Source organism: Diadema antillarum, unplaced genomic scaffold (genome assembly GCF_040938485.1).
Source record: "Diadema antillarum isolate AM-2024a unplaced genomic scaffold, OU_Dant_1.0 seq00000301_RagTag, whole genome shotgun sequence".
NCBI classification, from domain to species: Eukaryota; Metazoa; Echinodermata; class Echinoidea; order Diadematoida; family Diadematidae; genus Diadema; species Diadema antillarum.
In genome coordinates, this window is record NW_027271324.1 from 1093993 (window position 1) to 1212538 (window position 118546).

Below are 118546 nucleotides of genomic sequence, written 5' to 3' on the forward strand. Positions count from 1 at the left end.
CTTGTTTCTTACCTGCTAGACGCGTGCTACTTAGCTTCTACTTGCGTGCATTCCGTGTGACCTGCGTGAGAGCTTTGAAACCGATCCGTTTTCTGTTACGAGCGACTTATGGGTACTGAGAAGTACCTGTGTTGGAGTTGCCTGCGAGGTGCTGCCGGTAAGGGTCTCCTACTGGTGTTCTGCGTGTATATCTGCGAGCGAACCCCCACTACTCACTCGGAACAAGTTTTGAGCATGCTTAAGGCCTTGTCATACCGTATCTGGGGAAGTTTTGCGGCTTGACTTGAGGGGAAACAAATTTGCTACCAGGAGCTCTCAGCAGTTGGTCCGCACCTGACAGTATACCTAGCGCGTATCTCGATTTAACCGCAGCCAAGTTTTGAGCATGACCAAAACTTTTTCCGGGTGAGTCGCGGAGATGCCCGGAGAGGTCCACGCAGAACGCAAGTAGGAGGCCCTTAACGGCAGCACTGCGCAGGCAACTCCCACGCAGGTACTTCGCAGTCCCCGTATGCAGTTAAGATAATTACATTCCGTGGGACTTCTGGTATTCATTCGGAGGAATTCCTTCACTGAGTTGTCAGCCCCCACGCGACTGGTACGAAGGTCACACAGTATACCCGCAAGTAGAATTTAAGTAGAACGCGTCCAGCAAGTAAGACACATGCACTGACTCGCCCAAATCCTTGTGCGCCCTCAGAAATTTCCGGTATGCTGGAAAATCCCTACAAGCAAGAAGCCTGCATAGCTTGCCCGGAAAGGTGTGACAGGTCCTAAACATGGTTGCGGGTAAAAAGATTTGCGTGCACACCCCCGGGTGACTACGGGTGAGATACGTGTGCTGTAGGGCTCATTCCGGTGACCTCCCATCCGTATATGCGGAAATGCTTTAAAGAGGCGGGCAGAGGTTGCAAGAATATGTTCAACATGTATGGGAGGAACATGCAAGCAAACGAGCGGGGGAAGGAAGGGGTGGAAGGGAGTTATCGTTCTCCTACAGGAGGAAGCTTTGCATTGTTATGATTAAAATTCAACGATAAGGTACACACTTTCGGCGGAATACTTGGGAAATCTTACATCACAAAAGCAACTAGAAGAATATATGTTGGTTATCTACTTGGGTTGAAAGAAACAACTGTACTGCAAAACCTTGCCGCCACTGTTATATACCGTACAATCACAAACGAATTTAGTAACATGTCTAATAATCATGTACGCTGATATGTTTAATTTGGTATTGTTACACTGCATGAGTGAACCTATTTGCAGTATTTGTGATTTGTAACAGGGCTCACTTGAAAAACAGACCCTTGGGCCCTGAATGTGAATACCCTGTTCATTTGTTAATAAAACCTGATATGAATGAATGAATGAATGAATGAATGAATGATTGAATGAATGAATGAATAAATAAATGAATACATAAATTAGTAAATGAATAAATAAATAAATGAATAAATGAGAAAATGAATGAATGAATGAATAAATAAATAAATAAATAGATAAATCGAGAACCGAGTTTTGAGATTTTCAACACATTTTGTCCTTGCCCCGACAGGTTTTACTCTACTCGAGGAGTGGCACATAAAATCCTTGAGGGACAGATATTCTTTCAGTCTCTCCCTCTATCTTTCTGTCTGCAATCCTAAAGTACTTAAAAGGATGGTATAGTTTTGGTTGAGATGAGGGATTCAGATTTCAGGGGTTTTTTTGCGAGATAATTAGAAACCACGTATGAAACATTAAAAACCACCCAAAAAAAAGAACAAAGAGATATTCGAAGTTTATTTGATGAAAAACGAGTTAGAGATAGCTGAGACATCCATGAAACAAAGTAAAACAAAGTGGTCCCAATAACTCTTCAAAAAATAGATCGGCAGTTACAACGCGACGATCCCGGCAAAACATACTTCTACACAAGATACCATGCGGCACATGCAGTTTGCAGGTTTACTTTCTGTCATAAACAAGGACAAGCTTTCTTCTTTTGTATGTACAGTAAGAGTGGCACCAAAAGTGGGTTCGATTGCTGGAGTTTACCATGACAAAAGGATGAAAGGCTTGACGTCAGAAGAAAAGTAACCCTTTCCGTACGGGACAACACAATTCGAGCAGGACAGCACCCAAGGGAAACAACACGAGTGCAACAGCATGGACGAGACACGCAGATTCAATAGCACACACACCCGTGGTTTTCCAATGAGACTTTTGATCTATACACAGCTCTCAAAGGGTGCCCTCGCTGCCAATTTTCTCGACGCGAAGATTATCTGGTCGAAAAATCATGCATTCACACTCAAACATTTCCTCAGTAAGCATCCTTTGATTCTAAGTGCAAATGATGGCTATGCTAATCTACTACGATTACAACATTATACCAGTGACAGTTTTTTGTGGTTGTTGTTTGTTTGTTTGTTTGTTTTTTGTGTTTTTTTTTTTGGGGGGGGGGGTGTAACATGTAATGGTGCCAAAAGTATTTGAATGAGCAGGGTTTTTTTCGCGCTGTTCTAGTATACAAATAATGACTGCTATGAGGGGCACAGTTAAAATAATGGGCCCAAGGTGATGTCAAAACCATAACTATGCCCGAAGCGAAGCTGAGGGCATAGTTATGGTTCTCACATCACCGAGGGCCTACATAATTTTAACTGTGCCCCGAATATCAAGATGTCATTATTTGTTTTATATACCGAAAATATAGATTCTTCTTATCTGATTGATTAAAAGGTTACCTGAATTAAACAAGTCTCTTTTACAGCACTCGTAATCAAAGCTGATCGACAGCGCGGCGGTCGTATCATTGGCGCGTACATAATTATGAGCGATCTATGTGTGCGGGGTTGCGACTGTCTCCAAACCTATTTACAGGGCACAGATGATTCTATGCCCCGGGCACAGTAAGATCATGACGTCATTTTGATCAAAAAATGGGGCACAGCTATTTTCATGACTCCACTTTTAACCAATCAGATGAGAGGAATCTATATATGAGGTATATAATCCCCGATAGGCGATCATGGCTCGTCAGGACAGTGGGCGCCGATCTGCGACCATGGTGTTGAGCATGGGACGCACAGTGTAGTTCTTACTGTGTTTGCTTACGCGGTTATGTAAAGACCAGGGTGTGGCTGTAGAAAGCTCAGGCTCAATCTTTTCGTTTTAGTTCTCTCGCTTGTTTTATTGAAACAATGTATTAAAGCATTGGAGCTGACTCTGCCTGAAGGAACTCAGCTCAAGAGGTTGTGGGTGTACTTCTCTGTCGCCACCTGTTGTGCCTCACGCGATGATTATAGCTTAGAGAACCGGGTTCAAATTGTACAATGAAGACATTTCTCATTGCATTGGCAATTTTCACTGTCCTCGAGGTGGTGGGTGCACAAAATCCTCGAGTGAGAGTCAATGAGGGAATCCTCGTCGGAAAGACTGTCCGCTTTAGTGAAGACACGTTCATCAATAAGACGCGCGATGTCGACCTGTTTCTGGTAAGTCAGCACTACACAGTACAATATAAAACCGACAGACGGTCTTTCTTTATACACGGCCTTCGCCTTCCGGCTTAGTTGGGGAAAAATAGCTAAAACAAGTTTTGTAATGAAAAGGGAAATTCCGGCAGTCTGGTGTAGATGAAAGGTTGTCTTAAAAGATGGAGTAAGGAATTTTTAGCACAACAATGAAGACAAAATGAAAATAAGGAAGTTCTGACATTTCGAAGTTTCGCTAATTTTTCAGGAAACAGTTCTGGGACAGTCAATATAACATTTTCAAACAGTAAAGTGATGTTGTCATCCCTTGATAACTTGCTACAATTTGTACATAAAATTGCGAAATTTTCAGTTTTTCACTTAAGCACAGTTACAAACCAGTCTGAAATCCCGTATATCTGACTAATCATTAGTCTGAAGTTAATCAACCAGGAATGACATCATTTTTTTTCTATTTGATTAAAAGAAACGATGAACTTTCACCATTTTTTTTTCGCATGACCAGTGGAAAACTTTGAGGCGATGACATCTTCAGCTCACTCTTATACGTATTTTCATCAACTGCAAGAGAACTGTTTGCAGGAATTAGTCAATTTTGATCCAACTTTCACTATTGTATTCGTTATATTTCACTCTTTCCCATCGAACTAACTTATGATTGTCTATAAAGAAGAAAAATCAGTTGGTATATACGGTGCATGCATTTTGTATAGCTGAGAGGAGAACCTTACATCATTGTCTTTGTCAGATGACAGTGTTTTAGGGAGCCACCGCGACATTATCTCATGATTATGTGAACATGGATAAAATGACGTCAAGTTTATCTAACTTTCATTTATACAGGGAGTGCCTTTTGCCGAGCCTCCAGAGCGATTCGCTCCTCCACTACCAAAGGCTTCGTGGACAGGTGAAAGAAATGCTACCGAGTTCTCGGCGGCCTGTCAGCAAGATCCGTTTGAGGCTTACCCCGTTGTGTCAGAGGACTGTCTCTACTTGAACATCTATGCCCCTAGCCAACGGGTAATTACCGTGTAGTACACGATATGGAAGAAAACACATACTTAAAAACACCTATACACGTGAATGCATATCCATATGTTTTACCAGGTAAGAACTATTTACAGAATACGATGCAAGAGTCAAATATCTTACATAAACGTGTCATCAGCAGTGAAAGAGTGACAACGTGAATCTCTCATTTTGATGGAATGTACCACGCCTGAAAAGAGTAAGAATTCTTGCGTATATCTGTGACGCTTCTTTATGTCAGATATAGTGGGATAATAATGCAATGACACCCTCTTGTAACAAGTGAAGTGCTCGACATTTCCTTTGACTTATCAATCTAATGAAATGGACGGCATTGGTTTATGGTGTTCTTGTATACTTCATGCAATAACAGGACAAAACAAACGATCAGGAACTCACACTGTCACTGACTGTGCAGGTAGCCTAGCTAGTACACGTACAATAAAAAGTCAACATTCTGTAACCAGTCACCTTGAAATTAAAGCTGGTTTAAAGTCTTTACAGGCTAAGATATAGGGAGAGAGACATCGAAGAGTGAACAGGTGAGAAAATATGAACAGTAGTTTTCACAAATGGTTTTTAATAAACCCCAAAACATGTAGTTTGATACAATGTTTTTGTATGCATTTCTGTCATGAAACATACTGTATAACAGAAACGAATGCTACAACGTCGGTAGGGGTCCTATTTACTCAGCGCTGTCATTGTTTCTGCGCTGTTTACAGAGAAATCCCTCTAAAGGGAAATTGCACACTAAGAAGTGAGCAATATGAAGGAATGAAAAGTTAAAATTTTATATTCCAGACGTTCGTTAATCTGAAAATGAAATAAAGTTCTTCTTTCCGAAGGTTCGTCATTCCGACTGAAGGTTCGTTAATCTGGAAAGGAAATAGGTTTGCCGGCCATTCCGAAGACTCGTTAGTATTTGCAACTTCTTTCCATTTTTTTTCGATTAACGCACATTTGGATTAATGAACTTGATTTCATTTTGGATTGACGAACCCTCAGGATAACAAAAAAAAAATCCGCTGAAAAGACTATACTTAAATTATGATAACACTTCAGTTACAATAACAAGTAGAGATTGTAATAACTATGAACTAACAAATTAAAATTTGCATAGAAAATAAATAGGTTTTTACATAATTGATAGACTAGCAAGAAAGCTGATTAGATAACATTGACATTAAGTTTATTTTTTGTGTCTTTTACATCCTTTCAATTGTCAGTGACGTCAACTTTCCTCATTTCTCATTTTATTCTTGCAGCGATCTCATATTCTATAGGGCCTACTACTTTCATACTCCCATATTCTTGCTCTGATAATATGTACGATACGCGGTATATAGGCCTACAAGGAATGTATTGAGTTAAAGGAGACCTCCGGATGATTTTCAGATTTTTACATTTGAACAAATATTAATTAGTTATACTGAGGACAGAGTTTCAGAATTTGTGGTAATTGGGATGAAGAATAAGAATATTTTCAAAATTTAGAACAAATTGCAATGAACAAGGATGATGACATGGCAGAGTCACCATAAGAATGCATGAGTTGGGGCTCAAGGAAGCAGAACAAAAGAAGAAGGCATGCATAGATTATACACAGGTGAACTCGCAAGCAAGCGGTATTGTAATGAAATTACACTGCTACATTTCTGAAATATGTGAACCTCCTATGTCAGCATCCTTGTTCAGTGTAATTTGTTTAAGGTTTTTCAAAGTATTGTTTCTCTGCTCATGAACCACAATAAATTCCACATATCTATACATGGAGTTGTCGATTTATGTACTACATGATGTGAAATTACGAAAATCGTCTGGAATGTCCCTTTAATGTGGAATTACGTGTCTCATACCTGCTGCTCATCCTCATTGTAAACTTTTGAAAGAAGTGACGTCATTCATATGCTTTTTGATCATGCAGCAACCTGGCACTCCTGTGATGGTGTGGATTCATGGGGGAGGTTTCAGGAGTGGAACGGCCATGACGTATGACTACTGGGGCATCCCATTGGTCACTGTTGGTGATGTCATAATCGTGGCGATGAACTATCGCGTAGGAGTCTTCGGACAATTTTCAACAGGTGCGCTCTTTTAAGTATTTTGATGATTGCATATGGGCAAGTGGATTGTTGTCATTTATTTTTGAATTTAGTGTAGAAAAGGAAAGTTAAGTTTATTGAATTTTCTGTGAACATTTTTTGTTTCTTTTGCATTTGTCCTATCTAACTGACGTTGAATGAAAACAGATACATGTTCTGCGTTTCTGTGTGTGTGCGTGTGTGTGTGTGTGTATATATATACCTTGTCATAGGTAATGCACTTTGTTTTTATTTCCTGTGTTCATAGACCAATGTGACTTTCTTTTTTCGGCTGTTGTTCAGTTTACATTTAATCATGATTTAATCTTTGGACTCTTCAGAGGACGATGTGGCACCAGGAAATTATGGTATGCTGGATCAGGTCGCTGCACTGGAATGGATTTATAACAACATCGAGGGTATGGACTTATTTACAATTTCATCCCTAAAAGATATATTCAATTTGATTGACAGATTTTCATCTCAATATAAACCTGGCAGGAGAAATATTCAAAGCTAATAAGCAAATTGAAACATCAATGTATAGATAGTTACAGCCAACCAAAAAACCCGTCTTACGGGGTAGCTAAGATTTGACTGCGTAAATGTAATCCAATGTAATCCAAAATTTAATCCATATATTGCAAGCATGTCCTGTACTCAAACCCTCACTAAAAAAAAATCATCCATCAATAACCACCTTTAGGTCTACTCTTAACCCTGTTCCAGCCTTTGATGGTGACAAAGATGACATCACGATTTTTGGGGAAAGTGCCGGGTCGGCGTGCGTCAGTTTCCACCTCCTTTCCAAACTCAGCAGCCGCTTCTTTACTAAAGCGATCTTACAGGTGAGTATTGTAGTCCAACTGAAATTTAAAATGGCAACAAGCAAAAGAATAAAAACAAAGACGAGCATTACCATTGAATACCAATGACTGATAAAAAGTAGCGGGCGAAGATACAAAATTATCAGACCAAGATCCCATTACTCATACAAGCGAGTTAAACTCACAACAAAAAGTAACTCCCCCTTCATCAAACAGACATGACCTTTGAAAGAATAGCTTTTGAGTAAAGCAGAGACATTCCTACCAGTTATTAGATAACCTTTGTGTGAACATGAGCAGTGGCGGATCCAGAGGGGGGCGCAAGAGGCGCACGTCCCCTTTATTTATCGTTAAAACAAAAGAAAAAAAAATGAACCCCGGAAGTGGCACCAGAAATACTAGTTGCGCCCCCTTTACAGAATTCCTTGATCCGCCCCTGACACCTGCCTGATGAGAGTGATCCGTTGAGTCTTGCATGAGTGCATGCAGATTTAAGACAAAATGGTCATTCAAATAGAAAAAAAAAATGTTTTCGAGGGAGTCTGTTGTTCTTTCATCATTCATTATTTGACCTCTTTATGCCACAATAGCAGTACAAGTTCCACTGATTATACTCAAGCACAGTACAACTACTCCCTGTAATGCTCACACAGCATGTCTCCTAAATGGTAGTAACAAGATCAGGGCCCTGTTGCATAAAACCCTTACCGCTTGACTTACCGCTCCTTTCTAGCGGTAAGTCTTCAAATCAGCGGTAAATTCTATAATCCTTGATGCTGATTGGCTGTGACGCCTAATTTTGACGGTAGTTACCATTAAAATTCAATGGTAAGTTTTATGCATTGGGCCCCAGATATGTTACTTCTTTCACTGAATATATAAGCTGTATAGATTTTGCAGTTACAGGAGGGTTGAACATAACCATTTTCCTTAAGATTATGTCCACCTAGTCGTAAAAAGGTCACAATATTATGGGACACTTGCAACCTTTGAAAAATGACCATTTGTCTTTAATTCGTCCTTGTTACTCTTGCATGCATCACTGAACAGATCATTCTTTCACACAAGGGTTTATAGTCAAGCTTATGAATATCCCTGCGAGATCATTTTGCGCAAATTTTTTTTCGTTAATTAGGAAAACTATTCCAATCAAGGGGATTTACTTTTTTTGTGTGTATATACGCTGTATATAATTCATATGTATGCATATACTATAGCATGTGTGTGTGTGCGTGTGAATGTCTTCGTACGTATGAATCGAAACACATAGAAATGAACTGGTAAAACAGCAATATCAACGGTGCGCAAAGTGGGAACCTTGCTTTTATATTTAAATAAAGTTAGTTGCAGTCAACACTGTATCAACGGGATCAAAGTTTTTCTCCTTCTTTCATTTGAATAATGAGCCCAAAATCACATGACATCTATCTGCTTCCGTTCGAACAGTCTTTGACTTAGCATTGTCTTTTTTATTTGTCTGTTTATTTCTGAAACAGAGCGGCAGTGCCTTCAGTCCTTGGGCCTTTAAGCACGATCCAGATAGGGAAAGGAGGCTGTCCCGAGAGTTGGGGGTCGCCTTCGGGTGCGATACATCCACCTCCGAAGTTTTAGTCGCCTGCCTAAAACTCCAAGAAGCTGGTGAACTAGGAACGAAAGCCAATGAGGTAAACTATATACGGTAAACACATTGTTGTATTGTCGGTGATGTTTGATTTGCAACCAAGACGTACACGTCGTTCAAAATCATGTACCTTTACAAACCTAATTAAAGTATCGTCCTCATAGCAGAATAAACTAAACGGGTTGTTAAAATTAGTGACGTTTTGTTTCAAAATAACTACCTGGCAATATTAATTTGAGAAAATATACATTGAAACACAAATATTATTTTCTCTATCAGACAGACGTGGATATCAAATTATATAACCATTATTGTCCTCAATGAGAAGAATTTTCTTCATGATCAATATGAATATTAGATATGGTTATTAACAGAAATTAGAAAGCTACGAAATTGCTGCATACTACTTTTAGTTATGCATTTAACCAATGTCTCAAAATTGGCCACGGCGCCTACGAAATAGATTAGTTAGTGACGTAATAAACCCTCAAGGTCCAGTGCCGTGTGTCAACTGGTGTAAGGATAGGTATTGTCACAATTTTGTTATCATTTATTCCCTCCCTTTTCTCTCACTCTCTCTTTGTGTCCTTGGTATCTCCGCTGTCTCTCAACAGCTGTATAATCTCGACCTCGGTTACCCAGTTACTCTTGACGGCACATTTCTGGAAGACACTCCTCTGAACCTGTACGAGATGGGAGACTTTGCGAAGGTACCGCTACTCGCGGGATTCAACAAAGACGAGGGGACTTTGATTCCGTTCGGCTTTCTACCTGCCTATATCGGCAGCCCAACCCCGCCTGCGATCGATCGCACAACATTCGACTTCATCGTCGTAAATTATTTCAGGAGGTATGGTTTGAACAATGATATCATTGTTGATTCCACCAACCAGGAGTACATTGACTGGACCATCGCCGATGACCCGGACGCGGACTACTTTCGGGCCGTGGTCGATCTGGGAACCGACATCGAATTTGGCGCCCCAATGGATTACGTAATCAGAAAACACGCAAGCGACGGAGGGACGGTTTACAAATACTTCATGACCCACGAGCCTACTAAGTACGCAGTCGGAGTTATACTTCTAGCGCCAAAACGTTTGGCTGGTTTGTGTGTATGTGTGTATGTGTGTGTGTATGTGTGTGTCTTCGAGAATCACCTCGCCTTTTTTATTGTCGATAATATATGATCAGAATGTCCCAATTGCAACACGTATTTCATAGACAATTTTGCAATGTTAAGCTGGCATTGGATACTTGTTTTATTTTAATTGCCCCTTGTTACTTTTATGTGACATGTCCAACCTTTTTATTGATTTAATTCAATAATCATTCCTTGTAACCCATTGAGATGTATCAACTTCTTTTCGTGACATATCCATAACCAGGAGCTTTGTTCAGTATGGAGAAAGCCTCCCCTCTACCCCGTGGCTTGGTGCTGGCCATGGAGAAGACTTGACTTTTGTCTTTGGAATACCTTTCATAGACGAGCTGTACAACATCAAGGCACACAATATGACTGCGGAAGAAAACGCCCTCTCCGTGAAATTCATGCAATTCTGGACAAATTTTGCAAAATCAGGGTAAGCTTTTGGTTACAGTTACCAATTTTGATATTTTCATTTCTCCTTGCTCTTATCAAATTTGCAATTGGATTAACTTCGAATGTAGACATCGTGAATGAGTTAGGCGTAAGAAAATTCGATGCTCACGAGGATGATTGCAAAATGATAATAAATGTTATGTGCTACAATCTATTTTTTTTTCAGTTAACAGGTGTGGGTTAACATGAGAAGAAGAGTTGGTAGAACACCCCAGCGTGGTTTGAGGCAAGTCGGACTATACTTAGTAATCATGTTCAAAAGTTAAGAAGTTTTTAACTTTTGGTACCGCCTGCGCTGGAAAAGAAGAATCCAACCATTTTTGACGTCACAGTAGGACAACGATATAGAGATAATGTAAAGGGAATTCAAAATATTTTCATATTTCTGGCACGAAGAAAGAACGCTTGGCTTACCTCTCTCAGAAGACAGGGGAATGATAGTCCGCCTTTCTATTGTGCTACTGTATTACGACTGCATGTTTTATAAACTGTGACCGTTGTGTGCTACATAGGCCTAGATTTTCATGTATAGATTTTTACACAGTTGACGGGGTGTAAGGTAGAAGACCTGCGGGTCATGGTCAAGATTACCTACAATCTTGCCACTGGCATCCATGTTTGTAATGTTACGATCTAGGCCTATTTTACCGATCTTTGATCATGAAGAAATGGTTGATTTCGAATTTCTACCGTTGAATAACCTCTCTTGTAATTACGTGAATGCATACGAATCATGTTTCTTTGCCGTGTAACTGAACGCAGAGATCCCAGCAGACCCAGCGAGTACGCTCCCCATGGAGACGGGGAAGATTTCTGGCCTCTCTACACCATCCCTGAGCTCAGTCACAAAGAGTTATCCCTCGAACTGGGAGTGGGCAGAGCCGCTAGAGCGAGTGGATGTCGCTTCTGGAATCACTACGTACCTTCTCTCATGATTTTTACAAGTAAGACAGACACAACGCCACAACTTATCATACAAAATTAAGAACGCTCTGAGTACGCTGCAGTTACGACTACCAAGTGCTTGCTACGCTCTTACTACGATGATCGGGAATTAGACATTGCGATCTCTGCCGCTGCCGGTACGCTTTAAAACGATGTAGCTACGCTGTTAATGCGATGTTGCCAATGTTATCCGATCAATGCACGCTGTATCTACGCTCTGAACGATCTATACGATCTTATCACGCTGTTACCCCGTTCAGAGAGCTGAAAAGTGCCCGATGTGCCCCGATGAACCCCGATTCGACTGTGGGTCAGCAGTCAGTCAACTTATTAGCATGCAGAACCGAAGAAATATACTGTGGACTTCGAAGATTCATTCTTTTTTTTTTTACTTTTGATTTTCAAAGTTGTTGTTGCTTCGTTATTCTCACTACTCTTTCTTCATCAGCGAGCCCGTGCTTCTGTGCCTCCAGTGTCCAGGTTATGACCCACCATTTCTCTCTCCTCTCCTCTCCCCTCCCCCCCCCCCCCCTTGTCCACCTCGGACTTACTACCTTCTTCACTACTATATCTTTCTATCCTCTCATCAATTTTTTCTTTACAAGAGAGCCGCCATGTGTTTGTTAATGTGCGTCCGTATGTGTGCATGTATGTGTGTATTACTCTGTCTGTCTTTTTTTTTTTTTTTTGCTACCGCTTAGGGAAATTTGTTGTTGTTGTTTTTTGCAATTATATTTTTTTCTCTATGAGGGGACTGCATTCTAATACTACAAGCTCTGCTTTTTAGCAGTCCCCTCCATTTCCAGCAATATTTTGTATGCATTTACCACAGTGACGTAACTGTTATTTGTATCTCTGTTGATAATTTGCCTGCATCTCTTTTACAATGTTATTCTGTTCATCGCATTGTAGTACTGATTTCATGACGTCTGTGTATATGAGCTTTTCTTTGTATTTTTTATTATTTGTTTGTTGGAAGTGAAATAAATCAACTTGAACTTGAACTTGAAGAGCCTCCTCAACTCACGGTTCTTTTGCAGCAATGCATTGTATAAACAAAGACGTGCTGATTTTTCAAAGGATTTTTCTTGATGTCCTTGCTTTTATAGTCCGTCTTCCTCCAGTTGTAGATGATTTCATATTCTTCAAAATTCTGCTATGTCCTCTTCCTCCTCTTTCAGCATCACGTGCAATCTCTCTTTCTTCGCCTTTTGGGTAGCTGCTTCGCTGCTTTCTTCTCTTCTTTTTCTTCATCTCTTCTTCTTCTTCGAAAATTACAGCTAAAATTACTTCCCGTTCTTGTGCCGATGTTACTACGCTCAGAAAGACCTTGTTACGCTCATCCCGCTGCGTTTACGCCGTCATTACGCTCTCCCCGCTGCGTTTACGCTGTCACTACGCTCTCCCCGCTTGCCGTACGATTAAAAATATGTCAATTTTGATCGGGGAGATCGGGAAGAAATTTTGAACCGGTTCAAAATTTCTTCCCGATCTGAAAAACTGCCCGCTCCAACCCCGACCTCCACACGCTGCTGCTACGATGCTTCCGATCCCCGTACGCTTTTGCCGCTCTCTCCCGATCTGCTAGATCGGGACAGATCGGGGTCCAAATCGTGATAGTGGAACGGGGGCTTTAGCATTGTTTAGGTAAAGAGTTCTCTAAACACATCCAAAAGTAGTATTTACCTGAGACAGTTTCGACGACGGGCTGTCATCTTTCTCAAACAATGGCTAATTGGCAACTTATGATTTGGCGCCAATCAGCAATTGGTTGCGATTGGTATGCATCCCGGTTCATGTTGCGGGGGGTTCTTTTTATAATCCAAATGGCCTCCCTGATGCGTCTATTCAGGTCCTGGCTCTCTCTCGCTATAACCGCGACCCCTCCCAGTTGATGACATGATTTCCCTTCACAGCATGGTCAGTTATGGCAGACTTGTATGTTTGGCTTGCGGATGCCCTATGTGATCGTGTGTATGATTGTCCATCCAATTTTTGGCAATCCTTTTTGTGTTCGTCAATTCGGGGACTTAATTTGCAACTGGTTTCCCTGATATATTTGGCTTGGCAAGAACGGCAAGGGACGACAGACACTCCCTGTGCTTTGTCCATTTCTTTGATTTTGTCCTTTAGGTGAACCAGTATGTCCCTAAGCTTGTTACATGGCTTCATTGCTTTAGAGATACCACGTTTCTTGAAAATCCTGCTGATTGCCTCTGACAATATAGGGGATGACTACCGGATACTTCTTGCGATTGGTTACGTCTTTCTTTTGTTGTTTGGTGGTTGTTCTGTTCTGGTTGTTCAAAAAAGGAGACATAAATATACGAGTTAGGCGAAAGGTCATATGTGATGGAATCTATTTTGTGGGGGATCCTGAATTGACCGTACGAAGCAAGGCACGATGTCAGAAATTACTTTGTAATTGTTTTGTTGGATATTGTTACATTTCATAGAGGCAGAGGGACGATACGAAATAGCGCACGATGTCAGAAATGCGTTGATATGTCGTAATTGCTTGGTGACATCGTTTTGCGCGTATATTTGCAGAATGAGAGTGTCACCATTTTAATACTACGCCATGGAGTGTCAATCATGATAACATCCAAAAAATCTTTAATTCAAGATATAATACAGAAAACTTTATAACCGGATTTTGCTTATAGCTATTAGAAGCACTATCGTTAATGTTTGCATGTAAATTTAGCATGATACTATATTGCTTTTTATGTTGTCTATAATATTGCAGGCAGCATGGCTGACGAGGAGAGAGAATGGCGGGAAAGCTACAACGACTGGAAGGGGGAGATGGTAGAATGGCAGCGGGTGTTTGAGGATTACAAGAAAGGGGCTACCTGCAATAACTAAGAGGCCTCTCATATATCTACTGACTGACTGAATACTAGTAACTGAAAGAGACACACAGACAAGAGAGCAACACCATGATTTAATACTGAATGTCATGCAGGATGTATTATCATAATATTGTCATGATTATGACCTTGTGAAGAGTTTCAAGTTCAATTTTAATTTCAATTTCAGTTTTTTTTTCATATTTCTCAATGAAAAATACATCAAGTATAACAAATTAAAATAATACATGATAACGAATGCAGCTAGTGAGCATAATAGAATATTGAACGTACAGAAAATAGGGGACAATCCATGAAAGTTGGAATCTGAGAATAAATGCAAAAGGATTGTGATGGAACTTAAACCACACACATGCATCAGCAAATCAAGGAATAAAAAAAAAGATACGAACGATAAATTAAAGCTGATATTGTCTTCTTTGTATGCAATAGGGCCTATCAAGTTAAAATATATGTGTTGAAATTTTGGTTTGTGTGTTTAAGTATGTGTTAAGAACATAGTTATAGAATATTCCAAGGACTGTCACGTTACTTCGATTACAAGTAGGTCTAATATAATATGTGTAATATCATTGAAAACCACAGAGAGTGGTTTCAACTTTCTATTTAGAAGGAGTTTTACTATAATCATTTTTTGTAATGCTTCTTGTCAAGTTACTGATCCTGTCACTAATCTAGTCAATAGTGTAGTTGATTATCAAGTTATGCGCTAGTAATCTTAGATATATTCATCATCGAATTGTTCACTTTGAATGAAGTTGGTAAAACGTTACATGACATAACATTGGTCAACCCCTTCTGTGCCGGGATCTTTGGTCAGTGGGTACAATCCATGGGGTTTTCTGAGTCAATCAACATCTAAACAACACAGAATCTTAATCAATTTAGTAATAAATGCAAGCAGAGGTTCAAGAATTTCTTTACAATATAACTGTCAAAACTATATAACACCAACTTGGACTTAACGTCCGTGCGTTATAAAATGTATGAAGGAGATGATGTATGACATGGATTTGATTTGATTTGATTTGATTTGATTTGATTTGAGTGGAATACTTGATTTAATTCAATCAATTAATTTGAAAGACGAATTCAAGTCCCGTTCAAAGGACTATAAGAGGAGGATAAAGTGCGTGGGCCTATATCATGGGCACAACCAAGGTAGGGAACTCGGAGGAACCAGGGATTCACTGGTTGCCCGTGATCTAATCCAATGATCGAGCTGCAACAGCCATTGACAGCTCTATAGATATCTGGTGTAACTAAATAAACCTGCTCGTGTTTTATGTCTTCATCTCGCAATAAACGATCAATGTGTCAGTTGAGTCAACGAGATATGACAAAAAATTTAAAAGCAATGATAGCAATTCATAATCCCATCAATTTTTGCATCCTTAAAACAGATTGTAATATCATACTTAGTGTAACAGTTACTGATCTACAAAGACTGTCGGTAAATAAATACCTCACTTTCTTATACACTTCGAATTGCATGAAATGTAGGCCCTATCACAAATTTCCGTAGTCCTTTTCGAGATGTGAATTTAAACCTCTAACATGCAAGATTTACGTCAATACCTTGATGTCATGTACATCGGCGAGAGAAAGTACTGTTGAGATTTCATGAAATTTGCCTTTGAATATGAATTGGTTCATAGATTTGTAATTTTGATAACAGATTTTGATATATTTCATTTTGTACACATGTTATATCAATAATCCCAAACGAAAATGATGGCGATTATGTCATATGATGTAATTAAGTTTCAGTACTGTATCATATTCCCTTTAAACGAATATAATTTGACAATGTGTACTTCCTCTAAGCGTGTATTTGGCAAATGTTGTGGATCAAAACTACTTCTCTTGTTTTCGAGCGATTAAAAATGGCTCAAATTAAGCACATATTTTTAAGTTGTTTATGGCACAGCTTTTAACAATATTCTAAAGTACGTCGTCATAGTAACAGTACATGATAGCCCTCAAATCAGGTTGAAAGGCTTGCGGATCGAATTTCTTCTCCGTTTTTGAGCAGTTTACAAGAAAATGGTTAATTCACGTATATCAGAAACAACGCAATGTATGCTGTGCGAGATATATCTACAAGAGTACTGAAAATGGCGATGTCATAGTAACAGCTCATAAAAAACAACTTGCAGATTACATGCAGATTGAAATACGTCTCCGTTCTTTGTTTCCTCTGTTTGGAAGAAATTTAGCACACGTGATGACTGTGAACTTAAATAGTGCGGGACAAGTTTTAGATAAAACATACATGCATTATGGTTGCATTTTAAACCAGCCTTGTAGATGATAAAACTTCTTCCCCAGCATTTACGCTATTCAAATCAAATTGATACACTTGTGGAACTTGATACAAAGTAGTGCATGACAAATTAATAAGTAAAGAGTAGGGGTAGCTGTCCATTGTGTCCCCAAGGTTTGTAAGTCATTCTGAATTGATCAGTTTGTAAGAAATTCAGAAGAAAATACACACACGCGTTATTAGAATATGAAATTGTACAAGGCGTATTCTAAAAAAAGTAGCAGAGGGTGTGTCATAACTGCATATTCAGGCCTTAAATCATGAAAAGCGAATAGAATTTATCCAGGTTTGGGACAAATGCGACTTCATGTAAAGATATCTCGGACACACTTTCAGAGAGTATTAGCGGAAAATGTGATACCATGGTCCAATGGCCCTAATGAATAAACAATCTTTGCAGCGTGAACTACTACTACTATAAAATGAAACGTAAATTGTTTGTTAAAGTTTTCTTTGTTTTATTTGGTTGTTATACGTTAAACATTTGACACCATTCACAATTATACCAAATGTTGGAAAGTTATCATCATGTATATGTATGTGTAGCAATTTATATAGTGTACTCATCATTTGTAGCACAATCGTTGATTATTTTTGCAGAAACAGGTTATAATTTTCGGCAATGTCACCGGACTGATGTAATTGACTGAGTTTTTCATTACCTTCAGTGATACCAGGGAGGTGAGACACACCTCCTGGTGATACTTAAGTTTTCTAGTGTCAAGCCAGAAGTACCCCATGATAACTGTTACCTCGAGATAGCTGTCATTAGTCTACCCAAAAGAGGCTTTCGTTGCAATATTATCATCTACGATGTATATAGTTATATATGAGCGCAAGGAGTATATTCCCTGATATGCATGCGTAGTGTTTCCTTTAATAAAGTTGCAATTGCAGCTAACTGAATTATTTATCTTTTTTTCGCATGTGTCCCGGATTGTATTACAATCAGAAACAGGCAATAATGGCATTATGATATGGAAGATTAGTAGACGAAAATGAAACATCATGTGGATTACAACTTTATACTACCATTTTAATGTCCGCACATGCATACACGCGGATATTGAATGCAACTTTTCATTCATACATTCATTCATTTATTCATTCATTCATTCAGTTGTCAGCACATGCGTTTGTTGTTTTATGATGTAATAGTGTCGAATTGGGTCTTCCCAACCGGACGAGGATTGCATAGAAAATAAATATGAGGTACTTTAAATTTACAATTTATAGTTCGATTTCAAATAATCTAATATATATATATATATATATATATATATATATATGTGTGTGTGTGTGTGTGTGTGTGTGTGTGTAATATATTTATATACAATTCGTCCCAGAAAGAAAAAAGATCCCTAAAACATAGGCTTACTGTGTGGAAGCAATAATACGCAATAAGGCGTATGTCCCTTTCTATGCCAATGAGTCAAATGTGCACAAATTTAACACATAAACCTATGGACAGGAATTGTAGCATGTAGAAGGCTTAGAACAAAAAAAAAAACATGTTCAAAATAAACTTTGACGCTCTTTGGAATGATGCATACTTTACACAAACTAATTCATTCATGCGTCTGTATAATGTACCATGATTTTGAAATTTCAATATCAAAAACCTTTCGTTTCAATAACTGGCTTTGACACTCGGTAGGACTACATCAGAGAGAGAAAGAGATACACACATCTTCGTCTAAGAATAAACAAAAACCTAAAGAAACCTTAGTGTTTTGAATCACTTGGGTGCATGATTGGAAGAAATGGAAATAAATATTGACAAATATTCTTTTACTCAGGTTTAAAATTATCCTTTTTTATTTCTCCCTCGCGCTCCCTCTGCCTCTTTGTCTGCAATCCTAAAGCATCCACTAGATGTCTTCTTTGATTATTGCTTCTCTCTGAGAAAGGAGAGCGGCAGTAAGAGACGATTACGTCAAAACAAGCACGTACATGTAGCAAGGTATCTAAGTCTACTTTCAAGCATGTACACGAGGACATACAGACAAAGGCGTATTCCTCGGTTGCATAGTGTGCAATGTGTGGAAGGGTCGATTAGAGGAGTTCACCGAGACAAAAGGATGAAAGGCCCGACCAACAAGAGAAAGATGATCTTCTTCCAGGGACTGATAATGTAAGCAGCTTCCAGTTGTCCCGCAGGACAGCGCCCGGCACGAACAACACAAAAGGAACTGCATAGACAGCACACGCCGATTCAATGGCATACACACGCGTGGCTTACCAATGAGACTTTTCATACACACAAGTCGCAAGGGATGCGCTCGCTTCGAATTTTCCCGACCTGAAGAAAAAAAAAGAAATGTATAATCCACTCGAAAAAAAAAAATCATTATTCACTCTAACATGTTTTACTTAATTGATTAGTGCAGACGATGGCTGCGCACGGCTTTTCAGCTACGATTACCTTTGGGTTACTGTTTCTTAGTGCAACACATTACCAAAAGTATTTTGAATGTTTAGGGTTTTCACGCTGTTCAATAGTCCCCGATCCCCGACAATGGCACACAGGACTGTAAGGTCGTCGATGACCAACTAGGCCTACGTGTATGGCACATGCAAAGTTTGTAGTGCATGAAACGCACAATACGAGTCAGGCGGTCAACTGTGTTTGCTTATACGCGGTTCTTACGTAAGACCACGGTGAAAGAATGGAAAACGATCGAATAAATCCATCTTTTCGTTATAGTTCTCTTCCTTGAAACAAGGTACACTGTCCGTACTATTCAAGCATCGGAGCTGGTATTGCCTCGCGGAACTCAACTTTAAGAGGTTGTGGGTGTACTTCACCGCCGCCACCTGTGGATCCTCGTGTGACTAGTGTACAGCCACAAACGATTATAACATATCATTTAAGATTTTGGTTCAGAGTTTACAATGAAGGCAATTGTTTTTGCCTTGGCTGTTGTCACTGTCCTCGAGGCGGTGGATGCACAAAATCCTCGAGTGACAGTCAATGAGGGAATCCTCGTCGGAAAGACTGTCCGCTTTAGTGAAGACACGTTCATCAATAAGACGCGCGATGTCGACGTGTTTCTGGTAAGTCATTATGAACCGACATACTCTATGGTTCTTTTTGAAATGCCGTCTTAGTGTTTCTCTGAAAAATAAGTTCAGAAAACTTTATGTATAGGCCCTACGCTTCGCTTAAAGGGGCATTCCGGAAGATTTTCATAATTTCACATTATGTAGTACATAAATCGATAGCTCCATGTATAGATTCGTGGAATTTATTGTGGTCCTTGAGCAGAGAAATCAATAAATTGAAAATCTTAAACAAATTACACTGAACAGTGTTGATGACATCAGAGCCTCATATATTTCAGAAATGTAGAATTGTAATTCCATTACAATACCGCTTGCTCAACAAGTTCACCTGTGAAAAATCTATGCATGCCTTCTTCTTTTGTTCTGTTTTCTTGAGCCCCAACTCACACATTCTTATGGTGAGGCTGCGATGTCATCATCCTTTTTCATTGCAATTCGTTATAGATTTTGAAAACATTCTGATTCCTCATACCAATCACTATAAATTCTGAAACTCTGTACTCAGTTTAACGAATTCATAGTTGTTCAAGTGTAAAAATCTGAAAAATCATCTGGAGGTCCCCTTTAAGCAAAGTAGTTTCTCATTGCTGTAGGGAGAAAGAGAAACAGTTATGATTATTCATTTATTTTCTCTTGTGGTCTTTACGGTATTTATGTACAATGTAATGATAGGAGCGTAGATCAATGTTACGATTATTTCTTCTACAGGGAGTACCCTTTGCCGATCCACCAGAGCGATTCGCTCCACCACAACCAAAGGCTTCGTGGACAGGTCAAAGAAATGCTACCGAGTTCTCAGCGGCCTGTGTACAAGATCCATCCGAGGCTTACCCCGTTCTGTCAGAGGACTGCCTGTACTTGAACATCTATGCCTCAAGTCAAAGGGTAAAAAATAAAAACATGTTTACCCCACCACCCCACACACACACTGTCACAGACGCAATATTTGTGTGTTTGTATGGTGTGTGTGTGTGTGTGTGTATGTATGTGTGTGTACTTATTGCATGTTAATAAATGAAAGTTAAATGTTGCCTCACTTGTCAGCAGTGGTTTAAATATGGGAGACAGCGAAACCATCTTTTCTAACGAGTAATAACAGTAGAAGTAGTAGTAGTAGTAGTAGTAGTAGTAGTAGTAGTAGTAGTAATATAGTATTAGCAATATAGCCGTGGGGAGAAAGACCAATGAAAACAGACTAAAAATTACCAAAATCATGCACATGTTTGTACTGGTGGCTTACTTCATTTAACCGTTTTATGTGCAGCTGTGTAGAAGTTTACGGACGTGCTACGATTTGATTTATCATTCATTTTTGAGGATTGAAAGTGACTGTTCAGGTTTTTACATGTTTTCAGCTTCAGTTTACTTTATATGTTGTAAAACTGGAATTTATAGGATACCGGTACGAACACTAACGCCCTAAATAGTGTACGCTGGGCATATACGTTAGCTCAACTTTATACCCTATAGTGTGATAGGGTCTTTATAATCGCTTTCTTCTGAATTGGATTACAATCGTTAGAGAAGACAATTCATCACATTATAATATCATATATACCCTGTTAGTAAAGCGCTAAGTTAATGTTTTAAAAAACTACCCATACACATGCACATTTTCATCATACATTATGACTGTGCTTGACAGGTGATGTTATGTATGATATTAATATTTATACTTTTTCTTTAATCTTGCAGCAACCTGGCACTCCTGTAATGGTGTGGATTCATGGTGGGGCTTTCAGTAGTGAAACGGCCATGGGGTATGAATATAGTGGTATCCCATTGGTCACTGTTGGCGACGTCATAGTAGTAGCGATAAACTATCGCTTAGGTGTCTTCGCGCAATTTTCAACAGGTACGCCCTTTTTAAATACCTTACGAACGTACAATGTATTTTGGCTTTTGTAGCAGGTGGATGATGGACGGTGACTTGCGTGATTAGTGACTGGTATAGAATAATATAGTTTGATATTACAATGCATGCTTCCTTCATGGAGCTATCACTTAGTAGCTCCATGCTCCCTTCCTGCTTTCAAACCAGCAACAACATTCTTTTTTCAGTTGAAATTTCTGTGAAGGCCTTCTTGTCGATGGTTATCTAGCAGGTGTGGAACGTATAGCAAGTAACATGTACTGCATTTCTTTTTTCTTTGTTTTAGATCTGGTTTTAGTTTGCGCTTTGTCTACGTTTTCCCTTGATTTAAAAAAATGTAACTATTATCCCTTTTTGTCGGGTCTTTTGCTTAGATTCGAAATTACTTTTATTTAGGAACTCACCAAAATGTACTGTAAAGTTTCATACTTTGGTCTATTTTTCCTAGTCTTCCATGAGAAGAATCTGCAAATATTTTACAAGTTTTGTTTGCATCTCTCATTATCGCATCACCGGTATTTGGTCTTTTACCATGTTTTTGTTTTGTATTATTTGTACAAGTGAAGAGAAAAAAAAATACTTTTCAGCAATTCCTCAACTTCAAATAAATTCATTGAAGAAACAACCGAAGAGAAGAGGATCGAAAAAAAGTGTTTGGTATACGTACACCGTTTTTGTTTGCTTGTTTGTTTCTCGAGGTTATAGGTACACCTCATAATCATCATTAGGGACAACCTGTTTGTTGTCCACTAGTGCATTAATTGAATAAGATTGCTGATTGATAACCGATTGTGAACAACATGGATATCCCTTTTTTCTTTTCGATTCTTTTACCTATCCATCCTTCCAAACTTTGTCTCATTCTTCGAGGAAAAAAAAAGCTGAATAAGGTATATGATTTGAATAAAAATCGACATGCTTGAGTGTTAATGAAAACAATGATATAACATATGTACAATGTAATTGTATGTTGTACAGGGCCTACACATTCTTGACCTATCAAAGAGATAAGTTAGAAATAGTTGGAAGTCTGTCGTCTGGAGAAAGTTGGATGTGTAGATGAAAGAATCACATTCTCCTGGAGGGAAGGGATTGCATACCACATCTACCACGAATTTTGGTGTTTTGTTTTGTTTTTGTTGTTATTTTTTTTCTGGGGGGGGGGTGGGGGAGCTTAATGTTGCATTTCTTGTGTCTCAGAGGTTAGACTATATTCTGAAGATTAGAAATATAGCAAAGCACTAAGTAAAAAAAAAACTACAACTGTTCAAACACAACTTATTACTTTTAGATTATATGAACCTTTCTGGTTTATATCTCATTATCTTTAACAAAATTATTTGTATATGTCGATGATTCTGCTACACGAGCTTTTGGCATTGGGTTGAAATACATGCAAACTAACGGGATCTGGCAGCACTCTCGAGTCACTGGAGATTACAGATTGAAGGTTATCAATTACGCTAATATTTAGGCCTATTTGTGAGCACAATGTTGTTAGTTTAAGTAGACGTCGATTCCACTTCATTGAATGTCCTAATTCCTCCCATCCTATCCATTGTCTCTCTTCCTATTATCACATCACCTTTCTCTACTTATCTCTGCCATTGACTCACTACATCTCTCTCCATCGTCCCCCCCCCCCCTCTCTCTCTCTCTCTCTCTCTCACTCTCATTGTCTGTGTGTATTTCTCTGTCTTTCTCCAGAGGACGATGTGGCACCAGGAAACTATGGTATGCTGGATCAGGTCGCTGCACTGGAGTGGATTTACAACAACATCGAGGGTAAGGACTAATAATTCAACCCAAAAGAGATAATATACGATTTGAATTACAAGTGATCTCGTCTCGACAAAAGGTAAATGAGACTCACGGATGTAATGTCGAGCTCACGAACCTTTTTTTGCCTAGTGTGGAGCTCGTGATCAATGTTTCCTACAGTGTCTATAGCTCATAGGCATTGTTTACTTAGTGTCTATCTCTTGGACCCATTTTTAGTTAATGTCGAGCTCGTGGGCTGTGTGAATCGTGAGCTGTATAACTCGTGGACTGTATGATTCATGGGCAGTATGACTCTCGGGTTGTATGAGCTCGTGACGTGATCACGGAATGTCCCCACCCTGGTTTGCTTTATTTTGCTACATGTTAACAAACGAACGTGACAACGTGCCGGCTTATCACCACTCTGAAATCACAGCAATCGTCAACAATTGTTAAGAAACAATTTTATTCTTAACAAATTTTTCAGCTTTTGATGGTAACAAAGATGACATCACGATTTTCGGGGAAAGTGCCGGGGCGGCGTGCGTCAGTTTCCACCTCCTTTCCAAACTCAGCCGAGGCTTCTTCAAGAAGGCGATCTTACAGGTGAATAGGAACAGCACTTCTGGCACAAAACCAGACTTGTCTGATAATCCGTTGACCGCCGATTCTATACATAGCAGGCAATAAGCTAATCTGTTTTTGCTCAAACACGCTAGATAATCTGTTTTTTAGCTTCGCATGACACATATATTGTGTTTGAGTTTGTTTATGTGTGTGCATGTACATAATAGTGTGTAAGTGCTCATATATGAAGTAAGATCTGAACTGTACTGAACTGAACTGAACTGAACTGAAGTTGTGTTCATGTGTATGAAGTAGGCCTAATTGTTTATTTCAAAAAAAATCGCAATAATGACGGGCTATATGTATTCAGATTAGCACTGTCATGACTGTATTGTATGCAGACAGCATGTGTATCGTTAGATTCAAAGTTTCTTTTCCTCTTCCATCTGAATACTTTTGGATTTGATAGCGATCAAAATGACGTCGAATTATCATTTGTATTTTTTCATTAATTATTTACTCTTTTATTTGTCCGTTTATTACTGAAACAGAGCGGTAATGCTGTTAGTCCTTGGGCCTTCACGCACGATCCAGAGAGAGAAAGGAGGCTATCCCGAGAGTTGGGGGACGCCTTCGGGTGCGATACGTCCACCTCCGAAGTTTTGGTTGCCTGCCTAAAACTCCAAGAAGCTGACGAACTAAGGGCGAAAGCAAATGAGGTAAATCACAATGAAATAAAGAAAATAAAGATTTGTGGAGTATAGGTCAGAATGTGGTATGGGACAACAACATCAAATGATTACAAATCTCACATTTGCAGTCGTAATCGCAGTCCCATCTTTAGAAGAATAGAATACCAACATGAATGGTGAATATTATGATAAACAACATTTGAGATTCCGAAAAGGCTACTGGAAGTGTTGGCAAACGTAGTAATCTTTTAAAGCATTTTTTTCTTTATTGTATTGTTTTCACCATGTAGAGGAATTCATTAAAGTGAATATGAACATAAAGTACATAAACCTTTCGACATTTTTTTTTTAATTTGTATAATTATTGTTCATCAATATCAATTGATGTCAGCAAAAAATTTAATGTCTTTGTTGTCTTGGTTAATCTAATTTTTCTATTACGTACTGTGTGAATCGCATTCAACCGTAGCAACCGATAAGTGCTTTTGGGGGCATTAAGTTGTTTTACCTTGTTCTATCAAAAATAATGTATTTTATATACTCTTATTCATGATACCCCTAAGTCCTGGTCCCGTCATTCATTAAACTTGTCTAGGTTTTCCGGCCAAGTTTTATCAGATTTGCATTTGAATTAATTAGTAAGAGGCGTTCAAATCTAATTGATTTTTCTTCACTGCTCTATTTTCAGGGTTAATTCTAATTCTTTGAGCATTCAATTTTGTTTCCTGCAATTCTTCTAGATATTATTTCATTCAGTTCAAAGAGAAGTTTACCTAATTTCAAGACTCGAAGTTGGCATTCTATTTCGCGTCAGTTGGACAGACCTTCAATTTCGTCCGAAGTACCAATATAATTCCTTTTATCTTGACGCAACCTTGCACTTTGAACGTTCGAATTCAGTCAACATAAAAAAGTCTCTATGCGTTTCTACACGTCCTTTTTTTCAGTGTTACTGGATTATAACGTCATTTTCGTTTCAAAGTTTCATTTGATCAATGAATTTCAATTGTATGTAATCCTTTCCTGTTAGCCTTTCCCCCACTCTGAACTTATCTCCTGACAAAATGGAGGTGTATTTAGGGACTGGCCATTTTAAGAAATTTTTGTCTGTCCACATCAACATTTACATATTTAATTCCATTCCTACCTTTCCCGTGACCACATATCAGATTACGAAGTGCCACAATCGACTCAGCTCTAATTTCATAAATTCTGCAATTAAATTAAGAATTCACGGCTGGTGACTTGTTTCGAGCATTCAGATTTGTTTCTCGGGAGTCTTTCTTTATATCCAAGTGATGTGTCATTTGGTACTCAACACATAACATTCTTGAAGTAATCACAGCTGATGCCGATGTGTTGTAAGCGCATATACAAAATCTAGATTATTGAAATCTACGCCATATCGACGGAAAAAATATGAAATGTCATGGCGAAACATTCAGGGTGATTAATTAAAGCTCAGTAATACCGCTGAGTGGTTCCCATTTCCGGTTGTGTACATTAATCTTCCCTTGTCTCTTTGCAAAATAACACTCTTTCCTGGATGATTTTAATAACATAGCATAGAAGGACACAACATAGAAGGACAAGCAGTTTGAAGCAAGCTTGAAGCAAGGAATAGTACTGTTACATCTGCTTGCATAGTATACACACTTATCCTACAAGTAAAAATAGGTTTACCAGTGGTTTGTTTGTATCAATCTCTATATATCCAGTTAATACTCCCTTCACATGAAGGAATGACAGATCTATATTCGTTAGAAAAGATGTTACTTCCCTCCAGAAACTTTGTGACACCTTACAGTTCCACATAATGTGTTCAACCGTTTCATTCCCAAAACATCCAAATGAACATAGAGGAGAATATACTAACTTCATCTGAAACAATTGATAGTTTAGTGGTAATATGTTATTAAGTATCTTGAACTGAAATTCTCTGCTTCTTGCATCTGGACATTGACGCTTGCACTATAATTTTACGTGCTTTATATTTCCTGTTGTGTCATGTCGAAATTAGACTGTATTCTTAAAGTACTAATAAATACTAATAGACGTTTCATATCTAGATTCTACTAATATGTCATAAAAATGTCTGCTCTTTAATCGAGCCGTCAGACGTAAGCGTTCCGGAAGGAGGCAGATGTCTTTTACGACTTGCTGGAATTCTGCACTAACTGACAAAACCTGAATTACTGTAGCCGACCGAACACCTTGTAACCTCAAATAATAATTACTATCAATACCAAGCAAATTCTTCTTGTAAAACTCAAAATGTTTAAGATAACCTTCAGGGGTAATTTGTTGTAACAGATATACGTATACCCCTGAACAACATTCTTCCGTTATAAAAAGATTCATAAGGTTTTTAGGTAGTTGATTTTCTACTTTATTCGTTCAAATCTGAATCACTGTGTACGATGTACGATGTGGACGAAACACACTTTTTAATCTCGCATAATATCCATGCTCAAACGTACATACGATTTCGTCCTTATTTCATCTTTTCTTTTCATTTTCCTTTTCTTCACTTTTTGTCTCGTTCATTACGCATTCTCCCACTTTCTGCATTTTGTTCTTCTTGATGTTTGTTTCCTCTATTTGTATCTAATTCTTTTTCTACATGTTGTTCGTGCACACATTATCCATTATTCCTTTGACACACTATTTTTGTGTGCGATATATATCTATCACCATAATCTTATATCTTTCATCTTTACGTTTATCTTTCTCTCTCCTCTCTCTCTCTCTCAGTCTCTCAAAAACATGTATAGATCTCTTTCTCAGTAATCCATGCATAGTCTTCTGCATGAAAGTCTGTTGGTCTATCTGTAAAAGTTTTGGTCTTGTCGGGCCTCGAGTAAAGAATGTCTAGCTCTGTCGGTACGACTGACCACATTTTTCTGCAGTGATGACACCGACCGAAAGTTGTCCAACCTGCAGAAGTTAATTCAGCCTCAACTCTTAAGAAGATTTTCATGCCTTCTTATTATGTCTTCTCTCAGTCCAACCAGTCCTTGTCACTCCTTAAGAGCGAGCATTTGGCACGAACTTTGAAAGTAGGACGCACATTCGAAATTGATTGAGATTGAGATTGAGTTTGAGATTTTCTATGTTGACGACATATTGTCAAATGAATATACAAATTATGTTTGATTACACATATTTTTTATTCTCTTAGTTGTACATGATTGTGATTGTAATGTCACACCTACACTTAAAGTAAAGATTTCAAAACACATTTAAAGGGTCACGCAACCTCCCCCCCCCCCCCATAGTACACATGCATTTACATGCGCATGCATCTTCTCGTATGCAATTACCGAAAACATTTCCAAATGATCAATGTCAATGTTCTTCCTAAGTGCATTGAAAAGGTCAATCATTTTCGGACAGTTGTGTATCAAGACAATGCCAGAAAGTGTGCGCCTTGGCGCAGAGAAAGGTGTATTTCCATTTGTCACAATAACATTAGTGCATTTTCTTTGTCTTTCCGTCTCCTCCCCCACCACTCTACTAACGGCTTGATAGATGTATAATCTTAACGGAGGCTACCCAGTAACTCTTGATGGTACATTTCTGGAAGACACCCCGATGAACCTTTACGAGATGGGAGACTTTGCGAAGGTACCGCTACTCGCGGGGTTCAACAAAGACGAGGGTACTTTGGTTCCGTTTGCCTTTCTACAAGCGTATGTCGGCAGTCCAACCCCTCCTGTGATCAATCGTGAAACATTCGACTTCTTCGTAAACATTTACAGGAGTCAAGGGTTAACTGACGATATTCTTGGGGATTCCATCAACCATGAGTACATTGATTGGACCATCGCAGATGACCCGGACGCGGACTATTTTCCGTCTTTGGTCTATCTAGGAACCGACATTTATTACGCCGCCCCGATGGATTACGTAGTCAGGAAACACGCAGTCCACGGGGGAACGGTATACAAGTATTTCATGACCCACGAGCCAACAAAGTACGTAGCCTCGATCATACTTTTTCTTGTCTGAACGTGTAGACTGTTTTGAGTGTGTATGTGTGTGTGTGTGTATGTGTGTGTTTTTACGTGTGTGTGGTCATATACCTCTCTTTGATATTGTTTACTTATATAGTATTTAGATCAAAATGAGATAGATAAGACGATAAGATAATTTTACACATAATAATTCAAATAATTCAAGTGCTCAGGCCTTTTGAAGATAGTTTTCCAATGTTAATGTTGTATAAAATACAGAATTTTCGGAACTCATATGAACATAATCACCATGAATCCGATGCATTCGATTCTAATATTTTTGTTTATGTCAACTTGTTTTCATGTCATGTTCACTGCTAGGAGCATTTTTCAGTATGGAGAAAGCTACCCCTCTACTCCGTGGCTTGGTGCGGGCCATGGAGAAGACCTGATTTTTGTGTTTGGGATGCCCTTTATAGACGAACTGTACAACATCAGGGCACACAATATGACCGCGGAAGAGAACGCCCTCTCGGTTAAAATCATGGAATTCTGGACAAACTTTGCAAAGTCAGGGTAAGCTTTTTTTTTTTTTTTTTCAAAGAGCCCCAAGTAAATTATTTGTCATTTATGCTGGCATTGTAAAGTATATAGTATTTTCATAGGTAGGTATGCTAATACAAGCACAAGATGCTTTCAATGCTGCCTGGTTAATTGTAAACGCCATTATCATTAATATGTTTGGTGTTTTATTTTACCGAATAAATGGCCTAATTTTGCCTCAATCAATCAATCAAAAAATGTTTTCTCAACTCAAGTTCGCATAAAAGTGTATTTTTAATCTCCGTATGTAGTTGAGTAGAATGAATACTCACATGATCAGAAGACTTGGGGACCTACTTGTGGAATCTTAAAGTGAGAGTAAAACCTCAATTTATTATCAATTCTGTCATCCTACAGCTGCAGAATGAAGCGTTTGCCTGAAAGCTACGAATAAAGATAGCATAGGTGCGCCGTTATTCAAATCACAAAGATGTGATGTTTTGGGTGTCACCAAATCCATCCAAGCAGAATCGCATCAGATATTTAACGTCGCAGTTTTCTAGACCCTAGTGAGAAGGGCATCCTGGAAGGGTCAAGTGAGAAAAATAAAACAAGTACTTTCAGAAAATTGAAACAAAATTAGAATGATATGCACGCAGGTACACCTGCGTAATTGGCCATAGATTACAATGTGCATTTGTTGTTAATTTAGATGTGGCTACCTCAACTGGATCTACCTGTTGTAATGAACTCAGCTGCACTTCTATGTATGAATAAACATGTAGATATAAATAAAACAGCAACACACGGAGACATATCTGTTATTACCAACACGTTTTTAGTCTTTCTAGTTGGGTTTAATATGGTGAAGTCGATCGCTAGGATCACGAACGATTTCCTGGTAATAAATGTTCCCATCATAGTCCTCACTCTTGGGTAAGACTTTGAAAGCAGACAACTTTTGCAGTTATGGAAATAGTTTTTGATGTCATCAACCATGGGATCAGTAGCATCTTGGTGGGCTAAAGCTATTGTCGAGACTCTCTGAGACCGGGTGTCTTAAATTTCCTGGTCATGGACGGCCTAGAGCCCCTGTTCTTTCAAAGTCTCTGGAACCCAGTAACAGTTAACTTTCTGACTCATTAATCTGGACCTTGCGGTATTAGACATCGTCTCTGAATGTAAGGTGATACTCTTTCGGATGACTTTTGATTCAGTCATACCTGACATACAGGAGGTTTAATTTTCTCGGATTTCTAGGCCAAGACCCCTGAGAGAAAGTCGTCGTCATGTTGCATCCGTACCACATACTCCTTTGGGATGGATAGTAGGGTAAATGTTGAACGTATGTCCCTGTCAGGAACTTTATCTCGATGCTGCATCTCTGGCAACCCTTCGTTTGTGAAATGGTATGTCATTCTTCTGCCGTGATCTCTGTGCAACCCTTGATCTCTTTCAGACTCCCACGCTGACACCTAACGTCATTCTGTTACCTTGGTGAATCACCATTGGTGTAGATCCTCCCTAGCCTGTAATTTATCTGGAACTGAAATTGAGCAAATTCTTCCTGCCAGCGCATCTCTGTGTTCCCCTGCTCTGCAAGAGAGTTGAAGAAACTGAGTGGATAATTGTCCTTGTACAACGTAAAGCTGGCTCCAATTACGTAGCCCCTAAATTTTTCGGTAACAACCAAATTCAACGGCAACAACTCCAGCTTGGTCGAGTTGTAGTTCTGCATATTTCGCTCTTTCGCCCTTGGTGATCTACGCACGTGGGTGAGACCACGTTGTTACCATGTTTGTATTCAGACAGTACGGCTACCTGGTATAAACCAGATGGCTAGCATCTGTCTCCAGGATGGATACCTCCCTAAAGTCTTGGTACGTACGGGTGCAGACGTCAAATGATGCCTCCTAATCTCCATAACCTTGGTACAGTCCTCATTCCATACCCCAGATAGTGGAGTCCTTATAGTCTTCGCCTCTGCAGTCCTCTTTGCTTTTCTCTAGCTCGATGTTTATCCAAGCAAGACATAGAAGGGTGCCGATTATTCTGCATATTTTTGCACAAAGCGCCGTGGATAGCTGCACAGCCCCAGAAATCCACGAAACTCCGACTCAGTCTTAGAGATGTCATAGTCTTGTACCGTATTGACTTTCTCTGGATGTGGCGATATTCCTCCCGCAGTCACTTTATGACCAAGGCAACTTCTTCTTGAAGAGATTGCATCATTCTCCACCTTCACTTCCAGATTAAAGTTGGCTAGCCTACCCATAGCACCATGTCAAGACGTTGAAGTGTTCGCTCGAACGTTTATCTTAAAAAGGATGTCGTCCATGTGGATGACTTTGACCTCATTAAAGTTTGGTCGCCGAACGCTAGATCCATCAGCTGCATGAAGGTTCAAACGGCTGAGTCCAAACGGCATCCGTAGCAGATCGTTCAAACTTCCTGTCCTCACTTGGAATGCTGCTTTCTCCCTGTCTTGTTTCCCCATGGGAACTGGTGGAAACCATGTGCCACGTAAAAACGGCGGAAATACTTCGCATCCTCCATGCCGGGGAGAGCAGGGTAATCAGCTCGTTCAGGATCCTGTAGTCAATATAAAGGTATAGCTTACCATCCCGTTTCTGGGTAAGCACAAGTGCAGACACGCTAGGACTTGATAACGTTTTGATTATATGCCTTGCGTCGAAGACTATTCAAGGTACTCCCTCACCTCATTTCACCGATGTGGGGGAATCCTCCTGTGGGGTAGGCCCAAGGGGCCTACCTCACAGACACAGACGTGGGAGTTCTCGCCGTAACCTCTCAGCAAAAACAGTCTCCCCAGTGTCCCTTCAGCGTTTCTGTCTTGCTGCCCTTAAAGGAGCTACCAAAGAAACATATCCAGCCATAGCGGGTCGCCAGTTGCAGTGAACATTTTGGCTATTCCTGTACGGGAGCCTAAAATATACTGACGGCTGATAAATTTGTGGAGGAAAATCGGAAGTCAGTCCCCACTCCCGAAGACCTCCAGACTGGCAACGATCTGCTTCACGTCCTCAGCAACAACAGACCCACAATCTAAAATCCCCTGGCGAGCGTTCCCATCTAAGTGGTCCCTAACAAAAGCAGCCTGTTCTAAAGCGCCCAAGTTCTGGGCCTGCTCCTCGCCCTTCATGTCTCTTATCCAGTCGCGAACAAACGGATCCCATTGCTTCAATGGATTCTCTTGAAGAATTCCAACAGCCTTCCGTAGAACAAGATGGTGAGCTTCATGCACTCACTAAAGTATAGGGCTTTGTATCGTCCCGCCCTTTTGCTAGTGTTGATTGGCCTCCAGCTCCGTCACATTCTTCTTTAGGGCCTCGATCTTATTGTTTTGATGTTCCTGGTTTTATTTTTAGTTTCCTACCAAATGTAAAATTTATCTTGTGTTCAGTGTTTTCAATGATCGATTTTTTAATGTCGAATTTCTTCTACTTAATAACGTCATTCAGAATAAAGTGGATACGAATCATGATTCTTTGTCAAATAACAGAGATCCCAGCAGACCCAGTGAGGACGTCCCCAGAGGAGACGGGGAAGATTTCTGGCCTCTCTACACCATCACTGAGCTTAGTCACAAAGAGTTCTCCCTCGAGCTGGGAGTAGGGAGAGCCGCTAGAGCGAGGGGATGCCACTTCTGGAATCACTACATAACTTCTCTCATGATCTTTACAGGTAAGAGAGACATAAATCCTCACATCATACATGTCATATCACACACTGCACCTTGATGTTGCCTTGCTATTGTCTTTAGATCTGAAAAGAAGAAATGTGATATATGTCATGTCATATCAATGCAGAAAATACGCCTACCTTATTGGTCACATGCGCATGCACGATGTCACTCAAAAGATATTTAATGATGATATAAAATTTATATAATAATTTTGATTATATTTTTGTTGAGCCAACATAAGCACTGTTTAAGTCTCCCTGCTTAAAGGGATCGTACAGTTTTGGTTGAGACCTAATTCTAAGTTTCTAACATTTTTGGTGAGATAATGAGAAACCTCTTATGAAATATAAAAGAGCATGTAATGTTCTATGAGGAAATCAACGTTTATTTAATGAAAATTGGTTTTGAAATGGCTGAGATATCCAAAAAAGAGCAATTCTAATAAAGTGCGGGACACACACTTTATTACGATCGTTTTGTTTTATTTTGTTTTTGGATGTTTCAGTCATTCCAAACCCGATTTTCAGCAAATAAACTTTGAATTCCTCTTAAAATGGTATGCTCTGTACTATATCATAAGTGTTTTCTTGGCATCTCGGAAAAATTTAAAAGCCCAATTTTCATCTCCACCAGTTGTGAGTCTCCATTTAAAAAAAAATAATAATAATAATCTAAAGGCATAGTGTCCTGCCATAAGTCTCGCTTTCTTGTTTCAGTCTTCTCTCTCTATTTTTTTCTCTCTCCCTTATCTTTTGCAGTTCTTTGAAGTTATCAGTATAGTGGATTCGATGCATGGCTGAGAAGAAAATGAAGTGAAAGTAATATGGCACCAATATTGATGATGGATGTTAGACACATCGAACATTTTTGCATGTTGAGTTGCTATGATGTTTTCCTTCTGGTGTTGTTCATGTTGCAGGCAGCATGACAGAAGAGGAGAGAGAATGGCGAGAAAGCTACGACGACTGGAAAGGGGAGATGGTAGAATGGCAGCGGGTGTTCGAGGATTACAAGAAGGGGAATACCTGTAACTAAAGAGGGTTCTCTATCATTGACTATCACTGAATAAAAAGAAATCAAAAGACCGCAAAACCATTATTTCCTACGAAATGACAGGATGTAATAATATTACCGCGTGAGACATAAAAGACAAATTTACAAGGTTTTTAGATATTACGCATGGTCTTACCCTGAATTAAAGACCGAGAATAAACCTCAATAATAATTACATTTATATTTTGTAGGTCCTATTTATTGCAACATTCAAATAAGACAATGGATTCACTATATGCGGTAACATTTTATTCATTTTTATATTGAAAAATCCACCTACTATGAAATTTATATCAGGCATCTCTGTCAGGGGTCGCTTAAATCGGCCCATAGTCTACCATCACAACACAGACCTCATTTGTGGAGAACCTGAACGAATGTATACATGTTGGACTGTACCAGGAGTCATCAAGTATCTAATCAAGTCAGCTTAACGAATTTTCTTCACTATTTTTACATAGATTTTGTGGATATAAGAACACTCAACGTAATTAGTTTAATACTTATTTAATGTCAATAAATTTCACTCGTAGATCGTAACGCAAGCACTGTGCATGACGCCAGGAAGAATTGTCGATTCAGTCTTTTCATAATGAGTAACATTCTTTGCTCATCTTGATGAAGATGATGAGTGATATTTCTTTACAGAAGATTAATGTTTACTCCATGGGTGAACATGTTAATTCGATTACTCGTAATACGTGTAATTTATTTAGTAGATCTAGTTTCATATACAAAAAAAAAATGAAGATCAATGATATTTATGTATCATTGTTTTACTATGTTTTGGGAAAAAGCACCCTATACAAGCACTGCTTCTTTAGCATTCCTCCCAATATTGAGTATCCTGCATTTCCTAAACTTCAGAATGTTTTTTTTTCTTTCTTTTTCACCCTAATAATTGTATATATCCTTAAATTTCATTTATCATATTTTATTATGTTGACAAATATAATAATGTACTCATATCTTATATGAAAATTATATTTAGAAGTCTTGTTGGAGATGGTGAAAAAATAAGTGAATTGAATGAATGATTTGCCTCAGTGTCATTGAAAAAAAAATGAATTGTTTTCTACAGTTATTTTACAAGGAGTTCCGCTAGCATAAATTTGTCATGCTTTACTGTCAAATTAGTGATCCTGTCAGTAATCCAGTCAATAGTGCAGTTGGTTATCAAATAATGGGCTAATGATATGAAGTTCTTCGACATTCTCACTTAAAATGAAATTGGTAAAACTCTACATGACACAACACCAGTTATCCCTTTTTGTGCCAGAGATTTTGGATAGTGTGTACAATCCTATGGGATTTTCTGAGTCAATCAACACTCAAAGAACACGACCGGTTAAACATCCCGTTGTGTTTTATTTGTGCTTGTGACAGTTGAATCAACTCAGTTGTGACGAAATGATGATATAGAATTTATGAGTTGAGTTGAGTTTATTAACAACATATATGTGAATATGATAACATCATAACATGAAAATCTTTTATGAGAATACAATGATATATAAGGTTCTTACAGCTATGCATGCATATATTTTACATACTTATATTTATCTTACATACGAATACATGTGGTATAACTGATTCAGTTTCCATGTGATACATTTATCACTGGAAAGGCAAAGAGAATAAATAAGTATGTAATACAGACATATATGCATAGACAACGGTTCTGAAAAAAAAAAGAACAAAAAAAAAATACAGAAAACAGAAGATAATGTTGTTAAAGGAGGAACCAAAAGTTAGCACACGTGCTAGTCGAGAATGGTTCTCCCATTATAGCTATGTATATTTAAGATGCTTATTGCAAGGTCTACCCTTCTAAAGTATTGTACTATAAAAGTACATTAAAATTAACATTTAGACATTCTTTTCATCACTAGAATTTATTTGACAAGTGATTTTTTAGATTTCTTCGAAATGGAGATCTTGTTCTTACCTCTTGAATATTATTGGGCAAACTATTCCAGAACTTTGACCCGACAAAAGATATAGAAAATGTACCATGTGTCGTTTTACATTTTGGGAGTCCAAGCATGGAATGATCTTTGCCTCTTGTCCTGTATGCATGATTCATTGGCTCATAATATTGCGTTACAGAATGTGGTAAATGTCCCTTGTGTAGATCATATACAAAGATTGACACTGCAAGCTTATGCAGTTCAAAAACATCTAACACTCCTAGACTGGTGAATAATGGCCTAGAACTTGTTCTTAAGGGGGAAAATGTAATTGCTCTCACGGTCATTTTTGTGCTAAAAATATACAATTTAAGTGGCTTCTGTAGGTACTTCCCAAAATTCAATCCCATAAAGTATATGTGATTGTATAAAGAATTTATACAGTCAAAATGACAGAAGCATGAGAACATGCCTTGGAACAAAGCATCTTAACTTAAAAATCAAGCCAATTTTGCGCCTAATGCATTTGTTGATACATTGAATCTGATCCTTCCACATCAAGGTCTAATCAATTTGGATTCCTACAAAAGATGCTACATGTACTCTTTCTATAACCGTTTAATTGTAATTGGTTGTCTTGGTCCTTTGATAATCAAACAATTTGTTTTCTTGAAGTTAATAGTTAATTTATTCACAATACACCATTTTCGTACCTCATTCAATTTTCCATTTACGTCATTCATATCAATTTCATTTGTACCTTTGTACCTTTTTTTATTCATATCAATGCTTATCATATGTCCTAAGGTAAACTCATTTAGGCCCTACTAGTATTATTTGAGGATGACCCCAACCTTTTTATTTATTTTTTTATATTTTGAGCTTGTATTTTGTTTATACCTAAAAACAAGTGCTAAGTACTGTTATGCTTTTTCAGTAATCAAATACTCCAGTCATACATAGATCAAGCATGAACACGTACCATTATATTTGTAAATTGGTGTTGCTTTTTAGATCGAATGATCCACATCCTGCAAGGTTTGCTTTTTAGTGGAACACTCTTTCCTACCGCCATAATTATTGACTTTCTGTTTGTTTTTGTTGTTTACAATGGCAAAGTGTGTATTGTTTTTTTTTTATTGCTCGCCACAATATCATTTTGTACATATATTTTGTACTACATTTCAGGATGTCTTTCAAACTCTTTTAGCAGTTGATTATATATCACTTTGCACTGTGTAGGCCTATTTCCTTTCATTGACTGAACTAAAAATTGAATTGAATGTAAAGTGGATTTAACAATTTGCCAATCCCTCTATACCGCATTGATAAGACAGATTTGTTGTAATACACTTAATATGCCTATTCGACGAGGATGAGAAGTAAAATATCTCAATATGTATGACATTTATAACCCTTCTTGAGATTCAAAAACCAGAAGTAATTATTGTAACGTTCAATATTTACAATCGATTAAAGAAAGTAATCTTAAGATGTCATTGTGTCTTCGGTGCATCATTGATTCTTTCATAGCAGATTTGAATGGACTCAAATTTAAATCCGTCCAAGATTAAAATGATGGTTAAAATGATGGAGATTAGAATGAAAAGAAAGGTACATGTATAGTAAAGTGTTATCCAGTCAAACGAAGTAGACAAGGGTGCTAATTAGTATATAGGAATCAGCGTATGTAGGCGATTCAGAAGAAATAGGCACACGTCAAGTAATGTAGAGTTGTGCAAGACGTATTTCAGAGAGTCTCTGAAAGTAGGTACTTTCATTAACGACAGTGAAACTTCTCTTTTGCCTAAGTCAAGATTCGACAAGGTGAAAACTTAAACCGATGCTATTTTCTATTTTCCTTGATGACTCAATTCCTTAATGAGAATGTAATGGTGTACAACTTTTACTTGTTACTTAGAGGGTTATCCGGTGACATTGTGTAACATTCAACGATCAGTGAAAAGATGTCCTGCTATTAACAACATTCAAGCTTGATTTTATAGTTTTGTGTGCAGTCCCCGTCTGTTGTCCCACGACACCATACGCAAGAATCTAGGCCGATCACTCTGTCACATCCCGCAAATTCTAACGGATAGACAAATAGACAAACAAGGCCGAGCAAAAGGAGAATTGGTGGAGCATCAGGGGAAGCTGACTGAGAGAGTGATTTGCCCCCCCCCCCCCCATGTCTTCTCCTTAGTTATACGGCCTTGTAGACAGATTCAATCCCTTGGACATTGCTTTGCATGTTTGCCCCAAGAAGCACTTTACTAAAGGCAGGACAGGACCTATACTTTAAGAGTCTGTCATTCAGCAGAACTAGTTGAATCAAAGAAAAGAGCAGGGATTCATTATAGAATCTGGCAAGCTGATGACCTGAATTCAAAGGCTTCCTATTCTATGTTGGCCTTTCATTCGTGTGAAGAAGTTTTTGAAATCTTGAGCGAATGATTGATTTATCGAGCTATCGATATCGGCGCGCTTTTAACCGAAAGAATTGTCTCTTCATTTTGCTGTATATTGCTTTGCTCATAAAAATGATTGCCATCAACCAAGGGAGCACATGTCGTTGAAACATATTTTTAAAATGTAGATCCAAATGTAGGTCCTAAATGTAGTAAACTCAGCTTTGCCAATTCTGGCAGACGAAGTGATTCAAAATGCTGACACTTAAAAGAAAAAAGAAATGTGTGACGTTTCCAATAAGTACTTTACCAGTCAGGGAGACTACCTATTTTGAGGGAAGATTGAAATCCCCCTAAAGAGGGAACATTACAGTACAAAATGTTGAAAGAAACAGGATTTATTTTAAGGGCAGTTGGCAAGCCATGCTGAAAAACATAAATTGGGCTTTTTCCAACAGATTACTCAATCACTGTCAAATGAATAGCAATCCAATCTAATAAACCTGTAAATTACTACTCAGTTTGTATTTGAAAAAAAAAATATATATATATCAGACGCTCTTGGACTCTACTCTGATTTCCGCTAAAAGTTTGTAAACACACACACACACACACACACACACACACACACACAAGAAATTACAGAAATATTAAGGGAATACAAAGTCCAATTTTAAGTAGTTTGTGCTTAACTCATCAAAATATGAAGTGTGGTGAACAGTAAAATCGAATAGACCGTACATTGTACAACTATTCATGAACCTCAAAGACAGAAAGAATGTCCTGAACAAGAGTGATAAATTCTGCAAGTCTGTGCTGCTGTATGTAAATGAATGTCAGATTTAAGATAAGAACAAATTGCAGGGGAGTCAATCCTGGGGGGGGGGGGGAGTAGGGCGGGGTGCAAAGATATCATTCCCCCCCCCCCTAATAGTTCCCGAGACGAGAAGATTTTCTTGCTTTTTTCTATAGAAAACTGTCCAAATACTTCACCCGAAGTGTGCACCAGATTGCTGAATTTCAAGCAAAATCTCTCTTGCGTGGGAAGGGGAAACCTCCTCCCACACCCACCCAAATTCGGTACACTTTTATATTGACAGATTTTCCAATGTTTCATGAAAGTGTGCACCAGATCGGTCATCTCACTAAAAAAAAAAAATCCATGGAGTGGGAGGGGATATCTCCTTTCAATTAACCCTTTCCCCGTTTGGTTTCCCTTCATAAATTTAGTATACTAAAAGTCTGGGGATTGACAGCTTCCGAAATTCTATCAAAAATGTGTTTACGAGATTGACAAATTTCAGAACATGTAATCAAAAAGTGTGCGTCATATCTGCCATTTTAATTCAAATAAACATTTTCAAAAGTTTCCTTATCCTCTTAATTCATCTTTCTCCCGCTCGGTTCCTATCTATAGATTTAGACACGGCGCACTTTGGGGATTTACAATTTTGCGAATATTCCACACAAAAGTGCATCAGATCGTTTTATTTCAATTCTAAAACTTGAAAAAGCTCCGTCGTGTGGGAGGGGCCCCTCCCACACCACCCTCCCCAATTTCACCCAAAGTGTGCACCTGGGGACCGTTGCACAAAAGTTACAATTATTGTAACTTTGCCATCCAGTGGTAACTTCCATGGAATTCTTTATTTTGATTGGCTGTTGAGTATTGTTGCCATGGTAGTTACCATTGGATGGCACAGTTACCATAATTGTAACTTCTATGCAACGGTCCCCAGATCGCTCAATTCCAGGTCTGAAAATGCAAAATCTCCCTGGTGCCAATGCAAAACATCTCCCCCGCTCCCTCGTACAGATATTCCAACTCCAAGTGTTGCCCCCCCCCCCCCCCCCCCATCGTGAAAATGGATCGACGCCGCTTAAATAAAGTACATGTGTTTCGCGCGCGCGCGCGTCTGTGTGTGTGTGTGTGTGTGTGTGTGTGTGTGTGATGGATTGTGTTTGCGGTAGATGATGAAAATTTTTGGTCAGAAATCATCGTGACAGAGATTGAGGAATGATTAGCGTGGGAAATTAACACGTACAAGTCTTTATGAGTATCAGGCGGTATCGACCCCGTTTGCATATACGAGGTTCTTACGTAAGACCAGGGGTGTATGTTCTGAGGATCAAAGTTTCATCTTTGCATAACAATCGTCACGTTTGTTTATTGAAACGAAGAACGAAGCTGGCCCTGCCTAAAAGGAACTCAACTCTTAGAGTTTGTACGTGTACGACCTGCCCCCGCTGTAATTGCCTCATGCAAATAGTACAGCCATAAAACGACTGTAGTAATATACACGCGCGGGATATGGTGTTATAATGAAGACATTACTTATACTGGCAGTTTTTACTGTCCTCGAGGCGGTGGATGCACAAAATCCTCGAGTGTCAGTCAATGAGGGAATCCTCGTCGGAAAGACTGTCCGCTTCAGCGAAGACACGTACATCAATAAGACGCGCGATGTTGACGTGTTTCTGGTAAGTCATTATGAACCGATATACGGTCATATTTTAATTACATCCTGTCTTTGCGATCCTCTAAAAAAAATACGAAGAAACAATATGAGAATAAGGTAAAATTTCTCAGTGAAATGGGGAGCAAAAGAATGAATATATCATGTGCTCTCATTATTGTGGTTTTCACAATTTTCATGTGATTACAAAATGATTAATGATTAATGATTAAAGGGTGTGTACAGTTCTGGTTGAGGTGAGGATTTAGCTTTTAACGTTTTGCGAGATATTCAGAAATCACTCTGAGTTGTCAAAGAGCATGCAATTCTAAGGGGTATCAAAAGTGTATTTGATGAAAATCGGTTTTAAAATGGCTGAGATATCCAAAAACAAGGTGAAACAAAATGATCCTAATAAAAGGCGTGGCCTGTCGCCTTTTATTATCATCACTTTTTTGAATATCTCAGCCATTTAAAAACCAATTTTCATCGAATAAACCTTGAATCCTTAGAATTACATGCTCTTTCATATTTCATAAAAGGTTTCTCACTATCTCACTTACGAATGTTCAAAACATGAATCCCCACCTCAACCAGTACTGTACAGTCCCTTTAAAGATTACGTTTATTTCATCTACAGGGAGTGCCCTATGCCAATCCGCCAGAGCGATTCGCTCCGCCACAACCAAAGACTTCATGGGCAGGCGAAAGAAATGCTAACGAGTTTTCAGCGGCCTGTATGCAAAATACGTTCCTGCCTAACACGTACCCATCTACGTCTGAGGACTGCCTGTACTTGAACATCTATGCCTCAAATCAAAGGGTAACAACCATAGCATTAAAACATGGTAGGCACGTGTACGCACACACACACATCCATACATATACATATACATATACATATACATATACATATACATATACATATACATATACATATACATATACATATACATACATATTACATACGCGCGCACACACACACAATGAATGTGCGTGTACTAATATGTTCTGAAAGAAATGACTTTGTACAAGGGTGTAAGATAGCACAAGCATCTTTTCTTACTTTTTAGTACGATATTAGGTCGACTCCCGGAAAGGATGGTATTATGGTTTTTCTTTCATAGCAGTTTCTTTGATATCTCTTTAACTTGTCAGATTTAAGTGGAAGAAGCTCAAGATCACCCTCTTGAGACCATCTGCTTAAGCTGTCAATTCAATTCAATTCTGATAAAATTTTATTTTCAATAACACATGTTTGTTATCGATATAAATTCAAAGAAAACCAAAAGTACAATGTATTACCAAAAAAAAAATGCATTACACTTATGGAATGAATTGTTCAAAATAATAGCGAATGGGAAGAGAGACCAACGTAAAGAGACAAGCTTGTAGGAATGTGGGCCACGCAATACAATAAAGGAGAGACTGGGGGAGAGGAGGAATATTAAAAGGAAGCACGTGTCCGCAGCAGATGCTGACTCATTGGCATGGACAAGGTAATTGACATTAGAAAAAAGTTATGGAAACAAAATGAAAATAAGAAAGAATGTAATCAGAAATTATCTGAAAACCAACCACATCTGTCTTTAATTTTCTCTTGAATACAGCAAGACTCGGTGCATCTTTTAGATAATCTCTTCATTGATTGAGGACTGTACTTGCTGTATGTCATTGATATTGGATCAATATTGTATTTTTAATTGGTATATGTTGTATTCTTTATTTGGTTTATATTTGTTTTTGTTTACCATTTTCTTCTTTGTTGAAATGTTTGAATATGTATATGCATGTAAATGTATGATATCTTTTCATTTTTGAAGAGCCATGAGCACTGAAAAGTGGACCTGTGCGTTATACAAGTAGCCACTATTATTATTGTTATTATTATTCTAAAGATTTGGTCCTACATAAAAAAAAGTATCCTGGGCAAAAATTATGCCGAGAAGGGTGAATAAAATTCATTGGATCCTCTTGTTGGGTACTTGTGATAACTAATATTTCTACAAAATATATTATCAAATACTTTGGGCAACTCATTTTTCATGAAACATTAATTGTCCTATAACCATCAATCTTTGACCTGCAAGAGTTTACTATTCAAAATCAATACTTCAGTTTGATCATGTGGTTATAATATCATATACAATATTCCGAGATATCGTTGACATGAAATTTAAATGACATCTATCATCTGTATAAACACACAATAATTATAAAGAAACCTTGACTTTCTTGCAATGAGTAACTTACACGCGCGATTTCATTTATTTTTCAAAGTAGAGGGTGGTAATCTGGAGGCCAAAATTTGTATTATCTATCATTATTTTATCAGCATTCACGCTTGGCAAATAATGTACACACACTAACACATTAAAGAATTGAATTTTCAAGTGTCTTTGTTTGCACATAATTACCTTACACGGGGTGTGGCTCCGTGTGTATATTTTTATCAGCATATTTGCGAAATATCTGTTCACGTCTTCGGTTTCAATGGGGAAGGGGATGGAGTTCTACTTCTTGGAGCAATATACCAGCTATACACTCCAACTGTCAACAAGGACTCAATGTAGTTCTGGTTTGGTTGTCGAGGGAATCTAGGTTATTTTCGTTGTTCTGCGCAGGTAGAAGGAGACAGACCAAAAAGTGTCTCATTGTCTGCAGCCTCTTTGCTGTCGCAGACAATTGCACCGTTTTTATACCCGGCCTATATAGGGCCTTGCAACGTCCAGTCTTAGATCTATAAAGATGACTGAGGCACGGTGAGAAAGAACAAGACTCGTTAGAAGTCCAACTGAAGATCCAACTAGACGTAGGAAGGATTTACGTAATTATGTAGGGCGCTTTCCGTGTGACTGGACCACGAGGCAAGAATCTTAAATGACGGTTGTCAGTTCAGGCATGGACAAACTTGAGGAAGCTTCTAGATTTAAGCCTCTTTTCTGTCATTTCTTGGTTTAAAAGAGAGTGGAGTGGGTCCGTCTCCTGTGTAAGTTTCTTCGTCTTGGAAAAAACGAATTGGGTGCGACATGGTTTCTGAACGAAATCGAGATGTTCGGGACTGATTCAAATAGTGAGGTGGGAGAGGGGGTTTTTCACCCAAATACCTGACAATTATATTTGTGTGTACTTTGTGTGTACGTGTGGGTGTTTTAAATAGGTTAGAGATTGTGAATGATAAAATGGCTTTCTGTGCTATCAGATTTCTGCCGTCAATTTGTTTTTCACGTTAGGCATAAAATTACTTCACGCTTATGATATCGATGGTCATTTCATATTTTTTTATTCAAAGCAAACAGAGAAACAGTTATATGATGGATAAACAATGAATCCTCCCCCATTGATATTTTGCTAGATGATACCAAGATTTGGCATGAAGGAACAAATGCATAATTTGCACTGAATCATAATCGCTTCCTTGTCATGCTGTCAGAGGACTACATTGCTAAAGTTCATGACAAGGCAAGTTGACACATTGTTACTATGGTAGCATCCATGCACGATTTTTGAACGCGATAAACTAATATTGTAAATCTACCCCATACAAATCTTTATTTTGATAGTACTTGTCTTTGACAAGTGACGTCACTATATGTATATTAATCTTGCAGCAATCTGGTACTCCTGTGATGGTGTGGATACACGGAGGAGGTTTTGTTGGTGGATCGGCAATGACGTATGATTATAGCGGTATCCCATTGGTTACTGTTGGTGACGTCATAGTAGTAGCGATAAACTATCGCGTAGGTGTCTTCTCACACCTTTCTACAGGTAAGACCTTTCCCCAAAAATATGCAAAAGAAGCAAATGGATCATTTTAAGTTACTTGCGGGATTACTTTAAGGATAATGTAGGCCTATAGTTCAGTGTATGTACATTTCATCTTTGTTTTCAAACTAGCTAAAGAAATTCATTGTCAGTGGAATTTTGTGTCAATGCTTTTCATCTGTGAGATGTGGAATAATGCACACTACAAGTCATGTACAACCCTTCTTTTCATAATACTTTGTTGACACGCTTTGCCTTCCCAAATAACCTTTTCTGCCTATCCTTGCGCTTTGACGTAATCATGTTTTTTCTTTCTTTGTGTGTGTGTGTGGGGAGGGGGGCTAAACATTGGAATGCATCCTAGACTGAGAATTACTTCATGTTTCTTTGTATATTAGATGAATTACAAACGATATTGCAGGGAAATTACATGCGAGTTATATGTCCAACGGGGCAGAACAATAAAATCGTTTTGGAGTTTAAGTGGGAGGAAGCATATTTGTTTGGGTTTTTTTTTTTTTTGTACGGAGACAACGTGCAGTTTTACCAGGTTGGTGTACCAAAAAAATGTACATATATGCATATATATATACATATATATACAATCTTGGACCACTGCTATTTTTTCATATGATATACATCATTCTGATCACGTTAAGTTATACATATATGTTATTCATGATTCTATGTGCGGTTAAAACTATAGTCTGTCTTACCGGAAGATTGCAATCATGGTTTGAGGTCAATAAAGTACACATTAATCACAATAGAGATATATTTCATAATCTTTAAGGACCGGAATAGAAATATTAATGCAAATTTGGAAATTAATTAAATCAAATATTGTACGTAATTATACTATAATCTAATGATTTAAAAGTATGAAATTGCTCGCTTTAATCTTTAATGAATGTTTGAGTTAGAGAGATTGTAGTAATTACGTTTCTCTTGAACATTCATAATCAATTGGAATATTGAATAGTCAATCGAATCACCGTCTGCAATTTGAGTAAATCTGCAAAATAATATCATTTTAGTTTATTTATTTATTTATCATCTTAGTCATAAGAGCTTACATGGAACCTATAATCCATCAAAGATATCCATATTCCCGTCATATTCAAATATTGATATGTCGTTTCTCTGCTGGAAAGAACACATTGACCCACAGTGTGAGAACGACAGTGTGAACACAGTGTGAAATCTCTTCACACTGTTAAATTCGAGCGTTTTAACAGTGTGAACACAATGTGAGTCGTCAATTTACAGTGTGAAACAAAACATTTCTATGTGAACACTCTGTGAAAACAACACCACAGTGTGAAATCCTCTTCACACTTTACATTTGAGCGTTTTCACATAGTCGACCATATGAACACACCGTACTGTGAATACACTGTGGGACACTGTCTTTTCTTTCCAGCGGGGATGTTTCTTAAATGTGAAGTGAACTACAAAGCTTGAAACGTGGCATGTTGATGAACGTATTACAAAATAATTTATGAAAGCGAGATCTTACTTGAAGCTAACCTTGTATTAAACCCACTTTCTCTTAGAGATACGGTATTGCAAACCACACACCGTGGGCATAGTTTATGGAGTGGTCTATTTCCAAACATAGCTTCAAACTAGCAAATTAGCAACATCGCAAAAAGTAAACAGTTAACAATATTCACGAATTAAATACTCAAAGATTATCAATATTATCAATTTCGTCTGTTATTAGCCGCACTTCATGCAATATAAATTTCTTAAGAAAACAGATCAACCGCATATGCCAGTGTTTCTGCTACCTTTGAATACCTCTGAATACAAACGCCTCCAACAAAGGCCTTACATCACTCGCGAATCACTGTACAAAACCTTAAAAGTCCTCAATTACGCGGATGATCATTTTGCAAGCTATTAGGTTACATAATGTGATTAGGCAGGCAAAGGATCCAACATTATCATGATCATTCCCTGTTTTGTTATTCGTTTTCTCTCCTCCTCTGTCATCTCCCAAAACTCTCTTCGTTTATTTCTATATCAATACCACTGACCTTCTTTCCTTCATTCTCCAGGAGACGATGTGCTGCCAGGAAATTATGGTATGCTCGATCAAGTCGCTGCACTGGAATGGATTTATAACAACATCGAGGGTAAGGACTAATTTAATGAAATTCCCCCTATAACGAAGATAAGCGGTTTTAGACGCAACACCGTGGACAGCCTCCAGAGAAATCTTACCCTGCGATCGACCAGAGTAGACGCGGGTTAGCCTCCAGAGAACCGACGGAGAGCCGCCGGAAAGGGTGTCAGTGCAATATTGTGATCAGCGCTACGTCAGGTGACCAGCGCTGAGCCACACAAATTCTGTGAATTCTCCCTGTGTATTATAGCCCGATCAGACGCCATGCGAAGCACGAGACTTATGTACAGCAACAGGGCTCTGTATGGTTTGTGTACTATTTTTATACAGTCGTGACACTCATTGAGTTCTTTGGGTTGAACGGTATCTTAGTATGATCGTGTTCTGTGATTGTAAAATATTGGTTGATTTTATGACTTATGCTTTCTCTAATTTTTCTCTAGATCCTCAAGAAAAGAGAAAGAGTCTAAAATGCCTTCACACGCTAAAAAATATTGCAATGAAAAAATCAGTAGGCGTATTCAAATGGACTGTAAAGAGGTCTGTTAAGACGGGAGTTAATATTCTGTGCAACATAACAAACTTGAAATGTATTTTTAAACCCGTGCTACGAATTATAATTCTGAAACGTGCGCACATATGCAAAAACAAACGCTATATCAATAATCTTATATACACCATTCATCTACAATCAACCCTTTTCCAGCCTTTAACGGTAGCAAAGATGACATCACCATCTTCGGGGAAAGCGCCGGGTCGGCGAGCGTCAGTTTTCACCTAGTTTCCAAACTCAGCCGAGGTTTCTTCAGTAAAGCGATATTACAGGTGAGCGGCGCATTCCCAACAGCATTTATTGCATCAAGAGGACGCGTCAAACAAGTAATTGACCACAAGTGCTTGATATGTAGCGGGCAATAAGGCGAAATATCCAAAGTTGAGATGGATATTTCCCTCAAGATAAAAGGAAGTGGGCTCGGCCTCGTACATTGTGGGTGCCGCATTAATAATTCATGTATAGGTGTGACGGAGGAATGACTGCTCGCAGACGTTGCAGTATGTTCACTGATAGCCTTTAATTTCCCCGAGCTTTCGACCGAGATACCGGTCTTTTTTAAGGGCTTGGAACGTAAACAAAAAAGTAAGAAGGCAACCAATTTGCATGCGTTTGAACAGAATAAGGGAAAATAAGAAGCCAAAAGAAAAACAAAAGAAAACTAGATCTGTCGTCTTTGGGACATGATACAAAGTGTGAAATTAATAGGCAGAGGACTTTCTGAGCTAACCTCTATAGAACTTTTAAGGAGAAATAATAATAATAATAATAATAATAAGAAAAAAAATCCTTACAAAAACGGAAGGTGATCCGAGAGGATACTCGGATCACCTAATAAACAGGAATGTAGACAGCAACATGACGTTCACTACAACGGAGCGGGAATATTATGACATAAACTGGCAGATGATGCACGGTCGCATTTTGGTTTATCTTTATTTCTTTATTTGCACGTTTTTCACTGAACAGAGCGGTACTGTCATCAGTCCTTGGGCCTTTAGGAACGACACTGAAGGGGACAGGAGAATATCCCGAGAGTTGGGGGTCGCCTTTGGGTGCGACACGTCCACCTCCGAAGTTTTGGTTGCCTGCCTAAAACTCCAAGAAGCTGAAGAACTAATGACGAAAGCAGATGAGGTAAAATACGATCATAATGTAATTAAAAAAAACTTACAAAATGTTCAAAACTAGACCTAAACACAGTTCCATCCTTAGGAAAATAAAATGCCAACAGACCAACTAAGAATACCTAAAAAACCCTGAAATACCTGAAATCGTCACCTACTGCAGAATCCGCAGAGGTTACCGGATGATATACAATAGCAAACGTACTAAACTTTTAAAGCACATAGTTTATCATACTATAACCTCGCAATTGGTATAGATTAAAACTGCGTCTGATACAGGTTGGACCTTCTGCCGATTGTTTAAATAATCAGCTTCGTCCCAGGAATCTGATAGGTTGAACGGAGCTCAACAAGCTTTGCTTTTTAGTTTGTTCCATTGTTTTTCTCTGTAACATTCTCTTACTTTGATCATCATGATCATGGAGCTACAAACGAAACTGACATATCGACCGTACTATGTAATATGTTCGTATTTTTATTGTGTGTGTATATCCAAGATGGACATTATGTATTATATCATCATATTTTATTATATTTTATGTATCTTACGTCGAGAAATACGAAAATGGACTTGATATTGAATGCATGAATGAAATGCTATCAAACAAATATATGACTGATTACAGCTTTTTGTATAATTTGAATATACATGTAGTACATGTGAACACCTTTAGTGCATTCAATTTCATTTTCTTTTAACTATCTAATAGTGTAAATAAAATCATCATGGAATAAGATGAAATTAACAATTTTCATTTGAAATATCAACTAAAAAATAAAACTTCAAAACTAATGCATAGCTATCTGTCAAGTTATGTATAAGTATACATTTCATTGTAATTTAAGGTACGCAAGTGCGTGGAGGACACAGTTTTTGATAAGTAGTTCTCTGGACAATCGATAACGGCCTCACGGCATTGTTTGGTACATTTTTTTCTTATATCTGAGTCAAAGAGCAGGACTCATACACACAGATAGATGAATTACGTGAAGTTCCGATTATTTTCCACATCACTTGACCGAGCAGGACAATACAAGGGGAACAAGAAACATAAAAAAACGAAATTAAGGGACAAAGAAATGAAAGAATGTATTACATGAATACCCGAATAGGCAAAAAAGTTGAGAGAGGATAACCGAAATTATACAGTGTCTAGGAGTTTGAAGCTATACATGTGTTGAAAATACCAACTTTATAAAAGAATTTGCATTAAAGGGAATGAATATTCTAAATTAAACAAATAGTTACGATTTGGGATACGCGGTAAGGTGGAGAGCAAAATGTGTAATTTTGGGAATGCATTGCAACAAGATTTTTTATTTCTTTATTTTTTAAGATATCATTAGGATGACTTAAAACATTGTAGAGAAGAACTGCGATGTCTAAAATCGTCAGACATTGAGTACCATACAGGTCTATGGTGTCTGAAAGATTTTGACCTGTGATAAGTTTAGGAATTGCAAAATGGTACATAGTCTGTTGTATGATGGGTCGATAGGCTTTGAATGAATGCAATGTTGGAAACAAATGTAAACACGATATAGGGAGCTCATTTTAAGTATCTGTACATGAATGTTGCGGTTCACCATGAATGTTTTTCGATTGTTCCATGAACCTTTATAATCATGCCGTCAATCCCTCGTTTGAGGCGAGACCCCACTTCCATGAAGCTAATGGGGTGCTATACCTCGCTAAAGATTTTTCGTTTGGGAATTGGGAGTTGAAGTATTTGTCCATTGCAAATTAACTTTCTGCTCAGGCGTGACAAACCTGGAGGCCAAGCCAGGGTTTAATGACTCCAGCAGCTACGTAAGAGCATGATAAGGATATCTGCCTGTGGCAGACCATTCAAAGTGAACTCAATTTTCTCTATCCTTTCTAAAGTTTTCAATTTTATATTCTATTGAGAAATTCTATGGTCATCCATTTTACATTTCGAACGAAAAAATTGACCCATAGATAACGAAAATACAGGAATAAGAAGGAGAGCATTGTAGAAGTTTGTCGACACACACACACACACCATGGAGCTACATAGCCCATGCCAAAAACAAAACAATCTCCTCCTCTCGCGGGTGCCCCCCCCCCCCCCCTGGCGCTGTGGCGATGACTGATGCTTAGATTAGGCCAGGGTCAAGAAACAGGTGTTTTATATCTTTGGTCTTTAAGTCATTGATTGCCAAGATATACACTGGCATTATTTACGGGGGTGTAGCCTCTTCAAACGAGAGATTTGCGTCATAATTATAATAAAACAAATAATTGGGATTTTTATAATGACAATATAATTATACATTTGATTTTGCTGCAAGATCCCCCGTGCAATACTTCAGTCGGTGATGTGAGGAAATATGAGTGCATTAAAAATGAATCTGTGGGGTGTTTTTAATAAGATATTCTCGAACTTTCTAAGGTATCCCAATATCTCTTGAGTTTGATAAATGAACCCTGTGTACATGTGATAATCTAACAAATGTCTAACATCTTACAATTCAACACAAGACTTAACCTGCCTAAGCCTAATGTAAAGATTGCAAACTCATATAAAGCACACACTAGTCCTCACACAGTTCTTCATGCACATGCAACTACACCTCTCATATCGGGAGCGTATTAGATCAGATTGTAGATTTATTTTTTTTTTCAGTGTCAGAATCATCCCTACTGTCATATATTCTGGTGAATGTATGATATCCTTGTATTGATGCTCCTGATCTGACAGACTTACGTAACATAATTGCATATTCATGTCAAATTTTCAAATGAACTGAACCATTCTTCTTTGCTTTCTTCTAAACAGTTATAGACATAATTTTAGACTCGATCAAAATAAGCGTCTACCAGTGTACAGAAAAGTCCCAATTTTAGATGGCCCTCAATGACCTTTTTGAATGTGTAACCGTGCCGCTAGTCCGTGGTACATTGCTAGTGTTCCTTCTATCGTAATTGGGCGGTAATGTATCCCAATGACGCCTTGAAATGTATATTATGAAGATGTATTCGCATATGTCATATTTTTGTGTCACAATAGCATAACTTTTTTTCTCTCTCGTTCTATTACCACTCTGTCTCTCGATGAATTGACAGTTGTATGGCAAGGAAGGGTCTTACGCGGTTACTCTTGACGGAACATTTCTGGAAGACACCCCTATGAGCATGTACGAGATGGGAGACTTTGCAAGAGTACCACTACTCGCGGGGTTCAACAAGGACGAGGGAACTTTGTTTCCGTTCCTCTTTCTACCAGGCTATAGCCAAAACTCCATCCCTCCGGTGATCGATCGCGCAACATTCGGCTTCTTTGCAAACTTTTTCACGCGTCACTTGGTAAACGATGATATCGTTCAGGATTCCATCAATCAAGAGTACATTGACTGGACCATCGCCGATGACCCGGATGCCGACTACTTTTCGTCTGTGGTCGGTCTGGGACTCGACGCATACTACGCCGCCCCGACGGATTACGTAGTCAGGAAACACGCGAACTCCGGGGGAACGGTATACAAATATTTCATGACCCACGAGCCAACAAAGTAAGCAGTTCAGTTCAGTCTTAATTCTCTTCAGTGGGGAATAATTTGCCATCCAAAGAGGCCATCACAACATTATGTTGTTCAAATAACCAACACATGATACGCGCACGAACCCACGCACACGCACACGCACACACAAACACACACACACACACACACACACACACACACACGAATATACAAATGATCACACGTATAATATGAAAAGTGGCAGTCCAGTTATGTAGGGGAAAGAATATACTAAATACTTTGTACATATCATTATACACGTCATCCCCCCACCTTGTGAGCTAAGGGATGCACACCCTCATCCCCCTCCCCCCCCCCCCCCGCTCTCTACGCCCGTGCTTCTCTTGTCAAAACGTGAAGACTAGTCCTTTGTGGGCGTGATGGGCTCACACCTCCATTTGATGTTGTCGATAGTATTAAATAAGAATAAGATTGATAAGAAGATGACATAATACAACGCTAAACAATACTACAAGTTCCCATAAATTGAAGTCTATTTTTCAATTTCAAATGTGGTACCATCTACATAATTTTTCTTTAAGTAAATATTATCACTGTGACTGTTTATATGCCCTTTTTACCTTTAATGTCAATTACAGTTATGATGGATCATTCGTTAGTTCCACTGAAATGCATTAACTTAATGTAATTATGACATGTTCATTGCCAGGAGTATTTTCCAGTATGGAGATATCGTTCCTTCTCCGACGTGGCTTGGAGCCGGTCATGGTGAAGACATGATTTTTGTTTTTGGGATGCCTTTCATAGACGAGCTGTACAACATAAGAGGACACAATATGACCGCAGAAGAAAATTCCCTCTCCGTTAAGTTCATGGAATTCTGGACAAACTTTGCAAAGTCAGGGTAAGCTTTTGTTTTCAGTCTCCAATTTGTTTTATTTGTGGTGTGTTCATGTGCACAACAATTACTCACACATATACTCACAAATGATAATGACTTATATAGTGCTTTACATTGTCTTTCTCTCAACAGGTATAGGATAAGACGAGCAGTAGGATTAACAGGCAGTTTATAGTTACAGAACTTGCAATTTATGTCTAGTAATCCCCTTTAAAGGGGATGGCTAGTAACTGATCTGTGGGAATCAGTGGGAATCAGTGGGAATGCTGGGGGATGATTCATTTAAGGGTACATTATTTATCTATTGTTGTGTGAAAATTATTTGCTTCAGAAGGGTCTCAATGTGCAGTTTAATGCCCCGTCACTGTACAGGCATGCTAACCTGGAAACATTGATGATATGGTTAATTTGCAAATTACGATTCTTTTCTCTGTGTTGCTGGGCGCAGAGATCCCAGTAGACCCAGTGAGGATGTTCCCCGAGGAGACGGAGAAGATTTCTGGCCTCTCTACACCATCCCTGAGCTCAGTCACAAAGAGATGTCCCTCGAGCTGGGAGTGGGAAGAGCTGCGAGAGCGAGTGGATGTCACTTCTGGAATAACTACATGCCTGCTCTCATTAGCTTTACGAGTAAGTCATATTTTCACACTCATCGAGTCAATTTAAAAGAAAGTTGTATTTTTCAATCACACACACAAAACAAAACTGTCATCTTAAAGGAATAGTTTTGAAGGTTTTGGTTAAAGTGAAGATTCAGCTTTTAAATTTTATCTTGGAAGTGCCACTTATATGAAGTGTTAAAAAGCATACAATCCTAGAGAAATCCAGAGTTTATTTGATGAAAATCCGGTTTGAAATGGTTGAGATATTACCAAAAAAAATCATAGGGGGCCTACTAACCAAAGCGATCTTTAATAAAAGGTGGGTCCCACCTCTCATGTATTGCTTTATTATGGATATATATCTCAGCCATTCCAAAACTAATTTTCGTCAAATAACATTTGAATTCTTCCTAGAATTGTATGCTCTTCTATATTCTTTCATAAGAGGTTTACCATTATCTTAAAAAAATCATCATCAAAAAACCTGAAACTCCATCTCAGACGGAACTGTGCCATCCCTTTGAGCGTTCTTCAGTCCAGAGTGTCGATTATATATTGTTGACGTCATGTTCGGTAAAATGAGTAAAAGAATAATGTCGTTTACAGTGGGTGTGGAGTATTTTCGTGAATTCTTCACCACTGTGCTGGTAGTGAACTTGTTGGACATAGAGAAAAATGCAGTGGGAGTAGTGTGATGATGTTGATTATAGATGTTTGATACTTATCGATAATGTTTGCATGGTTCAGTAGATATGATCTGTTACTTCTGGTATTGTCTATAATATTGTAGGCAGCATGACTGACGAGGAAAGAGAATGGCGGGAAAGCTACGACGACTGGAAGGGGGAGATGGTAGAATGGCAGCGGGTGTTCGAGGATTACAAGCAGGGGACTACCTGTAACTAAAAGGCTTCCAACTGACTGACTGTGAATGAAACACAGCAACAAAAGAACAACAGCATAATTTCATACTACATAATGATGATCTGTTAATCGCTGCCACTCCCGGGTGCTGTTCATTATTCCGAACCTTCGGAAAAACGAACCTTTGGAATAACAAACCTTCGGAATAACGAGCTGTAACCGCCACTCCTAACGCCAGCACCGTGATCCCCGAGGAGATCCCACAACACTTTCCAAGCTGTTTCAGTCATCACTTGCATTAACGTATTCTCTTCATCTTGTTAATGACGATTAGGAGTTTCTTTTTCTTTTCCAATGATTCATACTCCCAAAGTAATCAAGTTAATTCCAATACCCGTAATGTAAGAAGTCTTAAAGTAGTGTCTCAGAAAACTACCCAGAATGTTTCTAACATCTACACTTATTTTAGAAAGAGTTTTATCATGATAAAATATTTGTCATGCTTTGCTGTCAAGTTACTAATCCTGTCACAACTCTGCTGGAAAGAACACAGTATCCCACAGTGTGAAATACATTGTGAAACACAGTGTGAAATCTTTTCACATTATTAAATTCGAGCGTTTTAACATTGTGAACACATTGTGAATCATCAATTCCCAGTGTGAAACAGATCATTACTATGTGAACTCTCAGTGAAAAACCACACCACAGTGTGGAATCATCTTTACACTGTAGAAATTTGAGCGTTTTTTTACTTAGTCGATTATGTGACCACATTTTGAACACACTATATATGAGACATTGCGTTCTTTCCAGTAGGGATTATAGGAATTCTCTGTCAACTGTAGAACCATCACGAACATGGAATCGACATCAATCTGTAATAAACTGTGTGACGCAGACGATGCGTGATTTGATTTGATTTCACTTGATTTGATTTGAATGAAAGTGATAGATGGCTGTTGGTCCCCTTTGAAGGACTATAGTTGATGCGAATAAAACGCCTTGCCTGGAATGTCTGTGGGGGCAGAACCATGCCAGAGGACTCAGGGGAACATATGTTAGAGTCACACACGGCCGGGTCACAAAACGGATGAAACTAGAGGTAGTTATAAAATCAACCAGGGAGGTGACCACCTCCCTGAATTAACCTAAGGAAGAAGCTTTTACACTTTTGTTTTTTGTCGCAATATTTTAGTTGAATATCTGTGCGCGTAATGTTTCCTTCAATAAAACTATACAATTGCAAGTAAATAGTTATACATATATATATATATATATATATATATATATATATATATATATATATATATATGTATAACTTTTACTAATAAGTTTGATTCCATGTCACCAGTTCTCTGTTCCTTACATTGGTTACCTGTAGAAAAAAAAAAGGATTATTTTCCAGATTCTGTTAGTAGTACATCATTCAGTTCATTCTTTTTCCCCAATATACATAAGTAATTCTGTTCAAAAATACAATCCGACACGAAGGCTACTTTCATCATCAGATGCATTCTTACTCCAAACACCCAGAGTAAAACATGGGTATGATGATCGTGCTTTTTCCGTTATGGGACCAAAATTGTGGAATCAGTTACCTCTTCAGTTATAAAGGAAACTGCATGTCATCTACAGAGTCATTCAAATCCAAACTAAAAAATTATCTGTTCCTTTCATACTGAGGACTGTAATGGCTGTATGTCATTAATATTGGATCAATATTGTATTTTTAATTGGTATATGTTGTATTCTTTATTTGGTATATATTTGTTTTTGTACATTTTCTCATTTGTTGAAATGTTTGAATATGTATATTGCATGTAAATATATGATATCTTTTCATTTTTGAAGCGCCATGAGCACTGAAAAGTGGACCTGTGCGCTATACAATTAGTAGCCACTATTATTATTATTATTATTATATATATATATATGCACACATTTATATACAGTATATATGTATACTTCCGCATGCGTCCCGAATTTCAGACTTAATCAGAACCAAGCTAATGACAGGACTTGATTTATATTGATTTATTTGTTTATTTATTCATTCATTCATTTCTTCATTATCGTGTAGAGTTGGCCTTTTCAGTAGTACAAAACTGCCTTCCAAAGGCACCCTTACAGGTTTTATATGGACTTTCATGGACATCATGAAAATACATGGAACATTTGCACATGAGTTACAGCTGGGGAGTGAATGATACAATATACATGGATCATGCAGATGTGAAGTCAGAGTATCAAAAATCACAGTTGGAGAGGGAAGAAAATCAGAAGCCTACATACACTTAAAGGGGAAGGCTAGTAACTGATCAGTGGGAATCAGTGGAAATACTGGGAGATGATTGTTCCAATCCTTATGGGATTCATTCAAGAGTTCATTGTATATCTATTGTTGTGTGAAAATGATTTGCTTCAGAACGGTCTCATATTCAAGTAATGTGCAGATTAATGCTCCGTCACTGACCAGGGACGCTAACCTGGAAGCATTAAACTGCACATTACTTGAATATGAGACCATTCTGAAGCAAATCATTTTCACACAACAATAAATATACAATGAACTCTTGAATGAATCCCATAAGGATTGGAACAATCATCTCCCAGCATTTCCACTGATTCCCACTGATCGGTTACTAGCCATCCCCTTTAACATAGAAAGATGAGGAAAAAACAAATTATTTCAGAAAAGGTAGACGAGAAGCCCATCTGTATTCTTTGAATGCACATTTGCGCGTTTCATACTGAGGAGGCGGCAATAAAAAAAATCTGTGCTTTACAAATTACCTTGCTTCGTCATCTTTTCTGTATTGGTACTAACACACAGACTACAAACAACATTATAATCACTGTTAACATACACATATATATATATATACTTACATATATATATATATACATTATATATATATATCTATATATATATATATATGTATATATATATATAATATATATATATAAATATATATATATATATATATATATATATATATATACGTATATAGATATAGATAGAGACATCTATATATTTGATAGTCAACACAAGTGTTTTTTGTTTTAAGGTGTGCTGATGTCAATCAGGGTCTTCCAAACCAGAAAAGAGTTTGGCTATTACACTGTTGATTTTTACAGAATGTTCGTTTTCGTACAGTTCTTTTCACAACGTCGGGTGAACCTCCATGAGCATGCGTAACATTCAAATCTCGTATACCCTTCCTCCACACGGATCACCTTCATTATGTTTTTATTTTAAACTCATCACGGTAAGTTGATAATACCTGCACTCAGAATATCACCTTAAAATTCATCATGAGTAAAGGAAGGAAAGATCTTTGGCATTATTCATGTTGAATTGATGATAAACCAGATTTATTGGTCCATTTTGCACAACAAATTCTGCCTGCATGGTGTATTCCATCGAGAGCAACTTGATGTTAGGAATACTGAGATACCCACATTTCAGGACTGTCAATGATGGAGTATAGTTGGTTGCAGAAATCTGATTTAAAATGATGCAAGGAGCTACTGCTAGCTCTCGTCATGTACCTCATTGATAAGTTTAAGTACTGTATTTGAAACTGTTGAATCAATGTATCATTGGCATAATATGTTTATAATATATAATATGTTTATTAATATTATTAATAAACACATAGAAATAGATAAAAAGGTTTTCACGCCAATCATGCCAATGAAAGCCTTTTCGCAATATTTCTCAAATCTCTTTTTGTTACTCTGAGATAACAGAAACAAAAGATTTATCGACAAAAATGTCTGGACCTAACACAAAGTTGAAACAAAATCCTGTCACAGCAGAAGAAGGGAAGTTAAATGGCACAGGTTTGTCTCCTTAGGTACCTAATTAAGTAAATTTTAGCAATAGAAATGCAATGGTCGATATTATATCTAAACTTAAAATGTATTACATTTATGGATAACCTGATTACTAGTAGATTGAGTTTAGTGTCGGAAGCGTTAAGGGTTAAAAGGTATTCCGGTTAAGGTTTATAAAACATTTACGGTTAACGTGTGATTCATTAAAAGTCGATATTACATTTACGGTTGGTCTTACATTTTATGGTTAACATCTTATTTAGGGTAAACTGTATTATGTTTAGGGTTCGGATGTTAGGCCCTATTGCATTTAGGGCTGATATTACATTTACGGTTAGGATGTATATCTGGTATTAAAGCCTGATATCATATTTAGGGTTAAAACATGTTACATTTAGGGTTGACTCAATTATTACATTTAGGATTGAAATGTATATTACATTTGGGGTCGCTAGTTTATTTAGGGTGAAAAAGTGTTACACGTAAGGTCGATTTTACATTGAGCGTTGCATTACAATCATAGGTGATGCAAGTGTGTGCTAGATGATATAACGTTACACGTTCAACGTCAGGGACCCCTACAACCATTTTAAAGCTAGCTGTAGTTATTTCTGCGTTCTCGTCTGTATTTACATGGCGCCATACTCAACAACGTAGGCCAATCCACTCGGTCACATCACACAAATGCTGAGAGACCGGGCAAAACAAACAGAATGGTGGGACAGCATCAGTGGCAGCTGAATGAGAGAGTAGTTTGCCCCCTCCGCCGAACTTTCTTTGTTATACGGCCTTGTAGACAGATTCGATCCATTGCACAGTAGGCCTACTTCCATGTTTGCTCGAAGAAGCACATTAGTATCACATGACTGTAGGCAGTACTTTTAGAGTCTACTTTCCAGCAAGACTACTTAAATCGAAGCAACAACAAACATTCAGTATAGAATCTAGCACGCTGATGATAAATGAATTCAAAGGCTATTTTGTTTTGGCGTTTCATTCATGCAACGAAGTCTTTCAATCTTGAGCACGAACATACACATGAATGATCCAGTCATCAATACTGGCGCACTTGTATAAGACATAATCATATCTTCGCCATACTCACTTTATCGTTTATCCTTAAAATAGCTGCACAATAATGGCAGATGAAGTAATTTAAGATGTAATATGCGCAAAAGACGAACCTTGTTCCCATGTCTAGTACTAGAATTTATGATTAAAAAATGCGTGTGAGCGAGAGCGTGTATGATAGAGAATGCTTGTAGTAGACTATGAAGATTTGGTTCAGAAAGCATCATGACAGAGATTAGGGAATGCAGAAAATGGGAAAGTCACCATGAGTATCAGTCGACTCTGTTGGTTTATACGCAGTTCTTACATAAGACCAGGGGTATATGTTCTACGGCTCAAAGTTCCAATTTTGCATAACAATCGTCACATTTGTTTATTGAAACGACGAAAGGAGCTGGTCCTGCCTCAAGAAACTCAGCTCATAGAGTTTGTACGTGTACGACCTTGCCCCCACTATAATTGCTTAATGCGAATGGTACAGCCATACAACGACTGTAGTAATAGAACCGGGATAGGGTTTTACAATGAAGACATTTCTCATTGCACTGGCAGTTTTTACTGTCCTCGAGGCGGTGGATGCACAAAATCCTCGAGTGACAGTCAATGAGGGAATCCTCGTCGGAAAGACTGTCCGCTTCAGCGAAGACACATTTATCAATAAGACAATGGATGTCGACGTGTTTCTGGTAAGTCATCATGATCACCCGACATGCAGTCATACTTTACATCCAGTCTTTGCGTTCCTCTTCAAACCAAAAATTTTTGTAGGAAATGAAAATGATAAAAATAAAGCAAGGTTTCTCAAAGCAATTTGGGCCGAAGGAATGCGGTTTAAATGTATCATTTACTATTATTTGTGGTCTTTACAATGTTTACCGTATCACAGTGTGTTAGTTTTGAAAAAAAGTTCATGTACTTCTTCTGCATGCAGGGAGTTCCCTTTGCTGAGCCGCCAGAGCGATTCGCTCCATCACTACCAAAGGCTTCGTGGACAGGCGAAAGAAATGCTACCGAGTTCTCAGCGCCCTGTGTGCAAGATCCGTATGGGGGTTTATATCCCTTCACCTCAGAGGACTGTCTGTACTTGAACATCTATGCCCCTAGCCAAAGGGTAATAAGTGAATATAGCTTTAACATGAGAGGAACACGTGACCCAAACACACACACACACACACACACACACACACACACACACATGAAATGTGTGTGTATATTATCGTTATGTGTTCTGAAAGAAATGACATCTGTAAAAGTAGAAATTTTATGTTGTTTTCCATGTCATCTGTAGTAGAAGAATGGGAGATACAGCACAATCATTTTTCTATTTTTTTTTAGGACGGTACTGTTCCTGGAAAGGACGGTGTTGTCTTTCTTTCACACTAGTTTCTTTGATATCTCTTTAACTTGTCATACATAAGATAAGGTCATGATCACCTTCTTGAGACCAACATTATGCTTTATCTTTGTTTTGACGTTTTCACAGAAGGAGTGGGTGGTAATCTGTGTTCTGCATTAATGCTTGACAATGTACATACAATAGAACATGTTGTATCAATAGATTTATGTTGATAAGTTTTTAAATTTACATAATTATGTATTTTGTAATGGTTGTGGGTACGTGTGTGTAGGGATTATGACTCCGCCACATTAGCTGTCTGTTCCATTCTTCGGTTTCGTTGGGGAGATGTTAGGGTTCTTTTCTTCTTCCGGGTCATTATATACACTCCATCAACCCAGTACTCCGACGAAAGACAACCAAGAGTGAAGACGCGAAGAGAAATTTTATTCTTCAGTCATTGGACTGTAAGAATAAAAACTGAAGCGAAAGAGATATCAAGTACAGTAAGATTACCCCGACAACTGCCAGAGTATATTCATGTGTATACAAATTGCCTTCTTTTTATGTGTTTGAGATTTTTAATAGTATGGTTTACAGCCATATCAAATTTCGGCCGTCAATTCGTTTTCTTGTTACGGATGAATAAATCACGTTTATGATTTTGATGGTCATACAAACATACACACACATACACAAAGAGGGGCAATGTAATTTGAAACACTTAAATAATGGATAACCCGTCTACCCCTCCCTCTTAATATTCTGTTCAATGATATTAGGGTAAACATGAGAGAACAAATGCATAGTCTGTGCTGGTATCAAGTAGATAATAGAAGTTAAGCGCTTCAGTGAGAATTCCATAGCAATACATCATGACATGTTATAGATCAGATAAGGCAATATCATACAGGGTAACTAAAATATCATAAATATACAGTAAGTGAAGAAATAAGTTTATAATGAAAAGCTACCCATTAACATAAATGAACACTTTGATTTTGCATGAATTGTGTGCGACAAGTGACGGGAAATAATTATTTTTTGAATGGATAGATAAATATATATATATATGTGTGTGTGTGTGTGTGTGTTCATTATATTTTATATTATGACATATTATATATCATATCATTCCATTATTATATCATATTATTATCATTATATTATTATTATATTATATTATATTATATTATATTATATTATATTATATTATATTATATTATATAAAATAGCATACATACTTATGATACAGGCCGGCAGTGCATGACAAAAGTTATAGTGCACGCAAAATATAACGATTGCAAACGATAACCCACTATCGATGTGACTATCGGTTTTTGCTCCCTCACTTTAATCATCGAGTACTTGACTCCCGCATCTTATCGACGCGATTGCGCCACAACCGCGATATGCTTTGCTCGATATTATCGTTATTCTCGATTCTCGCTGGCTATGCCAGCCACTTATCTGTGTGGGACTAGACTTTCAGCGGTAGATTTAAACATGTAAGCTGAAAACAACAGCAGGTTCGCTACTTTTACAGAGACTAATCTATAGATAAGGACACAAAGAAAACAAAGGCTGTCATCAATTACGCCCTACGAATTTTAGACTCCTACTTTTCTGAAAAAGGAATCAATCCGACGGATATTAAGCAAGTCAACCCGAGATTTGGGCTGCTTTCACCGTACATTCTACGCGGAAGTGCCCCGTAGATGGGCAGCGTATGTACGGTATACGCTAAGCGCTCTTTGATCACGCTACGCTATGAACTTCTACAACACGCTCTCGGCATCCACATTTTCAGCAACGGTGACTACAATGCCGGGCACGAACCTTGTTTTTAAATCCAGTAAATCCCTAATCCTACAATACATCACCTAGTCCTGGTCCTGGACCCAGTGCAGTAAGTAGGGCGTCGCTCTAAGGTGTTACATCCATACGAATAGACCTAGGCTATTCGGTCTAACGTTAGTCAATTAACGTTAGTGTTAACTAGCTCTGTCACTCGTAGATCTAACGTTGGTCCTAACCTATCGTACTGTTACTTGCACTGTTAGATCTATAGATCTAACACGTTAGATATAGACCCTAGACTCGATAGTTGAATTTGGATATTCAGGATTTTGTCTACACAGGTCACAGGTTCAAAGAAACTGGTATTGTCTAGACACGTCATGCACGTGTAATGTTAGAATCTAAAGTGATCTACAGCACTAGTAGTAGGCTTTCGTATGGTTCGCCTGGGTATGTATGCTATTTTATATAACACTTAGTGCATGACATCTTATTGCACTATAACAAGTACCAAGCACCTCCAAATTCTGAATTTGCCCTCAGGCAGTTATATTCAATTCGGCCTGCGGCCTCATTGAATATAACTGACCTTCGGGGCAAATTCAGAATTTGTCGGTGCTTATATTGTTATAGTGCATTCAGCCTCATGCGCTATATATGTAATATAATATAATGTAATATTATATTATATTATATTATATTATATTATATTATATTATATTATATCATATCATATTATATTATATTATATTATATTATATTATATTATATTATATTACAGGAACCTGGCACTCCTGTGATGGTATGGATTCACGGGGGAGGTGTCAGCGGTGGAACGGCTATAGTGGTATCCCATTGGTCACTGTTGGTGACGTCATAGTAGTAGCGATAAACTATCGCTTAGGCATCTTCGCACAATTTTCAACAGGTAAGTATTCTTGCGATAACAGAAAGTGGATGATGAAAGTGGATCATTTGTAGAGGGAGACAAACTGAAGAAACTCAAACCTGAGAAAGTGGATGATTTCTTGCGTGTTTACAAAGACAAATCTTCTTTGCAATTTATAGATATTTCGTTGGTTGTGCCACAAGGATCAAATTTCGGATCACTGTATCTTTTTTATGATTTTATTATGTATGATATTGATGATTTCAACATGTGATATTCTATCCGTTGTTGTATTTGCTAATGACGCCAACCTGTTTAACCGGAAAAGATGATGCAGTGATTAATCAGCCTGTCTACAGTGAAATTTGACAAAGTGCAATTTAAAGTTATATTATACTTTTCGTTGTATAAATCAATGTGTGCAAAAACTTGGAATTATTTAAATTACATTTCTCACATGATATTTAGGAGCAACTGGAGTATTGACTAGTCTAAAATCACTTATGTTATCATTGACAATTTCGGTAAATCTTTATGGCAGCCTATGATTTAATCCATTTATCATAAATTATTGTAATAAATAATCTCTACACTTCAGTAAAGTGCAAGGCGTGTAGTAACCAAGTCATGAATTATTATTGGTGCAAACTAAAGAATTATTTTTTAACATTTATGTACAATAAAACAGTTTTTAAATTCGTATATTCACCTACTGTAGTCATTTAAAATGTTCTTTCGTCGTATTCCATCATGTCCTGTTGTCTTACTCGATGTCATTCCTCCTTGTTTTGTTTCCCATTCTCTTTACTTTTCTCTCCGACTGAATGCTGCTTTTTCTTTTCTGTTTTATTATCTTTTTTCTTTTTCCAGAGGACGATGTGGCACCAGGAAATTATGGTATGCTGGATCAGGTCGCTGCACTGGAGTGGATTTACAACAACATCGAGGGTAAGAAAATTCAACATGAGATATCCAAATATCAGGATTTTATATACAAACCGAGTCACTTCTTTATTTTCTCTTTCTATCTTTGTATATTGCAATTCATATTCACTTTCTGTGTGGATATATGTATTATAATTCCTGTATTAAATTTTCTCTTCACAATTCAATTTTTCCATTCCAATTCAAACTTTATTTTTACTTTCTTAAACAGAAAAAAAAAATCAAACTTTAGTTTACTTTTTTTTCAACAATGTTTATTACTTTTTATTTACTTCGTAACACTGTTATATGTAACCTGCAAGGACATGCTGAAACCATCCAGCTTTGTTGTTTTTGTTGTTCTTATTGCTGAAGTACAATACTGCCCGTGATTAAAAATATGTTGAGAAAAGACCTCCTATTTCAATGATTTTTCAGGATTTTTTAATATCCAAATTGAGATTCTAAAATAAAATGCTCCCCCTTCCCCCGGGAAAGAAAAAGAAACCCTCATGCGGTACAAAACTTAATGACTACCTAAGTGGGGAGGGGATGGGCCTGAAACGGGACAAAGTTTTAGTGATAGGAGTACTTGAGAGTGTAAACACGAATAAATGAATTTCGGCTGAATAAAATGAAAAAAAAAAGTGCAGTTTAATGTAATGCAAACAAGACATCAAACATGACTCGAAGGAATTAGTGATCAGAATATTGTTAATTTGTTCTTTGTCAAAATTCAACTTTTTATATTCTCTCCTAAATTATATTTAGTTGTACGCAAAGAATCTCCCTTGAGCAAGATACATTAAATGCGTTTTTCTTTTCTCATTCTCAACGACCTATGAATATGTTCAGCCATAAAGGAAGTAAACCATCACCCTAGGTTGCCTGATTGCTGTCTAATACTCTTTGCAAAAACAAAACAAAACAAAACAAAACAAAACAATAAAGCAAACAAACAAACAAACAAACAAAACAAACACATAAACTTGATATTGTAGTGGCTTTCTATTTAAAACCAGTGCTGCAAATTACGACTGTAAAACTTGCGCGCGTGATTATGCGCCGTACCTAATTTTGTATACATCATTCTCAACCATCAATTTTATCACTCTCAACACTTTTTCAGCATTTGATGGTAACAAAGATGACATCACTATTTTCGGGCAAAGTGCCGGGGCGGCGTATGTCAATTTCCACCTCCTTTCCAAACTCAGCCGAGGTTTCTTCAGTAAAGCGATCTTACAGGTGAGCGCTGCAGTCCCAATATCATTTATTATACAAACCAGGAATTGTGTAACCCGCTGGCGACAAATGATTCATTGGTAGCAAGCAAAAAGGCGAAATAAGTCAAATATTTTATCTCAAACACATGATAATAATAATAATAATGACAATGATAATATATATATATATATATATATATATATATATATGTGTGTGTGTGTGTGTGTGTGTGTGTGTCTAATACTCTGCAAAAAACAAACAAGCAAACATATATATACAATGTATGTATACCATGTAAGAATGAACACTTCCATCCCAAAAAGTGCTAAACCCCCTTTTAATGGTAAGGACAAAAACCTGGATCTTTATTAAACATGCTTACACTACTTTGTGCCCATCAAAAGAACTCCATAAATATATTGTTGCTTTTTTTTAATGTGCCTCGGAAATATACGCAGCTTCACTGATTTTTAACAGATTAAATTTTGGGGATTTTGTGGATTTAGCACGCTTTGGAAAGAAACCCGTCATGTAACGTAAATACGTATACGTATGCATAAATATGTTAGCATAACAATATATATATATATATATATATATATATATATATATATACATATATATGTATATATATATATATTTATAGTGAATGTGTACAATAATTATGAGAGTCTTTTAATTCAGATTGCAGACTGCGCGATGAAATTAGCAGTATCAACGTATTATGTCTTCCTGTGTCATTTTGAGGCAGAAATCAGGTAGAATGCTTTTGACAAAGCTTATATCATTTGTTCTATTTCTACCTGTTCATTCGTACATCTTTTACTTAAAAAGAGCGGCAGTGCCCTTATGCCATGGGCTTTTAAGCACGATCCAGAGAGAGAAATGAGGCTATCCCGAGAGTTGGGGGTCGCCTTCGGATGCGATACTTCCACTTCCGAAGTTTTGGTTGCCTGCCTCAAACTCCAGGATGCCGACGAACTGAGGGCGAAAGGTAATGAGGTAAATGACTATTAATACATATATTTTATATATAACTATATATATATATATATATATATATACGTATTATACAGAAAATGTGTAATCTAAACAGAAACAAAACCCTTATAAGTATCGTTTAAAAAAGATCTTCGCAGTCGTAATCACGGTCCCATCCCAAATAAGCTAGAATAAAACACCAACAAACAAACATCAAAATATATTTTTAAAAAATATATTTTTTAAATCTCAAAATCCGAAAAAGCAACTAGCTGATTGTACAAAATGATAAATGTTTAAAGCAAATGACTTGTCATATGGTTTGACCATTAGAACATGATCATTTCAACTTTTTTTTTACTTGTTTAGGCAATTCCGCGGTTAGTAACGTTATGTTAAAGCATTTTTTAATTTCTATAACTGAATCACCATCAAATTGTATTCATTTCAAGTCAAAATCATAATAAATACATGTTCGTCCTTCCTAAGTTTATGATATCGAAAAGAACTGATACAATTCAGCGAGTGGAGTTGCAATGGCAACTTAAAGGGATGGTGTTGAAAGTAACGTTACAAAAAAAAAAGACAAGGCCGTTTTAGCGATACCGCCGTCACTTGTACAGGCATGCTTTAGCTGGAAACATTAAACTGCATATTACTTGAATATGAGACCATTCTGAAGCAATAGATATATAACTCATAAATGAATCCCACAAGGATTGCAACAAGCATCCCCCAGCATTCCCACTGATTCCCACTGATGCAGTTACTAGCAATCCCCTTTAATGCGCTTTACTAACGTAAAATGCAAAAAAAAAAAAGCTGCATGGAAACATTGCAATGATGGTTTCACTTCTATTTGGCAAGTTTTGTATTCAAACGATATCAAAGAATGTGGAATTGCTATTTCGCACAATAACATATATTATTACCTAATACACGAGGCAGTTTTGCGAGGCAATTGCAGTTGGTATTTTGCATGGTCGTGGAGGTCACCGGGCGACATTAGAGCATATCACGAGCATCCGGGTCTCGCCAATCACTTTACATGTAAACATTCCGGTCAACCACAAAGCGAAGACATTCAAGGACGTCATTGTGTGTCGGTTACACGCACCGCAGAAGAATACCGATAAATCAACTCATATAAGGTCGACCACTTCCAGCAGCACTACACGTCAAACAATGACTAGTCCATTTGTGCTCAATAACTGCATGTGACAATCAGTTATTACAACTCTCCAAATTGAAACAGAAGCAAAAATAAAGTGTAAAAACGTTCAGATATTTGAAGTTCGCCTGTTACAACTACATATATCTTGGAAGTTGGAGTGTAATGATATACATTGATGAACAAATTTTCAGTTATTCGACATGTTGGTGATGATCTACAGGTAGTCAAATGTGGCTTGATCTATATCATAGTGTATAGCCGAAATTACATATTTTCCTAATTTTCCTAGGGGATAGGTAATAATTATGATAGTGACTGGCCTTGAGGGAGATACCAGATGAATATTGCCCCCACTGAAAGAAAATTTTCTGGTATCTCCCTCGAGGCCAGTATTATTATATAAGTATTTTTTTTCTCTCTGTATCTCCGTCTCTACCGTTCCTATCTCTTTCTTTATTGACAGTTGTATAATATCGGCGAGGCTTATCTGGTTACTCTTGACGGTACATTTCTTGAAGACACCCCTGCGAACCTTTACGAGACAGGAGACTTTGCGAAGGTACCGCTCCTCGCTGGAGTTACCAAGGACGAGGGAACTTTGTTTCCGTTCCTCTTTTTTCAAGGCTATATTGGCACCTCTACACCGCCTGTGGTCGATCGCGCAACATTCGACGTAATGGTCAACTTTTTCAGGAGTTATGGGTTAAACGATGATATGCTAAGGGATTCCATCTACCAGGAGTACATTAACTGGACCATCGCAGATTACCCGGATGCGGACTACTTTCAGTCTGTGGTTGACCTGGGAACAGACTTTTATTATGCCGCCCCGACTGATTACGTAATCAGGAAACACGCAAACGCCGGAGGGACGGTGTACAAGTATTTCATGACCCACGAGCCATCACAGTACGCAATTTGGTTCATATACTTCTCTTGTTATAGCGTGTGAACTAAGTACATGCGTTTGTGTATGTGTGTTGTATGTGTGTGTGTGTGTGTATGCGCAGTATATTATCTCCGTTTGATATTGCAGAAAGAATATTCAAAGATCAGAAAAAAAAAGATAGAGTGGAACCTAACATAAAAATGGGAAGAGTACTTCAAGTACTCACATATTTTGAAGACACTTTTCCAATGTTATTTACCATGACATTAGATACTTATTTTTTCGTGATTGATGTAAGTAATCATCACTATGTAAAACGATGACTGTAAACTTTTTTGTCATTTATTTTTATTTTTATCAATGATTGAAATCATTGCGAATTATTCCTTGGATCCGGAGAAATGTCTCAATTTCTTTCATCTGTTCATGACAATGTTCATTGCCATGAGCTTTTATCAGTATGGAGACATCGTGCCCTCTACCCCGTGGCGTAGAGCGGGTCATGGAGAAGACCTGACTTTTGTTTTCGGGATGCCCTTCATTGACGAGCTGTACAACATCAAGGCATACAATATGACCGCAGAAGAAAAGACCCTCTCCTTTAAGTTCATGGAATTCTGGACAAACTTTGCGAAGTCAGGGTAAGCTTTTGTTTACTTATACAACTCCCATTTCACACTAAAATAGTAACTAGATAATTAAAACAATTACTAGTACTCACACCCATCGATTGCAAATAATGATGCTTTGTGCAGTACATTTTCTTTCTCTCAACAGGGTACAGGTTAAGATGAGCAGTAGGCCTAATCAGTTTGTTTTAGAATTTTTCTATATGCTTAGTCTAACATGAGAGCGCAAATGGAGCTTCAAGAAGAGCCACGCCGCTTGTTAACTCTGTAATTATCTAAGGATGAGATGGTGATCCCGACAGGATTAATTTCAGGAAGAAAAGGATATGGAGCCAAGTCCAAGTGCTCACAGCTTACAAGTGCCATTTTGTTGTAATTTTGAAGTGGATTTCTTTATTAAGTCAGCATATCGAAGGGAAACTATATAATGCAAATGTTTGCTGACTTGTGACTTGTGATTTATGATACACTCACCTTTGCTTATGTGGTCAAAGGAATAGCTACACATGTAAATACGTGTCATATATCTTATGGTAATGGTAATATTTCTACCTTTTCATTCTAGATTACTCGGATACGTCCACAGGCAGAGAGACATACACACAACAACAACAACAACAACATCAATTTTTTTTCATTCAAAGTTCTGGCATCGACATCATCTGTCAATCATTGCTAAAAGTACTGAAATAAAGAACACAAAACACTGGACTGCACGTTTTACTAGACTGAGTGTAACGGGCATGTATCTGTGTTAAAATGATTATTAACATTAACAATTCAGTGCATTTGAATCAATTAAGTACTGAAAAACATTCATTGACAGATGATGTAATCAGCATTTTTTTTTTGTTTTAGGTGTTTCCAAGCCATGTGAAGAAAAATAAAAGAAATTGGATTTCGATAGATTTCTGGGATTATACGCACATACTTATGTAAATATTCAAGGGGTCACATACAAGTAAAGATCGACAGGGTATATGAAGCGATAAAGCGTGGGGTCCTGATTTGATATTATTTCTGACAAGTTTCTGGTATGTTGTTATTCATATTTTCATTAGAGTGGACCAAATCCAGTGAAGTACACGGTAGCTTCCGAACAAAACGACATTAACTGTTACGGTCTAAATAATGACATGTTTAATTTCTAGTTTCGGTTGAATAACTGTTTATTAACAGCACGTTGATACTCATAAAGAAAGGAATACGAATAATCATTCTTTGTTGTATAACTGAACGCAGAGATCCCAGCAGACCCAGCGAGGACGCTCCCCGGGGAGACGGGGAATAATTCTGGCCTCTCTACACCATCCCTGAGCTCAGTCACAAAGAGTTATCCCTCGAGCTGGGAGTGGGAAGAGCCGCTAGAGCGAGGGGGTGTCACTTCTGGAATCACTACATATCTTCTCCCATGATCTTTACAAGTAAGACAGACATAAATCCTCTCATCATTATACACTACACTTTCTTGAAATGGTCTGACGTTTGAATTTTGGCTTGAAAAGAAGAAGTATGATTCTAATCGCTGCAAAAAAATCTAATTAATCACGTGCAAGTGTACGATTCCATTTTGATAGATATAATTTGGTTACCATAATAATTCTAAAGCTTAAGTTTCTTTGGTTCGGAGTTTCCATTCGACCTTGACGCTGTCATTTTCGGTTGTACAATGTATGAATAAGAAAGTTCCTTGTGTATGGATCATTGTATAACCTTAGTGTGGAAGAGGAGTATTTATAGCATCGATGTTGCTGGACGTTTGGTATATCATCGAGTGTGTTTACTTGGTAAGGTGCTGTGATATGTTCCTTTTGGTGTTGTTTATGTTGCAGGCAGCATGACGGAAGAGGAGAGAGAATGGCGGGAAAGCTACGACGACTGGAAGGGAGAGATGGTAGAATGGCAGCGGGTGTTCGAGGATTACAAGAAAGGGACTACCTGTAATAACTAAGAGGCTTCCTAGTGAATGTGCATGAGACACAGAGGCAAGACAGCGCAAATCCACATTTCATACTACTATTGTTGATATGGTTGGTAGAATATAAAAAAATGATGTGATTTTTAAACAAGGGCGAAAATTTTACACGTTTATTAAATATCCTCCTTTATTGCAACTGATTGCCGTAAATAAGCACTGAATTGTTCAGTGTTTACTTATATAATTACTAATTAATTCAGAGCTTATTTACGTTAACGTAGGGCAATTTGTCAATCAGTTGCGAGTTATTGTATTTTACACACAATAATGAATTGATATTATGTGGCGAAATCTTTTTCTGTTTTCACGTTGGTTAACTGCCACCACTATCAGCTGGCTATAAATGTTATGCACTGTCACTCGGAAGGTAATTCTACAAAACTTCAAATACAATTTCTGACCTTTGTTTTAATTGTCATTTACGTACGACAAAGAGTTTCTCTTTTCAGATGATTTATGTTTCTGCAAAAGGCTTTAATGTTTATTCGAATAATGTAATTAGCTGTCAGGAAATATCACTTGTAACTTTCCAGAATACTTTAGACAACTTCTTATATTATGGAAGGAGTTTTGCTTTATTGAATTTATTATGCTATAGGGGCAAAACCAAGTCACAGGACTGAGGGGTTACTGTCTGATTGATTACATATTATGATCGTATCCACCTTTCCAAAAAAGTTCACATAATGTCTGATTTAGTGGCAATTAAACATGTTTGTGGTTTATTTCTCTGTCTCACAAACAAACAAACAATAGGATTTGATAAGTCAGCTCAGACATAGAAAAAAATATACAGCAATTTACAATTTCATCAATGTCTGCATTCATAAGACAGATTGAGGTATGAGGATGACCGATATAATTCCTCAATTATGTAGCCTATTATATTCATGAAATGCTAAAAATTATATAGAATATTGAAAAACATATATTCTAAGTAGGAGTTTGATGAAATCGGTTTTGATGTGGTTGAGATATAATAAAAGGTAGGTCCTGTTTTTTATTATCATAGGCCCTCTTTGTTCTTTGACATCTCAACCATTTCAAAACCGATTTCATTCAAATGATCTTTTAATTCCTAGTATAATCAAAGAGCTTCACTTGAAGTTACTTGGTATAATCGTATGCTCTTTAACATTTCATGATAAATGTTTTCTAATTATCACAGACACACAGACACACACACACACACACACACACACACATATATATATATATATATATATATATATATATATATATATAATGAATCACAACCCGAATTCACATCTCAACCAATACTATACCATCTCTTTAGGTATTAGACGCAATTCGCAATGAAACCATATGCTGGAAATAATATATACCATCAACATTGATCAACGGCTGTGTACCAGGACAGCAGTGTTAGGCGGATCACCTTCAGTGATATTTCTAGTTTCCAAATGTTTGTCAGGAAGTGTTCCATTTTAACCTTTACTCACTCCTTGTCAATCTAGTTTGTTTGCAAATGTTACAAATTTTACACACAAGCATGATCGAACAACAGTAAAATTTTTTTTAAAAGACTTACTAGTAGTCGTAGTTCAGTTTGAGGAAACGGGTCGTTGTGAATTCATTTTCAATGTTTAATGGAAGTAGAGACTGAATACTTCTATCGCAATATTTTCACTCTATAGTTTTTCGTGTGCGGGATGTTTCCTTCAATGTACTAAATGTAGCTGTCTAAAAATCAACCATACAAAGAGGCTTTATATTTTTTTGTTGCAATATAATTAATCTACTTATTTCTGTGCCTGATGTTTCCTTCAATAAAATGGTTATTGCAAGTAACCAATTTAGTTTTCCTTTTTTTTTCGCAAGAGTCACGGATTGCATCAGAATCAATCAGAACTAGACCCACAGCATAATAGCATGATTCACTGATTTATTCATTTATATATCTTCTCATCTATCTATCCATTCATTTGTTTTCTTATTTTCCTAGAGGGTTGACCTATTCAGTTTTTTTTTTTAAACCGCTTTCCACGGGCCCCCTGCAGTTGTACAATGATTTGTACATTATACAAATGAATAAGTTACGGGAGTTACACAAATCAAGATATAGACACTCAGCAAAAAACAAACAAACAAATAAACACTTTTCAAGTTTATATTTCTCAGAGAATGTTTGCATAAATGTTACTGCATTATATACCATCTGAACGGTAATTTGATTGATTATCAAATTGATATGTCAAAACAGTGAAACTTTAAGCATGAGTGAACGCCTTTCTTTTTCTTGTCCATGCACAAAATTACAAAATGCAGAAATGAACAAGTTGTCATTTATGCGTAAATGCTCTCTTTTCCATGGAAAGGCATTTTGAACACAATAAAAACATGAATTTAGTCGCAAAAATAAACCTACAATCTCCATGAATGTCTCTGACGCCCAAAATATCAATAAAAGTTAAAAATAATGGGGGAAATAAAGAATTTTCTGTCAAATCCAATTTCAAATGAAATGAGAAAAGATGCAATGTTAACAAAATGTAGGAATTTGAACTGATTTCTCAAATAAAAAAAAATGTAAATGACATTCGGTTCTTTAATTTGTCTCATGAATTCTTAAATTACTAAATTCAATGAATGACAAAAAGATATTCTATATCTTTGTGCCCTTGCTCCCTATGTCATTTGAAGTTTGAGTTGACAAAAATTGTTATTTTTCTACCTTTAGTTTCTCACTTTGATTTTGTTTGAGGTTATAAAGAGATAAACACAACTAAAACTTATTTTTCTATTTCATTCATGTCTCTCATTGTGTTAAACTGGTCTTCAGTGACCTTTTTCATCTTGAAGGGAATTTGCAAACGAAAGACAATGTGTATTTTTGTTTTAATTTTTACTTTTGTGCCCTGGAAGATAAAAAAGACGTATTTACTTATGCGTGAAGTTTCCCTTTATGTTGACCTACCAGGTTGAAAGCAATTTTAATTATGTATACCTTAAACATGGTATATGATTTATTGATTTTCATCAAAATCTTCTATGAAAAATATGATTTCGAAAGAGTGTTTATTTCCATTTCTTTTTTATTTTTCGCCGAGTGTAAAATTGGAGAGTTAATCAAACAATGCACATGAATCATGCATTATGATTACGAGGATTGAATTCCATCCACAAAGAAGATCAGGTCCATACCATCTGTAGAGATACGTGACCGACACATTAATTTGTGCCCTGTCCGCCAACTCAGATAAACGGACATGGTATGAAGGGAGGGATATCATACCAGGGGGGTGTTTCATAAAGCTGTTCGTAAAGTTACGAACAACTTACGAGCGACTGGTGATCAGTTCTGATGTGCTATACTTATATTGCACATCAATACTTATTTCAATAATTCAGCACAAGAACTGATCACCAGTCGCTCGTAAGTTGTTCGTAACTTTACGAACAGCTTTATGAAACTGGGCCCTGGCTTTAACCTTACGCATCGAGTCCACTTTGCGTTTATGATTGAGCGATGAAAACGTGATGATGAGTACAGTATTCCTCTTTGATCTGTCAGCCGAGTAACACCAGTAGTTCCTTTAACAGAAAGTTACAGCACACATTTACAGCTGTCAATATGGTCAAGAAGCAGTGTAGACAATGGCACGAGACCGAGTCAAAGTTCGTTTTCCAAGACATATTGGAGTGTAAAGACAATGTCAGTAGAAAATTGCCAACCAAAACCGCCACCAAACATTTTGAATATCTCAAAACCCCTCAAGAATGCAGAAGTTGCATCAACCAGATTCGGATTCGGTACCCTAAAAAGATCGTTGAAATTATCCTTTTCCCCCATTCACTTTTAATATGACAATATTCATATCAAAATTCAAATTTTGTAGGGTCATTTTGGATATCTCAGATCGTGGGGGAGGGGCAATAGTTTGCATTATACCATTTCGGATTCAACACCCTCGAAATAAAGTAAGATATTAGATAGTTTCAATTATTCACCATTAATAAGAAAATACGTTTGCTGGAATATAATTTTCATTTTCTTACAGCCATCTTCAATATCTCAAAATATTCAGGGATGCAAGAATTACTTCAACCAGATTTAATTTCGACTGCCCTCTGAATACTGTACGACTATCAGTCCATTTTTTTAATTTTAAGGATCTATCATCTTTAAGGAATTATAACATGAAAATTTCAATTTTAGGTGGCCATTTTGGATATGTTGAAGTTCGGGGTGCAATAGTTGCATCATCCCCACTCGGATTCAACCCCCTGGAGTTAGGTGAAAACGTAAGATCTGTTCAATTTTTCACGATTTATGAGGAAATATGACCATTTGAATTTTGGCGGCCATCTGAAACATCTCAAAACCGTCAAGGATGTAAGATTTACATCAAGGATATTTTGATTCGGCACCCTCCAAATGGGATTAAATTATCATTTTCCCCAGTTAGCACATTTATCAGGAAATTCGGGATATCTCAAAACCCATCAGGGGCTATAGTTGCATTATACCAATTCGGATCAGCACCCTCGGCATTGTAAAAACAAACTTTTTGAACTTTTTTTCAACTTATTGCTCAACTTTCATAAAGAAATACCATTTCAATTTTTGGACCATCTCTAATATCTCAAAATTATAGGGAATGCAAGACTTGCTTCAGCCAGATTCAGATTTAGGCGTCCTCGAATTTGGGGGAAAAAAAAACCGTTCAAATTATTTTAAGAATTTCATGGGGGGGGGGGCAATTTAGACATCGTATGCGGGAGGGGAGACGTTTGCATCATCACGTTTCGGATTCAGCGCATTCGAAATTGAATATATACATTTCTATTATCAATTTGTCACCTTTTATCAGGATGTATATTGAAATTTATTTTTTAGGCAATCTGGATTATCTGGATTAACCCACAAGAATGCAGAAGTTGCGTAATGTAGAATCGGATATCGCACCCTCGAAAAACGTCAGATTATTAAAAAAAATAATGGGGAACGGTGAAAGATAACAGGCCTTAAATCTGACTTTGGCGTTAAAGAAGTCGTGTTGGTGTGTTTGTGCCTATGAGGATTTTCCTGTGTGTGCATGAGTGTGATTGTGTGAGTGTTATAATATATATTATTAATTATAATACATCTCAGGGGCCGCGGAACGTTTTTCATTTTTTTTTTTTTTTGGGGGGGGGGGGGTATCAAGGTCACTCCCCCCCCCCCCCCCCGACGCACCGGCGTAGCCTGGATAATGATCTTGTGATCTTGGGAGGGCGGCGGTACTATGCGAGGGAGCCAAGCGACCGAGCCCGAGCGAGCGGAGGGAAAGGGGGGGGGGGGGGGTTGGGGGTGTGGGAGGGGGATGTTTCCCCTTCCCACGGGGAGAACCTTTTGCATTTTGATGTTGTAAATGGTGCAATTTTATGCCTCTTTTTGCGTCTTTTATCGACTTGAACCCCCCCCCCCCCCCCCCCCCCGCTTAGACGCACCGGCGTAGCCTGGATAATGATCTTGCGATATTGGGAGGGGCGGTGGTTACTATGCGAGGGAGCGAAGCGACCGAGCCCAAGCGAGCGGAGGGAACGGGGAAGGGGTGAGAACTTTTTGCATTTTTATGTTGTAAAAGGTGCAATTTCATGCATGTTTTCCGTCTTTTATCGACTTGAAACGGCCCCACTTTTTTAAAGGGTGTGTACAGTTCTGGGCGAGGCGAGAATTTAGCTTTTTACGTTTTGCGAGATATTCAGAAACCACTCTATGAGATGTCAAAGAGCATGCGATTCTAATGGGAATCAAAAGTTTATTTGATGAAAATCGGTTTTGAAATGGCTGAGTTATCTATAAACAAGGTGAAACAAAGAGGTCCTAATAAAGTTGGGGCATGTCGCCTTTTAATATTATCACTTTTGGGGATATCTCAGCCATTTCAAAACCGATTTTCATCAAATAAACGTTGAATCCTTCTTAAAATTACATGCTCTTTCATATTTCACATGAGGTTTCTCATTATCTCACTTAAGAATGTTCAAAACATGAACCCCCACCTCAATCATTACTGTACAGTCCCTTTAAGGTAGCAGGATATTTTGATGCGGATTATTATTGAACAATTTATTTGCCTATAAAGTGGTAGCATTTAACTAAACTTCTTGTATTAATTCATTGTTACAATTAATTTCATGAACGTTGTCTGTTAAGCAATCAAACAGAAAAGGCATGCTCACGAGGGTGCATATACAAAAGGGATATTTCTCCTCCCACACGAAGGTGATCTTACATTTTCAGACCAGAAATTCAGCGATCTGGTGCAAACTTTTGGTGCTATACTTGGATTCTTTTTCTAGCTCCCCCACCCCCCCCCCCCAAAAAAAAATATATATTTATGGAAATTTGGACTTTTTTTTCAGGAAAGTGTTGATAGTAAAATCTCGGCATTTAGCTCTTATTCCGCGTGTGCATTATCTGTGTGTACAAAGTCTAATGAGGTAGAGGGGGAGGGTGTGGGAGGGGATGCCCCCTCCCACTCGACGGAGCTTTTGCGTTTTTAAAATCAAGATAAAGCGATCTGAAGCACACTTTTTGTGAGAAATTCGGGTAGTGTGATTTTTCCCCCGATTTTTCCCCTTTCTTTCTTTTTTTTCTCTTTTCTTCTTTTTTTCACGATCCAAAAGTTTTTTTTGGGGGGAGGGGGGGGGGGGGGCCGCAGCCCCCCCCCCCAGCCCCCCCCCCCCGTTCCGCGGCCCCTGCATATATATATATATATATACGTACATATATATACGTACATATATATATTTCATATATATATATATATATATATATATATATATATATTACATACATTCGAGACGGGGGGGGGGGGGACTCTAATGAAGCAAACCTTCAGATATGGCCAGTCAACACGCCATTAGCTTTGTTTCCAAAACAAAGAGCCCAACCTTGACATAAAATTCACTGCACCGCACAGACCTGCTATTCCAATCCAAACAAGGAGATAAATCTCTGCCAGATTATTTAAATGTGATCGCGTTATCTTGATCCAGTGATCAACAAGCCTTAAATGTATGTTTTAAAAAATGTTGTTGAAGCAGAAAATCAAATGTTGCCTTCTTTCAGTTGCACAGGACAGATCCTAGTCTGCCATGCCTATTGGAAACAATAAACAAAACATTTTTTTTTCTAACGGTTTCCAAATCACTGTCACATACTATAATTGTGGTTGAACCTTATAATCAGATAAAATGATTAAAGATTGTGATGGAACAAATTCATGCTAGAACCCTGATATCCAATGAATACTTGCAGAAAACACAAAATACAAAAAAAAAAGGTAAGGAACAACAAGTCCAATCAAAGACGCTTTGACCTAATAATCTTTAAGCTATGTAGTCCGGTGAACACTATTAAAGCTTGCTGTCAAGCGTAGACAGAATGATACGATCGAACTTTGTGCAAACATTCGTGATCCCTCAAGACAGAAATAAAGTCATGACCCAGAGTGATGACTCACTCAGGTTTGTACTGCCTTATGTGCCAAAAATCTGAATTTAGAATAAGAAAATAATGATCGTGTGTGTGTGTGTGCGTGTGTGTATAGGTGTGAGTGTGTGATAAAGTTTCTTTTTCTTATATGACGAAGATTGCAGTCAGAAATCGTAATGACGCATTGAGGAATGTTGAGTTACGAATCAGTATCAGTCCACTCTGTTTGCTTACGGAGTTCTTACGTAAGACCAGGGTGTGGATGATCGAAGGATCGAAATTCCATATTTACCCTGTAGTTGTCAACGGCACGTTCTTTTCTGGAAAGGAGGTAAACTTGTATATAAGTTCGGAGCTGGCACAGACAGAAACTGAGGTAAAAGAATTTGTGCGTGCATGAACTGTCGTCACTGTTGCCTGATGAGAATGCCACATCCACAAAAGACCTTGATACAAAGAACTGTTTCTTATTTTACAATGAAGACACTTCACCTTGCCCTGGCAGTTTTCACTGTCCTCGAAGTGGTGAATGCACAAAATATTCGAGTGACAGTCAATGAGGGAATCCTCGTCGGAAAGACTGTCCGCTTCAGCGAAGACACGTTCATCAATAAGACGCGTGATGTTGACCTGTTTCTGGTAAGTCATCATGAACCGACAACGGTCATTTTCTTCTCTACGTCCCTCTTAAACATTCATTCTCTTTTATAAGAAAAGTATGATGAAAATAAGATAGAGATAACATGTAATCTCTTTGGTGGTCTTTGCAATATCTACGTATAATGATAAGAGAATTAAAAAAAAAAAATGGTTATATTTATTTCTTCTACAGGGAGTGCCCTTTGCCGAGCCGCCAGAGCGATTCGCTCCCCCACTACCAAAGGCTTCGTGGACAGGCGAAAGAAATGCTACCGAGTTCTCAGCGGCCTGTGTACAAGACCCGTACGAGGATTTATACGCCGTCACGTCAGAGGACTGCTTGTACTTGAACATCTATGCCCCTAGCCAACGGGTAATAACCGAATGATAATTATGAGAATTATCATGTCACATACACACACACACACACCCACCACACACACACACACACACACACACACACACACACACATATATATATATATATATATATATATATATATATACACCCACACACGAAATTAATGTATGTTGTGTTTGTGTGTCTGTGTGAATACTTGTGGTATTTTCTGAAAGAAACGACTCGTGCAAAAGTCGGATTTTGTCTTCTTTACTATCGGCAGTCATTCCAAGGATTGGAGATAGCAAGACTCTTCTTTCTAACTTTGGAGGAATTTGAATAAAATCTAAATTCAAATGCAATTTTATTTCCAATAACACAAGTATGTTGTCACACAAATTCAATGAAAGCAAAATGTACAATGTATTACAACAAAAAATCGTATATATTATGAAACTAATTGCTCAAATTATTGCGTTGATGGAAAAAGTAGGTTTTGTTCCCTTCAGCTTTGAAGGACCCTAGCTCAGTGATCCGTAACAGTGTTGACGCAAGCAAAGTGTCAAATGAAAGCTGATGAGTTGCTTCGTATTGTAGAAGACCTATAACCATTTAATAAACGTTAAATATTGTATTGCGTTGTATTAACCATGTATTCTTGACAAAGGTGACCTTTAAACTTCTATTACCGTTTTTTAGGAACACCTTGTATAGCTCCTAGTAAAGCACTGCTTCATACGGTGCTTATTTGTATTCAGTGATTCAAGGCAAATTGTCAATCAGTTGATGGAACAAAAACAGCTCTACGCAAGCAATCCATTAATTTGAGAAAGATTGTGTTTTGAAATAGGCTCAGATGGACATTGATCCACGCCCCCCCCCCCCCCCCCCACACACACACCTTGTTATTCTCCTCAATGATATCAGGGTTGCATATCATTATTCTACATTGAATTAAATGATACACAGTTTTTGTCGCTATCAAACGGAAAACAACTGAATTTCAACATATTCCTTCTGGCAAATACGGCAATCCCCACAGAGTTAGAATGATTCTCCTGTAAGTGGTTAAAGAAAACGATGAGTTGATGATAAGAAGTTATCCATACATAATTATATGCACATTTTGGTTGTGAAAATGTGTGGCAAGTGGCGTTTATACATTCCTGTGCTTTTTGTTGTTGTGGTTGTTGTCTTTTCTCTAATCTTGCAGCAACCTGGCACTCCTGTAATGGTGTGGATTCACGGGGGAGGTTTCAGCGCTGGAACGGCTATGACGTATGATTATAGTGGCATCCCATTGGTCACTGTTGGTGACGTCATAATAGTGACGATAAACTACCGCTTAAATATCTTTGCGCAATTTTCAACAGGTATGCACTTCACGTAATTTGGCGATAATACCGAGTGGATTATTGTCATTTACTTGGGTGTTTAGCATAGAATGCTAGGGTTAACTATATATCTTATGTGCACATTTCCTCATTCATTTTCAATTGAATTTTCCTATGAAACAAATTTGTACAATAATGCAAGTTTGTATTATGTACGCCACCTATTTTTGTTTTCTAGGCCTTTGTCGAACCGCTTTGTGTACGATTTCAGTCTTTAGAGAGCAATGTAATCTCAAACATAGTTATGTTTAGTTTAAGGAGTACTATTATAATTTCTCTTCAAATCACTTTTGCGCCGGCATCCACTGAAAACATACCTTAACTAGGGACCTGTACCTCTCTCTAGTTACTGTAGAATTATGGCCTTTACCGTTTAGTCTACAGTGTGTATCTAGGCGAATTCAGCCCATGTTATTACCTGATGTCAGGTTATAGTGATCGGGCTAATACCCCTATTCCACAGAGATTTCATCCAATTGGTCACTCGTCGGAAGCAAAGTTTGTTGCCCATGGCCACCCACCGAAGTGTATCGGATCGCAGTTTGTTGAATAAAACTTGTGTTGGTCGACTACAGGTCAGTCAGTGTCAGCTCGTGATCTTTACCGGACGATCTTGCCTCACCGGATCACGCCCGATATGCCTGACACTGACCCGATGGTCCACCAACACAAGTCGGATTCATCAGACTGCCATTAGATACACCTCGGTGGTTGGCCGGAAGCGACAAATCTTGCTTCCGACGAGTGACCGACGAGAATAAATCTCTGTGGCATGGGGTATTAGCAGGTATGTACATCGTATCCACCATTACGCTATATTTTCCGATCCGTTTACTCTCCTTGTATATCCCCCATATCGTCACTTACACTGCAACTAACTTTCCTTCTTTCCTTTTCTTTCTCCAGAGGACGATGTGGCACCAGGAAACTATGGTATGCTGGATCAGGTCGCTGGGCTGGAATGGATTTATAACAACATCGAGGGTAAGAATTGATTCAAGAAATTTACTCCAATAAAGAGACAGTCGATTTCATTGATAAGTTATCTTTGACGTATAAGGAAAAAGCGTAAAATTGAGCACATTGAAAAATATCACAACCAACTAAATACCAATACTACGGTATCTATCGGCTTTCTCATGGGTCATCTGGAATTGATATTTTGACATCGGTAATTATGTGTCTATTGTAAGAATGTATAGTGTTGATTCATGCGTACATGACATACTGATTGGAATTCTACGGAAGACCTACTTTACACTCTTTCCTTCAGAATATATATATATACTGTATATATATATATATATATATATATATGTAATATTCTTTTAAGGAAAAGAGTCGCCCTCGAGCAAGTCATGAAAATATTATAGAAAATCATTTTATGCCTTACCAGTACTATGTCATGTATTTGTAACCATGTGCCGGCAGACCGTTTACAAAAAGGTGTGTGTGCGTGTGTGTGTGTGTGAGGGGGGTAACTTCCGGGTTTCATGAACTAACAAACAAAAAAAAGGGGGGGGGGTCTTCAGTGAAAAAAAAAAAAACATAACCCTTACCGCGCTCACACTTCAATTTCAACGTCTCTAGTTATTTCTTTCTAAACCTTTTACGCATTTTCGGGGTAAAAACGTGGGGGCCCAAAGTGGTGACACCTTATGTATTCCTTTGTATGGTGCCAAAAAGTGGGAGGGGGCGAGTCCCCACCCCCCCCCCCCCCCCCGACACGTATGAACCAATTTTTAAAGAATTTACATAATTAACGATGTAGGGTGATATATGCCCGGTATTCTCGTACACTTGTAATTTATTATAATGACTTTGATTGTGTATTACGTGGGATTTTAAATGTTTGTAAACTTTTTTAATTATTAGTAGCTCCATGTATCATTCTGTGTCTTGTATCTATGAATTTTTACCTTAGTAGCGCGGATTCGGTAAAAAAAAAAAACAGAATCTGGCTGATGTTAGTTTCGTGAAAGAAAAATGAACGTAATGTCATCTCAAGAGTTCCTCTGATTTTACTCCATGCTACAAAATAAACTTGAAAATGTAGTAGCTTTCGACTTTAAATCAGTGCTACAAATCATCACTCTAAAACGTGAGCATGAGCACCAACCAAAGCGTCACTATATCATTCGTAAAAAATCAACTTATTTTTTTTTTAACAGCCTTTGATGGTAACAAGGATGATATCACCATTTTCGGGGAAAGTGCCGGGTCGGCGAGCGTCAGTTTCCACCTCCTTTCCAAACTCAGCCGAGGTTTCTTCAATAAAGCCATCTTACAGGTGAGTTCTGCAGTCCGAACAGCAATTTCTATGGCACAAAAGAGCACATGTCCTTTAATACTCATTAACTATAAGTGGTTGATAGGAGTACCAGGCAATAAGGCGAAATAAGTCGATTGTTTGTTTGTTTTTTGCTCAAACAAGCAATATCTACTGTAAATTTATATGTGTGTGTGTTTATGTTTATTTGTGTGTACACATGTGTACACATCCACATGTGAGCGTATGTGTTCACGCGTAGTAAAGTGACAGTACTGTGCAATGAAAGATTTTCAGTGGTGACGATGTTCAAGTATTACAGCCTATGTTAAATGCAAACAACATTTTGTATCAGCAGAATCAAAGTTGCAGCTCCTGTTCCACTTGAAAAATGTTAATTAGAGACGACGTCAGATTAAATCCCTTTCACTTAACATAATTTATGTATCTTATTTAATTTTGATTTGTTCATTTGTACATTTATCACTGAAACAGAGCGGTAGTGCTTTCAAAGGTAATACCTTTAAGCACGATCCAGAGAGGGAAAGGAGGCTGTCCCGAGAGTTGGGGGTCGCCTTCGGGTGCGATACGTCCACCTCCGAAGTTTTGGTTGCCTGCCTCAAACTCCAAGAAGCTGACGAACTCAGGACGAAGGCCAATGAGGTAAAGTATGGTTAAAAAAAACAACAAATGCTACTGTGGAGCAGATGGTAATTGATTAAAAAAAAAGAACAGCCTTTACAAATTGTTAAAGATCACATTACTGCAGTAATCACATTCTTACCCCCAGGAAAATGAGATGGCAACAGACCAACGTAAAATAAGTACTTAAAGCGTTAGAACAAAAAAAAAAAGAAGGTAGCTATATGTACCGGATAATAGATTATGATGGCAAACGTATTAACTTTTGAAACTAATAAGATGTCATTATAGTTTCATCACTAGAACGTATCTTTTATATTACCATTCCGTACTGGATAGTATCTCAGTGTATCAAAATTATCATACAAAATTCTAGTTTTATGAAACGATTGATCGTACCCAAGCTGCAAATCAGAGTCCCGGTTCTCTTTAGCCACATGCATTATTTGAATATTTTTTTTTGGGGGGAAAAAGGAATTCTAAAATAGGATTTTGTTTTTCTGTCATTAGACAGAATTTGGCTTCAGGAAAAGAAAAAAATCTGCAAATTTTCCCCAGGAAACTACGATTTGATATCATAAACCTTTCTTCCAAAAAGATGAATTGTTTTACTCTTGGACGTTAATAATATAAGGCCTACGATACTATCGACCATAATGTTTTCCTTCATGGATTATAAAATCGGTCATGCTGTCCTATACATCATTAAGACATTGTTAATGCCCCTGTCGTTCATTTTATTCGCTGATGATATTCCTACCACCATTTTGTTGTCCAATGCGTGCATGAATATAAGGTAATTAATCAATGTACTGAATTAAGAATTGAAAAATAATATTTGATTATAGTTTAAGTAACATATCTTTCAACATAATATTATATGCTATTACAGGGAATCATGTTACGCATTTTCAAACTACAAATAGATGTGTCGAGTTGCCACAAAGTATTACCATTGATTATTTCCCTTATGAACGTAAGGAATGATATATCAATTCAAATTCATGAAATTCTTCCGTCGAGATGTATTTATTTCAACTGACTGACCAAACTAATGCCTTACATTGACGTTCATACATTTTATATCGTAAGACGATTATTTCCGTCGATGTAAGGCAATTTGTCAATCACTTGCGAGATATCTAAATTTCTAGGCATTAGAAAGCATGGACATCTGTCCTATGGGCAAAAACACAAAACAATATGTATTTTGATACTGTATAAATCAAAAGAGATACATTTTTCTTTATTAAAGATAACTGGATGAACGGGAAAGAAATTAAAGAAAAAGTAGAAACACTGCTGTGTGGTAACATTGCAAGCTTGCCGTCAATTCTAATTGGGCATGATTATGCTGTCCAATATGACGATTTTGCCTTAAAATGTGGAATTAGAAATATGTGTTCCCTGAGAGCATATTGCAACGTGTCACAATTACATTATTGTATTCTCTCTCTCTCTCTCTATCTCCTCTCAACTTCTTAATAGTTGTATAATCTCGACGGGGGTTATCCAGTTACTCTTGACGGTACATTTCTGGCAGACACCCCAACGAACCTTTACGAGATAGGAGACTTTGCGAGAGTACCGCTACTCGCGGGGTTCAACAAGGACGAGGGGACTTTCGTTCCGTTCCTCTTTCTACAAGAGTATGTCGGCAGCCCCACCCCACCTGTGGTCAATCGCACGACCTTCGACTCCTTCTTGAACTATTTCAAGAGTTTCGGGTTTACCGATGATATCCTCGGGGATTCCATCAACCAGGAGTACATTGACTGGACCATCGCAGATGACCCGGACGCGGACTACTTTCTATCCCTCGTTGATCTTGGAACCGACATCGATTTTGCTGCCCCAACAGATTACGTAATCAGGGAGCACGCAAACGCCGGGGGGGGGGGGGGGGGGTGGTATACAAATATTTCATGACGCACGAGCCAACAAAGTACGCAGTCTAGTGCACGTTTTTCTTGTCAAAACGTATAGACTGATTTTTTGTGTGTGTGTGTGTGTTTACATTGTACCCTCCTTTAACACTTTTTATGGTATAGGATTAGAATGATATGTGCTATTGAATAATATGATACACACAGCAAAAAATGTAACTCCCCTCTTAATATATATGACGTAAATTTCGAATGAATGGGATTTGAGCAAGATAATCTAAGAGGGGTATTTCTACATCTTTTCCTAACTTCTGTGTGATAGTGGCAATGACATGTCAAGTCAGATACGAGTAACAATCTTTTTTGGCGGGATGGGGGCTTGGGTCTGTGAAACATTCTATTTTTGGTACATGTTCAAGTGCTGTTGCTGTTTCATCACCAATCCTTTAACCCCCTCACACCTCTTGGAACTTTCGTGTGTTTGTATTGTTTAAAGTTGGCACAATTTTAGGGAAAATTGACCGTGTTAAATCCTTCGTGACTGCAAAAACCAATTCGGTTTACTGAAAAGTGATAGCCGATATTGTGAGTGTATTGTAAACGCAAGAGGGAGTCGTCGTGTTGTAGCGCAATTGAGTGATCATACTATACAATGTAAAAAAAGTGCTGCCAATATTGCATGTGTGGTCAAACAATGGATGATAAAAGAACAACGGCACTTATACATTCATAGAAACAGGATGTTTCACAGACCCTTAACAAGACTGGTGTTAGTTTTGAAAAATGACTTTTTTTCTGTAATGTGTGTTCACTCATGCATCGGTGACTCAGCAGATGACTCCTTCACAGAGAAGTCAATAATTAAAGTTATGCCACATCGATTAAGACGAAGTTGTCGTTTCGTAGCGTGTATAATGGTAATGGAACTTGAAATATTCACGTATTTTACAGAAACTTTCCTATGATAACGTAATACCACTTATTTTTCTTAAAAATGTCAACATAATAAGAATGTAAATTGGCGACGATCATCTGCCGTTTTTGACATTTTATTAATTGCAGTCAATGCTAGTCACTCTTTAAATCCAGTGAAATGTATCAACCTGTTCTGTTTTTTGCTAGGAGCATTTTTCAAGTTGGAGATGTCTACCCTTCTACTCCGTGGCTTGGTGCTGGCCATTCTGAAGACCTGACATTTGTCTTTGGGATGCCCTTTATTGACGAGCTGTACAACATCAAGGCACACAACATGACCGCCGAAGAAAACGCCCTCTCCGTGAAATTCATGGAATTCTGGACAAACTTTGCAAAATCAGGGTAAGCTATCGTTCATATGTCTTCAAGTTGATATTTTCTCAATGTATATATCATTTCGATAAAATTTGCATTTTGTTTATCTTCGTATGCAGATGAGTAAAATAATACACACAAAAATTGCGAGTGATGTTGTTGTTGTTGTTGGGCTTCCAAACTTTTTTTTTCCAAACTTTTTTGTGACGAACTTTTTGTGCGGATTTTTTGCTGTTTTCAATTCAATTTTTACATCGGACTTCTAATAACGAGGGGCCCACACTCTACAAGCTCTGTCTTTTTAGTGGGTCCCTCCGTTTTTTTCACACAGTGCATAATTATATTGAAAACTATTTCACTTTCGTTGTCTTAGCAACTATATTGCAATGTATCGATACTGTTAGTTTTTTTGTGCTATTATTGTTGTTTTCTCTGTACAATTGTATGCATTGATTTTGTCACTTAAGAAAGTGAGATTTATGTTTGTGTTATATATTGTGGAAAACGAATAAAATATGAACTTGTTGTTTTTGTATTTGAGGCGCGTCATTCAAATATGAATATTTACGCCTTTATCTTTATAATATAATTATTTTACATATAATAAATCAATAAAAGATTATAACTTTTTACTATCATTTTTATGCGCGCTATGTGTCTGCTGTTATACGGTTGGGACAAATAAGTTCTGGTGCATGCTGATGGCAAACTCTGATCAGCCCGGCTCGTTACATTGAGCACTTGATGATGACTTTTGAAGTAGTCTTAACTCAAGGGGTAGGGAGAAATAGGCTAAAGTGGGTATCTAATTGGCTTGAGACTATAAAAATGCCAACCTATGATTGTACTCATATTTCGGAACTAGTCTGATCTCGATTGAGTCGCGAAAGAATCGAATCAGTTATAATTATTTTATTTTTACTTTCATCGATATCGAAATTGACTCGGAGACGTCTCCGCTCCTGACAAGATATCTCGGAAACGTCGCTATCCGATGACGTTACGGGGACGTCACGGTATAACTTCTAGGCGAATCAGTCGTCATCTCGTTTGGCGATTTCTCTTTAATCAGCATGGAGGTGTCTAAGAGGGAAAACCATTTTGTTACTCTTTTCAGTCGCAGCAATCGCTTCGAAGCCTCCTCCAGTGACTAAGGCTCTTAAAGGCATGATTTACCATTTGTAAATGAAACAGAAACTCAGCATTAGTGCTTGAAAATAGTTCTAAAATGTGAGTTAGGTATAAAAACAACCACTGTGAAAATTTGAATATGTAAAATCAATGTAAAGTATTGTTAGATATACAAACTGTGAACAATCGTTATGATAAACATGTTTCTGGACTAAACCGTCTACAGTTACGGCCTACATACATACTGATATCTCTTTAAATTTTAGACTTTACTGCAAAAAATTTACGTGGCAGGATGTTTTGCGGGACAACAGACCTACACGTGATATGCACGAAAGGCGATATCTTGAATATTTTTCAAATCACTGCTCCCAAAGGTAAACTGGACCCTTAGGGGAGTTGTAGAAATTGGAATTTCTGAGTCACTCTAAATCAATAGTACACATGTGCCTCCTATCATATTTGTAATCATTAAACTGTAGTGGTCATAAAGATGCGGAATGAAAAGTTTGGCTTCCTAGAGAGAGTTTAATCAAATGACCACGTCCCAGTGTCTCAGGTGTCACCAAGTGGCAGGTGTTGTTGTGCTAGAATTCATGAAGAAATCTATTCAAGTAGAACCGCACCAGTTGGACCAATGCTGTAATCATCTACAGTCGTTAAGATGGCCATCCTAAGAATAGGGGGATTAGTATCACTAAAAGTACTCCAAGAATTTGAGACAGAAACAGATGGAGGCAGGTCAAAATGGCCCTAGATAACAAGTGCCTTTTCTTGAATTTAGGAGTGGATTTCTCCATTGTCAACCTGTCTTTCATATACCATATCAACATGTATATTACGTATGTGTATGTATACATGTGTAATTCATATGTATATATATCATCCTGAGACACCCTACGACATAATAATTGTCAAAATTAAATATGCACATTATGTTACTCTTTATATATATATATATATATATATATATATATATATATATATACATATATATATGCTAACTGTATGTACACATTAAGAAAGAAGCTTTAACTATGACCTGACGGAAATCAGACTTGACATCGAACCTATGGGCTTTATTTGTCTAGTGTCAAATTCGTGGGCTGTATGACTCGTGGGATGTATGACTCATGGGTATCAGTCTCGTGGGATGACCCCGCTGAAATGAAGGTGAGCTACTTCAGATACCTTGGTCGTGTTGGTCGCCACCTATACAGCACTGGAAAAGATACCTCAGTCAAAAAAAGCACAAGCACGGAGAGCTTGAGACAGGATAAAGAAGGTGTGGAAGTCCAGAATGAGTAAGGACAGGATAATGACTTTCTTCCAAGACAGTATTAATTTTGGAATGAATACTATTCTGCGGGTGCGAAGCTTGGACAGTCACCAACAAAGAAGCCAGGAAATTGGAAAGTAACTGTTGTTGCACCCAACTACTCAGATCGGCCCCCAATGTTAAGGTAGATGGAGATCATCACAAAATAAGCAATACAGAACTATCAGACTATAGGAATTTACCCAGGCTTTGATGAGATAAGACTGCGAAGCCTGGAACTGGCTGACCACTGCTCTAGGAGAAAAGATAAACTAGTCCCCCAATTATCACTACGGACACCATCTCATGAGCAGAGAGGAAGAGGGAGACCATGCAGCGGAGACATATAAAGGAGGACACATGACTTAAGGTAAAGGATCTTCGAGACGTTATGGACAGAAAGTAATGAACCATCATGTCACAAGAACCGCAAGGATTCGACAAAAGAAATGAAGAAGAAGAAGAAGATACATAAACACATGGCTCCCTACTGTGTTCTGTGGTCGAGTTATCTCCGCATGGTTGTGCAATAATCCATGCGGATTCACGACGGTGACACAACATCAAATTGCTCGTGCAACAATTGCTGCGAGGTTTTTTTTTCCAATGACTTAGGGTTACGGTTATGGTCGTGATAGGGTTTTAAGTTTAGTTTGATATGAGGATTAGGATTAAGGTTGGGGTCATGTTTGTGGGTAGAATTTATGATTGGCTTTATAATGTGAAGAAATGTCATGGGAGCAATTGTCGGACCAGCAAATGTCATGGAACCGTTTATAACATTTATATAGTTATTTTCATACACTCATGAAGATGAAGTCTGGTGATATCCACTTAGGCTTTCAAATATGAACAACTTAACTGGTCTTAATGATAAATGATCAATATGGAATTTCTTTGATTGAATGACGGCACTCATATTTAAAGGGCCCATGAAATCCTAATGCATGTTGATTTGTGTTGATTTATGATACCCTCAACGTCACTTTTGCGATGAAACGAATACCTAGAAACATTCCATATATATCATTATTTTCAACGATTTTTTCTTCTATTTTTCTTCAGAATACTTGTGATATTAATGTGACTAACAAAAGACATGACGAAGAAACATGCAAGCTATGCTGAGTCGAGGGGAAGGTGCATTCCAATGTCTTTTGTTAAACATATCAGTACTTTAGCAATGATTGACAGATGAGGTCACAAGAGGAATATTGGTTTGGAAGGATTTTTGTGAGCGTTCCCAAGTAATCTGAAAAAAAAAAATAGAAGAAAAAATTGTGAAAAATATATGGAATGATTCTCCATATTCGTTTCACCGCAAAAGTGATGTTGAGGGTATCATAAATCAACACAAATCAACATGCATTTCGATGTCAGGGGCCCTTAAGATGACTACAAATCATGATTCTTTGCCGTATAACAGAGATCCCAGTAGACCCAGTGAAGACGTTCCCCGAGGAGACGGGGAAGATTTCTGGCCTCTCTACACCATCCCTGAACTCAGTCACAAAGAGCTGTCCCTTGAGCTGGGAGTGGGAAGAGCCGCTAGAGCGAGGGGATGTCGCTTCTGGAATCACTATATGCCTACTCTCATTAGCTTTACAAGTGAGTCCAAGATTTCCTTGATTTCTTTTTTTACGTTGATTAACCTGTTTTGAATGCATTTTGTAATGGCGGTCATCCAATCAACAACTTTTCTCTTCGTGAAAGTTCGTGCACCATGTTCTGATTTGTAATTGCAATCTTTTTATGATAGAAATGAAAGGGAAAATACAATACTTTTTACAAAAATGTCATAAAAATAAGCAATTGTTTATTCTATCTACCTGTAAAACTAACATTTAATTCACATGTGATTAATTCCTTTTATGTCTACATACATGTCTTCGTTTACATCTACTTAATGTTATGTGTTTTTGCTCTGTCTGAACACTATATTTACTTTCGAGTTTTTGTATCATGAAAAAAAGGAACTGAACTAACATCTCCATGTCACTCCCTATTTTCTACGTCCTTCTCTTCCTAATCACTAATAATAAAATTCCACATCAGTTGAACGGTATGTCTGAAAAAAAGTAAACTGTTCTAAGTGAACCAATGAAAATTTGATCCAAATTGGATGAAAATTAAGGAAGTTATGAAATTGTGAAGGTCCGCTTATTTTCACGAAATAGTTCTTGACAGTCATACCATCTGACTGATCATTACTTTGAAATTATTCATCCAGGAAAAGCATTATGATTTTCACTTCTATAAAAGATTACTTAAATTTGGGTTATTTTCTCACGCGAACAGGAAATTGTGAGGCTACGATATTTGTCATATACTGTCTAAGAACTGTTTTCCAAACATTAATGAATATTAACTTCGAATAACAAAATTTCCCCACTTTCTTACCTGTAATTCCATTTTGACCAAGTGATTTTCGTTGTTATGCTTGTGATATTTTACATTATCTTTCAAGACTAACTTTGAACCGGTCCGGCATTCCCCTCAAAGCAGATTTCGACCTGCTTGCAATCCACGCTTCAAGTTATAATGTGATGCTTTACCAACATTTTAACAATATTTTGAGTGCAATCTCATGGATGAGCACGCCACTGTGTTAACCTCTTATTCATTGAACATTTTTGATAATATTTACAATTTTTTTAGTTTTCCTAATTTTTACTTCACATAATGATAATCTAACTCTATCAACAATTTTATTCTGATAATCAGGCAACATTGACCAGGAGGAGAAAGAATGGAGAGAAAGTTATGATGACTGGAAGGACGACATGATGGAATGGCAGCGGGCTTTCGAAGATTACAAGGATGGTACTACGTGTAATTGAAACCGGACCACTGAGAACCAGTGAGACTTTATCGACCACCTAGAAAATCTTGGACAAGCCTACTGGCTCGGTGACTGGGTTAAAAAGTGGCTCAAAATGAAAATGAAAAGTAAAAGCTAATAACCAGAGAGGGTGGGGAACGTTTAATACGGATGAAATCAAATGTGTCATAACGTCTTAAGAGATGAGTATTGCGTATATCTAGGAATACATTAATTTCAAAGATAACATATTTTGCCGCATTACTTTAATACGTACAGATAACTACTGAGGCACAACCAGTTTTAGATTTCAAGACAGAATTGTTTTAATGACACAACTCAGTTTATTGAATCACCACTAACACTTTCAGGTCTGAAGAGAAAAAGACGACTGGTGGACGTCCTTAATACATTTATGATGAAATTGTTATACCTTTTATCGGATAAACAATTGATATTTTGTCATCGGTTTTTAGCACGGCAAGCAGCAGAGATTTTCTCGCTTACAGTTTTTAACATAATGGATGGCATTTTCCATTATCCCTTACTTTCATCCGCACAATTCAAATTTGTCTTTAGAATGGATAGCCAAATGTATGATTGTTATTTAGAAGCCATAAATCTATCACACCAATCAACTGCCAATCCCGAAATGATCACAAAGAGGTCAGTTTCGTCGTGCACCATCCGCCATTTTGTACTTTGTGATATAGCTATAGTCCCTGTAAAATATAATGGAGTCAAAATTGATACTGACACTTACCTTTGTCCATTAAAAAAAAACCCAAACAAACCGGAACTGTCTGTTCAATTCCCACTTTTAAAAATGACAAGTATTCAATTAAAACTCAGCATATTGTCGTCTTTTTGTACACTTTGTTCACATAAAAACTGAGATAAACAGAAGAAAATTCAATCCAAACTAAGAAATTGTCTGTGTCATGAATCTTTCTTGTTTTTAAGGTTTTGGTTTTTTTTTTTCTCAAATGGAAGAGACATGACTAAAAGAGCTACATTTTCACATACAAACCATTATGCCCATGAACACAAGAATGCATATCGGGTGTCCCCCCCCCCCCAAAAAAAAAAAAAAAAACCCGGAACGGTGGATTTGATCCATGTAAAAAAAAAATACAGCTTTCACATTGTGTGTGCATGTGTGTGCGTGTGGACGTGCCCCCCCCCCCCCCCCCCAGTTCAAACACCGTGCAATCCATATGTATGCATATTGGGGACATACCGGAGACCCTCATTTTCGGCCCGAAATTTTCGTTCCTGAGCATATCATTTGCACAAATTTTCCCAAAATCTGTTTCGGAGCATCACCATTTTACATTTTTTTAAAGCAAATTCTGCCGTTCCAAAGACCACCATCTTCAAAATTCGCTCCGCAGAAACGCTATTTCACATAATATGATGTTGGCAAACCTTGCCGTTCCGATGACTATCCATTTTCCGAACGCAGCCTCATGGGTAAGCAGCGGAGTATATCGACAGCTCAAAACTGCTCAAACTCGTTCCGTACCTACCAAAATTCAATGTTCCAATACGAGTATTCGACACGGTTTGTGCTAGATGCCACATCTAAACAATGCCACATACGCCAAAGTGCACTAAAATTAGATTTCGCCAACCAAGTCTGAATTTGAATATTATGAGGTCATGCAATTTGCCGGAAAAGCCATATTCTTTCAGGATAGTTGCCTAAATCATATGGCTAAATATTCTTGATAGAATAAAAAGTTACTTTTGATATTCAAAAGAAAACTGAAATTTTCCCATTGATAAATGTAACCTTTTCGACTGTAGGACTAAATTTTAGGCAATCACTTTTGTCGTAATGTAAGCTTTCCGCTCATATTCAGGTTATCTGTTACTGTTTGCGACTTTCAAGAAATAACCATATGTTATTGATGATGTTTTCTCCGTTTAAAAGCAAAATTGTCAGCGCATCGTCAGCAGTTCACTGTTATGCCTGCTATGCCTAAAGCGAGAAGGAGAAAAGAAACTATTGAGCGAACCGGAGCTCTCTGCAGCAAAGTCTGTATGAGGAAAACTGGCTTGGCACGTTTTCAGGGTTTCATTCTGGCCTGCACCCAATATGAAAACTGTATCTTTTGTTGACATGGATCAACGGGCTTACACAATTCACCGTATGGAACGCTTGTCGCACCTAAATCAGTCGCTCATACGTTACTCAAAAATTAAGCGAAATCTGAAAATGACTGCATTTACAGAAATTGGCATCATCAGCTCAGCACTTTCTCGATCTCAGACTCCACATTATCTACATTTTCTAAATCTTTCAAAAAAGGATTTACTTTCAGGTGTTATGAAACAAAGATAAATGTTTCATTCGTGCAATCGACAGTCATTCGGTGAAAGACGAAATTATTGATCCGGCGGCGTCTCGTTGGATGGATCATTTCATCTTTCATGGCATGAAATACTCTGTCCATTGCACTTCCAAACATTCATTATATACATATATATATATATATATATATATATATATGTATGTGCATATCTATTCAGATACATATGAATATAATGCATGTATATGAATATATATATATTCTCATAGTGCCAGCTGTCAACAAGTGGTCAAAGCGGTCAATCGGTAATAAAGATAATGACAGCATGCTGGGTGGTCTCCCATAGTCTTCGACATGATTCAATTCAAATCAACACCAAGTCGAAGGTCGTCTCCTCATGCATATGAGGGCGTAAAAGATACTGAGAGAAAAAAAAAATTTGAGTATCTCAAAACCCTGAAGGATGCAACAATTCCATCAACCAGATTCGGATTCGGTATCCTCGAAATAGGGTAAAACTATCAACATATATGTATAAGATATATATATATATATATATATATATATATATATATATATATTGGTGTCTTGTGTCTATATCACGCGCTTTCCTCGCCAGGATAAAGCGTTTTAGTCTAATGCCATTTTAGGTTTTTATCACATGTATATATATATATATATATATATATATATATATATATATACATATACAGTGTATATTATAATATTTTTTTCATTCTTCACCATTTTACAGGTGTAAAGAAATATCAATATCACAATTTCAAATTTTAGGGCGATTTTGGATATTTCAAGCTCAGTGGGCAACATTTGCATCATACATCCCATTTCAGATTCAGCACCCTTTTAGCTTATCAACATCAAATCTTTTCAATTTGTCACCATTTATAAGGAACTATTCATAATGGAATATATATTTTTGGCGGCCATCTTTGAAATAAAAAATACTCAGGGATACAAGAATTCTTGGAAACTCAAAACTCTTAGGGGGGGGGGGATACTTACATTATCCCTATCCGGATTCAGCACCTTCGACATAGAGTAAATTCATTAAAAAGAAATAATGGGATTGTAGAACAAGGTTAGGCCCAAAATCTTAATTTGCCACTCAGACTACTATAGCAGTCGAGTGGTAGTGCAGTTGGGATTGTTTGTTTTGATTTGCATGTATGTGCGTGATTGAGGGTGATTTTGTGTGTGACTGTGTGTGTGTGTGTGTGTGTGTGTGTGTTCTTTGCTGTCTGGGACGTAAAACCGATATTAAACTGCAGTTGCCATAAAAAGAATCAATTTTGAGAGACTGCTTCCCCATCTGACATCAGCATCCTCCCAAACCGGAGAGGTACAAGCGCTCCGTGAAGCAAACCTACTATTAGGTGTGGCCAGTCAACACGCCATCAGCTTCATTCGCAAAGCAAATTGCGCACATCACACAAAGTTCTCTGGAAAGCACAGACTAGCTATTCCAATGAAAACAAATCTCTCGGCATTAGATTTGCATCATCATTATTGCGTCATTGTGATGATGTCATTTGGGGGAAGCAGGCATATCATCGCCGTTTTCCGTTTGCACAGGACAGATCCTTGCCTGTTCATGTAATTTTGAAGCTATGCTGAAAAACAAAACATTCATCTTTTCTAACAGATATCAAAATCATTGTCCAAGACTAAATGCACTTCAAGTTTGGAAACTCGTAAAACCATGATTCAAGTTTGTGATGGAGCAAAATCATGTTAAACACTCCGTGTCTTAATTCTGATACCCGCTAAATATTAGGTACGTGTAAAAAACACACATCATTATACAGGTAAGTATGTCTATAAGTAGGGAACACAAAGTCCAATTTCAGAAACTTTGATCTTATGCTATCAAAATATCTCGTCCGGTGTACACTAAGAGTAATGCTTGGATGATAAGATCATATTTCATGCAAATATTCATGAACGTCAAATACAAAAAGAATATCTTGACCAAGAGTTGTAAGTTCTCCAAGTCTGGTCTGTTGTATGTAAATGAATGTCAAATTTACGATAAGAAAATAAATTGTACATGTGTTAGGCGTGTTTGCCTATGTGTGTGGGTGCGTGTGCGTGTGTGTGTGTGTGTGATAGTGTGTGTGTGTGATGGATTCGGGTCAGAAATCATCGTGACAAAGATTGAGGAATGATGAGCGGTTGAAATTAAAACAAGTCACTTTGAGTATCAGTCAACTCTGTTTGCTTCCTAGGTATACGCGGTTCTTACATAAAGGCCGTGAAACACCTTTACTTTCCGGACAAGCCTTGCGTGCGACTTGCGAAGAACAATTTTTACTACCCAGAGGTCCCTGCACATGACCCGCACATGACAGTACCTAGCACGTATCTCACCCGTAGTCGCCCGGAGGTGCGCACGCAAATCCTTTTTACCCGCAACCATGTTTAGGCCCTGTCACACCTTTTCGGGCAAGCTACGCGGGCTTGTAGCGTGTGGGTAGTTTTGTGGGGATACCGAACAATTTCTGAGTTTTGCATGTGTTTTACCTGCTGAACGCGTTCTACTTAAGTTCTACTTGCGGGCATTCTGTGTGACCTGCGTGCCATGCGCTTGGGGGCTGATAACTCAGTGAAGGAATTCCTCTGAAGGAATGGCAGAAGTCCCACAGAATGTCATTATCTTGGCTGCATACGGGGACTGAGAAGTACCTGCGTTACAGCTTCGAAGTAGCCTACGAGGTGCTGCCTCTAAGGGCCTCCTTCTGGCGTTCTGCGTGGACCTCTGGGGGCAATCCCCGCGACTCACCCGGAAAAAGTGTTGGTCATGCTCAAAACTTGGCTGCTGGTAAATCGGACTTGCAGTCAAGTGGCAGTCCAGTTATGTAGGGGAAAGAATATCCAAAAAAAAAAAACTTTGTACATAAGATTAGTATACATGTCATCCACCTCCCCACCCTCTGAGCTAAGGGATGTACACCTCCCCCCCCCCCCCCCGCCGCTGTCTTTTCTTGTTAAAGCGTGAAGACTAGTCCTTTGTGGGCGTGATGGGCTCTCACCTCCATTTGATATTGTTGATAGTATCAAATAAGAATAAGATTGATAAGAAGATGACATAATACAACGATAAGTATGCTATAGCATAAGTTTCCATGTATTGAAGTTTATTTTCCAATTTCAAATGTGGTACCATCTACATATCTTTCTTTAGGTAAATATTATCACTGTGACTGTCTATATGCCCTTTTTACCTTTAATGTCAATTACAGTTATTATGGATCATTCGTTTGTTCCACTGGAAATGCATTAACTTAATGTAATTATGACATGTTCATTGCCAGGAGTATTTTCCAGTATGGAGATATCGTTCCTTCTCCGACGTGGCTTGGAGCCGGTCATGGTGAAGACATGATTTTTGTTTTTGGGATGCCTTTCATTGACGAGCTGTACAACATAAAAGGACACAATATGACCGCAGAAGAAAACGCCCTCTCCGTGAAGTTCATGGAATTCTGGACAAACTTTGCAAAGTCAGGGTAAGCTTTTGTTTTCAGTCTCCAGTTTGCTTTATTTGTGGTATGTTCATGTGCACAACAATTACTCACACATATACTCACAAATGATAATGACTTATATAGTGCTTTACATTGTCTTTCTCTCAACAGGTATAGGATAAGACGAGCAGTAGGATTAATAGGCAGTTTATATTAGTTACAGAACTTGCAATCTATGTCTAGCAATCCCCTTTAAAGGGGATGGCTAGTAACTGATCAGTTGGAATCAGTGGGAATCAGTGGGAATGCTGGGGGATGATTGTTCCAATCTTTGTGGGATTCATTGAAGAGTACATTATTTATCTATTGTTGTGTGAAAATTATTTGCTTCAGAAGGGTCTCATATTCAAGTAAAGTGCAGTTTAATGCCCCGTCACTGTACAGGCATGCTAACCTGGAAACATTGATGATATAGTTAATTTGCAACTTACGATTCTATTCTCTGTGCTGCTGGACGCAGAGATCCCAGCAGACCCAGTGAGGACGTTCCCCAAGGAGACGGAGAAGATTTCTGGCCTCTCTACACCATCCCTGAGCTCAGTCACAAAGAGATGTCCCTCGAGCTGGGAGTGGGAAGAGCCGCGAGAGCGAGTGGATGTCGCTTCTGGAATTTTACATGCCTGCTCTCATTAGCTTTACGAGTAAGTCATATTATCACACTCATCGAGTCAATTCAAAAGAAAGTTGTAATCTTTAATCACAAAAATGTCAGCTTAAAGGAACAGTTTTGAAGGTTTTGGTTAGAGTGAAGATTCAGCTTTTAACTTTTATCTTGGAAGTGCCACTTATATGAAATGTTAAAAAGCATACAATCCGAAGAGAAATTCAGAGTTTATTTGATGGAAATCGGGTTTGAAATGGCTGGAATATAAAAAATCATACTAACCAAAGCGATCTTTAATAAAAGGTGGGTCCTACTCCTCATATATTGCTTTATTATGGATATATATCTCAGCCATTTCAAAACTAATTTTCGTCAAATAACATTTGAAATCTTCCTAGAATTGTATGCTCTTCTATATTTCATAAGAAGTTTCCCATTCTCTTCAAAAATTCATTATCAAAAATTGTTGAAAACCTGAAGCTCCATCTCAAACGAAACTGTACCATCCCTTTGAGCGTTCTTCAGTCCTGAGTGTCGACTTTATATTGTTGACGTCATGTTCGGTAAAATGTGTAAAAGAATAATGGATTATTTTAGTGAATTCTTCACCATTCATGTGTAATATTTTCTCATCTTCTATGATACTGTGGTAATATGTGCTGGTAGTGAACTTGTTGGGAATAGAGAAAATGTAGCCGGAGTAATGTGGCTATGTTGATTATAGATATTGAATTCATTATCGATAATGTTTGCATGGTTCAGTAGATAATATGATCCATCACTTTTGGTATTGTCTATAATGTTGCAGGCAGCATGACTGAAGAGGAAAGAGAATGGCGGGAAAGCTACGACGACTGGAAGGGGGAGATGGTAGAGTGGCAGCGGGTGTTCGAGGATTACAAGCAGGGGACTACCTGTAACTAAAAGGCTTCCTACTGACTGACTGTGAATGAAACACAGCATGGAAAGAACAATAGCATAATTTCATACTACATAATAATGATCTGTTAATCGCTGCCACTCCTGGGTGCTGTTCATTATTCCGAACCTTCGGAATAACGAACCTTTGGAATAACAAACCTTCGGAATAACGATCTATAACCGCCACTCCTAATGCCAGCACCGTGATCCCCGAGGAGATCCCACAACACTTTCCAAGCTGTTTCAGTCATCACTTGCATTAACGTATTCTCTTCATTTTGTTAATGACGATTGGAGTTTCTTTTTTTTTCAAGTGATTTATACTCCCAAAGTAATCAAGTTAATTTCAATACAGGTAATGTAAGAAGTCTTAAAGCAGTGTCTCAGAAAACTACCCAGAATGTTTTTAACATCTACACTTACTTTAGAAAGAGTTTTACCATGATAAAATATTTGTCATGCTTTGCTGTCAAGTTACTAATCCTGTCACAGCTCTGCTGGAAAGAACACAGTATCCCACAGTGTGAAATACATTGTGAAACACAGCGTGAACACATTGTAAACACAGTGTGAAATCTTTTCACATTATTAAGTTCAAGCGTTTTAACATTGTGAACACATTGTGAATCATCAATTCCCAGTGTGAAACATAACATTACTATGTGAACTCTCAGTGAAAAACCACACCACAGTGTGGAATCATCTTTACACTGTTAAATTTGAGCGTTTTTTACATAGTCGATTATGTGAACACATTTTGAACACACTATGAGACAATGTGTTCTTTCCAGTAGGGATTATAGGAATTCTCTGTCAACTGTAGAACCATCACGAACATGGAATCGACATCAATCTGTAATAAACTGTGTGACGCAGACGATGCGTGATTTGATTTGATTTCACTTGATTTGATTTGAATGAAAGTGATAGATGGATGTTGGTCCCCTTTGAAGGACTATAGTTGATGCGAATAAAACGCCTTGCCTGGAATGTCTGTGGGGGCAGAACCATACCAGAGGACTCAGGGGAACATATGTTAGAGTCACACACGGCCGGGTCACAAAACGGATGAAACTAGAGGTAGTTATAAAATCAACCAGGGAGGTGACCACTCCCTGAATCAACCTAAGGAAGAAGCTTTTATACTTTTGTTTTTTTGTCGCAATATCTTAGTTGAATATTTGTGCGTGTAATGTTTCCTTCAATAAAACTACAATTGCAAGTAAATAGTTATACATATATATATGTATGACTTTTACTAATAAGTTTGATTCCATGTCACCAGTTCTCCGTTCCTTACATTGGTTACCTGTAGAAAAAAGGATTATTTTCAAGATTCTGTTATTAGTACATCATTCAGTTCATTCTTTTTCCCCAATATACATAAGTAATTCTGTTCAAAAACACAATCCGACACGAAGGCTACTTTCATCATCAGATGCATTCTTACTCCAAACACCCAGAGTAAAACATGGGTATGGTGATCGTGCTTTTTCCGTTATAGGACCAAAATTGTGGAATCAGTTACCTCTTCAGTTAAGGGAACTGTCATCTACAGAGTCATTCAAATCCAAACTTAAAACTTATCTGTTCCTTTCATACTGAGGACTGTAATTGCTGTATGTCATTAATATTGGATCAATATTGCATTTTTAATTGGTATATGTTGTATTCTTTATTTGGTATATATTTGTTTTTGTACATTTTCTTATTTGTTGAAATGTTTGAATATGTATATGCATGTAAATATATGATATCTTTTCATTTTTGAAGCGCCATGAGAACTGAAAAGTGGACCTGTGCGCTATACAAGTAGCCACTATTATTATTATTATTATTATATTATATATATACACACACACATTTATATACAGTATATATATATATATACTTCCGCATGCGTCCCGAATTTCAGACTTAATCAGAACCAAGCTAATGACAGGACGTGATTTATATTGATTTATTTGTTTATTTATTCATTCATTCATTTCTTCATTATCGTGTAGAGTTGGCCTTTTCAGTACAGTGCACTCCCGTTACAACGAACACGGTTATAACGAAATTTCGTTGTAACGAAGTACATCTTCTGGTCCCAAAATTATCACCATTAAAGTCTATGGTACAAAATTCGTTTATAACGAACACGGTTATAGCGAAATTTCCGTTATAACGAAGTCTTTTCCGAGCGCCACAGACAAAGAAAAACAAAGAAATGTGCTCCGTTATAACGAAATGCGAATTGCTTTCGAAAATACGTAGCGGAACAAGCATTTATTGTGTCTCTGCACGGGTAAACGCTTCACACCACTGTGTGTTCGCTCCTTGTGTCACGCACAGTTTCTGAGGGGAACTTGCGTTTATTATTGTAATACAGTTATCCAATCACATTTCACATAGCTGTGCAGTGTATGATGAGTATTTAGCAAACAGAATATGATATATATATACGTGGTTTCCTTGTTTTCGTTATATATGGCATTTGTTCGGTTATAACGAAATTTCGTTATAACGAAAGAAAACTGCCGGTCCCGAGCATTTCGTTATAACGGGAGTGCACTGTAGTACAAAACTGCCTCTCAAAGGCACCCTTATAGGTTTTACATGGACTTTCATGGACATCATGAAAATACATGGAACATTTGCACATGAGCTACATCTGGGGAGTGAATGATACAATTTACATGGATCATGCAGATGTGAAGTCAGAGTATCAAAAATCACAGTTGGAGAGGGAAGAAAATCAGAAGCCTACATACACTTAACATAGGAAGATGAGGAAAAAACAAATTATTTCAGAAAACGAGGTAGACGAGAAGCCCATCTGTCTTCTTTGAATGCACATTTGCGCGTTTCATGCTGAGGAGGCGGCAATAAAAAATCTGTGCTTTACAAATTACCTTGCTTCGTCATCTTTTCTGTATCGGTACCAGCACACTGACTACAAACAACATTATAATCACTGTTATATATATATATATATATATATGTATATGTGTATGTATGTATGTATGTATATATATATATATATATATATATTATATATCATATATGTATATATATATATACGTACTTGTGTATAGATATACGTACTTGTATATAGATGTAGATATAAACATCTATATATCAGCAAAAAAAGAAAGTAAACACTTTTTCGAAATCATATTTTTCATAGAAAATTTTGATGAAAATCAATGTATTATATACCATGTTAAAGGTAATTTATCTGGCTATTAAGCTTATAGGTTGATTTAAAAGAAATCTTTATGCATGAGTGAGCACATTCCCTTTTGTCCTCCGAGGCACAAAATTAGAAATTGCAAAAATTGACATGTTTTCTTTCATGTGCAAATGCCCTTCAGAATAACAATGATAACAGAAGACCAGTTTTACACAATGAGAGACATGAATGAAATAGGAAAAATAAGTTTTTGTTCTCTTTATCTCTTTATAACCTCTAAGAAAAACAACGTGGGAAACTTAAGGGAAAAAAAAGAATTTTCTGTCAAGTCAAACTTCAAATGGCATACGGAATAATAAAGATGATTAAATGAGAAGAATTTCTTCATTTATTTCTTTTAATCTAGTGTTTAAAGAGTCCATGTGACAATTTCAAGAACCAAACATTATTTACAATTTCTTAATTTGAAAAAACCCCTCAAATTTCTACCATTTTTGTTAAATTTGTACTTCTTCACTTGCTTCATTTGAATTTAGATTTGACATAAGATGCTTTATTTTCCTCCATTATTTTTAGCCTTCATGGATCTTTTGGGCTTTAGAGATATCATAGAGATCAAAGGTTAATTTTTGCAACTTAATTCATTTTTCTTTTTGTTTGAAATTTGTTGTTTGTTCTTATTGTTCCATGGAAGAGCACAAACGCATGAATGACAACTTGTTCAGTTTTGCAATTTTTGCTTTTGTGCCTTGGAAGAGAAAAACAATGGTGTTCCCTTCTTGTTGACCTACCAGGTTGATAGCCAATTAAATTACCTTCAATATGATATATAATACAGTAGCTTTCAACCAATTATTCGATGAGAAATCTAAACTTGAAAAAGCGTTTACTTTCTATTTTTGCTGAGTGTATTTGATAGTCAGCACAAGTGTTTTTTGTTTTAAGGTGTGCTGATTTCAATCAGTGTCTTCCAAACCAGAAAAGAGTTTGGCTACTGTTGATTTTTACAGAATGTCCGTTTTCGTACACTTCTTTTCACAACATCGGGTGAACCTCCATGAGCATGCGTGACATTCAAATCTCGTATACCCCACCTCCACACGGATCACCTTCACTATCTTTTTTTATTTTAAACTCATCACGGTAAGTCGATAATACCTGCATTCAGAATATCACCTTAAAATTTATCATGGGTAAAGGAAGGAAAGATCTTTGGCATTATTCATGTTTAATGGATAACCAGATTTATCGGTCCATTTTGCACCAACAAATTCTGCCTACAGGGTGTATTCTATCGTGAGCAACTTGATGTTAGGAAAACTGAGATACTCACATTTCAGGACTGTCAATGATGGAGTATAGTCGGTTGCAGAAATCATCTACAATGTGATTTAAGTCGATGCAAGGAGCTACTACTAGCTCTTGTCATGTACCTCATTGATAAGTTTAAGTACTGTATTTGAAACTGTTGAATCAATATATCATTGGCATATTAATAAACACATAGAAAGAAATAAAAGGTTTTCACGCCAATCATGCCAATGAAAGCCTTTCCGCAATATTTCTCAAATCTGTTTTTGTTACTCTGAGATAACAGAAACAAAAGATTTTTTGACAAAAATGTCTGGACCTAACACAAAGTTGAAACGAATAATGCATTGAAAACAACATCCTGTCACAGCAGAAGAAGGGGAGTTAAATGGCACAGGTTTGTCACCTTAGGTACCTAATTAAGTAAATTTTAGCAATACAAATACAATGGTCGATGTTATATCTAAACTTAAAATGTATTACAGTCATGGATAACCTGATTAGATTGAGTTTAATGTCAGAAGCATATTAGGGTTAAAAGGTATTCCGGTTAAGGTTTATGAAACATTTATGGTTAGCGTGTGATTCATTAAAGGTCGATATTACATTTACGGTTGGTATTACATTTTATGGTTAACATTTTATTTAGGGTAAATTATATTACGTTTAGGGTTCGGATGTTAGGCCCTATTACATTTAGGGCTGATATTACATTTACGGTTAGGATTCAATTCAATACAATAGTGTATTTATTTCCATCATCAGGATGTATATATGATATTAAAGCCTGATATGATATCTAGGGTTAAATATGTTACATTTAGGGTTGACTCAATTATTACATTTAGGATTGAAATGTATTACATTTTGGGAGCTAGTTTAGGGTTAAAAAGTGTTACACGTAAGGTCGATTTTACATTGAGCGTTGCATATAGGTGGTGCAAGTGTGTGCTAGATGATATAACGTTACACGTTCAACGCTCGGCGTCAGGGGTCCCTATACAACCATTTTAAAGCTAGCTGTAGTTATTTCTGCGTTCTCGTCTGTATTTACACGGCGCCATACTCAAGAACGTAGGCCAATCCACTCGGTCACATCACACAAATGCTGAGAGACGGGGCAAATCTAAAAGAATGGTGGGACAGCATCAGCGGCAGCTGAATGAGAGAGTAGTTTGCCCCCTCCGCCGAACTTTCTGCTTTGTTATACGGCCTTGTAGACAGATTCGATCCATTGCACAGTACTTCCATGTTTGCTCGAAGAAGCATGTTTGGTATCACATGACTGTAGGCAGTACTTTTAGAGTCTACTTTCCAGCAAGACTACTTAAATCGAAGCAACAACAAAAATTCAGTATAGAATCTAGCACGCTGATGACAAGTGAATTCAAAGGCTAACTATCTTGTTTTGGTGTTTCATTCATGCAACGAAGTCTTTGAATCTTCAGCACGAACATACACATGAATGATCCCGTCATCAATACTGGCGCACTTTTATAAGACATAATCATATCTTCGCCATACTCACTTTATCGTTTATCCTTAGAATAGCTGCACATAATATCGCAGATGAAGTTATTTAAGATGTAATATGCGCAAAAGACGAACCTTGTTCCCATGTCTAGTACTAGAATTATAATTTGAAAATGTGTGTGTGCGAGAGCGAGTATGATAGAGAATGTTTGTAGTAGATTATGAAGATTTGGTTCAGAAAGCATCATGACAGAGATTAGGGAATGCAGAAAGTGGGAAATTAACACAAGTCACCATGAGTATCAGTCGACTCTGTTGGTTTATACGCAGTTCTTACATAAGACCAGGGGTATATGTTCTACGGCTCAAAGTTCCAATTTTGCATAACAATCGTCGCGTTTGTTTATTGAAACGACGAAAGGAGCTGGTCCTGCCTCAAGAAACTCAACTCATAGAGTTTGTACGTGTACGACCTTGCCCCCACATTATAATTGCCTCCTGCGAATGGTACAGCCATACAACGACTGTAGTATTAGAACCGGGATAGGGTTTTACAATGAAGACATTTCTCATTGCACTGGCATTTTTTACTGTCCTCGAGGTGGTGGATGCACAAAATCCTCGAGTGACAGTCAATGAGGGAATCCTCGTCGGAAAGACTGTCCGCTTCAGCGAAGACACGTTCATCAATAAGACACGCGATGTCGACGTGTTTCTGGTAAGTATTCATGATCAAACGACATGTGGTCATACTTTACATCCAGCCTTTGCGTTCCTCTTAAAACCCAGAATTTTTGTAGGAAATGAAAATGATAAAAATAAAGCAAGGTTTCTCAAAGCAATTTGGGCCGAAGGAAAGCGGTTTAGATGTATCATTTACTATTATTTGTGGTCTTTACAATGTTTACCGTATCACAGTGTGTTAGTTTTGAAAAAAAGTTCATGTACTCCTTCTGCATGCAGGGAGTTCCCTTTGCTGAGCCGCCAGAGCGATTCGCTCCATCACTACCAAAGGCTTCGTGGACAGGCGAAAGAAATGCTACCGAGTTCTCAGCGCCCTGTGTGCAAGATCCGTATGGGGGTTTATACCCCTTCACCTCAGAGGACTGTCTGTACTTGAACATCTATGCCCCTAGCCAAAGGGTAATAACTGAATATAGCTTTAACTTGGGAGGAACACGTGACCCAAACACACACACACACACACACACACACACACACACACACACACACACATGAAATGTCTGTGTTATCTATTATTATCGTTGTGTGTTCTGAAAGAAATGGCATCTGTAAAAGTAGTCATTTTATGTTTTCCGTGTCATCTGTAGTAGAAGAATGGGAGATACAGCACAATCATTTTTCTATCTTTTTAGGATGGTACTGTTCCTGGAAAGGACGGTGTTGTCTTTCTTTCACACTAGTTTCTTTGATATCTCTTTAACTTGTCATACATAAGATAAGGTCATGATCACCTTCTTGAGACCAACATTATGCTTTATCTTTGTTTTGACGTTTTCACAAAAGGAGTGGATGGTAGTCTGTGTTCTGCATTAATGCTTGACAATGTACATACACTAGAACATGTTGTATCAATAAATTTATGTTGATATGTTTCTAAATTTACATAATTATGTTTTTCGTAATGGTTGTGGGTACGTGTGTGTAGGGATTATGACTCTGCCACATTAGCTGTCTGTTCCATTCTTCGGTTTCGTTGGGGAGATGTTGGGGTTCTTTTCTTCTTCCTGAGTCGCTATATACACTCCACCTACCCAGTACTCCGACGAATAGATAGATAAATATATATATGTAAATATATATATACAATGTATATGTGTGTGTGTGTGTGTGTGTGTGTGTTCATTATATTATGACATATTATGCAGGGCTCCACACTAACTTTTTTGTTTGGTGGCCCGACGGGGCCACCAAAATCCTCAATTTCAAAGTTTTGGTGGCCCGAGAGAATAATTTGGTGGCCCGAAAAAACAATAAAAAACATTAATTAAAAGTCCTGTTTTTTTAATGAGTCAAATATTTAAGTTTTATCGTACTAAGAATTGGAAGTTGGACATATCTACTCATAAATAAACTTCAACAAACTCGCAACACTCACTCTCAAGCACTCATTCAGTCCTTTTCATCCATCCTTTAAACAAATTTAACTGCTAATTTCCGGCGCAAAAAGTTACGAATTTCTTGACATACTTTTCAAAAAAAAAATTGGTGGCCCGAGGCGGGCCACCAGATTTGCCTTTTTTGGAAATTTGGTGGCCCGACTTTCGTTTTTGGTGGCCCCGGGCCACCGGGCCACCATTAGTGTCGAGCCCTGTATTATGTATCATATCATTCCATTATCATATCATATTATATTATATTACATTATATTATATTATATTATATTATATTATATTATATCATATCATATTATATTATATTATATTATATTATATTATATTATATTATATTATATCATATTATATTATATCATATTACATTGTATTATATCATATCATATCATATCATATTATATTATATTATATTATATTACATATATTACAGGAACCTGGCACTCCTGTGATGGTATGGATTCACGGGGGAGGTGTCAGCGGTGGAACGGCCATGACGTATGACTATAGTGGCATCCCATTGGTCACTGTTGGTGACGTCATAGTAGTAGCGATAAACTATCGCTTAGGCATCTTCGCACAATTTTCAACAGGTAAGTATTCTTGCAATAACAGAAAGTGGATGATGAAAGTGGATCATTTGTAGAGGAAGACAAACTGAAGAAACTCAAACCTGAGAAAGTGGATGACTGTCAATTTCTTGCGTGTTTGCAAAGACAAATCTTATTTGCAATTTATAGATATTTCGTTGGTTGTGCCACAAAGATCAAACTGTATTTTTTAAATAATTTTATTATGTATGATATTAATGATTTCAACATGTGATATTCTATCCGTTGTTGTATTTGCTAATGACGCGAACCTGTTTAACCGGAATAGATGATGCAGTGATTAATCAGCCTGTCGTACAGTGGAATTTGAAAAAGTGCAATATAAAGTTATATCATACTTTTTCGTTGTATTAATCAATGTGTGCAAACACTTGGAATTATTATTTAAATTACATTTCTCACATGATATTAAGGACCAACTGGAGTATTGACTAGTCTAAAATCACTTATGTTATCATTGACAATTTCGGTAAATCTTTTTGACAGTATGATTTAATCTATTTATTATGAATTATTGTAATACAGAATCTCTACACTTCAGTAACGTGCAAGACGTGTAGTAACCAAGTCATGAATTATTATTATTGGTGCAAACTAAAGAATTATTTTTTAACATTTATGTACAATAAAACAGCTTTTAGATTCGTATATTTACCGATAACTGTAGTCATTTAAAATGTTCTTTCGTCGTATTCCATCATCCGCCATCATGTCCTGTTGTCTTACTCGATTTCATTCCTCCTTGTTTTGTTTCCCATTCTCTTTACTTTTCTCTCCAACTGAATGCTGCTTTTTCTTTTTTTCTCTCTGTCTCTTTCCTATCATTCTTTTTTTCCAGAGGACGACGTGGCACCAGGAAACTATGGTATGCTGGATCAGGTCGCTGCACTGGAATGGATTTATAACAACATCGAGGGTAAGAAAATTCAACATGCGATATCCAATTTGATTGACAGGTGCTCATCTTCAATCAAATATCAGGATGTTATATACAAACCGAGTCACTTCTTTATTTTCTCTCTCTATCTTTGTATATTGCCATTCATATTCACTTTCTGTGTGGATATATGTTATGTATTACATATACTGTATTAAATTTCCTCTTCACAATTCAATTTTTCCATTTCAATTTAAACTTTATTTTTACTTCGTTCAACAGAAAAAAAAAATCAAACTTTAGTTTGCTTTTTTCAACAATGTCTATTACTTTTTATTTACTTCGTAACACTGTTATATGTAACCTGCAAGGACATGCTGAAACCATCTATCTTTGTTGTTTTTGTTGTTCTTATTGCTGAAAATACAATACTGCCCGTGATTAAAAATATGTCGAGAAAAGACCTCCTATTTCAATGATTCTTCAGGATTTTTTGATATCCAAATTGAGATTCTAAAATGAAATGCTCCCCTTCCCCAGGGAAAGAAAAAGAAACCCTCATGCGGTACAAAACTTAGTGACTACCTGAGTGGGGAGGGGAAGGTCCTTAAACGGGACAAAGTTTTAGTGATAGGCCTACTTGAGAGTGTAAACACGAATAAATGAATATCGGCTGAATAAAATGAAAAAGTGCAGTTTAATGTAATGCAAACAGGACATCAAACATGACTCGAATTAATTAGTGATCATAATATTGTTAATTTGTTCTTTGTCAAAATTCAACTTTTTATATTCTCTCCTAAATTATATTTCGTTGTAGGCAAAGAATCTCCCTTGAGCAAGATCATTAAACGCGTTTTTTTTTCTCATTCTCAACGACCTATGAATATGTTCTACCATAAAGGGAGTAAACCACCGCCCTAGGTTGCCTGATTGCTGTCTAATACTCTTTGCAAAAACAAAACAAAACAAAGCAAAACAAAACAAAACAAACAAGCAAACAAACAAGCAAACAAAACAAACACATAAAGTTGAAATTGTAGTGGCTTTCTATTTAAAACCAGTGCTGCAAATTACGACTGTAAAACTTGCGCGCGTGATTATATGCGCCGTACCTAATTTTGTATACATCATTCTCAACCATCAACTTTATCACTCTCAACACTTTCTTCAGCATTTGATGGTAACAAAGATGACATCACTATTTTCGGGCAAAGTGCCGGGGCGGCGTATGTCAATTTCCACCTCCTTTCCCAACTCAGCCGAGGTTTCTTCAGTAAAGCGATCTTACAGGTGAGCGCTGCAGTCCCAATATCATTTATTATACAAACCAGGGATTGTGTAACCCGCTGGCGACAAATGATTCATTGGTAGCAAGCAAAAAGGCGAAATAAGTCAAATATTTTATCTCAAACACATAATGATAATAATAATGATAATAATAATAAAAATAATAATAATAATGACAATGATAATAATATATATATATATATATATATATATATATATATGTGTGTGTGTGTGTGTGTGTGTGTGTGTGTCTAATACTCTGCAAAAAACAAACAAACAAACACATATATACAATGTATGTATACCATGTAAGAATGAACACTTCCATCCCAAAAAGTGCTAAACCCCCTTTTAATGGTAAGGACAAAAACTTGGATATTTATTTAACATGCTTACACTACTTTGTGCCCATCAAAAGAACTCCATAAATATATTGTTGTTTGTTTAATGTGCCTCGGAAAATATACGCAGCTTCACTGATTTTTAACAGATTAAAGTTTGGGGATTTTGTGGATTTAGCACGCTTTGGAAAGAAACTCTCGTCATGTAATGTAAATACGTATACGTATATACATGCATGAATATGTTAGCATAACAATATATATACATTTATACATATATATATAATTTATACATATATACATATATATATATATATAGTGAATGTGTACAATAATTATGAGAGTCTTGTAATTCAGATTGCAGACTGCGCGATGAAATTAGCAGTATCAACGTATGTCTTCCTGTGTCATTTTGAGGCAGAAATCAGAATGCTTTTGATAAAGCTTATGTCATTTGTTCTATTTCTACTTGTTCATTCGTACATCTGTTACTTAAAAAGAGCGGCAGTGCCCTTATGCCATGGGCTTTTAAGCACGATCCAGAGAGAGAAATGAGGCTATCCCGAGAGTTGGGGGTCGCCTTCGGGTGCGATACATCCACTTCCGAAGTTTTGGTTGCCTGCCTCAAACTCCAGGATGCCGACGAACTGAGGGCGAAAGGTAATGAGGTAAATTACTATTAATACATATATTTTATATATAACTATATATATATATATATATATATATATATATATATATACATATATACGTATTATACAGAAAATGTCTAATCTAAACAGAAACAAAACCCTTATAAATATCGTTTAAAAAAGATCTTCGCAGTCGTAATCACGGTCCCATCCCAAATAAACTAGAATAAAACACCAACAAACAAACATCAAAATATATTTTTAAAAAATATTTCTTTTTAAATCTCAAAATCCGAAAAAGCAACTAGCTGATTGTACAAAATGATAAATGTTGAAAGCAAATGACTTGTCATATGGTTTGACCATTAGAACATGATCATTTCAACTTTTATTTTACTTGTTTAGGCAATTCCGCGGTTAGTAACGTTATGTTCAAGCACATTTTTATTTCTATAACTGAATCACTATTAAATTTTAATCATTTCAAGTCAAAATCATGTTAAATACATGTTCGTCTTTCCTAAGTTTATGATATCGAAAAGAAATGATACAATTCAGCAAGTGGAGTTGCAATGGCAACTTAAAGGGATGGTGTTGAAAGTAACGTTACAAAAAAAAAGACAAGGCCGTTTTAGCGATACCGCCGTCACTTGTACAGGCATGCTTTAGCTGGAAACATTAAACTGCATATTACTTGAATATGAGACCATTCTGAAGCAAATAATTTTCACACAATAATAGATATATAACTCTTAAAGGGATTGTACAGTTTTGGTTGGGACCTAATTTCAGGTTACTAACATTTTTTGGTGAGATAATGAGAAACCTCTTATGAAATATGAAAGAGCATGTAATTCTATGAGGAATTCAACGTTTATTTGACGAAAATTGGTTTTGAAATGGCTGAGATATCCAAAAAAGAGCGATTCTAATAAAGTGTGGGACCCACACTTTATTATGATCGCTTTGTTTTACTTTGCTTTTGGATGTTTCAGTCATTCCAAACCCGATTTTCATCAAATAAACTTTGAATTCCTCATAAAATGGTATGCTCTGTACTATATCATAAGTGTTTTCTTGGTATCTCGCAAAAAGTTAAAAACCCAATTCTCATCTCCACCAATACTGTACTATCCCTTTAAATGAATCCCACAAGGATTGCAACAAGCATCTACCAGCATTCCCACTGATTCCCACTGATGCTGTTACTAGTCATCCCCTTTAATGCGCTTTACTAACGTAAAATGAAAAAAAAACAGCTGCATGGAAACATTGCAATGGTTGTTTCACTTCTATTTGGCAAGTTTTGTATTCAAACGATATCAAAGAATGTGGAATTACTATTTCGCACAATAACATATATTATTGCCTACACGAGACAGTTTTGCGAGGCAATTGCAGTTGATATTTTGCATGGTCGTGGAGGTCACCGGGCGACATTAGAGCATATCACGAGCATCCGGGTCTCGCCAATCACTTTACATGTAAACATTCCGGTCAACCGCAAAGCGAAGACATTCAAGGACGTCACTGTATGTCGGTTACACGCACCGCAGAAGAATACCGATAAATCAACTCATACAAGGTCGACCACTTCCAGCAGCACTACACGTCAAACAATGACTAGTCCATTTGTGCTCAATAACTGCACTGTGACAATCAGTTATTACACCTCTCCAAATTGAAATGGAAGCAAAAATAAAGTGTAAAAATGTTCAGATATTTGAAGTTCGCCTGTTACAACTACATATATCTTGGAAGTTGGAGTTTAATGATATACATTGATGAACAAATTTTCAGTTATTCGACATGTTGGTGATGATCTACAGGTAGTCAAATATGGCTTGATCTATATCAAAGTGTATAGCCGAAATTACATATTTTCCTAATTTTCCTAGGAGATAGGTAATAATTATGATAGCGACTGGCCTTGAGGGAGATACCAGATGAATATTGCCCGCACTGAAAGAATATTTTCTGGTATCTCCCTCGAGGCCAGTATTATCATATAAGTATTTTTTTTTCTCTCTCTGTATCTCCGTCTCTGCCGTCCCTATCTCTTTCTTTATTGACAGTTGTATAATATTGGCGAGGCTTATCTGGTTACTCTTGACGGTACATTTCTTGGAGACACCCCTGCGAACCTTTACGAGATAGGAGACTTTGCGAAGGTACCGCTCCTCGCTGGAGTTACCAAGGACGAGGGAACTTTGTTTCCGTTCCTCTTATTTCAAGGCTATATTGGCACCTCTACACCGCCTGTGGTCGATCGCGCAACATTCGACGTAATGGTCAACTTTTTCAGGAGTTATGGGTTAAACGATGATATCCTAAGGGATTCCATCTACCAGGAGTACATTGACTGGACCATCGCAGATTACCCGGATGCGGACTACTTTCAGTCGGTGGTTGACCTGGGAACAGACTTTTATTATGCCGCCCCGACTGATTACGTAATCAGGAAACACGCAAACGCCGGAGGGACGGTGTACAAGTATTTCATGACCCACGAGCCATCACAGTACGCAATTTGGTTCATATACTTCTCTTGTTATAACGTGCGAACTAAGTTACATGCGTTTGTGTATGTGTGGTGTGTGTGTGTGTGTGTGTGTGTGTGTGTGTGTAGGCGCAGTATATTATCTCCGTTTGATATTGCAGAAAGAATATTCAAAGATCAGAAAAAAAGATAGAGTGGAACCTAACATAAAAATGGGAAGAGTACTTCAAGTACTCACATATTTTGAAGACACTTTTCAAATGTTATTTACCTTGATATTAGATACTTATTTTTTCGTGATTGATGTAAGTAATCATCACTATGTAAAACGATGACTGTTAACTTTTTTTGTCATTTCTTTTTATTTTTATCAATGATTGAAATCATTGCGAATTATTCCTTGGATCCGGAGAAATGTCTCAAATTCTTTCATCTGTTCATGACAATGTTCATTGCCAGGAGCTTTTACCAGTATGGGGACATCGTGCCCTCTACCCCATGGCGTAGAGCGGGCCATGGAGAAGACCTGACTTTTGTTTTCGGGATGCCCTTCATTGACGAGCTCTACAACATCAAGGCATACAATATGACCGCAGAAGAAAAGACCCTCTCCTTTAAGTTCATGGAATTCTGGACAAACTTTGCGAAGTCAGGGTAAGCTTTTGTTTACAACTCCCATTTCACACTAAAATAGTAACTAGATAATTAAAACAATTACTCACACCCATCGATTGCAAATAATGATACTTTGTGCAGTACATTTTCTTTCTCTCAACAGGGTACAGGTTAAGATGAGCAGTAGGCCTAATTAGTTTGTTTTAGAATTTTTCTATATGCTTAGTCTAACATGAGAGCGTAAATGGAGCTTCAAGAAGAGCCACGCCGCTTGTTAACTCTGTAATTATCTAAGGATGAGATGGTGATCCCGACAGGATTAATTTCAGGAAGAAAAGGATATGGTGCCGAGTCCAAGTGCTCACAGCTTACAAGTGCCATTTTGTTGTAATTTTGAAGTGGATTTCTTTATTAATTCAGCATGTCGAAGGGAAACTATATAATGCAAATGTTTGCTGACTTGTGCCTTGTGATTTATGATACACTCACATTTGCTTATGTGGTCAAATGAATAGCTACACATGTAAATACGTGTCATATGTCTTATGGTAATGGTAATATTTCTACCTTTTCATTCTAGATTACTCGGATACGTCCACAGGCAGAGAGACATACACACAACAACAACAACAACAGCATCAAAAACATATTTTTTTTTCATTCAAAGATCTGCCATCGACATCATCTGTCAATCATTGCTTAAAGTACTGAAATAAAGAACACAAGACACTGGACTGCACGTTTTACTAGACTGAGTGTAACGGGCATGTATCTGTGTTGAAATAATCATTAACATTAACATTTCAGTGCATTTAAATAAATTAAGTACTGAAAAACATTCATTGACAGATGATGTCATCAGCATTTTCTTTTGTTTTGTTTTAGGTGTATCCAAGCATTGTGAAGAAAAATAAAAGGAAATTTGATTTCGGTAGATTACTGGGATACGCACATGGTTATGTAAATATTCAAGGGGTCACATACAAGTAAAGATCGACAGGGTATATGAAGCGATAAAGCGTGGGGTCCTGATTTGATATTATTTCTGACAAGTTTCTGGTATGTTGTTATTCATATTCTTATTAGAGTGGACCAAATCCAGTGAAATACACGGTAGCTTCCGAACAAAACGACATTAACCGTTATGGTCTCAATAATGACATGTTTAATTTCTAGTTTCGGTTGAAAAACTGTTTATTAACAGCACGTTGATGCTCATACAGAAAGGAATACGAATAATCATTCTTTGTTGTATAACTGAACGCAGAGATCCCAGCAGACCCAGCGAGGACGCTCCCCGGGGAGATGGGGAAGAATTCTGGCCTCTCTACACCATCCCTGAGCTCAGTCACAAAGAGTTATCCCTCGAGCTGGGAGTGGGAAGAGCCGCTAGAGCGAGGGGATGCCACTTCTGGAATCACTACATACCTTCTCTCATGATCTTTACAAGTAAGACAGACATAAATCCTCTCATCATTACACCCTACACTTTCTTGAAATGTTCTGACGTTTAAATTTTGGCTTGAAAAGAAGAAGTATGATTCTAATCGCTGCAAAAAAAAAACCACACATCTGATTAATCACGTACAAAATTCCATTTTGATAGATATAATTTGGTTACCATAATGATTCGAAAGCTGTCATTTTCGGTTGTACAATGTATGAATTAGAAAGTTCCTTGTGTAGTCATTGTAGTGTGGAGAGGAGTATTTATAGCATCGATGTTGCTGGATGTTTGGAATATCATCGAGTATGTTTACTTGGTAAGGTGCTGTGATATGTTCCTTTTGGTGTTGTTTACGTTGCAGGCAGCATGACGGAAGAGGAGAGAGAATGGCGGGAAAGCTACAACGACTGGAAGGGGGAGATGGTAGAATGGCAGCGGGTGTTCGAGGATTACAAGAAAGGGGCTACCTGCAATAACTAAGATGCTTCCTAATGACTGTGCATGAAACATAGAGACAAAACAACTTAAAACCACATTTCATACTTCTTTTGTTTATATGGTTGGTAGAATATACAAAAATGATTTGATTTTTCAAACAAGGGCGAAAATTTTACATGTTTATTAAATATCCTCCTTATTCCGTCGATTTGCTTTATTGCAACTGATTGACGTAAATAAGCACTGAATTGTTCAGTGTTTACTTATCTAACTACTAATTAATTCAGAGCTTATTTGCGTCTACGTAGGGCAATTTGTCAATCAGTTGCGAGTTATTGTATTTTACACACAATAATGAATTGATATTATGTGGCGAAATCTTTTTCTGTTTTCACGTTGGTTAACTGCCACCACTATCAGCTGGCTATAAATGTTATGCACTGTCACTCGGAAGGTAATTCTACAAAACTTCAAATACAATTTCTGACCTTTGTTTTAATTGTCATTTACGTACGACAAAGAGTTTCTCTTTTCAAATGATTTATGCTTCTGCATAAGGCTTTAATATTTATTCGAATAATGTAATTAGCTGTCAGGAAATATCACTCGTAACTTTCCAGAATACTTTAGACAACTTCTTATATTCTGGAAGGAAATTTGCTTTATTTAATTTATTATGCTATAGGGGCAAAACAAAGTCACAGGACTGAGGGGTTACTGTCTGATTGATTACATATGATCGTATCCACCTTTCCACAAAAGTTCATATAATGTCTGGTTTAGTGTCAAGTAAACATGTTTGTGGTTTATTTCTCTGTCTCACAAACAAACAAACAATAGGATTTGTTAAGTCAGCTCAGATATAGAAAAAAATATACAGCAATTTACAATTTCATCAATGTTTGCATTCATAAGACAGATTGAGGTATGAGGATGACCGATATAAACTCCTCAGTTATGTAGCCTATTACATTTATGAAATGCTAAAAATTATATGAAATATTAAAAGACATATATCCTAAGTAAAAGTTTGATGAAATCGGTTTTGATTGGTTGAGATATAATGAATGGTAGGTCCTGCTTTTTGTTATCATAGGCCTTCTTTGTTTTTTGGACATCTCAACCATTTCAAAACCGATTTCATTCAAATGATCTTTTAATTCCTAGTATAATCAAAGAGCTTCACTTGAAGTTCCTTGGTATAATCGTATGCTCTTTAACATTTCATGATAAATGTTTTCTAATCATCTCACACACACACACACACACACACATATATATATATATATATATATATATATATATATAATGAATCACAACCCGAATCCACATCTCAACCAAAACTATACATCTTTTTAGGTATTAGACGCAATTCGCAATGAAACCATATGCTGGAAATATATATACCATCAACGGCAGTGTACCAGGACAGAAGTGTTAGGCGGATCACCTTCAGTGATATTTCTAGTTTCCTAATGTTTTCAGGAAGTGTCCCATTTTAACCTGTACTCACTCCTTGTCAATTTAGTTTGTTTGCAAATTTTACACACAAGCATGATCGAACAACAGAAATTAGACTTAGTCGTAGTTCAGTTTGAGAAAATGGGTCGTCATTGCGTTGTGAATTCATTTTCAATAGTTAATGGAACTAGAGGCTGCTGTCTAATCAACCCCAGAAGAGGCTTGATGCTTCTTTTGCAATATTTCCATTCTATATTAATTATTTGTGTGCGGGATGTTTCCTTGTACTTAAAGAGGCTTTACACTTCTGTTACAATAAGATTATTTAGTTATTTCTGTGCGTGATGTTTCCTTCAATAAAATCAATAAAATGACAACTGCAAGTAACCAATTGTAGTTATTCAATTTCTTTTTTTCGCAAACGTTATGGATTGCATCAGAATCAATCAGAACCAGACCCACAGCATAATAGCATGATTTCTTCATTTATACATATATATATCTTATGTTCCTATCCATTCGTTTTTTTTCTTCTTGTCCTACAGGACAGGCCTATTAAGTTGTTTAAAAAAAACACCTGCTTTCACAGGCACCATGCAGTTGTACGTTGATTTGTACATTATGCAAATGAATAAGTTACGTGAGTTACAGAAATCAAGATATATACACTCAGCAAAAAAAAAGTAAACGCTTCTTCAAGTTTATA

The 118546-nt window shown here is 37.4% G+C and overlaps 5 protein-coding genes and 1 pseudogene across 5 annotated transcripts; all 6 read left to right on the forward strand.

Annotated features, from left to right (window-relative positions):
* Positions 1-3320: 3320 nt before the first annotated feature.
* Positions 3321-14459, forward strand: LOC139730329 (acetylcholinesterase-like). The gene is made up of 10 exons (XM_071641199.1): positions 3321-3482; positions 4326-4502; positions 6439-6598; positions 6937-7014; positions 7325-7443; positions 8919-9086; positions 9658-10106; positions 10432-10626; positions 11409-11590; positions 14341-14459. The coding sequence occupies exons 1-10, from the start codon at positions 3321-3323 to the stop codon at positions 14457-14459; spliced, it is 1809 nt and encodes a 602-aa protein (XP_071497300.1).
* A 5226-nt stretch (positions 14460-19685) lies between these two features.
* On the forward strand, positions 19686-33989 carry LOC139730293 (cholinesterase-like). Its single transcript, XM_071641169.1, has 10 exons — positions 19686-19847; positions 20565-20741; positions 21552-21711; positions 23437-23514; positions 23978-24096; positions 24609-24776; positions 28281-28726; positions 29087-29281; positions 32772-32953; positions 33874-33989. The coding sequence occupies exons 1-10, from the start codon at positions 19686-19688 to the stop codon at positions 33987-33989; spliced, it is 1803 nt and encodes a 600-aa protein (XP_071497270.1).
* Positions 33990-40647: 6658 nt separating this feature from the next.
* On the forward strand, positions 40648-54273 carry LOC139730294 (acetylcholinesterase-like). The gene is made up of 10 exons (XM_071641170.1): positions 40648-40806; positions 41422-41604; positions 44393-44552; positions 46613-46690; positions 47387-47505; positions 48203-48370; positions 51449-51894; positions 52574-52768; positions 53214-53395; positions 54158-54273. The coding sequence occupies exons 1-10, from the start codon at positions 40648-40650 to the stop codon at positions 54271-54273; spliced, it is 1806 nt and encodes a 601-aa protein (XP_071497271.1).
* A 5396-nt stretch (positions 54274-59669) lies between these two features.
* On the forward strand, positions 59670-70945 carry LOC139730330 (acetylcholinesterase-like; annotated as a pseudogene).
* Positions 70946-78896: 7951 nt separating this feature from the next.
* Positions 78897-92168, forward strand: LOC139730296 (cocaine esterase-like). Its single transcript, XM_071641171.1, is given in 11 exon segments — positions 78897-79058; positions 79252-79431; positions 80612-80771; positions 81699-81776; positions 82964-83082; positions 83557-83724; positions 85192-85593; positions 85596-85648; positions 86712-86906; positions 90755-90936; positions 92053-92168. Coding segments are annotated over 11 exon segments (1815 nt in total).
* A 13884-nt stretch (positions 92169-106052) lies between these two features.
* Positions 106053-116421, forward strand: LOC139730331 (acetylcholinesterase-like). The gene is made up of 10 exons (XM_071641200.1): positions 106053-106214; positions 106460-106639; positions 108062-108221; positions 109078-109155; positions 110291-110409; positions 111248-111415; positions 113455-113900; positions 114339-114533; positions 115762-115943; positions 116303-116421. The coding sequence occupies exons 1-10, from the start codon at positions 106053-106055 to the stop codon at positions 116419-116421; spliced, it is 1809 nt and encodes a 602-aa protein (XP_071497301.1).
* The last annotated feature ends 2125 nt before the right edge of the window (positions 116422-118546 follow it).

What these genes read in the sequence shown, in the direction of transcription:
- LOC139730329 (XM_071641199.1), top strand. Translation starts at nt 3,321, where the DNA reads ATGAAGACATTTCTCATTGCATTGGCAATTTTCACTGTCCTCGAGGTG. An exon ending in TCTATGCCCCTAGCCAACGG is followed by an intron (nt 4,503 to 6,438) that starts GTAATTACCGTG and finishes TTGATCATGCAG; the next exon opens with CAACCTGGCACTCCTGTGAT. An exon ending in TTCTCTCATGATTTTTACAA is followed by an intron (nt 11,591 to 14,340) that starts GTAAGACAGACA and finishes ATAATATTGCAG; the next exon opens with GCAGCATGGCTGACGAGGAG.
- LOC139730293 (XM_071641169.1), top strand. Translation starts at nt 19,686, where the DNA reads ATGAAGGCAATTGTTTTTGCCTTGGCTGTTGTCACTGTCCTCGAGGCG. An exon ending in ATGACCCACGAGCCAACAAA is followed by an intron (nt 28,727 to 29,086) that starts GTACGTAGCCTC and finishes GTTCACTGCTAG; the next exon opens with GAGCATTTTTCAGTATGGAG. An exon ending in TTCTCTCATGATCTTTACAG is followed by an intron (nt 32,954 to 33,873) that starts GTAAGAGAGACA and finishes TTCATGTTGCAG; the next exon opens with GCAGCATGACAGAAGAGGAG.
- LOC139730294 (XM_071641170.1), top strand. Translation starts at nt 40,648, where the DNA reads ATGAAGACATTACTTATACTGGCAGTTTTTACTGTCCTCGAGGCGGTG. An exon ending in CTTCTCACACCTTTCTACAG is followed by an intron (nt 44,553 to 46,612) that starts GTAAGACCTTTC and finishes TTCATTCTCCAG; the next exon opens with GAGACGATGTGCTGCCAGGA. An exon ending in ATGACCCACGAGCCAACAAA is followed by an intron (nt 51,895 to 52,573) that starts GTAAGCAGTTCA and finishes GTTCATTGCCAG; the next exon opens with GAGTATTTTCCAGTATGGAG.
- LOC139730331 (XM_071641200.1), top strand. Translation starts at nt 106,053, where the DNA reads ATGAAGACATTTCTCATTGCACTGGCATTTTTTACTGTCCTCGAGGTG. An exon ending in TCTATGCCCCTAGCCAAAGG is followed by an intron (nt 106,640 to 108,061) that starts GTAATAACTGAA and finishes CATATATTACAG; the next exon opens with GAACCTGGCACTCCTGTGAT. An exon ending in TGAGGGCGAAAGGTAATGAG is followed by an intron (nt 111,416 to 113,454) that starts GTAAATTACTAT and finishes CTTTATTGACAG; the next exon opens with TTGTATAATATTGGCGAGGC.